At 32.3% G+C, this 144,179-nt stretch overlaps 10 protein-coding genes, 5 long non-coding RNA genes and 1 other non-coding gene across 25 annotated transcripts; 8 read left to right on the plus strand and 8 right to left on the minus strand.

The window, feature by feature from the left end:
* The first annotated feature begins 12,811 nt into the window (after positions 1–12,811).
* Positions 12,812–16,655, plus strand: LOC103502961 (transcription factor RF2b-like). The gene is made up of 4 exons (XM_008467085.3): positions 12,812–13,555; positions 14,955–15,087; positions 15,741–15,825; positions 15,912–16,655. The coding sequence occupies exons 1-4, from the start codon at positions 12,942–12,944 to the stop codon at positions 16,280–16,282; spliced, it is 1,203 nt and encodes a 400-aa protein (XP_008465307.2). The 5' UTR covers positions 12,812–12,941; the 3' UTR covers positions 16,283–16,655.
* A 671-nt stretch (positions 16,656–17,326) lies between these two features.
* Positions 17,327–20,714, minus strand: LOC103502960 (uncharacterized). 2 transcript variants are annotated; one of them, XM_008467084.3, is made up of 5 exons: positions 19,503–20,714; positions 18,889–19,343; positions 18,141–18,322; positions 17,696–17,762; positions 17,327–17,611 (listed from the first exon to the last, which is right to left on the minus strand). In XM_008467084.3, the coding sequence occupies exons 1-5, from the start codon at positions 20,434–20,436 to the stop codon at positions 17,570–17,572; spliced, it is 1,680 nt and encodes a 559-aa protein (XP_008465306.2). In that variant the 5' UTR covers positions 20,437–20,714; the 3' UTR covers positions 17,327–17,569. The 2 variants fall into 2 exon arrangements, with proteins under 2 accessions (XP_008465306.2, XP_008465305.2); XM_008467083.3 differs by having other exon boundaries at positions 19,500–20,714.
* A 12,665-nt stretch (positions 20,715–33,379) lies between these two features.
* Positions 33,380–46,512, plus strand: LOC103502959 (nardilysin-like). 2 transcript variants are annotated; one of them, XM_008467082.3, is made up of 19 exons: positions 33,380–33,871; positions 34,010–34,085; positions 34,492–34,538; positions 35,618–35,730; positions 36,664–36,737; positions 37,136–37,231; positions 37,325–37,444; positions 39,398–39,631; positions 39,879–40,027; positions 41,207–41,363; positions 41,779–41,931; positions 42,134–42,513; positions 42,774–42,923; positions 43,013–43,195; positions 43,857–44,060; positions 44,176–44,285; positions 44,885–45,038; positions 45,804–45,925; positions 46,024–46,512. In XM_008467082.3, exons 1-19 carry the CDS (start codon positions 33,572–33,574, stop codon positions 46,265–46,267), a joined length of 3,066 nt encoding a protein of 1,021 aa, XP_008465304.2. In that variant the 5' UTR covers positions 33,380–33,571; the 3' UTR covers positions 46,268–46,512. The 2 variants fall into 2 exon arrangements, with proteins under 2 accessions (XP_008465304.2, XP_050947565.1); XM_051091608.1 differs by lacking the exons at positions 33,380–33,871; positions 34,010–34,085; positions 34,492–34,538 and having other exon boundaries at positions 35,699–35,717.
* Positions 46,513–50,444: 3,932 nt separating this feature from the next.
* On the minus strand, positions 50,445–59,225 carry LOC107992147 (uncharacterized). Of its 5 annotated transcripts, none has more exons than XR_007824791.1 (8): positions 59,179–59,225; positions 57,994–58,033; positions 55,407–55,483; positions 55,227–55,313; positions 54,775–54,965; positions 54,632–54,692; positions 54,441–54,535; positions 50,445–50,774 (listed from the first exon to the last, which is right to left on the minus strand). It is a non-coding gene; the product is annotated as an uncharacterized LOC107992147 (long non-coding RNA). The 5 variants fall into 5 exon arrangements; XR_007824787.1 differs by having other exon boundaries at positions 54,437–54,535; XR_007824786.1 differs by having other exon boundaries at positions 54,101–54,535.
* A 16-nt stretch (positions 59,226–59,241) lies between these two features.
* Positions 59,242–60,469, minus strand: LOC127151688 (uncharacterized). Its single transcript, XR_007824792.1, has 3 exons — positions 60,164–60,469; positions 59,385–59,507; positions 59,242–59,300 (listed from the first exon to the last, which is right to left on the minus strand). It is a non-coding gene; the product is annotated as an uncharacterized LOC127151688 (long non-coding RNA).
* Positions 60,470–61,569: 1,100 nt separating this feature from the next.
* Positions 61,570–64,071, plus strand: LOC107992148 (uncharacterized). Of its 2 annotated transcripts, none has more exons than XR_007824794.1 (3): positions 61,570–61,886; positions 62,884–63,728; positions 63,880–64,071. It is a non-coding gene; the product is annotated as an uncharacterized LOC107992148 (long non-coding RNA). The 2 variants fall into 2 exon arrangements; XR_001764631.2 differs by having other exon boundaries at positions 62,884–62,935.
* Positions 64,072–79,228: 15,157 nt separating this feature from the next.
* LOC127144085 (small nucleolar RNA snoR114) lies at positions 79,229–79,320 on the plus strand. Its single transcript, XR_007815709.1, has one exon. It is a non-coding gene; the product is annotated as a small nucleolar RNA snoR114 (small nucleolar RNA).
* Positions 79,321–90,424: 11,104 nt separating this feature from the next.
* On the plus strand, positions 90,425–94,697 carry LOC103502958 (probable serine/threonine-protein kinase WNK4). Its single transcript, XM_008467081.3, has 7 exons — positions 90,425–91,220; positions 92,146–92,411; positions 92,493–92,716; positions 92,819–92,976; positions 93,067–93,376; positions 93,465–93,797; positions 93,923–94,697. The coding sequence occupies exons 1-7, from the start codon at positions 91,119–91,121 to the stop codon at positions 94,465–94,467; spliced, it is 1,938 nt and encodes a 645-aa protein (XP_008465303.2). The 5' UTR covers positions 90,425–91,118; the 3' UTR covers positions 94,468–94,697.
* A 1,752-nt stretch (positions 94,698–96,449) lies between these two features.
* On the plus strand, positions 96,450–97,275 carry LOC103502957 (transcription repressor OFP17). Its single transcript, XM_008467080.3, has one exon. It carries the CDS (start codon positions 96,494–96,496, stop codon positions 97,061–97,063), a length of 570 nt encoding a protein of 189 aa, XP_008465302.2. The 5' UTR covers positions 96,450–96,493; the 3' UTR covers positions 97,064–97,275.
* An 8,623-nt stretch (positions 97,276–105,898) lies between these two features.
* LOC103502956 (uncharacterized) lies at positions 105,899–107,999 on the plus strand. The gene is made up of 2 exons (XR_007824784.1): positions 105,899–106,093; positions 107,414–107,999. It is a non-coding gene; the product is annotated as an uncharacterized LOC103502956 (long non-coding RNA).
* A 7,362-nt stretch (positions 108,000–115,361) lies between these two features.
* On the plus strand, positions 115,362–117,357 carry LOC103503208 (CBL-interacting serine/threonine-protein kinase 11). The gene has a single exon (XM_008467351.3). It carries the CDS (start codon positions 115,714–115,716, stop codon positions 116,989–116,991), a length of 1,278 nt encoding a protein of 425 aa, XP_008465573.1. The 5' UTR covers positions 115,362–115,713; the 3' UTR covers positions 116,992–117,357.
* Positions 117,358–119,549: 2,192 nt separating this feature from the next.
* LOC103502955 (CBL-interacting serine/threonine-protein kinase 10-like) lies at positions 119,550–122,077 on the minus strand. 3 transcript variants are annotated; one of them, XM_051091610.1, is made up of 4 exons: positions 121,893–122,042; positions 121,399–121,530; positions 121,209–121,286; positions 119,550–121,087 (listed from the first exon to the last, which is right to left on the minus strand). In XM_051091610.1, exon 4 carries the CDS (start codon positions 120,939–120,941, stop codon positions 119,715–119,717), a length of 1,227 nt encoding a protein of 408 aa, XP_050947567.1. In that variant the 5' UTR covers positions 120,942–121,087; positions 121,209–121,286; positions 121,399–121,530; positions 121,893–122,042; the 3' UTR covers positions 119,550–119,714. The 3 variants fall into 3 exon arrangements, with proteins under 3 accessions (XP_050947567.1, XP_050947566.1, XP_008465300.2); XM_051091609.1 differs by having other exon boundaries at positions 119,550–121,286; XM_008467078.3 differs by having other exon boundaries at positions 119,550–121,530; positions 121,893–122,077.
* Positions 122,078–132,207: 10,130 nt separating this feature from the next.
* Positions 132,208–132,780, minus strand: LOC103502964 (uncharacterized). Its single transcript, XM_008467086.2, has one exon. It carries the CDS (start codon positions 132,778–132,780, stop codon positions 132,208–132,210), a length of 573 nt encoding a protein of 190 aa, XP_008465308.2.
* Positions 132,781–134,959: 2,179 nt separating this feature from the next.
* Positions 134,960–138,131, minus strand: LOC127143956 (uncharacterized protein At2g29880-like). Its single transcript, XM_051079266.1, has 4 exons — positions 137,790–138,131; positions 137,390–137,714; positions 135,945–136,082; positions 134,960–135,102 (listed from the first exon to the last, which is right to left on the minus strand). The coding sequence occupies exons 1-4, from the start codon at positions 138,129–138,131 to the stop codon at positions 134,960–134,962; spliced, it is 948 nt and encodes a 315-aa protein (XP_050935223.1).
* A 1,635-nt stretch (positions 138,132–139,766) lies between these two features.
* Positions 139,767–140,404, minus strand: LOC127151687 (uncharacterized). The gene is made up of 2 exons (XR_007824785.1): positions 140,056–140,404; positions 139,767–139,970 (listed from the first exon to the last, which is right to left on the minus strand). It is a non-coding gene; the product is annotated as an uncharacterized LOC127151687 (long non-coding RNA).
* A 122-nt stretch (positions 140,405–140,526) lies between these two features.
* On the minus strand, positions 140,527–142,437 carry LOC127151686 (uncharacterized). Its single transcript, XM_051091611.1, has 4 exons — positions 142,330–142,437; positions 141,411–141,527; positions 140,759–141,321; positions 140,527–140,683 (listed from the first exon to the last, which is right to left on the minus strand). Exons 2-4 carry the CDS (start codon positions 141,520–141,522, stop codon positions 140,573–140,575), a joined length of 786 nt encoding a protein of 261 aa, XP_050947568.1. The 5' UTR covers positions 141,523–141,527; positions 142,330–142,437; the 3' UTR covers positions 140,527–140,572.
* Between the last annotated feature and the right edge of the window lie 1,742 nt (positions 142,438–144,179).

Consider the following 144,179-nt stretch of genomic DNA (forward strand, 5'->3'; position numbering starts at 1 on the left):
GAAGTTTCTTGTATTATAGAACTTAGTTTTTTGGTTTCAATAAATTGATATTAAAGACATAGATGGGCCTCATTTGGTCCATAATCTCAATTTCTCGTAAAGCCATGGTTTCTTTTGTCATCAACCAACGGCAGCTCTAAACAGTTGTAGGGACCCATTGGAATTTGGGTGTGGGCCGTGTGGGTCTTTGTCCAAATGGATGGTGTTATCTTTTGATTTTTAGTTATCTTCGTGAATACTAATGAACTCTAAATTAATAGCAAAGGATCCCATCTAATTTCAAAAAACATGCTGATGTGACCCAATAAATAGAGAGTATGCAATTTTTTCCATACTCTACAGTACAGGACTTTTCCTATTTAAATCATGTTTTTCGCCTTCGATTTATTTTTATTGGGTTAAATCATACAAAGTATAAGTGGTTTTTTTTCATATGTTTCTATTATATTTAAAAAGTTTCTTTTCTAGCTTTGAGTTTCTGTATTTGTTTCAATTTAATATCGCTGAAGAAGCTTTTTAACGTGAAATTAAAAAGGCTTGCGTGATATTATTCACAACATCACTCATGCAAATTGATGTGGTAATGTGTAAATATTGATTAGGGAAATAATATTATATCTTTTTAGATAAAGTAAATGGTAGCAATTTCAAGATTATCTTTAGAAAACAAAATTCAAAATTCAATGATAAAAATATAAATTTCAAAGTTTAAAGGCATAATTTACTCCCATCTCGAAGTTGAAATAGATATAATTTCGAGTTTTGCCTTTTAGTTCAAAACATATGAAAATTCATTGAAAAAAATAAGCAAGTCTTCGGTACATCTCAAGAAGGATCTATCTTTTTGCATCCCATATGTAAAAAGAGGCCAAAATAATAAGTATGTAGAATTGTTCATGTGACAGATTACGATTTGGACAATTGAAGCGAATAAGGATATATAGATTTTATCTCTCTAATTTCAAAGGGGAAAAAATGTGGCTAAGCTATAATATTTTTGGTACATACATTTCCTTTCGTTGCTCAGAACTGGTTCTCCGGTCAATTCGATCAAGCACTTTATGTTATCTTTCTCAATAATTGAAAATTCAACTTCCTATTAAAATTCAATTAAATTAGAGTAAAAGACAAAATTAGACCTTGAGAGACGAGTAACAATCCACTGATGTTGCCAACTTAAAGACTAATCACTTCTCCAATTAAAACGGTAACATGAAGTAGGCTCAATTTTTGTTGAGATTTGTTGAATTATATTTTGCAAGAGGGCTTCAACTTCTTTTCTACAGTTGTTAAAGAAAAGAATCAAATCAGTTACAAACTAATTTTGTTAGAACAAGAAGTTATCTTCAACAAAATAACAAATAAAAGTTTTGTAGCCTTGAGAAGAAAATTTACAGAATAAATACAAGGAGTTGTAGTATGAAAATAAGTTCAATTTGTCTTGAATCTACTTGTAAGAAAGAATGTTGAATAAAAGGATTTTTACCTTTGAAGAGTGGATGTAGGCTATGAGCTGAATCACTATAAACATCATCTTGTTCACTTTTCTCATCCCTTCATCTTCCATCAAGAAACCTCTTTTGAAACCCTATTTTCTTTCTCCCTTTCTCTCTCAGTGAACCTTCCACAAAAAGAAAAGAAATACAATGAAACAAAAGAAATTTGACAGCTTGCAAAGGAGTTTAAAGGAGAGAGAAAACTAAAGGGTAAAAAGGTAATTTTTCCACTTTTTCACATGTCTCAAGATTACTTTTACAAGGAAAGATAAATTTTCTTTTTCAAGAACTGGTATCAGAGCCATAAGAAGGAAAGAAAGAAAATGACTACTACGAAGTTTGAAATTGAAAAATTTGACGGGAATGGAGACTTTACCTCGTGGACAAGAAGAATTACTACAATCTTGGGTTCACAAAAGACCTTGAAAGCTTTAGAAGACCCTAAAGAACTCCCTGCAACCTTGACCAAATCAGAAAGAGAAACATTGGAAGAGGTAGCTTACGGTACACTTGTTATGAATATTACTGATAATATGCTGAGACAGGTAATTGAAGAAACCACTACTTTTGCTACTTGGGAGAAATTGAAGTCACTGTATGAAAAGAAGATCTACAAATAAGGTGTTCATAAGGGAGAAGTTATTTTCATTTAAAATGAACTAGAAAAAAAATCTTGATGAAAATTTAGATGAGTTCAAGAAACTTACCAATGCTCTTAATCAAACTGGGGGCAAAAAGTGAAGCTGCTATTCTTATTAATTCGATCCATGAAACCTACAAAGAAGTGAAGACAACCCTGAAGTATGGTAGAGAGACAATCACAGTGAATTCAGTGATTACAACACTTAAAAGCAAGGAACTGGAATTAAAGACAGAAAACAAGACTTCAAATGCAGCAGAGTCCCTATTCTCAAAGGGAAAAAATTCTTTTAGAAAAAACAGCAACAAAAATCAAAAATCAAGCAAAGATAAACCAGCACTGAAATGTTTCATATGTCACAAAGAATGACATTTTAAAAGAAATTGTTCTGACAGGGGAAAGAACTTTAGAAGAGATGAAAACAAAAGATATAGACCTTATGGCAGAGAAGACTTCAATCGAAACAGAAATTATCAAAGAGAAGATCGAAGAAGAGGAAGAGAACATGGAAGCGATCACGGGCTTGTTGGTAATGAAGCTTTTAAATACACCGAGGTGTTAGTAGCCACCAATAAAAAGGCCTGGAAATTGAAACTGAGGAGGAAGACTGAGTCTTAGACTTAGGATATACCTATCATATGACTTCTAAGAAAAATTGGTTTGTTGACTATAAATCACAAGAGAGAGACTCAGTTTACATGGGAAATAATCAAGACTATGAGATTATTGGTGTAGGCCCAGTGTTGTTGAAGCTATCTAACAACAAGGAGGTTCTCCTTAAAGGGGTAAGACATGTTCCAAAACTAAAGAGAAACCTTATCTCTTTAGGTATGCTTGATGGCCTAAGGTGCTTCATTTATATTGAAAGAGGCTTCATGAAAGTGGAAAGACAAGGCAGAGTAATTCTTAATTCAAGAAAGGTGGAAGGCTTGTATACTGTGAAAAATGTGATCAAACCCAAGTATGCTCTAATTTCAGAAACTGAGAAAGGAAATGAATTAGAACTATGGCATCAAAGACTTTCACATATCAGTGAAAAAGGGCTTACTGAACTACAAAAACAAGGGTCGATTCAAGCTAGAGGAGTAAAAAGACTTGGCTTCTGTGAACACTGCATCTTTGACAAGTCTAAGAGGCTGAAATTCTTTAAAGGAAAACATCACTCAAAAGCCACCTTAGACTATGTACATGGTGATCTTTGGGAACCAGCTAGAACTCATTCTTGGGGAGGATCAAGGTACTTTTTATCTCTTATAGATGATTTTTCAAGAAAAGTATGGACTTATCCTCTAAAATCTAAAGATCAAGTTTTTGAATGTTTTAAAAATTGGAAAGTTAAAGTAGAAACTCAAACTGAAAGGAAGATTAAATACTTAAGAATTGATATGGTCTAGAATTTATTAGTAATGATTTTAACTTCCTATGTAATGAGTTTGGTATATCAAGGCACAGAACAGTTGCTTACACCCCTCAACAGAATGGAGTTGCTGAGAGGATGAATAGAACATTGAGGGAAAGAGTGAGATGTATGATTTCAAAGGCAAAAATCTTAGAAAATTTTTTGGTTGAAGCTTTAGCTACTGCCACCTATACAGTGAATAGAAGCCCATGTGTTTTTATAGACATGAAGACTCATGAAGAAAGATGGACTGAAGCTACCCCTAAGCTCTCTAATCTAAAACCTTTTGGGTGTACAACATATGTCTACATCAAACAAAGCAAGATTGAACCTAGAGCTCTTAAATGTATGTTTATTGGCTACCCTGATGGTGTCAAAGGCTACAAGCTCTGGGATTTCTCTAAAGAAAGAAGCCTAATAAGCAGAGATGTTGTTTTCAAGGAGAATGAAATCTATATGGAGTCTATCAAAGTAATACCGTCTACTAAACAGAATTTGAATGAACCTTCTACCAGCCACCAAGTAGAGATTCATTCAAATTTGAAAGACTTAAACCCTAGCAGCAGTGATCAACTTCCAACAGAAGCTCTTCCTAGCTTTCATCCTCAAGAAGAAGAGGAAGAAGAAAATGCAGAAGACTTGACAAATTATAGCTTAACAAGAGATAGAGGAAGAAGAACCATTAGACCTCCTTCTAGATTTGCAAGAGCAGATCGCATAGCTAACTCCTCTACAGAGACTATAAAAGATGAGCCTTACAGTTATGAAGATGCTCTATACAGTAGACACAACAATCAGTGGAAAGAAGCCATGAATGCTGAACTTAATTCACTCTACAAGAAGGATACTTTGAAATTAGTAGAAAAGCCACATGGAAAAAGTATCATTCCTTGTAAATGGGTCTTCAAGAAGAAGATGATTGGTGAATTGAATGACAAAGTAAAATTTAAGGCAAGACTAGTAGCTAAAGGCTTCAAGCAAAAGGAGGGTGTAGACTATAATGAGATTTTTCCCCTGTTGAAAGCACACTTCCATAAGAATCCTACTGGCCATTGTAGCATGTGAAAATCTTGAGCTGGAACAACTAGATGTTACTACTGCTTTCCTACATGGAAGCTTAGAGGAAGAAATCTTCATGGAGCAGCCTAAGGGTTTTGAAGTAAAAGGCAAAAAGGAGCTGGTGTGTAAACTAAATAGGTCTTAATATGGCCTAAAACAGTCTCCAAGGTGTTGGTACAAACGTTTTGATGACTATATCAGCCTGATAGGATTTATTAGAAGTCTATATGACCCATGTGTCTACTACAAGAATCTCACTGAAGGTGATTACATCTATCTTTTACTCTATGTTGATGATATGTTACTAGCAGGGAGAGATCTAATCAAGTTAAAAGAAATCAAAGCTCAACTCAGTGTTGAATTTGATATGAAGGACCTAGGAGCAACTAAGAAAATCCTAGGAATTGAAATCTTAAGAGATAGAAATAACAATGAGTTATCTCTAACTCAGAAGACCTACACCAACAAGGTACTTTGTAGATTCAACATGGCTAACTCAAAGGTAGTTTTTACACCTTTAGCACAACACATTAAAATATCAGCAAGAGATTCACCTAAAGATCCAACTGACAGACAAACAATGAGCTATGTACCGTACTCTAATGCTATAGGCAGCCTAATGTATCTAATGGTCTGTACTAGGCCAGATCTAGCTCACAGTTCAAGTCTTGTCAGCTGGTATATAGGAAACCCAGGCAAGATTCATTGGGGGGCAACTAAATGGGTTTTCAGGTACCTAGTTGGAACTGAAAATAGGGGGTTGCTTTATAAACCTCCTAAAGATTCTAAACTACAAGTAAGAGGCTTTGTGGATGCTGATTTTGCTGGAGATCCTGATAAAAGAAGATCACTAACTGGCTTTGCCTTCACTTTGGGAGAAAATCTTATCAGTTGGAAATCAAATTTACAATCAGTAGTTGCCCTGTCAACTAGTGAAGCAGAATTCAAAGTTTTCTTTTACATTTTAGTTTTTGAACTTTTATAAATGGCCTAGGTTATCATGGAACTTTTAGAATTTTACCATAATTTCTTTTATCTGACATCTACTTGTCTATAATGGAATTGAAATCGTGCTTATATTAGTACACTATGCTCTTGTTATTAATGTTTTGAAAATCAAAATAAAAGTAATTTTGAAATTATAATTTTTTAAAAAAGTTTAACAAATAAAATGAAAAGAAAATTTCATAAATATAAATATAACAAATCGTTAAAATATTTATGGCACGTGTAACGAAGCCTATGAAATTAGTCATTTTTAAATATTTTAAGTTTGCCCTTCTCTTTTATCGTCTTTTTTTCTCCTCTTCGTCTACCATTTGTTTTTTTTTTCATTTCCATCATCTTTTTTCTTTCCTTCTTCTTTTTTTTCCAAACTTATTTTTGGTTCAAGATTGTATATTAAATATAGGGGTGCGTTTGGGGGAAGGGTTGAGTTTAGGGAAGGGTTAGTGTTATGATAAAACTAGTGTTATGATAAACCTAGTTTTATCATAACCCTTGTTTGGGGGAAGAGTTTAGAAATGTAGTTTTATGATTAGAGGTGTTTGGGGGAAGGGCTATAAAGATTTTATGATAAGGTGTGTTTGGGAGAAGGGTTAGGTGGATAGTTTTATGAGAATTTTATGATAAGATGTGTTTGGGGGAAGGGTTAGATGAGTAGGTTTATGTGGAATTTATGATCAAATTTATTTGGGGAAAGTGCTATGTGGGTTGGGTTATGAATATTTCTTTTTATGTAGTAATTTTTTTATGTGACATTGTAAATATAAGTAAGAAATTATTATTGCATATTTTTTTACGAAAATGTCGAACCTGTCTTATTGGAAATAATTTTTTATATGTGTAGCGTTATTAAATTAGTAAAGACAGTTGTCCAATTTGAAAATAATTTGTTAACAAATTGTACTAATTTTATCCTAAGTCATTTTTTAGAAATACAAATTATTTATTGCCTATTTGTAATTAGCGATAGCGGCGTACATTTGTTTTTAACATATATAATTACGTGGTCTAACGTATGTGTCTATATTTATAGGAGTTACATTTGTAAAAAAATTTAAACCATTATGTTTGATAATGAATTCAATATTTTCTTCATAATTGAAATTACAATTAAACGAACCGTGAATTTGAAAACTTCTTTTTACACATGTGACAATATGTTACTTTAGCTACTCATGGAATAATTGAAAACTATTATAAAGACATTAACAAAAATTACACTAAAAACTTGTTTGAAACAAATTAAAGAAAAAAATTCGAGTTTAATTTGAAAACTTTAACATTTATTTGACATATTCTTTTCATGGTATTAACTAATTATGAACAACTAACATGTGTAAACTTTATGCAAATTTTTTTGTTACGAAATTGCAATTTTATTTTATTAATTTTGTAACTGCACTTGGACCCCTCATTTACATGTTTTATTTAATGGTTGTAAGAACTGATTTAAATTTGTATTTATTATGGAAAGTAGGATTTTACGTTAATTAATTTTAAAAATACATTACTCCATTACTGTGTTATGTGTACCCTCATTCCCGTTATAATAATTTAATTCCCTATATAGTCGTTAATTGCATGATATAAAGATAGACGAACGTTGCAAAACATATATTCATCTTGCATATGTAAAGACTATGTAAAGAAGATTTTAAAGTAAACAATGCATACACCTTATAAACCAAATAATGTTTAACAAAATGTTCGTAATAAATTTATACAAAACCCAAAAAAAGAAATAAATAAATAAAATAAGTTTGTAACAATAGAAAAGAAATTACAAACGTTATTGTATGTGATGATAATATATGAAACTAAACAAAAGAAACCTTACAAATGACCATTACAATAGTACCTCTTGGAAGAGTATACTCGTGAACGGCAACGTGCTGCATAAGATAAACAACCATTGTTAACATTTGTACATAAGACATGATATAGAAGGAAAAAAATGAAAGAAGATTAAGTATACATACCTTCTATGACGACGAGTAGGACCCGAAATCAACATTGAATGAGTAAATGCATTGATAATCAACATGGAAAGCATAAGAAAATGGATTTTTTTTTAATATTCGTAGCCTCAGAGTTTTGAAACTCATTCAACATAATAAATGGAATTTCGTAGTTGTAGAAACATCAAAAGCGAATGAAAAAAATACAAAAAAGATAAACGAATACACAGAACACACGAAAATAGAAAATAACAAAGAAGTTTATGGACAATGGTAATACATTAAAACCATGAAACGATAGCAAAAAAGTAGGACAGAAGCATATAAGGTAAACATCAATACAATAGAAGTACATACAAAATAGGTCGTAAGTGAGAAAGGAAGACAGAAGTTAATTGCAGAATATAGAAACAGAGAGAAGAATACAATAGAGGAATGAATGAAATAAAAAAGAAGGCAAATTAAAAGGAAAATGAGAAAACAAAAAAAAGAGTAACTTACGAAGGAGAAGATAGAAACAACTAGAAGAAAGCAGTGATAGAAGCATATAAGGTAAACATCAATACAATAGATGCAAAATAAGTATATACAAAAAAGTTCATAAGTGAGAAAGGAGGACAAAAGTTAATTGCAGAAGATAGAAACAAAGAGAAGAATACAATAGAGGAATGAATGAAATAAAAAAAAAGGCAGATTAAAAGGAGAATAAGAAAAAAAAATAAGTAACTTACGAAGGAGAAGATAGAAACAGAGAGAAGAATGCAGTGATAGAGAAGTGAAAGTGATAAATGAAAAGAGGAAACGTGGGGTATATATAGGGGAAGATGGGGAAAGTTGGGATGACTTTATAATAAAGAGAAAACAAAAAATAAAGAGGGAAGTAATACACTGCAAGTCTTCCATCAATAAAATCAATGACTGAAAGACAGAGAATCTATGCTACAACTGACTAAAAGCATAGAAAAGTCCAAGCAGTCAAAGGCTATACACTGGAAGCTATACCAAAAACCTACATTCTCAACAGATGGAAGAGACAACACAATTTTGAACTACTGATTCTATGCAGCCACAAGATTTTAACCCAAAATATCAATGATGCAAGAAAAGTATGTAATGCACTTGAAACATATTTTGTAAATCCCAAAGCAGGCAACATAATTGATAGGAAATTAAGGGTTGGGTGAATATAAGGAAACATAGAAGTCATTGCCAACATAAATGTATGAATAAAACAAAGTAAACCAAGAAGACAGAATGGAAGGCCAAAATAAAGTACACAACAAAATGGACAAATAGTTCTACATACATATATGGAAATAAAAATTTAGACATCAACACAAACAGTGGGAACTCATGGCAATAATATAAGTTATTATAACAGAGAACAGAATGAAAACAGATACATATATTCCAAAACGAAATCAGTTTGTATTCAAAGGAATGGGAACTCATCATCAACTAAAAAAAACTGGATTCAAAAGAGTCCAATACCTCCCTACCAAGTCGATCGGCAATCATTAGCAGATAACAGTGGTGAAGTGTTTGCCTTATCAGTGAAGGAAATTACAAAACGACAAGCGAAACACCTAACCGCAACAATGGAATGTCGAGCGGCAAGGAGAAAATTAGAGGGTCGCCTTCAACAAAACGTATTTGGAGGCAAAACCCTAGATCCGAAAGGAAATCGTTTTTGGAGCCAACGTCGTTGAAGGGTCGACTTCAACAAACACGAGAAAACCTTTGGGGATTGAGAGAGATGTAGATAGAGATTCGACGTCACGAAATAAGGGTTCATTGGCAAAACGCAACGAACAAATGAAGGAACAAAATATACAGAAAATGCGGGTTATGGCGTTACGAAATCGACAGATGTAGAAATAAATGGTCATGGTTTGAACAGGAAATCGGGAAAAAAATGGGCAGATGAGGGTTTATGAAACACATTTAAGAACCAAAAAATGGTAATGGAGGAGATGAAGGAGACAACACAGAACAAAACAAGGAGGAATTGAAGGAGAGAACCGAAAATGGTAATAGAGGAGATAGGGGAGACAACACAGAAGTAAAGGAGTAATTGAAGTGGAGAACCGAAAATGCAAATGGAAATAATGAAGGAGAGAACACAAAACGAAAGAAGGAGAAATCGAAGGGGATGAAGACGGATTGGGCGTAGGGTTAACACGAGTTGAAAACGCAAATGGAGGAGGAAATTCGATGGATTGATGGGGAGGTTTTTAGGGTAAAATCGGGATTAAAGAAACAATTTCTTTAATCTTGGGCCCAAATGGGGGTTAGGGTTGGGCTAACCTAAGCCCAAATACTAACCCCAAACGGCCTCTAAAAGATTTATTTTTTTTTTCAAACTTTTATTTGGTTGTTCAATATCGTGTACAAAGAATCCTAAAAAATCGTTTAGATTTCGGTAGCCAAATCTAAACAATCGTGTACAAAAAAAAAAACAATCGTGTACAAAAGAATCTTTAAAAAAATTATTTAGCCAAATCTAAACGTACCAAATCTTAAAAAAATGGTTTAAATTTGGCTATCAAAATCTAAACGATTGTGTAACCAAATTAAACAATCGATTGTACAGAGAAGGGAAAAAATAAATTGTTTTCGATGTGGCGCATGGTCGATGGGACATTTTTTGTATTTTCCATCGTGTGTTTGTGGACTTTTTTCGTTTTCGGAATTATTCTTATACGATGTAAATATTTTGTCATTTTGTTATATTTTTTAAAAGACCCATAAAATGAATGTTCTAAAAGTCTAGGAATCAAAATATATATTTCAAATGTTGAAGGAAAGAAATAAGATGAAATTCAAATCTAAAAGTGTTGGAATTTTGTCAAAAATATTTTATGAGATTATCTTTTATTAATGAGTTATTTAATTTCAAAAATATAAAAGATCCTCCTTTATTTTAGGAATCTTATATTATTATCTTTTTGAGATTATCTTTGAGGAAATATATATACACACTACGAAACTTGTGGATTCTGGTACAATTGACGAACGAAGAAAACTTTTGGAGCTGTAAGTTGAATCTGTATTGCAACTACTATGAGTGGAAGAAGGTAGTGCGATTATCTATCTATGGTCTCAATGTGTTGATCTGTGATGATTCTTATGATGAGTAATGAGAAAGACGAAACTGTGATCAAAGTGGTCACCTTAAACTCAGAGGGAGTATTAAGACGTCGTCAGGAAAATTCACTCGAACATTCAGGGGGAGCCTAGAGTCTTAAGCTATTAAGCTTGTTAAGATAGTCATATAGTTGATTAGAGAGCATTTGTTGTATTGATGTATATTGACTACGTGTGAATCATAATAATATTACTCATCAAGGCCGTGCATAGCTCCCCAAACGTAGGCAACATTGGCCGAACTAGATTACCAAAGTTTCTTGTGTTATACTCATCTGTTGTCATTCTAGCTATTACAACAGTTATTTACTCTAGAATTAACTAAAAGTTTATCATATTATTTCACACCGTTTTTAAAAAAGAATTGATGGAGGATTTTTGGATAAACTTTTTACCGTTCATAGTAAAAATGCATGCATGTGAGATATCAAAGAGCCTGCAGAAAAGCATAACAAACCTAAATAACTCATAATATCATTGCGGGTTTTGATCTAGTCCATATTTTTGCAACCTTAACAAAAGAAAACCAGCTGGTTGCAAATTAAAACGAATGCAAATACTTTTCTTTTATCATAGTTACATTTCTTATTTTTAAAAAGTTGTGTTACGATTAAATCTTCAATCTCATAGCACTCATATTTCAAAGTGTATCAAATATGTATCTTATACTAATATATCTAGATACACATGAAATGGAAGTGTATGCCTCTTTGTTTAAAAAAAAATTGATGTGCAATCTTTCTTTCTTTTCTTTCTTTTCTTTTTTTTTTTTTTCTTTTTTTGCATATTTGGGACGAATGTTAATGGTAAAACTCATATCTCACTTGCTTTCAGACAAATAATATAAATACTAGCAAATCAAATGAAAAATAAGTATATAAAAAATTTCAAAAATTAAAATAAATATATAAAATTTTTCAAAAATTAAAATAAATATACCCCACAATCATATTTTCTGTATCATAATTATCAATTTTTTCCATAAAATTAACTTCTTAATCATTGAAGGAGTGAATTAAGTATATTTATATTATTAATTTGATATTTTATTCTTTTATAGATTACATTCGGTAGTTTATATTAAATAAATGAATATATATATATATATATATATATATATTAAAAAAAAAGGCATATTCTTGTACGTATATATATCTTTGTTTTTCGAAAAATTAAAAATGGTTGCATATGATCAAATATTTGTACATGTGATCTATAGTCAACACTTAAAACTTCCCCTGTGATAAATTCTTGAAAACAAACACAATATCAAACAAATCAAACGCCTAAATTTGGATAAAACTTAAAATAATACACAATCAAATCATTTAAACTTTAGAAATTACTCATATTAAGATGTTGCCAAATTTGGAGCCATAGACGAAAACTTTTTACAATTTGATTGATTTGTTTTTTCCAAGATGCTTTGGTGTCTTGTCTTTAATTATTTTTTTTAAATGACATTTTTGGTAATTTCATAATTTTGTTTAGTAAAAAATAAATAAATAAAAAGTTAAACTAAAAAAAACCCTGATTTATTTAAAAATACCCGCAATATTAACTTATTTACAAAGGTTTGAAAAAGTATCATTAAAATAATATATATATTTTTTTATATAATTTGGACAAAATTGAGATAGGAAAAGAACGAAAATTTAAATCAGTACATCAATTATATATATATATATATATATATATATATATGTCATCATCACACAATTTTAAGCTTTGGATTATTGTTTGAAATTGTAAAGAAATTAGATTTTAAGGGTAATATTGTAAAATTTGAAAATATAAGGGTATATTCAAAAGAAAGAGAAAAATTGAAGGATATTTGTAACAATTTACCAAAAAAGAAAAATGGTGTGAAGATATGTATTGGAAGACTTATCCACTATTCCTAAAGTCAAAATCCAACGACTTTAGGAGTGTCAAATCATAAAACGATGTCGTTTAAGGAAACTAACAACGGAACTGTTGGTCGACATTTGGTAAAAATAAAAAATGACAGTTCAAGAGCTTTTCCTCCAATATAGAAAAAAGGAAAGAGGAGATTAAATAATTAAAAGAAAAAGATATATATATATATATTCTTTTATTCTTTTATTTTAAATTAATTTTCCATTGAAGAAGAAGCCGAAGCACATGGCAGAGACAATGAGATCTTAGAGAGAAAAAACCCAAACAAGAGAGAGAGAGAGAGAGCCCTAAATTTTGGGGCAAAAAAGGAGAAGAAAATGCAAGATCCACCACCGCCATCAAACCCTATCCCCACTCCCAATTCCAATCAAATTCCTCCACTCAATGTTACACAACCACCGCCCAAGACTCACAAACCGCCACCGCCGCCGGTCTCAAATGCCACGGCGGCGGCTTCTTCTTCATCGATTTTTCCCAATGTCAATGTTGGAAATGCCTCATTCATTCCTAGACTTGGTTCTCATCATCGGAGAGCTCATTCTGAAGTTAGTTTCCGGTTGCCGGAGGATATGATGGATATTTCCGGGTCGGATCCGTTTAATGGTGGTTCGTCCACGGCGAGTTTGGAGGAGATCGGATCGGAAGATGATCTGTTTTCGACCTACATTGATGTGAAGAAGCTTGGAGGTAATGGGGGAGGGAATTTTGTGGATCATAATGGTAATGGTGGATGTGAAGGTGGTGGTGGTGGTGGTGGTGGTGGTAGTAGTGAAGGGGAGAAGACTTCGAAGCCAAGGCATCGGCATAGTGTTTCGGTGGACGGAACGACGTCGTCGTCGAGTATGTTTGGGGAAATTATGGAAGCCAAGAAAGCTATGCCTCCTGATAAGTTGGCTGAGCTTTGGTCCAGTGATCCCAAACGCGCTAAAAGGTATTTCTTCTTTCCAGTTCTTCTTAGCAATTTTTTCGGTTTCGAATTTCGATCCATTTTTGTTCGATTCTTCTTCTATGTCTATTTGGCCTGCTAGATTGTCGCCATTTGTTATGCTTTTGAGTTCTTATTTTCAATAATTTTCAGCATTCCCGTTTTGCTTCACCTAAGCTAGATTCTGAAATGAGATACCAAGCTGATTTTACGCCATAATTCTAGCTGATTCAACTTCAATCCCTGCTCCACATTTTGGTTTTCAAATTTTCATTTTCTTTGTATACCGATTTCTGATTTTTTTAAAAAAAAGGAAAAAACCGGGCTTGGTTAAATTTTGGGATCGAGTTGAGGGGAAGAGGGATCTGATTCAATTTTTAATAGGTTTCATTTGAATGTTTCTTTTAAATTCCCAGATCTAGGCTTAATTTCTTTTCAAATTATTGTTATCATGTGTAATTCATTCGACAATCTCCCCTATGTGGCTGGATTTATTTCTTTAGTCCGGAATTTGGGGGTTTTATGAACCATTCTGCTACATGACATTTACATAAATAATCATTTACGTGATTTGAATAAAGCTCTAGAAAGGAACGATACGAGTAAAAAAAAAGTTGAGTCAAATTAGGCAGCTTTTAAAATGTATCCATGCACCTCCATCCCCGTATCTATTCATGTATTGTTATAAAACATGGTATCTAGTTGGGCTATTAGTTAGATTTTTTGGTTAGTTCACCTATATGCGGGGCAAGTGATTCAAAATTTCATATCAAATACCTCTTAGTTGAAAGTAGCCAGCCATAACCGAAAAAACCATCCAAAACCGCAGTTGGTTGATTGGGATGCAATTTTACTGGCCCGGAAACGGTCCAAATGTCAGTCGGCTTCAATTCAACAGCTGGCACGTCGGTATCCAACCCGAGCCAACTGATATCCTAAATTTCCTTCTTTTCTGATTTCCAAATTCTTCTTGTGTACCACGTTACGTGTTTAGGGTCCGGTGCATGTAGCGTGGCATCAACCTATATTTAATTAACATGCTATATTTTGTCGAATTACCAAAAAAGTAAACAATTTATTATATTTAGTGTTCACTCCGATTTTCAAGATGTGAAGGTCAATACTCAAGAGTACATGCTTTAGGGTAGTTGGACTATGTCCAATTAAGCTATCATTTAGTAAAGATGAAGTACGTATTGCATTAAGTCATCTATTTTGTTCCTTCTCTCTTTTGCCATCAATATTCACACAATTTGGAGAGGCCTATATAGGTGTGAAAGATGATGCTTTCATTATATTGTATGATTTTCTTCATCTCGTTATACATAATGGCTTTACTTTTCACTAAACAAAATTATGAAAATCCAAAACCTTCTCCTAATGTCATTGCTGTTATTATGTTTAGGATACTGGCAAATCGACAGTCAGCTGCACGCTCAAAAGAGAGAAAGGCACGATATATACAAGAGCTGGAACGCAAAGTGCAAACCCTTCAAACAGAAGCAACTACTCTATCAGCTCAATTGACTTTGTTCCAGGTTTGTTTCTATTAATATTAATTTTAACTTGCATTTTCCCCAGAATTTTCACTCTCTGACTTGATGTTTTGATGGAATGCATTCCAATTGTGACAAACGATACATAAAGTCATTGTGATATATGCTTGAAACGTATGTTCTTGGTTGAAAAGGGGGGCTGCTACTTTTTTTCTTTTTTTTTGTAGATTTTGATTTTTGTCAGTCATAGAAATTGGTTAGTATACCGTTTTAGTTCGAAGTACACTTTAGTCGATGTAATTTCAATAAATCTTTAAATTTAATTCATCTATATTAATTTTTATTGAAATTAGTTAAATAAAAAAATAATTTTTAGGTTAGAAAAGCCCTATAAAGGGAACATGTTTTAAAAAATTATAGAAAAAACGGCAAAATGCTAATAGAAAATTTGTTTTTCTTTTGAAAAAGGTAAAAAATAAAACCCTAACTTATTCAAAGTATTGGGAACAAAATCGGGCATCAACACTTAATATAGGGATGAAAATGGTGTTTTAACCATTAAAATGTCATTTCACCATCTTGACCGTCAATTATATTTGATACACTTGTATGTAATAACGAAAGTGGGTCATGATATTATTATCAACTTAGAACAATAGAACAATGATCTGATTAAGATTTATCATCTTATACAGCGAGACACAACGGGACTCAGTACTGAAAATACAGAGCTTAAGCTTCGGTTACAGGCTATGGAGCAACAAGCCCAATTACGTGATGGTGAGAATTATATTTGATTACTTATACGTAATTGTAAAGCTCAAAAGCTTTTAAACATAGTTGATATCTTCGTCTTGTTTATGCAGCTTTGAACGAAGCATTAAAGAAGGAAGTCGAGAGGCTTAAAATCGCTACTGGGGAAATGATGAGCCCGTCCGAGTCGTTTAACTTGGGAATGCATCATATGGCATACGCCCCGTCGTCTTTCATTCAACTTTCACAGCAACAAACAGGATCTACTGGCCTTCAAAATATGCAAATCCCTCAATTTGGCCATTCTCCATCCAATATGTCTACCCACCCGCTGCTTCCATCAGATTCTCATTCTCTCTCTGAGGTTCTACAGACCGACTCTCTCGGTCGATTGCAGGGTCTCGACATCAGTAGTAAAGGATCGTCGCTTGTGAAATCCGAGGGCCCTTCACTCTCTGCTAGTGAAAGCAGTACAACCTTTTGATGCAAAAATGGTTGCTGACACGCTTGACCCAACTGACTTGTTGATGATTCATGTGATTTAGTATATTGTTCATAGATCGACCTTCACTTATTTAGAGAGTTTCTTCTTCCAATTCAAATATCATTCATTTGATTTGTATTTAAGGACTTTTTTTTTTAATATTCTTAAGGGGGATTCTTCAAACGGGTTTCGGTGCATTGTTTTGTTTCGGCATATGGAGCCTTGTTGTTGTGTTCATGGGTGGCTTGAAAGCTTTGTTGGAATGAAATGAGTCGTGTTAAATATCGGGATGCCGATCGTGTAGCCTTCTTTTATTTTTGGCTTGTACTAAATGACATGTTGTGAGTGTGCAGTCATTGGTAGATTTTGTGTATCTCTATCTCTAGCGTCTGAAATTTGTTTCTAGCCAAGCATTCATGTGTCTTTCATGCTTCCGAGTTTGGCTGTGGGTTTTCTACCAATTAATGAACATTTTTATCCTTACGAACTATTTTTTACTTTTCAGGTGAGAAAAACAACTTAAATAACTTTTCAGTACATAAATTCGCTTCACCCGATACTTATTTCTTAGAATATGAAAATAATATAGCCTAAATAATATAAATTGTAATAATCTGTGACAAAAAAAAAAAAAAAAAAAAAAGCAGTGACTATTTACCTAATAATTATACCGATTCAAATAAAATAGCATAATCAGGTAATCAGTTACACCTTGAAAAATTTATGACATGCTTTGGCTAAATTATCTACTTAATCACTCTCTAACCCATCACTTTTTTTTTTCCTATTAGTGAGTGTCCAAGCTAATTGAAATGCACCACCACTAGTCTTACCGTGCAATCCGCCTTAAATCCTATGTAGGTGGTTTATTTTGTCCAAATTTCTTATTTAAGTTATATCCCTATATCAACTCATAATCATTCATCTGACCAATTATGCTACTTCATCCAAAATTCAAGAATTTTGTTGGATTTATATTCGAGCAAAGCAAGCAATTAGGGACAGCAGAATCTTATTAAAGTTGAAATATAAATAGAAGTGGTATTTAACAATGGCAAAACATGGCATTCTACTTCAACATTTTCATTTACATTGATATTGTCAATCTTTCTATTTTCACATTAAAATCAAAATTCAAGGGCCATTTAGTTTTGTTTCAGGGTCGACTACTTGAAATTACAGAAATAGCCCTATAATTCATGGTTAATAACTTAATCTAATCTACAATCTCTCAAAAATAATAAATAATCTACAATGCACGAGTTTGGATCTGGACTAGGAAAGTCATTAGTATCTCGTCATGTTTCTCCACTTATCCTTCAGATCAACCTGAAACAAGCAACCCAACAACCTCTTACAAAACGTCTATGGTCATCACTCAAAATGACAAAAAGACATTGTGAAACAGGTTACCTCTGTTCTTTCATCAAATATATCACGATAGCTACTTAAGATGAGCTTCCAATTTCCTTTACCAAACCTAAGTTACAAACACAAACAAGATCTTTAACTCAAAAAATTTGGAGTTAACAGAACCACTTCCCAATGCTATAAAAATGGAGGCAAGCATTACACTTTTAGGGGTTGTTTGGTTCATCAACTTGGGTTGGGTGTTAAATAGCTCAACTTTAGTAGAAAATATTATTGAAATTTGTACATTTATCGAGAAACTCCATCTTCTTCTCTTTCTCTATTTTGCACCTTTATCAAGAAACTTCATCTTAGAACTTTACACCCCAAACAAAACATCCTAAATCCAACAAATTAACTTCAAACTTCTGTTCAAAACACCCCCTTACGTTTCTAAGGGAAGAATGCGGGGTTAGTGTGTGCACGGGGAAAAATTCAGAGCACATACCTTTGCACCGCAGTTCTTAAGGTGTCTTCTTCGAGCAAGCTCCACTTCTTACACTGCCTTCTCCGAACAACTTTGGTTTCTTCATACTTCTTCAAGGGAGAAATATCCTTTCTCTTGGGACTAGGAAGACGAAGTCTGTTGGCGTTACTTCCTTCAGGTAAATCATCTATTGAATCATTCCACTGCAACAAAAAGAAAGTCTTACCATTGAAAGCAAGTAAATAAAAACATAGAACAAGAATGTTAAGAACATAAAGTAATCCACTCAATTGGAAACGAGGGAACATCAAGAATAATGGTCCATCTTCCAAGTATACATGAAGCACAAAATTGTTATCAACAGTTGTCCTATCATAATCACCAACTTCTAAAGGAGCCATTCCAAGTTCCCTTTTATTGCATAAATACAACAAGATATTAAAATCTAGTGCAACTACAATAAAAATTTGTATATATTTACGAGTATCTTTTGTTCTTCCCTACATTGATAACACTATAATTCTGGAAATGGAAGTGGTTGACTACACCGTACATTAACCAAAAAATGATGCTCCGACATTTCATTCAGACCCAGCAATGTTCCTCCTAGCAAAGATATTCTTGAAAACATAAAACAGCCGATATCACACAATTGATAATAAAGCCTTTAACAGGCGATGTAGAAACTATCTCAAGCAACTCTAAACATCAGGCAGAAAAGGCATGGCTGCCATGCTAACAAAATGGCATCAAACATGGCTAAAATTACCTCATATGTACAAGCTGTACTGTTGCGTTCCATGATGCTAGGCCGTGGAAAAATTATCTTACGACCATTACATAGATTTTTAAGATTTGCACTCACAGACTGAAGAGGCACAGCATACTTGTTAATTGTTGGATTGGAAGAGCCAGCATCAGTTCGGCCCTCTGAAGAATGCTCACAAGTTTTCTTCTTTTCGGCCAGGGCGTTAGCTACAGATTCTGCTACACGCAATGCATCCGGAAGTGGATCATTCACTGCTGCTTGCAACTCTAAAGAGCTTGCTTTAAGCGCTTCTCGGACCCGGTTAACTTCAGGAGTATCTAGGCAAGTATATCTTCCAAATAAGTTGTCATTCTCATTCTCCAAGTCCTCAAGTTGACTAATTTTAGCTCCTCCTCTAACACGTCTATGAAATGCAAGGGACTTGCATCTTGGCACTGCAGAAGTCTTCACATTTTCTGATTGCACAAAAATAAATGATGACATTGAAGATGCTTAAACCTTACATTGCAAACATCTTAGTTTAAATATAAAAAAAACATAATAGAATGGAAAAAAAATGTAAACTAGCATCCATCATCAAAGTATTACAAAGTGGATACGCAAATCAGTACCACCTCGACGTGGACTTGGATAGTGCAAAACTGCAACCTCCTTCTCAACCAATTCTTCCCCTTCCGCTGTTTCGGCAGCCAACTCTTGAACTCTCTCTGTGGTCGTAGCAACAGTGGCTGGCTGTTTAGAACCCTCGCTAGTACTCAAATCCTGATGCCTATTTAGCAAATCATTTCTTGTTTCAGGTTGACTAAGGACTTCTCCACCTCCCTGCCGCTCTGGTCTTGCATAATTCTCCGATTGGGAGGGCAATTCAATCTCATCACTGCCACCTACAACCTCACTCTCAGTAGCCATTTTGTTTTTTACCTTCTCTAACTGAGTAGACTGCATTTCATTCACCACCCTTTTATCCATCAAAGAAGCAGACAAATGAATAAACGACGGACCAATTACCGCCCATGCCTCAGTCAGATAGTCTCTTGTCAGTTTCAGGGCATCATATCTCGTATTCATATGCACCAGCTTCAACCTAACATTTTTATCACAAAGTGACAATTCAAATTCATCCTTCCATGCTTTCAATTCCCTCGAAACCAACTTGCTCTTGCCGGACCTCTCCAAATTCGCAACTCTTCCACTCCAAATCCTCCTCACAGCATCAAAGTACCTTCCATCCTTCTGAATGCCTTCCACTAGCAAGAACTTCACAGTACATTCCACTGCCACAGCACAATAAGCCGCTTTCATTGATTCCATGATTGCAAGCCCTTCAGCCTTATCTAACTGCTCTATATACTCAAAACTTTCAAGTAATTTCTCCGTTACAACAGCTTCGAATATTTCGCTCTCTATGGACTCTAAAAGCACCGTTTTCGTCAAGCGAAAATCCTTATCTGGGAGGGGAACAGCCGCCATAACTTTCTTCTGCAGGTGATGGTCCATTGGAGTCCGGAGTATGAATTCGATAATCCACCGGCAAATGTCGCCGTCCATTGTGAAAATAGAATGGGAGGCAGAACGGGGGGGAACCCTAATTGATAAAAAGTCTAACAGAACAAAGTTGGGGCTTTAAATTCCTACTACATAGAGAACTGCGATTTCAACAAATTGGCGATGTTCTTAGATGATGATAAAGGTAAAAGAGACAAACCTCCGTCTGGTGGTGGAGACGACGGAGAGCAAAATTGGAATTCCAGATGCAATGACCGGAATGCTATGTCGTTGGATGGGAGGGAAAACGAAAACATAACTAAACAAAATAAAATAGAAAAAAAAACGAGGGATTTTCGAATATTGAAAAAATTGACCGACTATTTATTAAATTTGATTTCTCTATGGATAGTAAAAATAGTGAGGTAAATTTTTCTTTTTTCTTTTTTTTTTTTTTTTTGTGTGTGTGGAGGTTAAATAATTTGTTTCTTTTTTAAAAGAAAAAAAAATTCTTACTTTAATGATTAACTTATAAAGAATGTCCCTGAATTTTATAGTTTGGATAAAAAAAATCCTAAATTTTTAAAAGTTTCAAATACACTTTTAAATTTTAAAAATTAGTTTAAAAGTATATCTTTAAGATTAATTTTGAATAAAAATTATTGAAGTTTTATTTTAAAAATATCTCTAAATTATTAAAAAAATTATAAATACCCAACTTTAAAAAGTTCAAAAATACTTTAAAGTTTTTACTGTGAAATTCTTGGTATCCAAAATAAAAATATAAGTTAAAATATAAAAATTCACAAAATTTCACCAAATTTCAAAAGAAATTGTCCTTAAATATAATAAAATCATAATTAGTCAAATAAAGAAATGTATTTGACTATTATCACACACTAAAGCATTAACATACAACTTCGTCAAAACATTTAAGTTCTAAAATTCATTGGTGTTTCCATTATTATTTGTTTTCTTATTTGTCTCCCTTATTCTTCTTCTTCTTCTTCCCTTGTTTCTTGGAAGTCCCCTTGTCGCTCGTCTCTTCTTCTTATCCCTATTTCCCTTCCATCCGATTCTTCTTCTTCTTCTTCTTCTTCTTCTTCAGAATCCATCTCTACATCTCTCTAAACCGTCTTTCTCACTCTCTGAAACTCGAACGCATTTTGTTGAAGGCTTGTCCCAAAGTTTTTGCCTCGAAAATGTTTCGATTTCTCATTTGTGGGTTTCGTTGAACAGTTGGGACTATTCCTTGCCTCCGAAACCTTTCCTTCCATGTTCGATGGGTGTTCTTCGTCAAGATGCAAGTTCATTCTTGGCCCTTGGAAGTCCCCTTGTCGCTCGTCTTGCTAATTTGTTGCTTAGTGTTTCCCTTATCGATTGGTGTTTTCCTTCACTGATTTAGGACCGATGCTACATGCCACACTGTTTTGTGGCAATCGGTGAAGCTCGAGCATGGTAGGGAAGTAACTCTCAGTTTGTTAGTGTTTTTAAAGTCAATGATGAGTTTGTTGGTCCAGGACTGATTTCTAAATTTTTTTCTCATACTTGAATATGTTTGCATTTTTTCTTCTATTAAGTACAAGCTTGGCTATGTTGTTGTTCCTTTCGGTTTCATTAAACTTTTTCTGTTTGTATGTTGTTCGTTCTCTCCATTGTTTCCATTGACAATCGTCTTCATTTCTGTCTAATGCTTGTTTTGTAAAATGTTTTTGCTTCAATCCTTGTTGTTTTGGCTCTATGAGGATTATACCTATTGCACAATTTATCTATGAACTATGAATGCATTATGCCCTCTTTTTGTAATTTTCCTTCACTTTGATTTAGTACTTTCTATCATGTTTGTTGTTTTCTTAACTGATTGCTCTTATGGGGAAAATTGTTGGCCGCCTAAATCTGTTCCTTGCATATCATTTTGTCTCTTCAATATTTTGACAAACTTTCTTTATGTACTTAATAGGGTAGCTTTCAATGGTTAGAGTTTGACTAAATGTGTGACTTTTCTAACATCCCTCATCCTCCTATATATACACCTTTCCTCTTTTTCCATAACACTTGCATTTTCGGACTTCGTTGGCTGTCTTCTTTTGTCTTTTGCTATTTTCTCTTTGGTAGGTCACTTTTTGTTTCCATATTTTTATCATTATCCACCCTTTTCTACCTTCTTTTGTATGTATAATTCATGTTCTCTCTGCACGATCATTCATATATGTTGCAATATTTCACTTCACTTTCAACCACTTAACAAAAACTACTGTTTTAGTCTCTTTTATATGCTTTTACTTCCTTTGTTGGGTTTGTTGGCTGATTTGTATGTCCTCTGTATATTGTTATTCGTTTGTTCAGTATGTTGTTTCTATATTATTACGATCCTCTATCACTTTTTGTATTCTTTTGTATCTATACTCCATGATAATATTAGTGTCACTTACCTATGTTCAAATCTTTTAATTGATTTTTCAACCACTATGAAAATGGTTTGTCCATGTTTGTTCATTGTTTTTTTCCCTTTTAATTGATATTTCCACTACTATGAGATTCTATTCAAATTTTTGAACCGACTTCTTTACTCTAAGGCTCCTAATTATTTTTAAAAAAATACTGTTTACATTTGCATGCTTATTAGTAACGCCTTACGTTTTCAATCTTGATTTCAGGTCCATTTGTCGACGTACAAGGTATGAAATATTTGTTTTTCTTTTGTTTTTTCTTTCATTAACTCCACTCATTTACAATACTTTGTGCGCACGTCCCTTATCGTCATTTCCTAATCTTGTTTTTCTTATGCAGGACATCCGCCGTCATACCATTCTTGTAATAGGTACTATAGATTAGCCGTTTGTAGATAATTATTTCCGTTTGTTGTGGTTTTCTTTCATTTTTCCTTAGGAATGTGTAATTTAATTTCAATTGTAGGGGACAAACTTTTGGTTTTGTAAGTTACCATTTTCTGGTTTTGTATGGACACTAAATTTCACATTTTGTAGAACATTTGTAGTATGCTTTCATTCTATGCACTTAAAAATTTGAAATTCTTGCCAATTTGTTCGATGCATGATAGGTACATTTTTTTTGTAAAAGTATCATCCCAATACTTTGAATTTCACTACTATGACTCACATTAGTCTAACAAAATATGTGACGATAATTTTTTTCTCATTATCCACTACTATCTTTTTAAAACAAGCATAGCCGTCAAACGTGAAGTCGATAAATTGAAACGCAATAAAAATTAGAATTTTACATTCAAATTACTATGTCACTTTTGAAAAGTGAAATGATGCCCCTAAGTTGTTAAAAAATGAAACTAAGAACATTTGAAACATACTATAGTTCCAATATGACCACATGGCCACATCGTTTGCTTTTTAAATTTTTTTCACATTACGAAACATAGTTCTAAAACTAGTGTAACGTTTTCAAATTTTACCGCCAATATGTTTTAAAACAATTTTTATAGTGGAATTTGCATTTGAGCGATGTGAGAGAAATGGTTTTCTTTGTTTGTAGAACTACTTATTTCAATAATGACTCACTAAAAGTACACATTTTACACAAGTTGTAAAAAAATTTCTTCACATCTACATGTTACCAATTGTCATATTAGACTTTTTAAAACATCTATGGTTTCATATTGTTTCTTTGAATTTCACTAATAACACAAGTCGTCCTCGTTTTGAAATTTGATTTTGTTAAAGAGTTATAGGTATCTTCCATAATCCAACTTGACGTTTACTAGGGTATTTTCTTTACATGTATATAAACATTCTAATAACACACGTACTTAATCATTGTTAGGAAAGTTGTTACCTTCAAATGGATCCACAAAACCTTGCTGCAATCCTAACTATGTTCATAGTTTCCCAGAGGCACTCATGAACGACAATAAGTGGTTATCAAATACACCCTACAATACCCGGCATAGAATTAGACAGCTTGCGTACTTTTGCATGATACACTAGTCCAACCTAGTCTGTCATTTGCCAAAGTACTCAAATAGACGGGCAAAAATTTTCTATTCTAACCATTTGCTATGGACAGTTGTTGGTCTTTCGTCGACAGAGATTGTTGATGTTCAGGAAATGGTTGCAATGTTCTTGCACGTCCTTGCCCATGAATTGAAGAACCGAGTTATATAGAGGAAATTTGTTTAGTCTGGTGAAACTATTTCGAGACATTTCAACCTTGTCCTTTTGGTTGTGATACGACTGCACGACGAGTTGATAAAGAAATCGTAGTTAGTAACCAACATTTATATCGATCCACGGTGGAAGTGCTTCAAGGTGCGTATAGTATAAATCATCTGTATGTCACGTAACACAACGTCCCTATAATTAATGCTGGTTTGTTTAACTCTGTAGAATTGGCTTGAGGCATTAGACGAGCTGTATATTAAGGTGAACTTGTCACAATAGATACAGAACGCGTAAGGGCAAAATTGCCACTAATGTCCTCGGAGTATGTGACACTAAAGGAAATTTTGTATTCTTTCTGGCTGGTTGGGAAGGATACGCGTAAGGGAAAAATTGCCACTAATCTCCGGGATGTGCTTGCATGACCAAACAGACTTCAAGTTCCTAAGGGTATTTAAAATTTCTACTCCTCCCACGACATTAAAAAATCATATGTCACCGCGTATAACCCGTTGTCTTATGTAATAGGGTTTTACTATTTGTACGATCCGAGGTATTCAAATGCGGAGGGATTTCTCGCTCCTTACAGAGAGCAGAGATATCACTTGCAAGAGTGGTGTGGCGCTGAAAATACACCAACCAATGCGAAAGAGTACTTCAACATGAAACACTCATCCATACAGAATGTCATTGAACGGGCATTTGGTCTTTTTAAGGGCTGCTGGGCATTCCTTCATGGGAAGTCATACTACCCCATCCAAGTCCAATTCTAACATGTTGCCTACTGCACAATTTAATAAACAAGGAGATGACGAATGTTGATGATGTAGACGGTATCGACGAGGGAGACTTGGCATACGCAACAACCACCATAGGTGACGACATTCACTACATTGAGACCTTGAACGAATGGACTCAGTGGTGTGACGAAATAGTCGCGACGATGTTCAACGAATGGCAGTTGCGTAACAAATAGCTCCCAACATTTGAACTTAGAAGCTACTGTCTTTTTACAATTTTACTACCCCTACTGTGTTATTGAATGTTCAAATGTATGCGTGCATGATTTACATTAATGCAAATATACAGATTCCTATGATATATGCTGAAGTTTTTTCTTTTTCATGTTTCTTTATTGTTACCATTCAACATTACTTACATATTAATGTCTTTGTTGTCATATTCAATGTCAATATGACAAGTTCGTCGCGCGCCCCTAAGCATGTGTGGATAAAGGAGGAGTAGGCCACACTAGTGGAGTGTTTGATGGAGTTGGTATCTGCGGGTGGATGGAAGTTGGACAACAATACGTTTTGGCCAGGTTACCTGACCCAACTTATTCGAATGATGGCTGCAAAGTTGCCTGGATGTATTGTCCAAGCCTCTACAATTATAGACTGTCGAATAAAGACATTGAAGCGGACCTTCCAGGCTATCGCAAAAATGTGTGGGCCATCGTGCAGTGGGTTCGAGTGGAATAATGAGACGAAATGCATCATTGCTAAGAAGGACTTGTTCGACAACTGGGTCAGGGTAAGGAAAAAAATGTAACAATACTTCGAAATCGTACTTTGATTTGATCGTTTAAGATAATGCAAGTTTTTATTGACCATGTTTTATTGTAGACGCATCTTGTAGCAAAGGTCCTCTTGAACAAATTGTTTCCCTATTACGACGAACTGGCATATGTGTTCTGAAGGGATAGGGCAATGGGTCGAGGTGCGGAGACTTTTGCTAACGTTAGGTCTAATTACCCTAATGGGTAAGAGGGATTTCAAATGCTTGATGGAAATGATATGAAGATCCCTACCATGTACAACCAAGGGGTTTGACATGTGCAGGATGATGTACGTGCTTCACGACCTGGTCGCACATTTGACGGTAAAACCAGATCGAGTGGATCAAAGCGAATGAGGGAAGGACAGCAAGTGAGTGAGATTGAGATGATACATGAGGCGCTGGAGTATGCGAATGACCAGTTGTAGGCCATTGTCGAGTAGCCTTCGCATGCTCTTAGAATGAGACCACAATTCGCCAAGAAGTCCTTTGCCAATTGCATGTGATGGGATCTAAGTAGGTTGGATAGGACGCGCTGCTTTTGAAGCCTCTTTCGTAGTTTGGACGACATGCACAGTTTTATTGAGATGATCGATGAGGAGAGGATGGACTATGTACAGTCATCCTACGAGAAGACCCATGACTGTTTTTCTACTTCCACCAGCTTACGTTATGTTTTCTTACTTTGCTCCTTATATGATTTGTACTGTTGTTGGTAATTTTATTTGATGAATGACTGTTTAGTACTTACTCTATTTGTTGGTATTAATGCAATTCCTAGTATCGCCTTTCACATTAACGAGTGTTGGTTGAAATGATTAAAATTTGTACAGTGTGTGTGTAACATTTGCAAAAAAAAAAAATGACATTTGAGTGCTACGTAATTACTAATTTAAGCAGGATGTCTGCGTTAGAGCAAGTAAGGAAAACTGTTAAAAAATTGTTTGACGCTTTCGACAATTTAAAATATGCAATAAGTGGGCTTTACATTTTGAAAATGACTTCTAAAAAAATTTAGAAATTTGTAAAGAAATTATTGGCAAATTGGTGAAAAATAATTACTAATTTAATAAAATTAAAGATGTACGTCGCCATTAGAGAAAGTAAAGCAAATTGTTACACAAATTTTTGGAAGATTTCAAAAAAAAGTATGCAATATTTTTTTTTACGTTTAGAAAATGAATTGGAAAAAAAATATTAAAAAAAAAAATCATAACTCTTATATAACCTTTCTCTCAAACACATCTTATCATAACCCTTATCCACATAACCCTTCCCCAAACACATCTTATCATAAAACTATCATAAACCTATCCACATAACCTTTTCCTCAAATACATCTTATCACAACACTATTATAACACTACTTACATAACCTTTCCCCCAAACACTTCTTACTTATAACACTATCATATAACCCTTCCTACATAACTATTCCCTCAAACACCTCTTATCATAAAACTACCTTTTTAAACCATTTTTCCTAACACATGTTATGATGTGATAAAACTAGGTTTATCATAACACTAGTTTTATCATAACTCTAACCCTTCCATAACCCAACCCTTTCCCCAAACGACCCTTGAAAGTCTAAGGTTATTTTCAAAATTTTAGTGTGTGCTAATAATCAAATAAATTATAACGCCCTAAGTTTAAAAGAGGAACATGAATGAACTGATATCACACCAGAATGAGAGGGATCATGGGGACATCAAAGTATGGTTAAGAAAAACTTAAAAAGAATTAGAAAGTTAATATCTAACCAACAAGGTGCATCTTCATTTTTGGTGGCTTGATCATAGGGACTCCAAAGTTAGCTTAGATTGGAACAATTCCAATAATCCTATGTTGGGTGACCTTTTGGAAATTTTTCTATGATGCATGTAAGTGAAAACAAAGCATGTTGAAAGAACTCGTGTTGGTTTATAGGAACAACTTTCACTCTATAACTCTTTAAGACAAGTAAGGATGATATTGCTAAGTCTAGGGTGTTACATACATTTTTTTTATTTGGATAGTTATTATTTTAGTATGTTTCAAGAATGAATTTTTATTTTAGAAATTTATGAGACTTTGTAGGATATTATGTTCTAACTTAAAAATTTTATTTTGTTTGGTGAAAAAATTGGTGTAAAGTTTGGATCAATATGAGTGTTTTTTATTTTTATTTTTTATATTCAAAGATATTTATGAAACTTTTCAACAGTTTGGGGTATTTTTTAAACATAACTTTTAATGGTTTCCACTCAAAAATAACGATAAAGTATTTTTTAAACCATTTTTAGAAGTTAGAGGACATTTTTAAAAAATTTCAAAGTTTAAGAGTATTTTTTACACAAAGTACAAAGTTCATGAACTTTTGTTATGATTTAACCTATTTTAAATGACCAAACTTTTGAAACTATTGACAAGTATAACAAATATCACAAATTATATGTAATAGACCATGAATAAAAATTCGTAGTTCCTTTCATGAGGAAGGGGAACCCCCATCTGATATCGGGAGAGAAAGGATGAGGTCACGAGACAAATTGGTTAGATAACTTTACTGTTCTGGTAAGCACATACAAAAAGGAAATTTTTAAAGTAATCTAGCTAGGGGCTTATAGGAGATTTGACATTGAGCTTGAACTTCGACATGTGAACTTATTGGGAAATTTTGAGAAATAGCACATTTTTTGTTTTATATTTCAAAAGTAGCACAATTTTAGAAAATTCATAATGTTGTTTTTCTTAGGGTCAATCTTGGTTGAGATCGAGCCCAAGATTTTTCTCGAATTTAAAAAACATCTTCGAAGGAAATTTCTCGATCTCTCTTGGTCTAGTGCGTCATCGAGATAGTATGTTGTTATTAAAAATTTGAAATTAAAGACAAACAAGCCAAACAACCTAACAAGAGGCTTTGGATGTTAGAATAATTTTGCTCACGAACTTTTGTTCTTTGAGAGCATCAACAAGAACAACCTCAAAGAAATGGGGATTGTTCAAGAAATTTCATAATATCCTTTCTTCTATGACTAAAAATTGAACTTTAAACTAATTGACATTATATTTGTATTAGCTTTAATGAAGTTTTTATGGTGTGTCTATCAAACAAGTCTACCAACAACCTTTATGATCCAATTGACCATCGTTCAACACACAAAAAAGCTTTCAAATCTTTTCATCCGATGAAACATAAAGAATCAAGTCTATTATTGTAGAAAGAAGCCATGAGGTTAAACTCAGCTTGCTGAAGAAAAGGTTGAATAATTTTATTCTACATATTGACTAAGAATGACTAACCCCCAAAAAAGTGATGGAGGAGCTTTCATGTTGATCATATTCTTTAATTTATGGCGAAGATATTTTCCTAAAAATGACTAAAAATTTTTTGAGTGCTAGTTTTTAGCATGAGATCATACTATATAATGCTTATGTTTTTTTAGCTTAGGACCATCTCAAGACAACTTTGGTCCAGGATCATTGACATAATTGCTTAAATTTTTCAGGTCGGTGCATCTTGGGCAACCTTAGCCCAAGATCATACTACATAATGCTTATTTTTTTTAGCTCAAAGGCATCTTAGGGCAACTTTGGCCCAATATCATTGATATAATTGCTTAAAATTTTCAGCTCAGTGCATCTTAGGGCAACCTTAGCAGAAGATCATACTATATAATGCTTATGTTTTTTAACTTGAGGTCATCTCTAGGCAACTTTGGACCAGGATCATTGACATAATGGCTTAAATTTTTTAGCTCGGTGGCCCAGGAATAGTTAACCTAAATGCCTCGAGATGTCACTAAGAGAGTGTGTTTTCAACTCGGGGACTCTTGTGGTAAATTTGCCCTAAGAAGAGTTAACCTTGTCAATTTCAAATTTTTAATGAAAAATACACTCTCTCGATGACGCACTTGGTCGAGAGTGATCGAGAAATATCCTTAAAAAAGCTTTTTAAATTTGGGAAGAATCTCAGGATCGATCTCGATCGAGATTGACCAAAAAAAATTACAAGTTTTCTAAAACTGTGCTACTTTTTAAATATAAAACAAAAAAGGTGCTAGTTTTGTCTATTTCCCAAACTTATTCAATTCATTCCTTCATAAAGATATAACCTACCAGAACCAACCCTTTGTTCCTTTCTATTAAAGTTACCTATCAAACCTAGCCGCCTTATGAAAGAGCATATTCTTTTACCAAAGGTGAAAAGGAATCCTAGGCTTTCTTGTTTTCATTCATATTTAAGAAAAACTAAGGTGTTACCGAATCTGGAGTGTTATCAAACAGGGGGGAAAAAAGAAAGAGACTTAGAAGGACTGAGACGAGTGCATTGCCCGCTTCAAGTTTAACATTATGATATATTTTGATCATTTGGTAGACCTGTCAGAGCAAGAAGCATCTGTCTCACTCCTCCTTCTACATACAAAAGGAGGAGTTATATCTTATGTTTATCTCTTGCTTTCTTTCGAGAGCTAAAAGTCAAAAATTTTGGATTTTCCTTAATAAGTGGGTGATTTGGGGTTCAAAAATTTAATCAACCTAACCATTGGACATGCACAGGCTCTAACCACGAAAGGTATAAACAAGTATTGCAACTACATCAAGAATCGAGGGGGAAATCACTACATATGTGCATAGTCTTGTTTAGGTTTCGTTCCATGATCTGTGACACCAGAAGACTAGATTTAGTTCCTGAAATTGGAAGAGACTAGGTTTCCTCCCTTTCTGCTTAGTTTATGAGGAAAAACCTTATAGTGGAGTTTGTCTTTCTTTTTGTCTTAGAGTCATTCTAATATTTTTGCAGTGGATTAAATAACCACGATTTACCGTGTAGTAGGTTAGGTTATTCAATCTTAAGAGTTCGCCTAATTAGATGATGCTCACTATTAATTATGATAAAAGCTAAAGAGCATTTTTCCCTCCTTGAAGTTCTCCATAAAGTGGATTATTGGACTTCATGTCTGATTTTGCTTGAAATGGGGTTTGTCATTAAGGAAGTTGCTTGAAGAAGAGGAGAGAGAAAACGAAGCAGCTCGACTCTACTTTATAGGAAAGGGAGCCTCCATCCACGTTTGGAGGAAGAGAGTTTGACAAACTACCATATATCTGTTAGACATATAAAATAGTTTATCTTGGTCTGTCGAGATCCATCATAGATAAATGATGATATTTTGTTATTTTTATAAATATTTTAGTTTATTTTACTATATTTTAAATAGTCTAAAATGATTATTTATTTATTATTTAAGGAAAATAGTTAAATTACAACCATTGCATTAGAAAGTTGAATATATGACTTTTTGGGGTCGATAATACATTATAGTGTAAATGTGAAAATTTATGTTCTAACCATTAAATTTTAAGGTAAAACAAAGAGAGAAAAAAAAAACATATATGGTTGCTATAATTTTATATCATTTTCATTGAATTCACGAGTTTTAAAATGTTTAATTCTAAGTTTTGAATTTGACTTTGTTTTAATATGTAGATTTCGTAACGTTGTATTTTTGCTTTTGAGATTTAAATTTTGTTTTAATATAATACGAAAGCTTTGTAATTTACACTTTTAACTAAATACTCACTTTTAGTATTTTGTATTAACTTATATTGGTTGATTTAAAAAAAGGTAGCTACTCCATGCTTATAATATTACAACTATTTTAAATTAATTATTATACATATGTACTACAAGCTAATAGTGAGTATTAAATAAAAAACCAAAGTTTTAAGACAAAATTTCGAAAATTGTGAACAAATTTAAGATAAGGCGCCTCAAACATATTAACTAAGGTACACTTGTAACATTTTGAAAAATTAAGTTGAAATAAAAATAAATTTTATAAACAAAAGACTAAAAGTGCAACGTTTTGAAATTTAATGATAAAGAATGAAACTGTACCAAAACCTATAGAATAAAAGTATATTTTTTCTGACAATAATGAAAAAAAAGTTGAAACGGTAAGAACTAAAGTACCAAAGGATATGTGAAAATTTAAAAATCTCCACAACCCTTTTAAAAAATTGTATTTCAATTTCAGAGCAGACATATTGAGTTATATGTTAAGGTTAGAGATTCAAATCTTATGCATCAAACATATTACAACAACCACTACATGTATTGTTCTAACTGTTTATTTTAACTCCTAAAAATTATTAACTCTTGGCATGTGATTCAAGGTTGAAAGATAACACGTCTTGTCTCAACTTAAGAGTTATTGATGATATAATCTACGATGTTGTTTATTAAATTAGTCTTTAGACATTAGTGGTCACACCAATTTATATGTGCATTCTCATTTTGTCCCCTAACCTATCACAACCTTAATGTAATTGGTTTCTTTAATCATATTTAATAGTTAGTTACTAATTCAATTATTCAACGGTGTAACATAGTTAAATTGATGATATAGACTTTGTCTTCATCCTATCCATCGCTCCCATGAATTATTCATCGTCTACCACATCCTTTTTCGTACGCTTTACTTTCTCCCCAACATGCGTGGGATGAATTTGCATACCCTCTCAATCTCTACTTTTCTCCATTTCATTTTCTCTTGGGACATTCTCCATTTCCTCGACTTTGTCTTTAGTTTTTCATCCATGTTTATGGAATCAACTCTACGATATAACTTTCAAATTTAGAGTAATCTTTAAATCCATATAGAAAAATAAATTACACAAATGATGTTATAAATAACGAGAATTTTTTTAAAATATAACAAACTACTGAAATATTTACCGATCGTGTAATAGAGCCTTAAATTTAGTCATTTTTTAAATATTCCAGATTTGCTCTCCCATCATTTTCTTCTATATTATTCATGCGATTTCTTTCATTTTTTTTAAACTTGGGTAACTAAATATATTTCTTTTTATCGTCATTCTTGTTTTTCTCTTTTAGACATGTCTTTCTTCCTATTTCTTTTTTTTTTTTCATTAACTGATTATATCATTTTTTTATTTTCTTTTTTTAAACGGATGGTATAAAAAATCTTGAAAAAAACCGTCTTTATTCTTTATTAGTATATAAAGAATCTTGAAAAAATTAAAATTGTTTATACCAAAATTAAAAAAAAAATAGAAATCTAAACGATCAAATTTTGAATTTCAAATCTAAAAAGTCCTCATGTATTGCGTTACCAAATATATTACGTTTTTGGTTTTCTACCCGGTGAACTTTAGACTTTTTCCATTTTCGAAATTGTCCTATACAATATAAATATTTGCTGTTTTTTTTTTTTTTTTTGAAAAGATTCATAAATGATCGTAATATTTATAATGGCCACCAAGAACTTTATAGTCCCAATTTTAATTAGAAATAAAAATAGAAACATTGAGGACATTCTCACTGTCCGCCACGAGAAAAAGAAGCCGACACGTCGTTCCATTCAATAGAACTGGTTTCTACTTGCAAGCAGCGAAAAAGCCAATGCACAAACCCACTGACCAAGCAGAACCTTTTCTCTTCTCTTTATAGCTTCTTCAATCCTCCATTTCCATAGCTTTGAGCTCGAGCGGATTCATCCATGGCCACAAGTCGCATCACTTTCTCCTCAGACGATTTAGTGGTGAAGTCACCCAATGACAGAAGGCTTTACAGGTTTCTTCAGCTGGATAATGGCTTATCTGCCTTGCTCGTTCACGATCCTGAGATTTATCCCGATGGATGCCCCAACCCTTCTTTAGATGAGGATGAAGAAGACGAAAGCGAGGATAGCGAGGGAGATGAGGAAGATGGCGACGAAGAAGATGAAGAGGAAGGAGGAGAGGAGGAGGAAGGTAATGGTACTGACAATGAAGAAAAGTCTGCTGTTCAGACTAAGAAGGTTAGCGATTTTGTCATATAATGTGTGGGTTATCTTTGGTGAACACGATATCAGTGAGCAAGTTACTTGATCGAATTCTCTGACTGGGATTTTTAATTCCTACATTAACTTCTTTTCTTGGCTGTTTTGAGATTACAGGCTGCAGCTGCTATGTGTGTAGAAATAGGCAGCTTATCTGATCCTTTTGAAGCGCAGGGACTTGCTCATTTTCTAGGTTAGTTCATTTGTCCATGGACACTTCATTGGAACTTTTCCTGGCAGAGACGGAAATTTATCAACTCTTTCAAATTTGAGCTGTATAAATGTTGAGGTTTCCTCAGATACCGCAGGTTGTGGATATTGTTCTGCGGGAGCATTTTTGTTACTTATCTGTAGCAGGCTTCAAGTCATTTGTTTCTTTATGTGAAGTTTTGTAAATTACGCTTGTTGATTTCATAAGTTTTGAATGCATTCACCATTTCAAGTTTTCAAAGCATTTACGATTAGCCACTTTTAATATCCGGTTGTTGCATTGTTTTACTAAAAAATGTTAATACTGCATTGTTTTATAATTCTTGATGTGGGTAATGATACTGAACTACATCATTTGCCTATAAATAACGTGCTTACATGTTCTGCAGAACACATGCTTTTCATGGGAAGTACTGATTATCCAGATGAAAATGAGGTTGTATAAATTGTTACAGTACAGGCATTTTTATTTATTTATTTTTCATTTGAATGAATAACGATAAAGGATAAATAATTGAACATATGAATACCTGAATGTCCAAAAACTCAATAAACGATTGAATGTCCAAACACTCGATTAAACTCAATAAAAGGTTGTACTTCGTTTCTTTTTCCTTTGGTTTCTGTCGTAATTTGTCCAATTGAAAAGGATAAAGGTTGCCTCTTTGCTTTCTTTATTGGAGGGGTACACAAGGAGAGAGGGGATGTTGAATTTGGAATCCAAATCCTTCGAAGGGGTTTTCTTGTAAATCCTTTTTCAGATTGTTACTAGATCCTTCCCCTCTTGGGCTGTCAGTGTTGTATATTGTTTGGAGGATTAAGATCCCTAAGAAGGTTAGGTTCTTTATTTGGCAAGTATTGCTCGGTCATTTGAACACTGGTGGTAGGCTGGTTCGGGGAAGAACTACTCTTGTGGGACCTTTATGTTGCATTTTGTGTAGGAAGGCAGAAGAGGACATGAATCACCTTTTCTGGGACTGCAGTTTACAAGGATGGTGTGAAGTTTTTTCTTGCAGGAGTTCGGTGTTTTCATCGTGGGTCGGAGAGACGTGCTAGCCACAATCGAGGAGTTCCTTCTCCATCCATCTTCTAGAGAGAATTGCCGTTTTATGTGGCTTGCTGGGGTGTGTGCAATTATGTGGAATATTTGGGGGGAGAGGAATGATAGGGTTTTTAGAGAGAAGGAATGGGACCCTTGTGAGGTGTGGTCCTTGGTGAGATTTCAGGTCTCCCTTTGGGCTTTGGTTTTGAAGCTTTTTTGTAAATATTTGCTAGGAAACATCTCTCTTAGTTGGAAATCCTTCCTTTAGTGGGAGGTCTATTGAGGATGTTCTGTTAGCCCTCGTAATCTTTCATCTTTACTCAATGAAATTCGTTGCTGTAAGAAAAAAAATAATTTGCAAGAAAAATTTTATGATTATTGAAGCCACTGTGCATAATTTCAAATTTGCATGTTATAGTTTTGAATGAAAGTTTACTACTTCGATATCTGAGTTTTTTTTTTTGCTTTTCTAGTATGATAGCTATTTATCCAAGCACGGAGGTTCTTCAAATGCATATACAGAAGCAGAGCATACCTGTTACCACTTTGATGTGAAACCAGAGTTTCTTAAAGGTGCTTTGAAAAGGTTAATATTGTTCTTATCGGCTTCTTCATGAAAGAAATAACATGTCTGTATATCCTGGTACTTCATTTTGTTTTCCTCTATCCTCCCTCTAGGATTGGAATATCCTTAACCGTTTAGGCCAAAAATGAAAAGAACGGTTGCAAAATATTATAAAAGTTGTAGAGCTGATTTTCTTTTAGGTAAATACAGACAGTTCCGTGGATTCAAATTCCTCTGTTCTCCACATTTTGGCCGAGTCCCTCTTTAGTCTCCTATGCCACTTGATGCAGGAATGACCACCTAAAAGTCCATTTCCTATTTGTTAGTTTTTTCTATTTCTCCCCAATACATGTGTTTCTCATCTCAAAAAGAGATGAAATATTGGAAAAATCCTATATATAATTGAAGTCCATGAAGCAGCCCCCAGAGTGTATCAAACTGCATGCTCTGCAAAATTGAAAAGTTTATTTAGAAATCCCTTGTCATAATCTTTTTCTTTCTGTAAAAACCATGGTTGGTTTTATAGATGGTTTTTTATTTTTTAACCATAACATCTTTCTTTAATTGAGAAGTGAAGAACAATAAAGCCAATGCATAAAAATATCTCTTTTTTCCTTTGCCCTCTACTATCTTTTACAGGGTTCCTTTTTTTTTTTTTTCCTATTGAGTATATATCTGTTAGTGATAAGAGGAAAAAAATCTCTCATTCATTTTCCGGAATATATCCTGGATAACACAATTTAGTCTAAACTCTAATAGTAGAATCCAGGTTCATTACTATATTTTAATCTATTCCTAGATCTTAATATAGCAAATTTAGAACATTAAGAAAATGGTGGATTGCAAGGAAAATTGTGTCCGTTGCAATTGATTATCCGAGATTTGATATTTAGTCATAGTGCATTCCTTTTTTCTAGCTGGTTGGTTGATTAAATTAATCTGTTTTCTTATCAGGTTTTCACAGTTTTTCATTTCACCTTTAGTGAAAATTGAAGCCATGGAAAGAGAGGTACTTGCTGTTGATTCAGGTGGGTTCCTGCTTGTTGGAAATACAATGGACTGTTTGGAAGCTTTTTTTCAGAATGGTTTTCTACCATGAGAATAAAAATTATGCGGATCCATGTTTGTGTAACTTTTTCCTAAATTTTGTTTTCTTTTGTTTCCATTTAGTTCTTTTTTTAATTATTGTTATTATTATTTTTTTGGTTAGATCATCTTTCAGTGAAACCAAAGTTAATTTCAAGTGGTTAATATTTTTGAACTTTTGCAAGCCACTTGATCAAAATTCTCTTATTCATTTTAAAAGTACAGAGATAAAAAATTGTCTCCAGAACAGTCTTACTATCAAGCACTTTGTTTCTTACACTATATCATGCTCCTAACAAGTTCTTACTGCCTAACTGTATTTTTAACATATGAAAAATAGAATTCAACCAGGTTTTGCAAAATGATGTTTGCCGACTTCAGCAACTTCAGTGTTATACATCTGTACCTGGTCATCCTTTTAACAGATTCTTCTGGGGTTAGCCTGCTTGTTGCCTTATTTCTTTTTCTGGTTGATCAATCTTGTCATGTGAAAATATCATTTTTATTTCTCCTTTTCTTGCAATGGAAGGTAATAAGAAGAGCTTGGTTGATGCAATGGAAAAGGGTATAAATCTGCGAGAACAAATATTGAAACTGTTCAGAGATTATTACCATGGTGGACTAATGAAGCTGACTGTCATTGGTGGAGGTAAAGTCCGCCCTCCACCCCCACCCCCACCCCCACTCATCCGCACACACACACACACACTCAATGTTTTCTTGAGACAACAATGGAATTTCAAATTCATTGTTCAGTGTCCTTGGCTAAATACAAATAGTAACCTTCAGTGTTTTAGTTGTATGATTTTCATGTACACATATAAACCTTACTTTCTAGTTACACACACGCACACATATTATTCTACGACGGGAATTGAACCCGCGCATGGTGGATTCACAATCCATTGCCTTGATCCACTTGGCTACATCCGCCCCCTACCCTATATATAAGTAGAAATTATAAACAAAAGTTATGTAAATTTTATTAATAAAAAAGGAGCAATACCAATCCTCTTGAGAAAACAAGAAATTGGTTATTGCTCCTTTACTTTCAAGAACTCGTATACACTAAGACAGAAGTCTTATCCATTGATAGATGGAATTTCAACAGCAACTAGGTCTAGAGGGAAGTTGTGAGCATTACGTTCATGCATAACTTCCATACCAAGATTAGCACGGCTAATAATATCAGCTAGGTATTAATTACACGATGGAAGTTATTATCAATACTTTCTTTTGGTGAAGTAGAGTTCTCAACTCAACCCTCACTTGTGAAAGTCAACTATTTTACGTGCAGCAAATTCCAATTTTAATACATTTCACTTTCACTTCAATTATTAATTCACAAGTGCACACACATATATTATTCTACAACGTCAATGATGGAAGTTATTATTAAAAGTGGTAACGAAAATAGACACCGAGTTATGTGGAAATCTGAATATCGGGAGAAAAGCCACGATCTGACAAGCTTATTATTTTCTCATTTTAACAAAGAATACAATAGAGAAAATTATTAGACAACAAGCTTGTACTAAAAAAGAAAAGCAAATTAGGTCAAATCTTTCCTTGGGCCAAGCCCACTCTAACCGTTAATATCTGACAGTTTATTTTGGTGAAGTAAAGTTCTCAACTCAACCCTCACTTGTGAAAGACAATTATTTTAAGTCCAGAAAATTCCAACTTTTAACATTTCACTTTTTCTTTAATTATTAATTCAGTTTATTATTGACGGGTTGGGATGCATGGTTGTTATTTCTATGCCTGTTGGCCATCTTGTTGTTTTGTGGAAGGGGACGGGGACGGGGACGGTTGAGTTCAGGTGTTAACACCCACTGCCATTAAAGAAAGTAAAGAAAAAGAAAAAGAAAAAAGTGTTGCAAGCTTTGTTTTTGTTTTATTATTATTATTATTTTTTTGTTTTTTTTTTTAAATGTATTTTCATAAGAAACCACTCTTTCATTAAGATAAATGGTAGGATAGACAAGAGTGTTTAAAAAAGCAGCTCAGAGGTAGAGGCCACTACCCATAAGGAAATATTAAACCTATATCTCAAAACTGATAAACCCTTATGTCATCTTTTTTCTTGAAAGGGAAACAATTCTCTTTTATTAATTATCAATGAGACATCAACCCTTATGTCATCTTTTTGCTGTGCTCCTTATCCTAGATTTGGCCGTGGTTATTTATTGAGAAAATGAAAAGAAAAATAATGTTTAAATGCTAGAGGAGTGAACCATCATGGTTCCCCAGTGGTAGAAAGGGAGACGTAGTTTCATTAGCTAACTATAAGAGGTCATGGGTTCAATTCATGGTGGCCACCTACGAAAGAATTAATTAATTTTCTTGACACCAAAATGTTGTAGGGTCAAGCGGGTTATCTGTAAGAATAGTTGAGGTGCATATAAGCTGGCTTGAACACTCACGAATATCAAAAAAGGAAAAAGAAAAAAGAAAAAAAGACAGTGGAGTGAGAAGTGGGAGTGAAGACCAGTTTTGTAGGAAGTGTAAAGATTATTTGGACAAATAATAAGATTTTCAATCTTATAACACCTTTTACTTGGCTAGTTTTCTAACACAGTGCTGAATTATTGCATTTCAGAGCCGCTGGATATGCTTGAGAGTTGGGTTCTTGAATTGTTTGTTGACCTTAAAAAAGGTGTTCAAGTGAAGCCAATGTTCACAGTAAAAGATCCAATCTGGCAATCTGGGAAGCTTTACAAGCTAGAGGCTGTTGAAGATGTTCACATCCTTGACTTAGCATGGACTTTGCCATGTCTTCAACACAACTATCTGAAGAAACCTGAAGATTATATTGCCCATCTCCTTGGGCATGGTGAGATTGTTGCGACTTCTTCAATATTAAGTCCAAAAATTTCTGTGTTTCTATGTCATTATAAAGATGCTATTTCCATTTGTTCCCAGTTGGGAAAAAATTTTACATTTGCTGGTATTGATGTTTTTGTTTTTTGAAAATAATCACCAACATCATTTCTTGATACTCAAGTTCATTGTTCACACCAAACATCATTTCTAATGTTTTATTTCAATTTAAACCTCATAACATAGCCTTTAATTTCCAGAGGGCAAGGGAAGCTTGCATTTCTTTCTGAAAGCTAAAGGATGGGCAACATCCTTATCTGCTGGTGTTGGGGATGATGGAATGTGTCGGTCTTCTATGGCTTATGTATTTGGAATGTCAATATATCTGACTGACTCGGGTAAAGAAAAGGTACTGATGTTAACTTTTACATCGAGGAGGATAATCTCCATAGCAGATTTGCTTGTGGTAGCATATTAGATGATTTTTTTAATCTTGAAAACGCTCTGAAGTGTTAAGCTTGCTTGTTATGAAAACCCTAGAAATTTGAGAATTAGGAACTCTTTGGTGGAACCCTAATAATAAAGTATAAAATCTCCAAATCAATTTGGCGTTAATTTGAAGGGAAGAATTAGATTTGGATTACCTTTTGATCGAAGGCCAAGAGATAAAGAGAATTGGTTCCTCACTCCTCCAAGTTTGAATACTCCACAAACAAGTTGATTAGACCTACGTGAATGTTCTGGTATGCTACCTGACTCAAGAATTGCAAATTAGTGATGAAGCTCTATCATCTACCAAAGGATTTCATTTGGAAAAACTAATTGTACAGTGTTCTCCTTCAGACCCCAAAACCTATCCAATCCTGCTCAGCCAAAAATATCTACAAGTCCATTAACTCAAAAATAGACAATAAAACTAAAATCCCAAATAAGTCATATATGGGTCCAGAACAAAAACACCAAAATAAGGTGTGCTTGCAAATAAAATACCACTAGTGAATTTTTAAAATGCTCAATTGATTTCATTTTGTAGCATGATTTGAAACAAAATTTAGAGCTTCTGACTGGTTTTTATTGCTTGAGTCATTTTTATTGATTTCGTTGCTATTTATATGTGGGAATTCAGTTTCTTGGCCCTTGAACATGTGATTGGTCCTGGAGGTAACAAGAAAGACATCTTGGTTCATATCATTGCTCTTCTTAGGAAGTTAAAGAAAAAAAGTTGACTGTGGATCTGTTATGGGTCATCTTGTCCTCCTTGCTTTTGTTGCTACTTTTTTCTTCCCTTCCTGGAAATGAAATATGTTTGTTGGACTCATATATAATACGCTCTAAAATCTGTTACTTTTTTTCTTTCCTTTTGTAATTATTCCATCAGTAACATTTTACTCAGTTGGACCCACTTCTTTTTAGTAGTGGTGTTTTGGTGGGCTGGTTTTTTGTATGCCCTTGTATTCTTTCATTTTTTCTCAATGAAAGTTGTTGCTTCAAAAAAAAATGTTTGTTGAATAAAATAATAGAAATTTATGGGTTTTACACAAAATTTTTGCTTGTCGCGGCTTGCTAATCCTTGAACAACATTCTTCAGATCTTTGAGATTATTGGCTATGTCTATCAATACCTTAAGTTGCTTCGACAAATTTCTCCTCAAGAGTGGATCTTTAGAGAACTCCAGGACATTGGAAACATGGAATTTAGGTTTGCCGAAGAGCAACCTCAGGATGACTATGCTGCAGAACTTGCAGGTTATTCTTGTTGTCAACTCTAAATTTGGCATCCTTATATTTTGGATAATCAAATTATATTCTTTATTATAAATTTGAGAATATTATTTTATTCACATGTAACTTGAGACAATTTCATATCAATTACTAGCTTATAGTTAGCTTACCCATCGGGATAAGAAAATGTCAAGCAGGAGAAGAAATTGGGTTGATTAACATTCATGCAAATTTTTTGTTGTTAGCAGCATGTGTAGCATTTCGAATTTTAATAGTTTGTTGTTTGATGGTGATTTAACACCACACCTTTCACTTGGAATTATCTACACGATGGTCAATCACTGAAGGATGGTTGAGTTTTGTGAATGTTATTCCTGACTAATTTTTATTACCTACGAACACCAGTCACTCATTAACTATTCTAAATTCTTTTGTGCAGAGAATTTATCATTTTATCCAGCAGAACATGTTATTTATGGGGAATATGTTCACAAGATATGGGATGAAGATTTGGTCAAGCATATTATTGGTTTCTTTACACCTGAAAACATGAGGGTTGATATAGTATCAAAATCTTTCAGTAAATTGGAAGGTATGTCAGGTTTCTTTTCTTATTTCTACAAGGTAATTTTCGCTTCAGAAGAAACTAAATTGAAAGGAAGAACTATGATGTTGTTCACCCATTGAAGATATATGCCTGTTCCATCTGCACCTTATTATATTTGACACTTACTATTTCTGAGTAAAAATTTAATCATACAAATATTAAACTGATTTCTCTTTCTCTCTTGCAGACTTCAAAATTGAACCCTGGTTTGGATCTCATTATTCTGTGGATGATATTGCTCCCTCTTTGATGGATCTCTGGAGGGACCCTCCGGAAATTGATGCTTCACTTTATCTCCCTGCAAAGAATGAATTCATTCCTCGTGATTTTTCCATCCGTGCTAGTAAAGTTTGCAATGATCTTCTGCTCGAATCTTCTCCAAGATGCATACTTGATGAACCATTGATGAAGTTCTGGTACAAGCTGGACAATTCCTTCAAACTTCCTCGGGCGAATACATATTTTCGTATTAATTTGAGTGGGGGGTACAGTAGTGTGAAAAATTGTCTCTTGACCGAGTTATTTGTTCACCTCCTCAAGGACAAGCTGAATGAGATTATATATCAGGTTAACCACTTATGTCTATACTTGGCGATTTTATATTTCTACATTCCTGGCTATTTTGTAGGAGAGGCTGAGGGATTGTCATCCATTTATGGGCCAAGCCTGAAATGTGGCTGCTTGTTTCTATCAAGACTTTAATTACCATTGTGGTGAATGTCAGAAATCACCACAGTAGTACTCTGATTAAATAGAAAGACTAGAGTTTCGGCATTTATGTATTTATTAAATGTACGAGAGAGCGAGCTTATCTTCGTCCTTTTCAGGCTAGCATTGCCAAACTGGAAACTTCGGTGGCTATTTCTGGCGACAAGCTGGAGCTGAAGGTGTTTGGTTTCAACGATAAGCTTCCTAATCTTTTGTCCAAGCTTTTGGCAACTGCCAAGACATTTATGCCTTCTGAAGATCGTTTTAAGGTGTATGGCATAATTTATTTCTTGGATTTTTGGGGGATACTTACTAGTATTTAGTTTTACAGTGAAAAGCTGACACAGACTTTGTGAAGGTAATTAAAGAAAAGATGGAGAGGAATTTAAGAAACACAAATATGAAGCCTCGAAGCCACTCATCATACTTGAGATTACAAGTTCTGTGTGAAAGATTCTATGATGCAGATGAGAAAAGTGATGTCCTAAATGACCTGTCTTTTGTCGATTTGAAGGCACATATCCCTGAGGTTCTATCCCAGGTAGAAAAAGAAAAAAGAAGAAAAAATATTGACAATGAATATCACTATTTTTTTAAAAATTCATTTTTTGTCCTCAGTTTTATAATTGGCTAGTTGCCATGACATTTAGTGATTTAGTAGTGGAAACTAGAATGAATTTTTGATTCCTAAGAAGCTCAATAGTTCGGGTAATGTTTGGCCAGTGTGTTTGTGTCTGTCACATGTTAGACACCTCGACATGCATTGGAGACCTGCTAGTATAGTAAATGCGTTAGACACTGGTTGTACAAAATCACAGCAGGTCGAACATGTGTTAAACATGCATCAAACAATTTTTAAGTTTATTGTATGCTAAATACACATATATGACAAAAATGAGGAATTTTTAGAATGAAATACTTCAAAATAAGTTTTTAAGTATATTAATGCACGAACACATTGACTTTGAATTTGCATGTTCGATAAAAATGATATGCTTTAAAATGATGTATAGGTTAATAAATTTATCTTTGCCATGTTTGTGTCCTAGATTTTAAAAGAGTTGCTATGTCCCTCTGGCACTGTGTCGTATTCATATCCATGCATTTTAGGTTTATTCATTGTCATTTTATTTCTCTATAATGTTCTATCTGGCTACTCCTATTTTCTGCGACTGACATTTTTGTTTCTCAATCTTGAGTAGCTTTACATTGAGGGACTTTGCCATGGAAATTTCTTAGAAGAAGAAGCAATAAGCCTGTCTAACATATTTAAAGACAACTTCTCCGTACAACCACTTCCTCTTGGAATGAGGCATTATGAGCGTGTAATGTGTCTACCTCCTGGGGCTAATCTTGTTAGAGACGTCAGTGTAAAAAATAAATTGGAGAGAAATTCTGTGCTGGAGGTAATGATGAATGAAACCTATTTCCTTGTCCTATGAAGTCTTACTTTGATTTGCATTGGCGATCAACAGGTCAACATTGCTCTTGATGTGCTTTTACTTTTTGTTTCATGGTCAGCTGTATTTTCAAATTGAGCCGGAGGTTGGTATGGAGGAGTCGATCAGACAAAAGGCTTTGATAGATTTATTTGATGAAATTATCGATGAACCACTTTTCAATCAGCTAAGGTGATTTCTTAAGTGAGAGTCTTTCACATAGAAAGCTATATATGTGTGTGTTGGAAGTTCCAATGAGTCCCTTTGGCTTATTGTGGGATGTGATGTTATTTGTTTTTTTTCTCCTGGAGCTCTCTGCATACTTCTTTCTTGAGATTGGAAATACTTTTTGTCACTCAGTCAGCTTTCAAGGGAACCCGTTCATATATTTTATTTGTTTAACCCAGTGTTTCAGTTTCCTCTTCTTGTCCCCATTGCATCTAGTGCTCCTGGCCCCCTATGAAAAATGTTTCTGTCCTTTCAGGAGAGTTTTTTTCCTCCCGAATTTATGAATGGAGTGAGGGATCATAGATGTGATTTTGTAACTGGGAGAGGTACAACTCTTAGTATTGAGCACCCGCTTATCTGATCAGAACTCTCTCTCCTTTCTTTTTGCAAGAAATTTGATAGGCCGACTAAGGTATACGTCCGTAAGCGTGTGAGAGGAAGGGGAGCTTATGTGTGAGCAGGATGTATAGATTGAGTGAGCCTTAGGGAATATTATTTTATAATAGGAATTTTGATTGAAATGTTCTGACGTAGGATAATTGTTCTACTAATGAATGTTACAGGACAAAGGAGCAACTTGGTTATGTTGTCGAATGCAGTCCACGGGTGACATACCGAATATACGGTTTTTGTTTCTCTGTTCAATCATCTGAGTACAGTCCAATCTTTTTGCAAGAGAGATTTGAGAACTTCATAACTGGCTTGCAAGAATTACTGGTCAGTGCAAGCTCCTTTCTCATGCTGTCACTAATAGTAGATAAAAGTATATCATATGATTATCTGCCTCATCATTTTAATGGAGTTAGTATCATAGCTGCCCCCCTCATTTTCACACAGTTTACTTAGCAGCTTTGTCCAATGATATATATTCAATCAATCTCATTGGTGTGCCTTTTAATCTTGTGAGAAAGAATGAAAGGCTTTTGTGGTGAGCCCGAAATTTGTACCATCTCATAAGGTCATTGAGATGAGAGCAACGATAATCTTTTAAGGGATGGTTTCATGCTTCTTTGGTGACAAAAGTTATTTTCTGAATTATTCTTTAGGTCTTATGAGCGCTCCTCTTTTGTGGGCTTTATTTTGTGAATCCTTTTATTTTTATTTTTAATGAAAGTTCGGTTGCTCATGAAAAGTTAGTGACCTTAATTTTATGTTATGTCATAAAAAGTTGAGGAATTTCTCTGGATTGAAAAGTCATTCCCGATGTGGTTAACTAAGATCCGCCCGGTATCTACTTGGAGATTAGATCATCATTATCATTTCATTATATTGAATTAGAAATTTAGAACGGAGAAATAAACCGCATAATAAAGGAAAAACAAATTAATATAAGTAAGATGCATCTCACGTCTTCGTTTCACAAATCACACCATAACCAATTCCAGTTAATTTCTTAGACCAAGTCTTCTCTATTTGCAATAGTACTTCTAGAATTTTAATTTAATCATAGTTTTTTATATACTTACCTGATTTTTTTGGCAGCTTGATCTTGACGAAGCTTCTTTTGAGAATTATAAAAATGGACTAATTGGTAAGCTGTTGGAGAAGGATCCATCACTCTATCACGAGACCAATCGATTATGGGATCAGATTGTCGATAAGAGGTACTCTTCATTTTCTTTCCAGGACCAACACACACATCAAATTTTTAAATGACAGATACATATTGTTACCGAAATGTAATGTGTTCATATCTGTTCAGGTATGCGTTTGATTTCTCACAGAAGGAAGTGGGGAAATTGAAGAACATCGAAAAGAACGACATTATAGATTGGTACAAAACATACTTGCAAGAATCGTCGCCCAAATGCCGTCGACTTGCAATTCGAGTATGGGGTTGTGAGACAAACATGATCGATGCCGAGACGCCAGTGAAATCGGTAGTAGCCATTAAAGATGTCGAGGCTTTTAAGACATCATCAATGTTTTACCCAAGCCTTTGTTGAAAATGGATTTAGATTTATTAATACACATAGATTCCTTGGAAGAGGGTGGGAAAATGAATTAAAGAGGAAATAATAAGAATTTGGACATATACAATACTATAGCTAGAGAGGGTGATACAGGTGGATCATTGTTTAGTTGAATTTTTTTTTAAATTTTGAGTTCTTTTTTTTTTTTAATAATTAAAAATAATGCTCAAAAGTTTCTTCTAACACAGTTTTATTAATTATTTCTTCGATGTATTACATTTGGATAGGGTCTGCTTGAGCTGCTTTACATTATTTGATTGTTGATGCTCTTGATTGTTCAAGATAAGTCTTCAGCTTGAAAATCAAACAATTCTATTCAATTGAGTTTTGTAAATTATATTATTAAGACATAAGACTAGCAATTTAGTTCCTTTTTAGTGATTGGAGAGATAATTATATCCTTGTATAGGAGGATTGTAAAAAACGGTAAATAATTATATCCTTGTATAGGAGGATTGTAAAAAACGGTAAATTTAACAATAGCAAAATTTCAAATTCTATATTTGATGGATATTGATAGACTACAATTTTGTTATATGTTGTAAATATTTTAGTTTATTTTATTATATTTAAAAAATATCCTTATTAAATATATGAACAATTGCATATATGTAAATTAGATTCAAATTATTAACATGAATAGCAACGTTTTTACAAAATTTGTAAATATGACTACATTGTCAAAATTTATCGACATTGATAATGTTATAAATATTGGTTTATCATCGATAAATTTTGCTATATTTACAAAATTTTAAAAATATTGTTATATACTTAATTGTTATCTCTTAAATTGTTGTTTACTAAAATAACCCTAAAATTATAAATATCCCAAACTTTTAAATTTAATCCTCTCAATTCACTTGTTAGAGCATTATTAATATTGTTATTTGATCGTTTTTGCTAAATAACAAATATAATAAGACTCAGGATCGATTTAAGAATGAATTTTAAGTCTTAGAATTAGCTAAGTGCCTCATAACCCATACATTATCTTAGCCCTTACTTTAAGCTAATACATAAACCAATTAGAAGGAAACTTATCCGTTCTTTCAGCTGACTGATTCTTGACGTCTGAACTCAGTGTGAGTTACAACAACTTTACATCCAAAACACTATTCTTTTTGTTAGAGACAATACTTGTTTCTCAATTTTCACTAATTCTTCCTTTCTCATAAATGTTGCAATCGCCGACTCAAGTGCAACATGGATTCAAAGTCTCTTCTCACTAAGACTTAATCGATTATGAGGTTGAGTTTTGAGAATTACTTACTGCTCTAAATCTCGAAATCTCTTCCTCTTCTTGATTGTCTCTTTCAAGATTTTTTTTTCCACTTTTTTTCAAATTTTGAGTGTCTAACTTTGAAAACTATTCCATCCATTTACATATAGATGTAGGTCTAGACAAAATATACGGCACATTATTCAACTTTCTAGAATTCTTGACCACCACATGCTCATGTGTTTGTCATAGTCACACACTTTGGATATTTAATTTTATCTCGATCTAAGTGGTGACAAGTTATCATATGACGACACTCTTAGTTGCTTACTTGGACGCTTGGTCACACTCGTAAAAGCTATACATGCATAACTGTTGGCCATCTTATTCATCCAAAACCATTTGTCGGCTCCTAAACGTCTCCACCCTTTGCTTTGCTGCCTTTAAGGCTTTTCACATCATCTAACGCCTAACTTCTTTACCCATCACCTTATGTAGTTTTGATGTGTCCGTAGCATTTTATGAGGCACCATACCTCAACTTACTTTGCTATCTGAAGTATCGTTGCATAGAGAGTGAGGGTGATTACAGTTTGTCATGCTGAGTTGTTGTCCAATAACTTGTCTAATTTAATCAAAATGCTTAAATAGTTAATCAAGACACAGCCAAACACTGACAAGTTAAGTCCTAGACGTTGAATCACCTCAACTCGGGATGTTGACATTTATCTCTGTCTAAATCATTTTTTTTTTTTGGTATGTAAGGACAAATTTAGGAGGACAGGTAACATATGAGATGCTTTTTAAATATAACAAAATGAGTTAATTTATTTATTAATATAAAAAAACTTTATTTTCGTTGATGATTGACCATGATACACGTCATTTCACATTTTTTCAAATATAGCGAATTATAGCAAACTTTTCTATTTTATTTTATTTATGACTTTTTTAGAAAAGTATAATTTAATGCAATTCTAGCTCGTTTATGGAAATAACAAAAAGCGGGGGTGGGGGGGGGGGGGGGGGGTGGGGGTCTGCAATATAGTTGGACGCTGCTAGTAACTCTCTCCCTTTCTTCACTCCCTATTTAAGCTTCTTCCTTCCTAGGCGCTTGTAAACACTGCAAATTCCAATGGAGGAAACAATCAAGAAAGAAAGAAATAGCTATCAGATGCATTTGAATAATTCGTATAAAGGGTGGGTTATGTATATAAATTAATAATTGAAAAATTTAGAGGAAAGACAATTTGGCTACAAAATTTTTGAAATATCCTAAATTATCAAACTTTTACATAAATAGGAATTCACTTTTTTTTAGAACTATTTTATCCTTATTATTAATATTAAATATATGTCATTTCTGAATTTAAGAATTATTTATTTCCTTAATTACATTATTGTTATTATAATTGTGTACATTATAATTTCCTTAATTGTATTTTTAATTAATATGCAATAATTAAATAAATCAAAAAACGTTTCCTCGTATAAATACAATTTATTTTTATAATCCAATAATATATGTTTTAATATGAAAATATTATCCAAAAATATATATCTTCATTTAATTTTTCCAATTTTTTCGTTTTCCGTCTTCTGCTCACGTTTACAAAATACATACATTCGTTGGCTCATCTATATAAATTCATCATCAATTTTTTGCTTACCTTTCGCAGTATATTTCTTTCCTATTTAATTTCTTCACCCCGAAAAGTCCTCAACCATCATTCTATTTTTTTCTGTCGGAAATTTATTACATCGCCGGATCTTTCTTCCATCGCCGGAAATCCTCAACCGCCGAAAACTTTATATTATAGATCACTATGTTCAGAGTTTCACTGGTGTTTTCTTATTAGAGAAATCCATCCGCCTTCACATATATTCGGTTAGTTTAGATTAGATTTATAAGTTCCGTTTCAGTAGCTATTTATCTTCTCTGTTTATGTAAATATATACTTCCTTCATATTAACATAGTACATACATTCGTCTGGATGGACAATATTGTCGTATATTTATTTAGATATATACCCCTTATTATTTACCATAATACATACATTTTAGCATATAGTAATAGTTTCATATATTTGTAATATATTTGTTAGGATGGCCAAAATTGCAGTATACTTCGATGAGTTTTTCAATCAATCACACAATAAATGATGGGTTTTTCTAATGTAAAACTTGTTGTTGGTCGAACTAAGATGATTAGAATTCCTTCAAGAATGAATTTTAAGAGACGCGTTAAATGTGGCCGTTGTGGACGTGTTGGTCATAACTGCAAGAGATGCAAGTTTTCTTTATTGAACTAGATTATTCTTCATTTATTATGTTTTATATTTATAATTAAATTTTTTATATTGTAATGTTGTTAAAATTATACATTCAATTATAAACTTTCCTAAATTTTCCTTACTTATATGTTCCTATATACTTCATAATATTGAAAATATACTCTGCATTAGAATGTATACATTCTATATTTCTAATGTAGATAATATTTATGATGTCATATTGAATATGTGCATAACTAATTATTGAATGAAATAACAGGCTAGAGGTAGAGATATTGCTTATCAACAAGGCAAATAATGTATACATAAATAAATTTCAGTTCAGAACGTAACAATATTATATTTAATATTGTAAATTTTAGTTTAATTTCAAATTATAATGTATTCCTGATATACACTATTTTATTTAATATATATCATCCCTATCGAAAAGTGTATTATCAGATTGCTTTCAATTTCAATAACTTGAAAAATGCTGGCACATCCCAAAGTTACTTTCAATAACCTGAATTAAAGCCATGTTCCTTTACATAAATAAACCTCTCAATTAATATCATTCTTTAAACAAACATATGTTAACAAACACAATATACAATTTATAAAAAGTTATAAAATTCGAGAGTTATTCCTGAAATCCAAATAACATAATAATCCTAATTACTACAGTCGAAATTACAAAGCAAACAACATAATTCAAATTACTACATTCTAAATTACAAAGTTGTTCATTCAAATCAAAATAACATAATCAGATTCAAATAACACAATGTTCTAAAGTCCTCGGGAGAGCAATTTAAAACTTGGCACTTCAAATCCTTGAACATTCAACTCTATTTTTTTCCTTATTTGGCTCTATCGAACCAACTTTCGTTGTGAATTGCAATCTCAATATCTTAGAAGGTAAATTTTCTCTCTTTATGCTCTTCCTCGCTGCTTGTTGATAAGCAATATCTCTACCTCTAGCCTGTTATTCCATTCAATAATTAGTTATGTACATATTCAATATGACGTCATACATATTATCTACATTAGAAGATCTTTTCTGTCAATTCTTTCCATTCTGGGTGGCTGTCAACTACTCAATTCAACATCCAGATCTTATTGTCATCTACTTTTTGTGCACAAAATATTGAAGGACCGATCAACAATAGAATGCACTCATACACCCATACTAATAGTGAATAAGCAAATCTAGAAATTTCAACAGCTAGGGAAGTAGGTTTTTTTTATACATCTTTTAATAGAATCAATCAACACATTTGTAATACCCCAAAATTTAAGGTAATTTATTTGTAAATATCTTAAGTTTAATCTTTGAATTTTGGGTGTTATTTAATTATTGTTGAATTTTATTGGAACTTATTAGATATTTTGGAAAAATATTCAATTGTTGTATTTGTGGAAATTTGTTTAAGTGTACATTGATTTTTTTATTAAGTGATTTTGAAGTTAAAATAGTTATATTATAAGGATAATATAATTATTTAAGGGTTTAATTAAGTGATTTGAGGATAAAATAATTATGTTATAAAGATAATGTAATTATTTAGGGTTATTGTATTTTGGGAAAATAAAGTGATGGGATTGGAAATAGAGAGAATATTTGATTTACAAAGGGGGATTTGATGGATTTGAAATGAGGTAAGAGAAGATTTTGGTTGTTTTAATTGGGAAAAAAAGGAAAAGAAAAAGGGTACTTAAAAATAAAATAATAATAATATTATTATTATTTTGGTTTAAATTTGGCATAGGGAGTTATGCAGTCTCCTTCATTGAGAAAAGAAAAGGAAACCCTAACCCTAAAAAACCCTCTTCTGCCGTCGCTCGCTTCCACCACGCACCTTCACGTTTCCTCCGCCACTTTTCGTTCGTCAGTCCCTCCGTCAATCGCTACCCCTACCCGAACCCGCGTGCAAGATCCGCGCCGCGTAGCCACAACTCGAGCCGATCTATCGCCCTCGAGCTTTCCAACCGTAGATCCGAGGCGAGTCTCACCACCGTCTGCAAGCCACCTTCAGCCGATCGCCCGCGTTCGCTCGAGTCGTCTTCGTTGCAGTTCGTAGTCGTCTCACGCTGATCCTCGCTTTTCGTCAGCCGTCGTTGATCAAGAGAACCACATCAGAGTGAGCCGCGTGGAAGTTGTACCCGAGCCGCATGCACGCCCTAGCCGTAAGCTACTCCCTCGAGCCAACCTTGTGCGTGCGAGCCGCGAGCCGCGTGCGTGTCCTTCGCACCGAGCCATCATGTCTTCCAAGCCGAGTCGTCAGTCTTAACTTTTGGTTCTTTTTCCCACCTATTTTGGTAAACCTTGGTAAGTTTGATTGGATTTTGGGAATACCCAACAAATATTAATTTTGGACTCTAATTAAATAATTTCTGGATTTATTTAGTTAGATTTAATTGAAAGCTGAGCTCGGAAATTGTCCTCTAGGTGTAAATCGAATTCGACCTCGACTTTGAGTAAGTAAAATCAACTGGCTTTTTGATCCTTAATCAACTGCGAGTTAAATTATTAAACTTAGTTATTTACCCTTATTGTTTAGGATTTTCTCTTGGGAAGCTTAACCGAGACTGTTAGGGTAATTTTGCGTTAAGCTAATCTCCAGGTAAGAGATTCTACTACTAGACCCTTAAAATGAATTTAAGAGGCTGCATGTGTTTTATGGATATGTGTTAATGTTAGCTAAGATGCATGATTTAATGCTTTTGATAATGACTGTCATGACGCTGGGTGATTGATGACGATGGTTGTTAATATGTTTATTATTGGCAGTATATTGATGATGACGACTGTGATATGTCTTTGATGACAATGTTTGATTAAAATGACATGATCGATACTTATGCCATGCTTATGATAATGTATGTTATGTTACATACTATGGTTAGGTTGTGCTGTTAGCTTTAGCTATTAGAGTCGTACCTACATGGGTGTCATTTGGGATTACCACCTTTTACGATTGTATAGTCCGACGGGATCACCAATCTAGTTTGACATAGACATAGACATGATTATGAGGGACTCGACGGGGTCACTCACAGCCTGATTGTCTTAGTGTTTCCTTCGGGTACACTAAAAACCAGTTGTCCTAGGGGTTCCTTTGGATTCACTGAAGACTAGATATGTTCATACGAGATCATAGATTGCACGTGTTTGTGAACGTGCAAGTTTAGGGGTACCACTTTACAGAACTCTAATAGGAAGTTAACAGGCACCTAGTGGGATTCGTAATGGGTCCCTTACTGAGTATATTTTTATACTCACTCTTTCTTGTTTAATTTTTCAGGCAGAGGTAGAGGTAAGGGCAGAAGGAAGCTGGTGAATGACAAGGAGTGACTTTGGTGAGCCATAGGGATCTTTTTGCTTCCGCTTTATGACATTGATCAGATGCACTTTTTATTTTATTTTATTTTATTTCATTTATTTTTTTCTTCTTAAAACTAGATAGGGCTCGAGTTAGGATTTTATTTAATTTTATCTTTACGTACATTTGTTTATAATTTTTAATGAGTATTTAGGGTTTTATTTTATTTTCTATTTTTAAATTTAAGAAATTTTACTTATCTTTTAAATTAGTAATGACTTCGGCTTAGTATAAGAAGTTGGGTCGAAACAACATTATACCCTATCCTACCCCATGGAAACGCATCAAACTGTTTTTCATCATCTAATAATTTGATGTATTCCAAATTACATCCGGTTGTGAATTGTTTTCCAAGAAGGAAATTCTCTAAAAAGTATATTTTTGCCATCTTAATTTCATCATCCTCCTTCAGTTTTTTCGATTCATTAAATAAAAAGGAGACCCTTAACCTCGGTATAGGATCTTCATTCTTGAAGTACTTGAATGAAATTTGCCATTCACCTTGGAAATATATACGGTTGACAATGGACCACAATTCAAATCGGTTATTGCCTTGAATTCCCTAATGCCAAATTTGGCTATAGTTCCTTTGAAGTTAAACCACAACTCATCGTCAATGTACATTGACGTCTGATTATGTGATATAGGAGTTGGTTTTGGAATTTGGAAAATTTGAGGTATAAAAAACTACAAAAAGTTGTATTTCTAAATACTTCTAATTTCTTACTATTTATTTTTTAATATTTCTAATTACATCTAATCTTGCATAGATGTTCAATTTTTGCACTCTTGACCATTGACTCATTTTCAGGATCAATGGTGCACCCTGCACACATAATATAAAGGACAATATCATTATATGTATACTTAATATATACTATTATATAACAGTACCCAAAGTATATTTTAGCATAGCAATGAATACCTCATAATCTTCCTCTACGTCTGCTGTTTTTTTCCCTTCTTTTATCCTCAGTCGATTTCTTAATCAATATTAGTAACATCATTTGTTAGTGATAACTAAATGCATTTTTATCAACTGCAATATTATATACATATATTTTATATACCTCTGGATTTGATTTTGTTGATCATTTCTTCACATTTGTATTTTTTTGACCTCTTTTTTCTTATCACATTTTTTGATCTTATTCTATTCCCTTGCTTTCACATCTTTCTCTAACTTTTCTCTTCTTAGATACCTAAATTTCATATGAAGAATAAAAACCTTATAGTAATCTAACGATAGTTATTTACATACCTACATTTCATATATATGCTTATTTTCAGTTTGTGTTTCCTTCCCTTTCCCATTGAACACACTTTCAAACCATTTCCTTTACACTATTGGTACATTGTCCTGCAGATAATCGAATATCATTAATGTTAGTTTCTATCTATACATAAAACTAAATATAATAATTTTTTTTGAAATATGTACAAATCATAAATAAACCTCATCATCACTCCGATGTGAAGTTTAGTGATACATCATACGATGTTCCTCCTTCATTATTCTACAAACAAATATAATTACGGGAATCAACATTTTAAATCATATAAAATATATATACATCAGTAAATATAACATATACTTACTTTTTTCGTTTGTTCTTTTTTGGCATTTTGGCATTTGGAGTTTCAAAAACCACATCCGTTTTCATAAACTTTTGATCATGGAACACGATAATCCGTATACCTGTCGGTCTTCTTAAGTCTTCTTCATCATCTTCTGGATAAATTGTTTGTAGTGCTTGGTATTCCATTTGTTCTTCATTTCTTATTTCCTCCTACGATATATACACATTATACAACATGCATTACTAAATATACCTCTGTATTATCGCCGATTAAATATACAACATGCATTACTAAATGTATGTTTTACACAAAGTATCTACACTTTAAGGTCATTTAAAAATATATATAATGACCTTCAAAACCCTAATTTCTTCGAAATTCTAATACAGTAATGGAATATTGTTCAATAAATAAGTGGAGATCCCATATATACCCCCTTATATTTCAGATAATAAAAACAAAATACTCACCAGAACTGTAGAATGCTTCAAAACATAGTTTTGCAATGAAGTTGCCAGAACCTTGAATGTCTGCTGAAGAATGATTTTTCTAAAACCCTAATAAGCGATTGACGGTCAATAACCGCGCATGAAAGACAATTCCATATATACCCCCTTTAGTTTCAGTTAAGAATAGAAAAAAAAACTCACCGGAAGGGAAGAATGCTGCTGAACACTCACCAGAAGGTAAGAATGTTGCGGAAGGGATGAAAGAGCTTTACAAAACCCTAAAGATCGATCGAAGAAAAATTTCAACGCACAAACAATGGATTCCACAATTACCCGTTGCTCTTTCCTTACGTGGTTAAAAAAATCCTCCATTCGTAAATCATTTAATATGGGTATGTAGTAATTTGGGCCAGACTTTTATATAAAATATTGGCCCAATTAAGACCTTAGTGTAATATATAAGCAAGTTAGGCCCATTGTGTAAAATCAATAGCCAAATTAGGTTATTTGAGTTAAAACCCCAATTATTAATTTACATTCATAGCCTACACTTTATACGTATTATTTAAATACATTTAATAATAGAATTCCTCTTTAGTTTAATCTGGTCCATCTCCTGTATTAGCATGGAACCAAGGCGACTTTTGTCACTATCTTTGTAACTAAACCTTCTTTGGTCACCAATTCTAATACATTCAATGACATAGATCAAGTATGGATGGATAGCATGGAAACTACATGTAAAGTGATCTAGATCATGCCTGTTTTCAACTGATCCACATTCTTTAGTTAGATCATTCTTAAAAAACTTGATGCTAAACTGTATTTGCAAAGTGCATGCATGATAAACAAGTTCAGATAATAACTCATAAATCATCAACTTTATTCTATATAGAAAATAAACAAATTAAGGTCAAAGAACATCCTTAATAACAAAATCACATTGAACCATGGAATTAGAAAATTGACTAACACCAATATGAGCAACATACTCAAGGAAAACTTTAGTGGTGTACTTTTAGTCAATGGATCTGTCAGCATCGAGTTTGTTCTTTATGTGTTTTATAAAAAATTTGACCATTCTGAATTTTTTCTTTCACAACTAGAAGCTTTACATCCACATGCTTTGACTTTGAATTGCTTCAGTTATTATTGGAATACATTACTGTTGAGTTATTGTCACAAAATAATTTTGTTGGTCTTTGTGAACTACTATTTGCAGCCTAGTGACAAAATTTCGCAACCATATTTCATGACTAGATGTCTCATAACATGCTATAAACTTCACATCTATGGTAGAAGAAGTCATAAGTGTTTGTTTAACACTTTTCCAAAATATAACTCCTTCAACCAACATGAAGTTATAGCCTGAAGTGGATCACAAACTGTATTGGCATCCAACATGATCAAAATCAAAATACCGAATGGTCTCCAAAATTTCTAATCTCCGATAAGTGACTATATAACCTTTTGTTCTTTATAAATACCTTATAACTCGATTGGCTGCTCTTTATTGATCCATCCTCAGGTTGCTCAAATGTCTACCTATCACTCCAACTATGAACACATTAGGCTTCCAACAGCTGATGCATAGGGAACCTTATGCATCTTCTTAAAATCAAGTGTGGTTTCGAGGAATTAACCTAAATGAAATTTATCAATTTTAGCAACGGGGGTATCTCCTCATACACAATCTTTCATGTCAAATCTACTAAAAAAAAATTTATGTAGTTCTTTTGTGATAACCTCAAAATACCAGAGCAATCTCGCAGTATTTCTATTCCTAATACGAAAGAAACATCACCAAGATCCTTCATCTCAAAATTCCTTTTGAGAAACCTCTTAGGGGCCGTTTGCCCCTAGTTTTAGAATCAAGTGGGCTTGGCATTTAGGGTTTAGATCAAGTGGGTTTGGCCCCTAATTAATGCCAAGCCCACGTTTGGCCCATAGTCTGAAAGCAAGGGATTAAGAAATGGGGTAAATCGGGGGTTCAATGTTTTTACAAAATAAAAAAAAAAAGAAAAAAATCTCTCTCATCTTAATTTCTTTCAGATCTCTCATCGTCTCTCTCCCCATCTCTTCTTTGTGTTCTCATTCAAACCATAGCCTCCTCATCTCCTTTACGCTCTTCATCTCCTCTACGTCTCTTCATCTCCTCATTTAATTTCTCTTCTTTCGTCAAGAATATTTCGGCGGACGTCTCTTTTTCTTTTTCTTATACAAAGAAGCAACGGTAAGAGGAAATCGGATCCTGATGGAGAAAAGACAGATTTATTGGCGGGTCTGTGCTATTCGTAATGCTTTTTTTTTGTGTTTTTTCTTGTTCGTTTCAATTTTTTGTTTGTTCAATCTATTCTGTTATGTTAAGGTTCTTTTTTTTTTGTGTTTTTTCCTGTAAGGTTTTTTCCCTGTGTTTTTTCTATAATGAATGCATTTCTTTGTTGGAAGTTTTTTTTTTGGTGTTTTTTTCTGTAATGCATTAAGGTTCTTTTTTCCTTTTTTTTTTTCTATTATGTATTGCAAGATACAATTTTTTTATTACTTTTCTAAATAAATATATTAAAAATAAGAAAGTGATATACTATATCTGTTTTTTATGTATTAGATAATCTGATTCTCGCTTACTTTCTTATTATTACTGAAAAGCTTATTTCTTGTAGAGAAAAAAACATGTTGGAATTGGAGTACAATTTTTTAATTTCTTTTCTTTCCAACATGAATGTACTAACAAAGAAATTAAAAACGCAAAAGTTCATATACAAATGTAGGAAAGAAAAGAGCACGTTACGTAATGGTGTGTGTCTATGCAAGGCAAGGCTAAGACAAACCTACAAAAAAAAAAAAAAGAGCAAAATAAAACAACCAATGAGATGAGATAAGTGGAACTAATACAATTGAACTTACTTCTTGATAGTTGGAAAACAAAGAAAAGCCCACATTAACAAAGTGAAATATACATACCTCAAACAAAGTATCAAAGAACAATGGAAAAAGATGGAAAATAATAATATAAGAAAAAAAAGATAATAATATATATAAAACAAAGTCTATATAAAATAAATGTAAAATAGTTACCACTCAAAAATATGGGAGAATGTTATGACCTCGACCTCAAAGAAAGTAAATTTTAGATACAAACAAAGGAGGTTGTGCGTTTAGAAATGAAGGAGAAGTGCTCTATTTAAAACAAATGGGTGTGTGAACTAATAAATTTTTCCTTTCAAATCACTCAACCACCATTTATAAATGAAACATTAATAATTACTATGTATTAAATACAAATAAAATAAAATTAAGATTTCAAAAATTTAAATGTCTCAACTACCAAAAGTAAACATTAATTTTTTTTAATACAAATACAACTACCCCATATATAAATAAAAATAAGATTTCTAAATTTAAATCTCTCTCAACTACAATTATCCGCTGTCAAATCAGTTTTGTCAAATTTAAATTTCTCAACAATAAATAAATCAAGGGTAACCAAAATATTTTAAAACTTAAACACTAAAACTACACAAACTTGATTTACAAACTTTGATTTAGAAAAGTAATAAAAATATTAAAGCTTGATGTTTTAAAACAAACAAATAACCAAAATGTTCTACAATTGCAAATGATTTACAAACTTTAATTTAGAAGAGTAAAATTAAAGTTTGATGTTTTAAAATAAATGGTTAATGAGTATCTAAGCTTCACATAACCAAAAATTCAGGATCAATATAATGTTAATGCAATGCACACATGAAGAACCTAAGATCATTATTATTAGATTCATAAGCAAAAATCAAGTGAAAAATGAGTTATTGAGCATTGTTTTTGTGCCTTAACTAAAAAATGTCATAAAACAAAACTGTAATGTATTTTCAAAGGGCAGACACAAAAAGAAACATCACAAAATTAAGCTATTAGTCATGAAAAAAAAAATTCGAAAGAGAACAAACTCTTGAATCTAAGTGCATATATAATTTACAATTGTATTGATCACTCATCTGCTCCAACTATGGTTCCCTTCTTGCTGACATAGATACCATCATTGCTGACATAGATACCATCATTGAACTTCCATATATCCTTATTCTTGACATGACATTTCTGCAAAATAAGGCAAAGAAGAATAAGCCACTAAATGATTTGAGTGTGTAACGAACTTTGTATGTGAGTGTGAAGAAGACAAACCTTGTTAATAAGGGCACAAGACCGCGACACAAGTTCAATATTATTTCTATCCAAAACTAACCCATCCTCCACTTTTTCAGATCAGGTAATGGAAACTCCATCAAGCATATCTACCTTTCTCACCTGATGCAACAATTATGAGCATGGTTCATAACAAATTCACAACAATGCATGGGCCATATTCTATCTAATGCAAACTACTCAATGAAATTTGAACCAAGTACAACATCTAGGCATGCCCCACTAAAAAAAATGAATTAAAAACAATAGTAACTCCAATTCCAACTTGTTTTTTTCTCTACAAGAAATAAACTTTTCAGTAATAATAAGAAAGTAAGCGAGAATCAGATTATCTAATACATATATACAAAACAAATATTGTATATCACTTTCTTATTTTTAATATATTTATTTAGAAAAGTAATAAAAAAAATTGTATCTTGCAATACGAAACAGGAAAAAAAATAAGGAAAAAAGAACCTTAATGCATTACAGAAAAAAACAGCAAAAAATAAACTTCCAACAAAGAAATGCATGCATTATAGAAAAAAATCTGGGAAAAAAAACTTTACAGAAAAAAAAGAACCTTAGTAGAACAGAAAAGATTGAACAAACAAAAAAATAAAACGAACAGGAAAAAATACACAAAAAAAGAACCTCAAAAGAACAAAAAAGATTGAACAAAAAAAAAATGGAACAAAGCAATACATAACAAAAAAAAAAAGAATAAAGAAAGCATGAAAAAATTACAAAAAAAAAGCATTACGAATAGCACAGACCCACTAATAAATCTGTCTTTTCTCCACTGGGATCCGATTTCCTCTTACCGTTGCTTCTTTGTATAAGAAAAAGAAAAGGAGACCTCCGTCGAAAGATTCTTGACGAAAGAAGAGAAATTAAATGAGAAGATGAAGAGACGTGGAGCAGATGAAGAACGTAAAGGAATAGTGCAAAGGAGATGAGGAGCCTAGGGTTTGAATGAGAACATGAAGAAGAGATGAGGAGGCTAGGGTTTGAATGAGAACATGAAGAAGAGATGGGGAGAGAGACGATGAGAGATCTGGAAGAAATTAAGATGAGAGAGATTTTTTTCTTTTTTTCTTTTTTTATTTTGTAAAAACATTGAACCCCAGATTTACCCCATTTCTTAATCCCTTGCTTTCAGAATATGGGCCAAACGTGGGCTTGGCATTAATTAGGGGCCAAACCCACTTGATCTAAACCCTAAATGCCAAGCCCACTTGATTCTAAAACTAGGGGCAAACGGCCCCTAAGAGGTTTCTCAAAAGGAATTTTGAGATGAAGGATCTTGGTGATGTTTCTTTCGTATTAGGAATAGAAATACTGCGAGATTGCTCTGGTATTTTGAGGTTATCACAAAAGAACTACATAAATTTTTTTTAGTAGATTTGACATGAAAGATTGTGTATGAGGAGATACCCCCGTTGCTAAAATTGATAAATCTCATTTTGGTCAATTCCTCGAGACCACACTTGATATAAAGAAGATGCATAGGGTTCCTTATGCATCAGCTTTTGGAAGCCTAATGTGTTCATAGTTGGAGTGATAGATAGATATTTGAGCAACCTGAGGATGGATCAATAGAGAGCAGCGAATCGGGTTATAAGGTATTTACAAAGAACAAAATATTATATATTCACTTATCAGAGATTAGAAATTTTGGAGACCATTTGGTATTCTGATTTCGATCATGTTGGATGCCATAATAGTTTGTGATCCACTTCAGGCTATAACTTCATGTTGGTTAAAGGAGTTATATTTTGGAAAAGCATTAAACAAAGACTTATGACTTCTTCTACCATAGATGTGAAGTTTATAGCATGTTATGAGACATCTAGTCATGAAATATGTGTAAGCCATCGTTCCATTCTCTTTTATTTTATCTATATATTTTATATCTCTTAAATGGTGAAAAACAAGTTGGAATACTTTTATACTCCTTAAGATAAATTCGTGTAAATTAATGGAGTTTTAAAGTATAATTTGTTTTGTATGGGTATTGAAAAGAATGAAGGAGGGTAAAAATGAAGTTTAAATTTAAAGAGATGGACATTTTTGTCCTTCCACCATTATTTTTTTAGTTTAGAAAAAATATATTAATAAAAATAAAATTAACTTCTTCTTCTTCTTCTTCTCCTTCTTCTTCTCCTTCCTTACCCTTCATGACCAACCATCTCTCTTCCTCTCCCAATTCTTCTTTCGCTCACCATTTCTCCTCTAGCCGACGCCTCCATCAGCATCCCTCACGCCGTGTGACTCGACGGACGACGGTTGCACGTCGACGCAACCCAGTAACCGCCTTGCATCTCTCCCTCGCGTGATTGGAGCGCCTTGGCTTGCCGACGCTAGATCCACCACCGTCGGCCGTACATCTAATTGGACGACAGCCACTCCTTGTGTGGTTTAACTCATCGCTCATTTCCGGCTAGACGCAGGTGTTCGAAGCCATAGTTTTCGTTGGTAGTTTGATCTTGGAGTTGGGTAAGTTTTTGTTTTAGTGTATTTTAGTTGGGTTTGTGAAAGATTTTTAATTACCCATTAAGTTTCAACTCGATTTTACCATATCCATTACTCTTTGATGCTAGATTTGATTATTAGAGAATTTTTGCCGCTGTACAACCATTCAAAAACTCAAATTGGGCGTTCTTGGCACAATTTGTGTAAAATTCTAAGCTTTATTAAATGGGTCTTTCGAATCCTTTAATTATTGGTGCCAATATTAAACAAACCATGGTTTATGGATGCTAGGATTCGATAGTTGAATGCTATTGGATCGATTTCTTTGAAATTAGATTACTTTGCTAAGTTCTTGAGTAGCCGTGATGTCGGATGCTTAATTTGAAATTTGAGGGTAGTTAGAATGCTCTCCGTTGAAGTTATGGGTGCTTTGTTAAGTCTTTGGAAAGTTTTGGAATAATTTTATTGGATTTTTCCTAGAATTGAAGGTTAAAGGTTGAAAATAGAAAGAGAAGACAGATTTCAGGTTTCGTGCATGAATTTGCGAAGACGATGTTGTGTTGAGTAGTTAGAAGTGTAGAAATGGAGTTAGGATCTCTATTTGATATGGTTGGAAAGCTTATTCAATGTATTACAACTTTTATGAAGAAATTGTGAGCTAAATATGATTGGAAGTAAGCTTAATTTCATAAACAAGTTAGAGGATAGCAGAAGACTCTGTTTTTGAACACTCCGTTTCAGAAACATTCTGTAGCAATCCATTGGGAATCGTATTTTCCTTCCTTCATGTAAATTATAGGAAACATCAAAATGAAGATTTTAACATAAAGAACACTCATTTTGGTTAAGTATTGAAAGAGTTATGATCATTTGAAGTTCATGTTGCGAATCTGGAAAATTTTGAGAATTTAATAACCTTAGGAACTAAAACAAGTTTGATTTTGGCCTTATAAAGTATGTTGAAGATTGTTGTGTCGTCTCCCTTTTGAAGATAATTAATAGACCCTAATCGTTGTTTCAGGCCAAATTGAAGTGGAAAAAGCGTATAACCCCGGGGGATCGAGTTACTGACCGTGAGTGGTTTATTTTTTAAGCTTTCTTTATACATATATACGTTATCTCTTGACATTGCTTGGAAACTACCATGATCTAAACCATGACCACGTTTTCGTTATTGTTTAAACAATGAGTTTATACATTGATATTTCAAAAATTTTCATAACTCAAAGTTGATAAAAACGAGTTTAAAGTCCTTGTTTCCATTAATACTTAAACGATATGTTTACTCATTATGATTTTGAGAATGTGTATGCCTTGATTTTTATAAAATCATGTTTTAAGTTTTTAGTTTATACTTTGTTTTGAATTATACTAAACCGATGCTTATGGTAAATGTTGGTGATTACCCCAAAGGCTACGTGAATGTGTTTCCGTAGCGCCACCTACGGTTGTCAGGGGATTCCGGGGCTAAAAGAGGCCGTGACCGGAGATCTGAGAACCTGAGCCTAGGTGAGGACATGGATGGAGGATTGTGATATGGCTTCAGGCCTAGCTTACCCCATGGTTGGGTGGCTCTATGTGCACATAGGAGGGATGTGTAGTTACTATGGTAGGTGCTAAGTGTGCGTGAACTCCGTTTGGCCGCGTGTTTCCTTGTGGATATGGAGCACGTGTGAGCTATTCCTGGGCCGTATACTTAGTATGCTATCATGGTTGGTTCGATTGGTTGACGGTTGATATCATGGTGGGTACTATGGATGCGTGAGCTAGTTTTGGCCGTATGATGCTTTATCATGTGCGAGCTATTTTTGGCCGTATCCTTAGATGCCTTGCCATGGTTGTACAGATTTGTTGATGGACTAATGGGTATGAGTTAATGGCGCTTTTCACAAATATTATACTTCTAATGCATATTTATAATTTATCTCTTTAAGCATGTTTTATGAGCTTTATATTTAAGAAACTTGCCACTCACTAAGTATCGACTTACATTTAAATGTTTTTCTTCCCCCCGCAGGTAGTGAACAAAGGCCAAGCGTTGATTGATCTCTCGTCATCAGTCGTAGATCTCCATTATTCTTTTGTATGTTTGTAGTTATTTTTTTTTTGTAATGCATCATGCTGACAGATCGATTGACTAAAAGTACACCACTAAAATTTTCCTTAAGTATGTTGCTCATATTGGCGTTAATCAATTTTCTAATTCTATTGTTTAGTGGGAGTTTGTTATTAATAATGTTCTTTGACTTTAATTTGTTTATTTTCTATATAGAATAAAGTTGATGGTTTTTGTTTTATTATTTGAACTTTTTTATCGTGCATGCAGTTTGCAATGCGGTTTAGCATAAATTTTTTTAAGAATGATCTAACTAAAGAATTTGGATCAGTTGGAAACAGACATGATCTAGATCACTTTGCATGTAGTTTCTATGTTATACATCGATACTTGATCTATGTCATTGAATGTTTTAGAATTGGTGATCAAGGAAGGTTTAGTTACAAGGATAGTGACAAAAGCCGCCTTGGTTCCATGCTAATACAGGAGATGGACCAGATTGAACTAAAGAGGAATTCTATTATTAAAATAACCTGTTTTTGCTCGCTTAAGGTTTACATGAGTTAATTATATTTGGAATACAAATATAGCCCAAGTGGGAGATTGTTAGATGTATTTAAATAATACGTATAAAGTGTAGGCTATGTATGTAAATTAATAGTTGGAGTTTTAACTCAAATAGCCTAATTTGGCTTTTGATTTTACACAATGGGCTTAACTTGCCTATATATTACATTAAAATCTTAATTGAGCTAATATTTTACATAAAAGTCTGACCCAAATTACTACACTACCCATATTAAATGATTTACGAATTAAAAAAAAAGGAAAATGTGGAAGTGATACGTTAATGGCGTGAAAATAGGGGATTTTTTAACTACGTAAGGAAAGAGCAACAGGTAATTGCAGAATCCATTATTTGTGTGGTGAAATTTTTCTTCGATCGATCTTTAGGGTTTTGTAAAGCTCTTTCAACCCTTCCACAGCATTCTTACCTTCCGGTGAGTGTTCAGCAGCATTCTTCCCTCCGGTGAGTTTTTTTTTCTATTTTTATTTGGAACTAAAGGGGGTATATATAGAATTGTCCTTCGTGCGCAGTGATAGACCGTTGATCGCTCATTAGGGTTTTCAAAAAATCATTCTTCAACAGACATTCAAGGTTCGAGCAACTCCGTTGCAAAACTGAAGCATTCTACAGTTTCGGTGAGTATTGTTTTTATTATCTGAAATATAAGGGGATATATATGGGATCTCCACTTATTTATTGAACAATCTTCCATTACTGTGATTAGAATGTTGAAGAAATTCAGATTTTTAAGGTCATTATATACATTTTTAAATGACTTTAAAGTGTAGATACTCTGTGTAAAACATACATTTAGTAATGCATATTGTATATATTTCCTGATTAAATCAGCATTTTGAAGTTTGTATATATTTAAGTGATTATATAGTTTTGAAATAACCAATTGTAAGTGCATATACTCTTTGTCTACCACAAATTGCTGGCTATACATATTTGTTGTTATATCACAAATCTGAACTTTATATTGTATAATAATATGTAGAATAAGGTTGAAAACCAATGGTTCGTAGAAGCGAAAGATGCCTAGGATCGAGGCTGAACAAGATTAAATCAAACAAGAATGATCCTATTGTGATCGACGATAATACAGAGGTATATTTGATATTTACTGAATTGAAATTCTATATTGTACATATAGTTAAAAAGAAATATAATATGTGTATATATCGTAGGGAGGAAATAAGAAATGAAAAACCAATGGAATACCAACCACTACAAACAATTTATCCAGAAGATGATGAAAAAGACTTAAAAGGATCAACAGTTACACGGATTGTTGTGTACCATGATCAGAAGTTTATGAAAACGAATGTGGTTTTTGAAACTTCGGATGCCAAAATGCCAAAAAAGAACAAAGAAAAACAAACGAAAAAAGTAAGTATATGTTATATTTTCTGATGTATATATATTTTATATGATTTAAAATGTTGATTCCCGTAATTATATTTGTTTGTAGAATATGATGGATGACCAACTAAGAAAGCAGTCATTGGAGCTGTCTAAAATGAAGCAAATGCTCCAGATATTGGTCCAGGTAAACTTTGGTTTCAGAAAAAATTTCCTTTTATCGTTGTTTAAATAAACTATCGTGTCATTGAAGTAAGCGACGCCCAACACATTAGAACGATCACTTACCAAATTTAAACAATCGTTTATAGAATTTACACGATCGTTTAGATAGTGTAAACGATGGTTTGCTCTTGTATACACGATCATTGAGCAAGTGAATTTTTTGTTTTTATTCTTTTTAGCAAAATCAGAATCAAAATGAAATGAATGATGACATTCATCACATGCAAGATGATCATCATGTTGATTTTGATGAGGACAATCTGGACCAGAATAGAGACCATTAGAATACAGAAGAGTTGGTCGCCACTGAAGAGCAACACATTATTGTTCAGCTTACCATGTGCATTGTCCGGTGAATGTTTCATTCATCATATACTGCTTTATATACGTTGAACAACAGACATACTTAGGTTGCAAGAGATTTACCAGGTTCATTGTATTGTTTCTTTTTATGATTCCTTGATTTGTCCAATATTTGTGTATGGAACAAAAGACAACATCATATGAACAACAGGTTGAGGATGCAGGCAGTGACATTAGCATAGACGACAGACCTGCTATTAAATATAACGATTATCTCAGATAATATCAATGTTCAATGTCCCAAACAAAAAGACCTGCCAGAAAGGATGTTGTCTCTTCCAAATATCAGACAACCACAAACTTCATGCGATGTACTACCATTAAGTACTCATGAAGATCTTGCGTTGGCTCCATTGGAAGAAATTTTGGCGAGTCAGGAAGTGCCACCATCAATTCAGATGTATTTCCAGAATGTCACCGGTATGTATACACAACAACTGTGTAGTCCTTTGAATTAACAATTTGTTTCTTGTTTCATTATTATGCATTGCATCAAATTGATGAAGCAGTTACTTTGGTTGAGATAGAAGAAGAAATTGAACAAGTAACTGAGGAACAAATCTTAGAATCTCTATTGGTATGTATAAAAACTCTGTAGTCCTTTCCATCAATTGTTTTTGTCTTCTTAATTAACATTATGCATTGTAGGAAACAAAGGAAGACAATAAACCTATCAAGAGAAGGAAACTAAGTAAAAAAGAAGATGAATTGTCGCATGTTCTACAAGTTAATCCACCCACACAAGGTACTGAAGTAACACCTATCCCAGATGTGAACTTACAAAACGTAAATAGGTATGATCTCATGTGGCCAGTGGATCGAAAACTGTGGAAGGCATACTTAGTTTGGAAGAGATCTAAGAAAACAAATAATGAAGAGAGGACAGTAGTGTTCTCATTCCGAACAAAGGAAATTTTCACAACACTTGAACAAAACTAATGGATCTTAGGAGACGTAAGTACTCTTTCCAAAATTCATTTTATATATACAACTACACGATCTAGTGGCAAATTATTTTTTAAGTAAACAATGGTTTATATATAATACACGATCGCTTAATTCACCAAGCGCTCAAAGATTGTTGTACACGATCGTTTAGTTTTGAATAGATTGCTGTAAATGATCACTTATATAATGTACGTGATGGCTTGCTCTTTAATACAATATTGCTTGTATGTGCTATGTGCTATGGTGTCGTCGGTATTCTCTTTGATACAATAAGGAATCCTTTTTTTGTTTGCAAACCATGGATTTGTTATTCTACCACGTGCAGAAGAAGATGCTAGAAAGAAAGCATCTCTACCGCTATGCTTTTACAGTACTAGATTCCTCATTTATGGTTAGTTATTCTTCTTTAATTTTTTTAATACAAAGTAAAATGCATAATTATATTTATGTATAAATTTTTTTTTGTTCGTCAAGACTGGCATTAACAAGGAACCAACAATTATTGAACGGCTTTTTAAGGATCGGGTGCTGACGCCCAAGAAAGAAGAAGTTCAATGGACAAACACAAATGCCCACCTAGCTATATGGTCGGGCCAAGATTTTGACTACTACTTTAATTCGACTCTTGGTTGTATCCCAGATAAAGTAGGGTGGACAGGTATGGACTGCATCATTGGCTGCATCAGCATAAAAGAACACTGGTTGGCTATTGCAGCTAACATGAAGAAATGCACGATCTATGTGTTCGACTCAATGCCAAACTATGTTAAAAAAAGAAATTGTTCATGCAGCTCTTGCCATACCTACCCGATGCATCCCCTCACTTGTAATTTCTATTGGATTACATGACCAAACAGAAAATTTCAAGTACGACCCTTGGCTAGTTGTAAGATCCAAGTGCACATTGCAATATGGGGATTCAATAGATTGTGGGACTTTTTTGTGCGAAGTTTGTTGAATGCCTTGTAACAAATGTGGATAGAAATTGTCTGAATATGAAAAACACGAAACTGTTTAGACAACGGTATGTTTTAGACTTTTGGGCAAATAGATCCTTTTGGTAAATAAAAATCGTGTTTGTTTGGGTTGAATCCCATGTACAATTTTAAGTTTTTGACTGAATGGTTGTATTTGTTTATATAGAATTCAAAACATAAATATAATCAAACGATCGTGTACAAAAATATAGCGAGGTGCGCGATTGTAATTCCATTGAACTCCGTAAAAACAACAATAGGAATAGACACTATAATGTGGCAAAAAGAAAATATAGATGATATCTATCCTAGAATAAGCGAAAATAATAATCAGAATGAAAAAAAAAAAGAATCATAGATGATCGTGCAACAAGATAAAAGTAAATGATCGTTTGATAACTATAAATGATCGTACAAAGAATAAACGATCGTTTGATAACTATAAACAATCGTGTAATAAAAAGTAAACGATCGTATATACTAATTAAACGATCGTTTATTTTTTGGTAGATGATTGTTTAAACACGCCTACAAGACCAAAATATATCGATATCGTGCCGTGGAAATATATAATTCTGAATGAAGTTTTATAATCAACTAAGGAGTTCTAATGTAAGGCATATTTAGAATACTCAATGAAACGAAAATGAATGAAACGATATTGACAGAGCAATATTGACAAAGTTAATAAACCATCTTGATTGTATAAGATGACAAGAAGAGAAATGATGTCATCGAAGATGATGAGTATAAGGGAAAAAATAGCATTAATGGGCTTGTTACACGGGATGTAGAAAGTTTGCGGTTTTGTTATAGGGGAAATAGAGGAAATAGTAAAAATAAGGGCTTTGAACAAGAATTTTTCTTCTATAATGTATTTCATAAATTCCTACCCAAATTTCATAAATGAGTTAACATTTTTCACACAAGAATGGGTCAATTTACTTTACTACCCAAATTTCATTAATCTTGAACAATATTTCCCTTATCAACAAGCATATCTATTAAAATAATCGTAATATTTATTTAATGTTTATGATATTTAGAATGATTTAAATATGGTATAAATTATTATCTTATATGGTAATAATATTTTAAATTATCGTGCAAAATATTTTCAATTTGATAGCTAACCAAAAGTTAATTTCTCACGATCATCAAGTTCGGCGACGCTGTTTTTTTCTTTTTCTTTTTTCTGACTATTATGAAGAAAGTTTGTTCCTTCTTTTTTCCTTTGATTTGCATCTTGTGACATGGTTAGTATTCTTTCGCTTCGTAGCATATCAATTATAATTTTTATCAAGTTTGTTCTTTCTTCAATGTCAATGTATATTTTGGATCATCCCCTATACTCATTAATTTGAATTCAAATTTTACCTCATATCTCTACAATTTAATATTGCACAATATTTTGAAGGAAATTTGAAGAACTCACACCTATTTGAGGAATTCCCTCCCCTTTGAAGGAAACAATGGAGGACGGAAAACGTTATCAGAATGGTTCTATACAGTTTTAATATTCTACTGCTTTATTATATTTTTTAAAAGATCCCTAGACTAAAATTAGTATTATTTTTTAACTGTATTTTGGACTTTAATTCATCATTAAGTATAATACGTAAATATGGGCGTATAATTGAAAACTGGTCTACTCTATTTCATAATTTAATAACATTACATGGAAAAAAAACCAATTTGCAATAAGAATTTTTCCACACATTCGTAATAAAACAATATGAAATAAGACTTTTTTTTTTGTATACGTACAAGGTGAAATTGAAAAAAAAAAAGTAGTAGGAAATTTTCCATAACCCTACGTATATAAAATCTCCATAAACTTATCCACATAACCCTTCTTCCAAACACATCTTATCCTAAAACTCTCATAAATCTACCCACGTAACTTTTCTCCCAAACACATCTTATTCATAACCCTTCCCCTAAATAAGGGTTATGATAAAACTAGTGTTATGATAAACCTAGTTTTATCATAACACTAACCCTTCCATAACTCAACCATTCCCTCAAACGTTCCCTTTGTTTTTTAAAATTGAACGTATAGATATTGCTTTTACCTTTAAGTTTCTTCTTCTTTTATTTACTTTTTACAAATGGTTTTAAAAACAAAACCAAAATTTGAAAATTAAAAAAATGTACTTTTAAAAAACTTGTTTTTGTTTCTAAAATTTAGCTAAAAATTCAACCGTTGATGTATTTGAAAAAGACGTAAAACATTATTGTAAAAAAGGGAGAGGAACTAGCTAGGTTTAGTTCTAAAAAACCAAACACCAAAATTAAAATGATTACTAAACATCGCCTAAATTTTATATTATCTAATTTTGAGAGAGAGATTTCTTTTTGTCTTTGTATTGTAGAAAGTGCAATGAACCTAATTTTAAAAACTTATGATGCAGGTTGGTTATTCAAGCTAGCTAGCTTTTCAAACTCTCGAGTCTCTTTTGAAACACATACTAATATATCAACATAATTGGAGGTAACAAATTAAGTAAAAGTCATATACAACACTAAAGACTAATCTATTGCCAAGGTACTAAAAAAAATTCATTTCAATTAAGTTTTGACTTGTTTATATGAATTGCACACTTGGGATTTGTATTCAATTTCTAAGTAATAATTAATGTTGCATTAGACTTCAACAGCACCAGTGGTCTAGTGGTAGAATAGTACCCTGCCACGGTACAGACCCGGGTTCGATTCCCGGCTGGTGCATATAAGATTGAAACCCTTGCGATGATGAGAAAGTAACGCTCTCCGTGATGGTTGGGTCCTTCACAGACGTCCGATCCCCCTATATAGGACGATAATGAAGCGTTCTTGAGCTCTTTGGTGTTTCATTTTTTCCTTTCTGTTGGCTCCATTTTCTCCTCTTTAAAATTCTATAACTAAACGAACATTTGTATAAGCTCACTAAAACCAATAATTATTACTTTGGAATTTGTTATTATTGGCTATATAAATAATTAAATATTTCTATTACAATATAGACAGTAGAATTCTTACTTAGTGCTAGAGAGCTGGGTTTCAAGACTTGGGTGCTTATACTTGAATCTTACAAGTCTTACTTCATAACTTACCTTTACAGCTTCACTCGGACAAACCCTCTATTTATAGAGTATTTATATGGGCTTGAGCTTGTTTGTCTAATGGGCTTCAACCTGGACTCAATCACCTGATGGGGCTTTCTTCCAATGTCTTCTTTGGTCCAAATTTCTAACTAAGTCATTTTAATTTTGGAAAATCGTGGATGTGCTGGAAAAAAAATAGTAAATTGTTAAATTATTTTGATTTATAATAAAATTAACTGTTAGAATAATTTTTTCATTTTTTTGGCCCAAATTTATCCCTCTACAGATGATAACTGTCCATAGACAAATACAATGTATTTATTGAGGTCAAAAAATCAAACAAAATATCACATATCATGAATATTTATAAACGCATTCACTTATGATAATTCTTAACAAAATCAAAAAAATATTATATTATTCCAACAATGCCTAAAGATATGTCATTAGTTTCATTTTTCTATTTCCATCAAAATAGCAAAATATTGGATTGCAAATAGAAAAATGACAAATCCCAAAAATATTTTGATTTATGGCAAATAGTATACCTTTTACAAACGACAATTCCTCGCATACAAATACAGTATATTTGTACGTGTTCGGGAACGTGCCTGTTCTTGGGTACCACTTTTCAGGACTCTAATGAGAAGTTAACAGACACCAAGCGGGACTAGTAGTAGGTCCCTTACTGAGTATATGTTTATACTCACTCTTTCTATGTTTAATATTTTAGGCGAAGGTAAAGGTAGAGGAAAGCTGGCGAGCGACAGAGAAGGATCCGCGACATGTCATTTGGGGACTCAGTTTTGCTTCCGCGTCTATGTTTCAGTGTTTTAATATTCTGTTTTTAATGAAAATTTAGTATTCCCTCGTTTCAAAAAGTGTCTCTTGTCATTGTTTCTTTTTAGTAATGACATCAGCTTAGTATAAAGGTTGGGTCGTTACATTATCATCCCTAAAATAACAAACTTCATTTGCACCATTTTCATCCCCAAATTTTATTGATTTAACAATAATTTCATAAATAATACATAATACCAATTGTTATTTTGAATTCAAATTTTATACATTATCCCTAAAATGATGCAAATATATCTACAAGATTGTGGGGTTTGTTATATTTTAAACAATTTATTAATAATATTGATAATTATTATAATTTCTTAAATGACCTTAAATATGCCTCAATGACGTTTTTGTAATTAATTGAATCTTCTTCTTTATGTCTTTTAAATTAAATTAGAGAAAATAAAAGAAACATGAAAATAGGAACGGGGGGCAGCCGCAGGTTGAAAAAACACGGTAGAGAGAGTTTTTTCTAGCAAGAAAGGTTGATAGAGAAGAGTGTGATGTGACAATTTCCGACATTCCAACAAGAAGGGAGACGTTGGTCAATGGACAGGAAGATATTAGAGGTTTAGTCGTGGGTTTCGAGGCAGACAGAAGATGACGGTTTTGCGTTGTTTATGGCAGCTCTGGTGTTTATTTCAACAGCTTTGCAGCGTGTTTAACAGCTGATTTAACCATGGTTTTGGATCCGTCAGAGGTTGGTTTAGCCATCAGAAGAAGACGTTGGAGTTTCGACGTCAGCAGCATCGGGCTTTTTTAACAGCGTTTGACAGCATTCGCGTTGGTCGTGGATTTGCGGCGGGTTCTAATGTTTCAATGTCTATTGGAGTCGGGTTTAGTCAACTTTCACGGGTTTAGCCACAAGCAAGACGAAAATCCCAAAGTCTCTGGTCAAAGGAGCCGACAAGAAGAAAATCCAAGTATGAAGACTTTGAAATGTTTGAAGGAGACGAGCTGGAAGGTTCAATAGTTTCTGCAACTGATGGAAGTTTGATTTTGTTGTGTTAATCATGTGTGGGAAGTTTGATTTTAATTATAGGGCGTATTTGTAGTTTCTTGAATAATTGTATTAGAATTCAATTTTTTCGGTTAGGTAGAAGCATTTAAGACATTATTCCAGCAATTAATTTTACGTATTTTCTGAAAACTTCTATTTTTTTTATTTTTCTTGTCAGTCATTTTAATTACTTGAAATTAATTCATTTATAATTTTCACAATGGATTCAATTTTTGTTGTAATGATAATCGGTCGAAATTTCTCTTTCAATAAATATAAAAATATATAATTTTAATATAATTAATATCTTTCAAATTAAAATAATTATAAAAATGAAATTTATTTAGTCAAATTTTTGGTTAATAGAAAAACTTTGGCAAAATAAACTGGCATGGTCAACGACTTAAAAAAACAAGTTGAGTTTTCAACCTTTACATCAAAATTCATAAACACGTGTCATGCCATGCCATGCCATGCACGTAAATTTTTATCTCTAAATGTGGTCAGTGGTTATGATAATTTTTTGGAAAAAAATATGTACTTTTAAGTTAATTAAAAAAAAAATCTTATTCTTGAACAATTTAGATTTGGATTTTATCAAAATCACATTAAATGAAAAAACTCACACAAGCCAAGTAAAAAATTAATATCAATCTATATTATCTATATCTAATCTAAAATTTAAAATGGGCGAGTAATTTCACATTATTAAATATTTCAATAAAAAAGTTTCTTCTTTTTAATTTTTTCCGATGAAGTGAGAAAGTTGAAGTGATGATAGACATTTTTTATGAAAAAAAATGGTTGTTTTTATTTAAGAATAATTCACGTTAAATTTAGATGTTATGTATATTCTCACGTGTTATCTAAAAAAATTGTGGATGAAATTTTAATTTTATTCAGAAATAATAAAAACTAATGTTAAAGAATTTTTTTAAAAAAATGATATCGTTTCATCTAAGAAATCATTTCCTATATTCCATTTTTGTGAAGATAAAATATCATTATGATTTGAAATCTAAGTTTGTGTAACTAAATCTCAATCTATCAAATCCTCTCAATTTTCTTCTTTAAGCTTTGTTTTGGAAGTAGACATTATTTCAAGATAGTTTGTTTGAGGTATAGGAGATATCACGTTCCTCTCTCTTCTTTTGTTTCTGATCATATGCTCTTCTTTTCTTTTCTTTTCTTTTCTTTTTTGTTTAACATGGCATTCTCTTCTTCAATAATGATTTGATGTTATCTTAATTTTTCATGTGCTGTTGTCACCTTTTTTCTTTCCATATGCACACAATTTCACTTATTCTCCCTCACATATTGAAGAGATGGAAAACAAACCTAATTACTTTTGAGGTTGAGACCCATAAAGTGACAAAGAGGAAAGAGATAATTGACTATGTTGTGTTTTGTACTTGTTTTTTCACTTCTTGGTTTTTGTAAACACACACCAATTAGTGAGTTTAATTATATTTCAATATATTTCGTGAGCCTGCTCCCTAATATTTGTTATTTATTTTATGCATGTAAAATATCTTGATTAAGATATTATTTTCTTGAACATTTGATTCTCAAACTTTTTTCCTTGAGATATATCCATGGAATTGCATCCTTGTGCATGTGTGAAAAATTAAGAAAAAGATCGTTATTCTAATGCAGTCAAAGGTCAAGAAACTGGGAGTGATTTTACGAGTGAGTTCTTAGTATGAAGAAAGTTTTTCCGTTAAAAAGTGGAGATTGAGATTCACTCTGCCGAAAATTGAAAGCACCTTCATCAATTGATTGATGAGATAAATGATTAAGGGAGAGAATTTTTATTTAAGTTGCATATGATAGATGTTAATGATTAATTTACTGTTCAGTAAGATAGAATCAAATAAAGTACCAAAGGTTGAAAATAAGCTACTATTTTATGGTACTAATTTGTTGCTTTTACATGTTTTTGTATTTTTTTTAACATTAATCCCACATCTTTATATATATATATATATAGACATTGTCTACACAATTTTTCAACTTTGGGTATGTGTTTAAGACATTTAAGAGTAACTTTTATAATTTATTATCGTATGTACAAGTTTGTTTAGTTCATTTTATACTACCGACAATGGTCACTAGAGATGGTATCCAAAAGTTGGCCGACAAACTTCTCTATTTACTATTCAAACCTATGAAAACAAAAAAGAAAATACTTATATAAATGTATATCAACAGTTAAACAGTTACAACAATATATCAGTTACATTCTGTTTGAATCTGTTTGTATTTTTCAGCTGTGAATTAGTTAAATAAACTAACAAGTTCTTATATAAAAGGAACTTGAAATCTGTAAATACAATAAGTAAAGTAATAAGAAAAGCTCTCCATATACCTTTTCTCTCTATTTGTCATGGTATCAGAGCATTTCTGCAAGAGAGAAAGTTAAAAAACCCCACCCGAATGCCATTACCTTCGTGCGGTCTTATCATGACGACACCAGAGAGTTCAACGACCGAAAATTCCAATTCAGTTCCTAACTCAGTTCCGGTCACACCTTCGAAACTTGACACCCAGATGAACCCCTTCACCCTTCATCACTTAATCATCCCAACCACCAATCATGTATCTACACCACTTGCAAGATCAAGTAACTACTCTTCATGGACTAGATCAATGAAACTTGCATTATTAGGAAAAAATAAGATTGGTTTTATTACTGGAATAATTGAAAAACCGTCAGAAGGAAGCTTACTATCAGCATGGAGATGTAATAATGACGTAATAGCCTCATGGATTAACAACTCAATCTCAAAAGAAATTGCTACCAGCTTAGTTTACAGCGGGAGCATCAAAGAGATTGGGATGAATTAAAAGAGAGGTACCGTCAGTCTAATGAGCCACATATATACCAGTTGAGAAAAGATCTCGTGACTACTACCCAAGGAAATCTTCCAGTGGAAGTATATTAGCAAAAATCACTACTATTTGGCAGAAACGCGTTGAACACAAACTAATGGATGAATGCACTTGTCAAGGATCAAAGAAGATGATAGAATTCTTGAATGCAGAATTTGTAATGACATTCCTTATGGGCTTGAATATGAGTCATATGCACAAATCAGGGCACAAATTCTATTGATTGACCTCTACCAGCAATAAACAAGGTATTCTCACTTATCATTCAAGAAGAAAGGTAGAGATCTATTGGATCTATATCTACAATTGAGAATATAACTCTGATGGCTAACACTGAGAAAAAGTTTACAATTGAGAAATTCAAAAACAAAAATACCCGACCAATGTGCACTAACTGTGGATATAGAGGCCATATTGTTGATAAATGTTATAGACTACATGGTTATCCACCAGGACATAAACTAGCAAATCATAATTTAGTCACTACAAGAAAATGAAGATCTCGTGCGTTGAGTGATATATGAAAAGTGTCGAAAAATCCTTTTTCGACGCATAAACCTGCATCGGGAACAGCGTTGGGAAAAATGACTCGGGAGAGCCTCTCCCGACGCACCAAAATATAGCGTCGGGAGATCCACTTTTTTTTTCTGCACAACCGAGAATGAGATCTAAACAAACGAATGGAAATTTTAGCAATCAACATTATTCATACATAGTTTAAACATAAAGAATAATAAAGAACATAAAGAACAATAAAAACAATAACAAAATCAACAAAAACAACAAAAAAAATTACATCGGAAGGGAGGATTGAAAACATAAAGAACAATAACAAAAAATCAACACAATAAGAACAAAATTTACACAATCAACAACAAATCCACAACAAAATGAACATAGTTTAAACATTATTGATACAAATCCACAAGACAATCACAAATTTAATTATATTTCTTATACCTAAACCAAAATAAAGAAAAAAAAAGGATTCACTTACCGACGGCGAGGGGCGGCGATAAGATCGGATGACGAAGATTGACGGCGAAGATCTGATGGCGGATGGAGTTTCTTCTTCTTTTGGAACTTTGGAATCTCTCTCTCTCTTTCTCTCTCTCATTTTTCGATTTTCTTTCAGATCTGTCAAACCGATCTAAAAATGGGTTTTAAAGGGGAGCTCCCGACGCCGTTATGCATGGCGTTGGGAGAAATTAAAATATTTAAAAAATTTAAACTTTTCCCGACGTCGTTATGTATGGCGTTGGGAGAAGCTAAATATATTGAAAAAAATTATAAACTTCTCCTGACGTCATTATGTACGGTGTCGGGAGAAATCAAATATATTTTAAAAAATTCTAAATTTTTCCCGACGTCGTTATGTACGGCGTCAGGAGAAGTCAAGTATATTTAAAAAAATTATAAACTTTCCCCGACACCGTTATGTACGACGTCGGGAAAAGTTAAATATATTTAAAAATTTTGAACTTTTTCGACTGACAATTCTCGACGCGTGCAGGGAGCGTCAGGATAAGTTATTATTCTCGACGCTATTCACCCAGACGTCAGAAATGTTGTCATCTTTCTCGATGACTCTATCACGGCGTCGGGAAAAGTTCCTTTACCCGACGTGCAAAAAGTGTCATTGGGATAAGACGTATTTCCCGACATCATTTCTTCCAACGCGTTTTTGTGCGTCAGAAAAACCTCGATTTCTTGTAGTTAGTCCATCTACAAAAGCCAAAGAATTGTATGCAAACCAACAATGAAAAGCCATCAGAAGCTACAAAAGGCAATCAATCGGCCTTCTTCGCCAGTCTTAATAATGACACCAATACTCACAGCTTTTGAATATGCTGCAGACACACTTGAATTCTCAAAAAATTGATGAGATCTCTAAGACAGAAACTATTCACATAGCAAGTAAATGTCTTTCTAATTCACTCATCAATTCTTATTGGATCATAGATTCTGGAGCCTCCTCTCACATATGCCATGATAAATCTATGTTTAAACAACTACACAACATTCAGAATATGTAAATTATACTGCCAACTAAAATTTGTTTAAAGGTTGAGTATGTAGGTGACATTCTAATAGCAAAACAACTGATATTAAAGGATATTTTATACATTCCTGAGTTCAAATACAACGTGCTATCAGTGAGTGCTCTACTTAAGGATAGAAGATATTCTATATCCTTTACTAACACCAACTGTATGATTCAGGACAAGTCAGTTTCGAAAACGATTGGGAGGGCTAAGCTAATTAGTGACTTATACTTACTAAAAGTAAATGATGAAAAGAATAAAGACTACTCTATTGAATTTGTTGTCTTTTTGTGTAAAGCTTCTGCAACTACATGCCATAATCGTATGGGACACCCCTCTATTAGTAGAATAAAAGAATTGTCAAAACTAATAGAGATTTCTGGTGTCTTAAATGGTAAACAAGTGTGTCACATTTGTACCTTAGCTAAATAGAATCGTCTTTCATCTCCTGCCTTAAATAATGTTGCTAATAATATTTTTGACCTAGTGCACTGTGATATATGAGGTCCCTTTAAAATCCAAACACATACAGGTTATACCTACTTTGCCACCATTGTTGATGATAAATCAAGGTAACATGGATACATCTATTGAAAAATAAAAGTGACATTCTACAAGTTATTCCCAATTTTTTCAAACTTGTTGAGACTCAATTCTCAAAGAAAATCAAAAGTTTTCGTTATGATAATGCCCCTGAGTTGAGCTTCATAGAATTCTTTGCCAAAACAGGAACTACTCATCAGTTTCCTATGCATACACTCCTCAAAAAAATTCAGTGGTTGAAAGGAAACACCAACACCTCCTTAACGTTGCAAAGAGGAACTTGAAATGTGTAAATACAATAAGTGAAGTTTTTCTCTGTATTTGTCAACGTATTAGTTAAATAAGAAAATGATCATATCCTAAAGCAACAAGCACCAGTGGTCTAGTGGTAGAATAGTACCCTGCCACGGTACAGACCCGGGTTCGATTCCCGGCTGGTGCATGCTTTAGTCAAGCAATGACGAAAGTTAACGCTGGCGGTGATGGTTGGGTCCATCACAATCGTCCGATTAACTAAGACGAAGTGTGAAGCGTTCCTGAGCTTGTCTTTTTATTTTTTTTTTATTATTATTTTAAAAAAATTAATAATTAAGTAATAAAAAAAAGATGGAGACTCATAAAAGATATTTCATAATTTCTTACTATTTCCACGTACCTTCGTATTTTTGTAGTATTTCAAATTGCATCTCCAATAACACACATCTGCCAACCTAATATTACAAATTTATCCTATTATTTTTCTCCCTTCACAAACGACAAAAAGTTTATCCCTTAATGATTTAAGTGCATCTCAGGAAAGATAATTTGAAATTCACGTTATCAATTGGTATTATACAATTTAAATTTCATCACTTTCTTAAACTCTTCAAGTATATATATAAATACCTACTCTTCTAATATTTTACTAATTAAATCACGACCTTCTAAATCTTTACCCATTTAATCAAAACTTTATCTTAAAAATTTGCAAAAATAAAATGTTAGGGAAAAAAAGAAAAAACTAGAACTGAAGTTGTGAAATTAGCTAGGATGATCCGAGGCTGCTGGCGGCTATGGTGATAGACAAAGAAACGGACACAAAAGTCATAACCGGAAGCTCTTATTTCAACCCATTATGTTTATTTTCAATTCTACTTTCCTCAAATTTCTTTTCCTTCTTCTTTTTCTAAACAAAAAAGAATTCAAATTCCTCACACTTTAAAATAATTTGCTAATAAAATGTCAATTCTATATTATCTATCACATTATCCACTTCTTTTTCCCTCTTAAATTCAACTCATTTTAGCCTATTTCTCATTTTCTTTCTACTCCATATTTATATCTCAGCTACTATAAAATTTCATGCCAAAAATTTAGTCATGGTCTACTTAAACCTACAGGATGCATCAAAATGCTTTAAGATGTGATACCAATTACATTATTCATGTGATCTTATATGTTTTTCCACACTTTGATATGCTTAACTCAATATTTACATTTGTATGTTATCTCACAAGAGTCTTGTATTTATAGAGTTATTCGTTGTTTAATAGGAGATCCATAACTATCATATATACTATATAGGTGTGATCTTTGCATATGACACACAACATGGACCTTAAATGATTAGGTCCAAGTTCTATACGTGCATATAATAGTTTTCTTGGATTTTCAGCCTCAAGAGGTCAACTAAGTACGTCTTTCCCCTTCATGAGTGTGTTCTGGTGCTGGCATTGACGAAGTCCACATGGCATACTGTTCATGTTGATAAAGCTCTAGTGCGACAAATCTTGTTAAGTTTGAAAATATATCCCTCTTTTGTTAAATGAAAATTTAACTATTATGCTTAAAATATATACTTTTGAAGAGCTAAAATTTTAGAAAGATATATATTTAGAAACAAGATATATGATTTGAATTTTTTTAGAAACAATTGGATATTATATTTAAAGTGGGGGATATCAACAACAAAACAATGCAAATGGCACTTATGATACCCCATTATACATTAACTAAAATCTTCGATGGAGAGAGATTTCAAATTTTATTGATGTCTTATCATACGTAAATTCATTAGGGGATATTATTTATAGCGAATCACTTCTAAATAATGGATAAATACAAAAATATTCATCTTAGACAAAATAAATATGAAAAGATAACATTTTTTTCTGTTGAAATATATATTTGATGAATGTCATGATAACAATTATTATTATGCATTGTGAGTCTAACTGAGAAATATTATATTTAGAATGAAATTATGATAAAAATATGTATTGTGCATGGTATGTGTGTCTATGTGCCCCTATATCATATCAGATCATATCATATAAAAATGGTAGTTGCTTTCAAAGCTCTATTTAAGAACATTGTAACTCAATTATTAAGAGAAAAGCAGAGGTTTTGATTGGAACTAAGAGAATCTTTATAAATATTCCACACATTTCATGTCATAAAAAAAGTTTAATTATGGATCTCTGCTTTAGTCTTCTATTTCTTGAGTGGGATATTACCAATTAATTTCCTTTTATTTTTAGAAAAAAAAAAAGCTCTACTAATTAATATAAACAGTTGAATTGATTATTTTTATTCTTTTTATATAATTTATGAACTTTTCAATTGTGTTACATATTGAAATAAATTAGCTAATTCCACGTGATTTATGTGATATAAAATTGAAGTAACTTAAAATGATATAATGATTCCTTTTTTTTTTTTTTTTCTCCATCACTTGCTGCACCATTTTATGTCCCAATTTCTGTTTAGTTTATTCAAACTATAAAGAAGCTTTACCCTAATGGTATATTTTGAAACGTTTATATAAATGTTCAAAGGTAATATGATATTTATTTTGAAAGTGTAAGAGTATTTTGAAACAAATGTCAAAGATGAAGGGTATTGTTTTTATATAATTTAGCCTTAAAAAAATATAGACTAATGGTAAAAAAAAAAAAAAAAAAAAGCTTATTGGATACAAAATTGAATATTTATAGATTTATTGCATAAAAAGTAAAAATCCTTTGGAAATTTATTAGGCATTTTTAAAGGTTAGGGACCAAATAAATACAAATAAAAGAAATTAAGGACTAAACTTAGAATCTAATCAAATCAATTAGTTAGTTTAGTGTCAATTTCAACTAGAATTGGACTAGGTACCTCCCTAACATAAATTGTTATAGAGAAATAAAAAAAAAAAAAGTCATTAGTAAGGAAAGTTTCAATTACCTTCAACTTAATATTTATTCTTTTCAGAAAGAAGGAATGGTTTTTTTTTTTTTTTTTTATTTTTGATTTAGAAGATAGAAATGAGATATGAAAAAAGTTAAATTTTAAGGTGGGAATGAAATAGAGAACGGAAAAAATGGTGATATATATTAATTGGATAGTTGACCAATTTGTTTGTTCATCAATATTTGTAAAATTCAGTGGCTGCCAGTCCCCAGTGGTAACCTTCAATGGGGAATCTAATGATGATTATTATCCACCAACCCAATACCAATTCTCTTCTATACTTCTCTTCTCTTCCACATTATTATTCTTTTTATAATTTCATGAAATAAAAAATCATTCATTTATATAAAAGTGTTCATTTTAAATTTGAATTCTCTTCTTCTTAACTCGTCTTTTAATTTGTCAAAAGAAAGAAAAAATAAACCCATCTCCTTTTCTCTCATTATATATGTCGTTATAACTTCTATACCCACATTTTATTTTTCTATATTATTTATGTATTTCTTAGTCAATATAATTTAATAATATAACTTCCAATCAATTATTTAACACACATAAAAATACTCGAATTAAACATGTCTTTTCTCTCATTATTATTATTATTTTATGTCTTAAAGTAGATTTGTAAATATTGTAGGGTGCTTCATCCATTGACTTGACTTGATAAATTTAACTCAAATTTAATAATATTGTTTATTATTAGAATTTATATGTTTATTGAAGAAATTATATTCTGAACTTGCTCTCTTAGCAAAAAAAAGTTTTATATATATATATATATATATTCAATTTGTTAATTTCATACTTTATAACTCAATTCAATGTCTTAACTATCATGTTACAGAGTTTTATAGCATTGGACTTTAATAAATTGAATTGAGTATTTGAATGTATCGACTTTAAGTCAATTTGAATATAAATCTATCAATGAAAAAAAGGTAATATATAATTTTCTTAAAAATTGAAGCTTTTGGTAATTATTTATTTTTCTTAAAAATTAAAGCTTTAGGTAATTTTTTTTTAAGCTTTACAAATTTAAAGCTTATAAACACGTGTTGTGTATCTAAAAATTCTAGTTTTATTATATATTTGAATGTTTTTAAAATTCAAACCAAAGTTTTAAAAGCTAAAAAGAAAACAAGAGCTTAGTTCAACTTGATAACTTGATACTTGTATGTACTTGAGAATAAGATGTCCTTGGTTTAAATTTTCACTCCAAAATTATGTTAAAGTTAAAGTGTAAGTTTAAAAAGAAAAAAAAAAATTGTTTGGAAAACATATTTTTATATTAGGATTTTGGATGAGAAGTGAGTATTTTAATAAAAAAAACTAAAACCAAGAGAGATGAATGAAGTTTAATGTTTTAAAAAGAAATTAAAAGTGAAATATTTTTTAAATAGACACAGATGAACGTATTATTAAAAAGAAACAATTATAGCATTTTCTCTCTCTTCAATTATTGAATATATATATATATATATATATATATATATATATATTTGGGTTAAATTATTTCTCCCATTCTTGAATGCTATTTGGCACAACAAACCATATTTCTCTCTCTATCTCTCTCTCTTTTTAACATTAGTAAAGAAGAGGAATGAGACACACACATGTAAACACAAACAAGGATAACTTCCTTGTTCATTTCTAATTCGCTTATCATGGAGGAGCTTTTCAATTGAGTTTCAGCATTTAAGTTTACTCAAAAACATGACCATCTTACTCATTAAAACTCTAAATTTTTAAATCTTATTTTTTCATTTCACAACTACTCACCCAATTGTAGAATTCGTCTTTTATAGTTAACAAAACCATAATAGAAAATATCAAATTATTATGCTTTTTTCCTTTTTAAATTTAGGGGCTAATAATTTTCATGGAATGAATATTTTACCATTGGAATGTGTTTTCAAATTTTATAGTAAAAATAGTGATAAACCACAAATAAAAAAATTTATGGAAAAAATTAACAATAATTTAATATTAGAGACTAAATTTAAGATTTATTGAAAGTATATGAAATATCAAAGTTGGACAATTTACAATCGAATAAGAACTAAAATTAAACAAACTTCAAATTATATGGCCAACATAATATTTTAAGGCTTTGTTTTTAAACATAACAAAATGAACCAAAATATTTACACATATAGCAAAATATATTATTGATAGATTATTATCATCATCCATAAATGCTAAAAATTATACAAACGCAGCGGAAACATGATCAAAAAAATTACTCTATATGCAACTAAACACTTTAGTAATTAACATGCTTAAGACAACCCTAATTACAATGATTAAGGTTAAAAGAAATTATTTACCTTTGAAGCTCCCTGATGCTTCAAATCTTCTCACAACCACACACCCGGAACCACCACTAGAGATCACTCACTATACTCCGGACTAAGAACTGGGTTATGGTACCCATTGATTGAAGGAATTTAGAGAGAGATATGGAATGAAGTTTTGATAAGAATTAGCCAAACAAAAAAAAAACATTCTTCAATAAGAAAGGAAAGAACTATTTATAACTTAATTACATGCAAAGTAGTTGGATAATTTCTCAACACTTTGTATTCTACTAACATTTAGTGGAATTACTCACCATTCCATTTAGTGGGATTTTTGGATATTTCCGTTAATTTTAGTCAAGGGCAAAATGGTCAATTGACCATTTTAGTCAAAGTCAAACTTTGACCTTTTCAAGTCAAAAGTCAACATTTTGACTTTTTACCATTTTGTCCATTTTGACTAATTTCGACCTCCCGAGCATAAATCCACATTCATTTTCTTGAAATTCAAATCACATTTGAATATAAAGTTCTATAACAACGATTATATCATACATATTTGTCGGTTTCTCTCTCTTTACCTAATTCGAACAATTCGAATTATTCCAACATGTTATTCTAAGTTAATTCCGTATAAGCTAGCAGGGGAACCTAATAGACCTATAGATCATGGGCTCCAACGATCTGAGATTAACTGGCTAAACCCTTTTAGACCAAGCTAATCAACATTCGTTAACTAACGAGTCATTCCACTAAAGTCTCATAGTTGCACTCCCCTCACTATAGATATATTTATGTCCATCTGATATAACCATGATCAGTAAGTTAATCCTTCATAGGTTGTTCGTTACCTCGGCTGGGTCAAATTACCATTTTTACTCTTGAGACTACATCTTGTTCCTTAAGTCCCACTAATCCACTATTGAACATTTGGTTTAAGGTCCAACTTATAAACCGAATCCCTCTCAAGCTAATGAGAGGTTAGGGCCCCTATGTTCAAAACTTGGATTCAGTTCTTAAAGGAACAATGTATCTACTAACCCTAAAACGGGTAGGAGTGAATTCCATCTTGCACCCTATGTTCCCAACTATTCACCCGATCTTATCCCTAAAATTAGAGGCTTATTGGGCCAACGCTAATGAGTTGTCTTCACCCATGCAGATCTAATAATATTCTCGTATGAACAGGAGCTCACAGTTAGCTCAGGATTAAGATTATGTTACCTAGGTCATTAAAAATGAGATAGTCAATTTTAAACAGTAAACGGTGTTATTACGTAAAAGCGACTATTTCATGGTTCTATCTTATGTAAACCTCTTACAAAGAATACTCCCTTTTTCATGTCTCTACATGAACGATTCAGGATTACATCGTTTGTATTATCTATAAAGTGGACCGCATCGATAGTATTTTTGAATAAAGCATCCAACCTTTAATCATATACTATAGACTATTTAGATTATTTACTCAAACTTAATTAATGTTTATGTCTCTACATAAAGTTCAAATTTACTCAAAAATAGTCTTGGGATCTATGTTTATTGGATTTAAGAATATAGTATTCAATTTCTCAATAACGACTTTATTGGAAAAAAATATGATTACAAACTACGCGTTTTAGGACATTAATTCCAACAATAAATATACTAATAGACATTTTTAGACTATAAAATTTTGTTATATTTGTAGATATTTTATAATTTAACAAATTTCCATATTTCAACCAAGTTTTTGTGGTGTTTTGTTTTTCTTTCGATAGAAATTCAATTTTAAAAATGAATTATTTGAGGTCACCAATCTAAGGTTGTCATGTTTATTTGGAAGAATTTCAATGTGAAATATTTTTCTAAAACTTCAAAATGTCCATAATATTATTAGAACCTTCTTTGAATAATTTTTCTTTTTTGAAAAAACATGTGTTTCTTATATTTCCTTTTACGACAGTTTCATATTAGTGGAAGTGTCTTTTTAACTTGGTTGTAAAATTGGAAGTTTTATATATATTCTAATTTAAATTGCATAAAGAAAATGAAAAAACTGAAGTGTAATTGATTTCTTATGCTTTGTTTTTTCTTTTAATTTTTGAAATCCCGAAAAGAAAAATTTTAATTAAGTTAATTCGAAATTTAATTTCCACTTAAATTGGAGGAAAATAAAGTTGTTATTTACGTAATAATTCATAGATATATTAAACTTGCCTAACTATTAAACCAATTGTTTACAGAAACAAACGTGTTAAATTAATCTAACATTTTGGAGACTATTATTTTATTTATTCGAAGATATGAATCAATAAATTCAACTTTGCATTTAAAATATTGAAATCAATCCTTTAATGAATTAAAATAAAATGATAGAGTTCATTAGGATGTAGAAGAAGAATTGCACAACTAAAATTTAATATGCTGATGGACACTTCTAACAAGATTTTAAAAGACAATATATTTAGAAATACTTATATAAATAATCGAAGATTTTTTATTTCAGAACGGCTTAAAATGTTTGTTGTTTATATTATATTTACCTTTGTTATTGTTTATTACGTTTTGTTGAGTGATAATTTTATATAAAAATGTACCAAAATTCATGCATAAAAATATCAATAAAATTTTAATATTACGAAATGTCAAAATAAAGTTTTAAACAACTTAGGACAGTCAATTAATTTCATAGTCTAATAACATTCAAAATTAGACATAGCACAAAAAAAGAAAATAATATTAATAGAAGATGTATTGCTTAAATCACCCACATTTTCTAAAATAATGTAAGAGAGTAAAGGGCATATTTATAGTTTTTCAATTAAAACTCAAATTTATTAAATATTAACTAATTAATTAATGATTTATAGCTCCAAAAATAACAATAAAAAAAAAAATTGAAACCAACAAGCCAACCAACCAATATTTTATTATGATAATATAATAACTATTAATATAGGTCACTTCATACCATGTTGACAAATGAACTTCATACCATGAATCGAGTCATTAAATTAAAATTTAGCTAAGAAAGTCGGATATTAGCTTCTAACGAATGTATAAATTTGAACGTTGTACTAAAATGACTTTTTTTTTTTAATTTATATTTGAGTTCATCAAACTATAAAAGAGTATTTTCAAATATAACAAAATAAACTAAAATATTCATAACATATAATAAATTGTCTATCAATATCACTGATAGAATCATATCACTGTCTATTATTTATAAAATCTGAAATTTTTTGTTATACTTTATAAATATTTTATCAAATTTACTATTTTTGATAATTACCAATTACCTACAAACTATATTTATACGATCATGAAAAAGGAGAATGCAAATATCTTTCATATTTATTATTATATTTTTAGTTCATAGGTAGTTATATCGTTCCATCAACATAGGTAGTCTAACTATCTTTCAAAAGTGATGGTTTTTTTTTTTTTCTCTTCATAAGAAAGAAGATAAACTTATATATGTATATATAATTTATGAGAAAAATCAACATTTTATTTTTTAAAAAAGACAAATATTCAAACACATAAATGTCTAATCTTTCTTTTAAGGGAAAAAAAATACCATCTTATCTAAAAGTGTGATTGAGTGGGGACAGTTGGCAATTAAGATGTGGAGACACAAATACAAAGGAATGAAAAATAGAAACAAAAAAGTAGATTTGATGGAAGAACCATCCTAGGTGGTTCATATTGCACATATCCACTCATCACTATTTGCTTAAAAGGTGGCTGATCTGGCATCTCACTAAAAGTCAACACATCCATTACCTGTACACTCTTACATTTACCTTTTAACTCCTACCAATTTTAATCATTTTTCTTTTTTTCTTTTAACTTTATACCATATTCCCTCATTTTTAATCACAATTTTTTTTTTTTTTTTAACTTTATACCATTCACTCAATTTTTTACAAGTGTTTGTGTGATAAGTTTCAGTTTCAAAATTCGCCTTTTACAAACAAACTTTTTTATAGCATTTTATTGGTGCATATAGTCGTAAAGGATTTCACGAATGCAGATAATTAAGATAATTAACGGTTATGTTACATGAACAAATGAATTAACGGTTATGTTACATGAACAAATGGTGAGAATTAATCTAAAACTTTTGAATCGATTTAATTTTTGATAGAAAAATTTCAATCAAAATCAAGTGTTGCTTTTAAAGATTGTGAAATTAATGAAGTCTTAATAATATTTTACATAAAATATAAGCTATATGAATAATATTTTTAGAAAAATATAAGCTAAATTTTAAAGTATAAAGATTAAATTGTTTACTAAATTAATTACAAATAAAAGGGATTGGTGTACATGCTTAATCATTTTTATAAAAAAAAAAAACGGAATGACCGCTTAAATTATTATAATCTTATAAGTTTAGTTAGCAAAGTCAATATTTGGTTTATGATTTAAAAATTTCAATTTGAGCCACATTTTTAATTTTATACTATTTTCGATTTAGTTTTTTCTTTTTAACAATTATTGATTCCCTCCAAACTTTTATCAATATGGTTTCATATTTTTTTTATAAATATAATCATTTTGTAAGTTGAAATTTAAGCACCTTTTCTAAAATATTACACGAAATATTTATAGAACAATTAGGCCTACGATGAAAAATATCAACCATCAATTATGCTTAAAAGTAAATGATTGACCCAAATCTAAACGATTTTTTTTAGATTTTTTATACATATGTTTTAGATTCTACTTTTTTTTAATAGTTTAGATTTGGTTACCCAAATTTAAGTGACGTAAAAAAAAGAGAAAAAGACGAAAGAGCTTTAAAAAATGCTAATTTCATAGGCATTGTAGGAACGTCAATACTTTAGTGGTGGTTTGTTATATTTATGAAAATTAACCAAATTTAAAATTAAAATGACATTTTATTTTGAAAATATTTCTAAATAGTAAATATATATAGAAAAAGAAAACATCTAAAGTGTAACCTAAGCAAAAATTTAAAAGAAAATTAAAATGAGATAAAGCTTTAGCTTCTATCATTTGAGTTTTGGATTATTTTAGTTTCTAAATTTATACAAATTTTTAAGTTTGTTATTTGTTTATTTTGAGAAAAAAAATTTCAGTTGGTTTATGTGTATGGTTTAATCAAGCCCTTGGTTTATATGGTAACAAAGTGCTATTTCCTATTTGTATAATTATATATATTAGTTTATTGTGTGATGATTTAATTAAAATAAGTTAATAAATAATTTTGGCCTCCAAATTTTCATAAAATTAAAAATTTACTCGTTTGTAATAATTTAATTCTTGTACTATTAATTTTTATTAATTTAATTTATAAATTTTGATATATAACAAATTAGTTATTGTAATTTCAAATCGTAACAATTTAGTCCTAAGGTAAATAGAATTTATGAAATTTTAGTGTGAACTTTTAGTAATATATGAGGTAGAGATTGTATTTGAAAACCAAATTAAAATCAATGTAGTATACTATGATTCCATATAAGAGTGTATAATCAAAACTATGAGTATGAAATAAATGGTTGCAATTTGGTCAAATATTTTTATAATATGATAATTGAAATAACAAATTTATTGGTGGACTCGTATGATATTGTAGTTGTGCTTACTTAGATACTTTTGGTGAAATCATATAAAAATATCGACTTGAACAATGTGATGACAGTGTTGAAGAACTACTAGAAAGGGATGAATTAAGGAAATATAATAGTTATAGATGGTGCATGGTAAGGAAAGGATTGAATCCATAGTTAGTGAGTTATAAGTGTGAGATTATGCTTAAGTGAGAAGATAGATAGTTATCTTTTTGTATTAGATCTGTGACACGCTTATAGAAGTGATTGCCATATTTTGAATGTGTTTCTTACGTCAAAACTAATTCACTAATCATCTAGAACCATTTGATTAACCGTCAATGCAACTGCGTGACACTTAAAAGTAGATTTGGACATTCAACAATCTGGGTGAGATTCGTCCTTTTGTTCTAAGTTGATTCGTCCCTAAGAGAAAAATTGTTTTAGAAATATTAATATTTTTTTTTATAAGGTCCCACCATTGCGTCTTGTTCACTGGCGGTGTCATTCCGTTTCATCTCCGTCTTCATCTCTAATATCTCTGTCTCTATATTACGATGACTCTCAAATAAAAACAAACAAAATAAAATAAACTCCGAATTTTGAATAATTCCCCACAATTTGTTGTTTGATCTCATTTTTGTTTTCCTGTTTCCGTTTCAAAATTCTCCATCTCTGTTTTTCGTCTGCTCTGCTCTTTCATCATCTTCTTTTTCTTCCTCTTCTTTTTCGTCTCTTTCTCATTTTCTCAGCCGCAGATGCTTTCAGCCAAACATGGTCACAATTCTTCAAGTTCCCTAGTGTTTTTCTTTAAATACAGAAACACCCAACAAACAATTCCTAATTAATTCATCTGGGTTCTCTTTAATTTCTCATTTTGACCTTTCTTTTCCATCTTAATTTCATTTTTCTCACTTGCCAAACACAACCCACAAAACCAAAATACTGTTGTTAGGTTCTTATACATATTACAGAACTGGAACCTTTCGAGCTAAATGGTTTTGAAGATTGGAAACTTCGAACGCTCCAGTACGGCGGTTGGGATGGGATGTATTATGCTTAGAATTGATTATTCAAGGCTTTTTTGGGTTTTATTCCGCCACTTTTCCTACGAGAATCACGACGGAAAGCCGGGCATTTAGTTCATCCTTCCGCCGCCTTCGCCGCCACCGGTGCCCTCGATTTGATTATCGCCTTTTTTCTTTCTTTTTTTCGTTTTCCTTTTTTTCCCTCTTTCTATTAGACCCTTTGTTTGTTCGTCCATTATGTTAAAGAATACTCGAGCTGGGAATCCCAGCAGCAAACTCCATGATTGCAAATCAGAATTTGGGTACGTCGAGACCGATCCGACATGTCGTTACGGCCGTGTAAGTAATTTTGCTCAATCTTCTTTGGTTTTCAGTTCTCCAATCCATTTTTTCCCTCTAATTGACTTGTGTTTAATTAATGCTTGTATTACGTAGTAGTTGTTTGTTTAATTGTTTAATCGCAGTTTTGATTGAAAGGAGCAAAGTCTTTGCGAGAATCTGAATATCTATAATACATATGGGGTTGTTTATTATATATGCAACTTGCTTGTGCTGCCCTTTTTGGTTTTCGTTTCTGCATGGAACTTGGATTGAGGTTTTGTAAAGAAATTGGCTTTGTTTAATCATTTTTTGATGATGATTAGTTTATAGTTTCTGATGTTGGGAATATTTTAAGGTCTTTGATGATTGCTTAAGCTCTTTTGAATCTAAGTGCTTTCTTTTTATGTAATTTTTTAAATTGTTAGAGAAAGCTTTAGTGGTTTCCTGCTTTAAGTGAGAACAACTTGTTGCTTTTGTTGGAAGTGATGAACTGAAGTACTTCAAAAATAGCTCCTCCCTTGTTCTGGTTTTGTAAGGGGAAAAAGTCGGTTATGGAACTCGCTTGTTTGACAATCATTTGGTTTTTGAAAAGTGTGTTTGTTTTCTCACAATTTCTTTTCAATAATTTTCATCTCTCCTAAAGTACTAATTGAAGTCCTAGCCAAATCCCAAAAACATATTTTTTTAAAAGCTACTTTTGACTTTGAAAACCATCATGGAAAGGTAGATAACAAAACAAAGAAATCCACTAGAAGTAGTATTTATAAGCTTAATTTTAGAAACGGGTATTGGATTTTTCTAATTATATTTTAAAGGAATTAATCTTGATGTGCCAAACATGATCTATGTAAGATGTAACAAGTTGAATGAACTTTGGAAGCAAGAATGGCACAACTGTTGGTTTAGTTTTTTTTGCTGATAATTGCATGGACATATATTACAGTTCGAAGAAGTTTTGGGAAAAGGGGCCATGAAGACAGTGTACAAAGCCATTGATGAGTTTCTTGGAATAGAGGTGGCATGGAGTCAGGTGAAACTCAATGAGGTCCTCCGATCGCCCGAGGATTTGGAACGGCTGTATTCAGAGGTTCATCTACTTAGCACACTTAAGCATGAATCGATCATGCGATTCTACACCTCATGGATTGATGTTGATCACAAAACCTTCAACTTCATTACTGAACTGTTTACTTCTGGAACGCTCAGAGAGTAAGTTTTGATCCACACCCTTTACTACAATGAAAGTTCAGTTTAATCTGATGGTCAACAACGTCCTTGTTTCTCGGGCAGATACGGAAAGAAATATAGGCGAGTTGATATCAGAGCCATTAAGAGCTGGGCGAGGCAGATTCTACAGGGACTCATTTATTTGCACGAACATGACCCTCCAATAATACACAGAGATCTGAAGTGTGATAATATCTTTGTGAATGGCCATCTTGGGCAAGTTAAGATTGGTGACTTGGGGCTTGCAGCTATACTTCATGGTTCCAGATCTGCTCACAGTGTTATAGGTTTGGGTCCATCATTATTCCATTACCAAAGTCTGATTGATTCTAATGTTTTCTGACTGAAAATTAATCTAGAGCTTTTGTATTCTTTTGGTTTTTTTCCAGGCACACCAGAGTTTATGGCGCCGGAATTGTACGAGGAGAATTACAATGAGCTAGTTGATGTCTACTCGTTTGGCATGTGTGTCCTAGAGATGCTTACTTCGGAGTACCCTTATAGCGAGTGTTCTAATCCTGCACAAATTTACAAGAAAGTCACGTCGGTAAGGGAACAAGGATCAAGAGTCGAAAGTTGATGTATGTCTTGGAAGGGAACAAGTATCTAATGCCTACACTACACTTTCTTTTTGCAGGGGAAGCTACCAGCAGCATTATACAAGATTCAAGATGTGGATGCACAGAGATTTATTAAGAAATGCTTGGTGCCGGTTTCGATGAGGGCGTCTGCGAAGGAACTCTTGGCTGATCCTTTTCTCAAAGTTGATGGAAATAGACCTTCATCGGTGGGGAGGACTCAAAACCAGAAGCCATTTCTAAATGCCAAAGAGATGGAGAATTTTCACTCGGGTGAAGGTTTAAGCAGGACAAACATGACGATCACAGGGAAGCTGAATCCCGAAGACGATACCCTCTTTCTTAGAGTTCAGACTGCCGATAAAGATGGTTAACTTCTCGCATTTTCTCACTCAACTGTATTGACATTTTACAGTTGAAACCTGATGCATTTACTTCATAATTGACCTGTCTGTAGGCTCTCTTAGGAACATATACTTCCCTTTCGACATAGTTAACGACACAGCATTAGATGTGGCAATGGAGATGGTGAAAGAATTGGAGATCTCTGATTGGGAGCCGTTTGAAATTGCAGACATGATTGAAGGTGAGATATCAGCTCTGGTTCCAAACTGGAATAGAAGTGAGTTAACCAACCATAGCCTCAGCTTCAGATATGCAGAAGAAGATGATAATGTATCTCATCATACTTTCCGCTCGGTCTCGTCGTCGTCCCAAGCAACAACTTTGGGTCTTATCTCCTCCCCAAGAACAAACCAAAACATTTCAAATGGTTTTAGTTGGTTTCCAGGTACGACCCGAGTTTCCTTTTTTACTGGTTCTGATGCCATTTAAAATGTATATCTATCTTTTATACTATGGACAATACGCTCAAGCCATATTTGATTGACACGAAGCCACAACCACTATTTTCAGATGATACGCTTGATGATAGCAGTTCACAATGCTCATCAGTGTCGGGAAAATACTCCAACTTGAATTATATCAGCAGCGAGGAGTACGAGACCAGCATGAGTTCAGTCCAGATAGATCAACATAACAACATCAATAAGATTCACAATTCCTCAAGATTTTGTCCTATTGAGAACCGCAAAAACAAGGATTTTTTGGCTCAACTTCTATACAAGCAGAGCCAATGTGCGATAGCAGGGTCGTCTCAAGGAGTTGCCTCTTGTCGCAAAGACAAGAGAGGAACAGATGGTCGTAAATTAACAAGGAACAGATCACTAGTAGATGTACATAGCCAATTGCTGCATCGTTCTTTAGTGGAGGAAGTGAATAGAAGACGGTTATTCAAGACAGTTGGAGCAGTCGAAAGCATAGGCTTTCAAGCACCTTGTGAGGTTTCTTCCAGCAAAAAGGTCTCGAGTAGGCAACCGATTGGGAACCGAAGTAGTGATGTAGCAAGAACGAGGAGAAACGACGATATTATATGGCAAGATGTTGGAAGGAGAACATGAAAAATGAAATGTTATCCTTCAAGGAGAATTGTAGAAATGTGGGAGCTAAAGAGCTGATTGTAAATAGTTGAAGCTTTGGGGTCAGAATCTGATAGAGAAGAGGATTGAAGGTATAGATATGGCTGAGTTATTTGGATGAAAATGAAATGAAAAATGACAATGTTTTTGCCTTGTATGTATTAGTGTGTGCTTGGTTTTCAAGATGAAGGTGCCTACCCTCCTTTCAGAAACAGTGTTATATTTGTTTGCAAATCCCTATCTATCACTTAATTCAGAGAATTTTCCATAAAGTTTTAGGCTTTAGTATAATTATCACATTGTGAACGATGGGTCTGAGTCTCCTATGTCATTCCTGTATCCATAGAATGGTAATACGTGTTTTATTTATTCAAAACTTTGAAGGTTCATAGAAATAATTAAAACATTAGTTCATGTAAATTAACCCATCCAGGTAAACTCAATATATAAGTTATAATTTTATTAGTGGCCTCAACATACTCAAGACTCAGCACCATAAATATCAAAAGAAATAACTAGATGTTCAAATATTTAAAACTTTCAAATTTATATTCCAAAATGTTTTCTTACAATATTGTTTCTATTTATATCTATCTCTTGGTTAATCCTTTTATTTTATTTCTAAAACAATTTCTTCTTAAAAAAAAAAGTTATTGCAATATACACATATATTTGTTGTATATATATTATTTCATGGTTAGGTGATTCTTTATTTTTTTAATTTTGTATTGTCGAATTAATTATTATTCTTAAATATCGAGTTAAATATTTATGGGGGTTGGAATAAAGAGAGATTAGGTAAATTAGACAAAAAAAAAAAAAAAAGAATATATTTATAATCCATAAATGTTAGGTAGCAACACAGCCAAATTGGCTTTTGCCACATATAATCCAAACCTAAAAACAGGGCATGCTCTCTAATTTAAGGTCAGTAGTTAACAATAATTACAATAATAAATATATCTCAATGGGAAGAGTTAACAACAACAATAATAATATTAAACACAAACTTCTTAAAAATAAAAATTATTATTATTATTATTATTATTATTATTATTATTAAACACAACCAATCATTTTCCATCATTAATTAAGAAACAAATGCAACCCAGCCAAGTAAGAAAAACAAATTTCCATACTTTCAAAGATAAAAAAATAGTAATTAAGGAATTAATTTTTTAAAAAAGAAATTCTCAATTAGGTAATTTGTTTGAACTCTTTTTCTTTTTCTTCTTCTTCTTCTTTTTTTTTTTTTAATTAAGTGGTATTTTTGAAGGGATACCATGTGTTGAAGTTATATTAATAAAATAGTGATTCAATGAGATAAACTTTTGTATGAACAAAAATAAAAAAAGAAGAGTAAGACAACAACGAGACATGGCCCATGGGATAAATTAAATTAGACCAATTATATATATATATATATATATATATATATATATCTTGGTAAGTATAGCCAAAACTTGGTGTTTTTAAAATATTTAAGACAAACAATTTAGTTTTTACTTTCTTTATTGAAAAATACCTATTTTGGAATTGATAATTTTTTAGTTATAAATTTGGTAAAATCTAATTCATATAACTTAAAGTTTATAATCAAAATTTAGTTTTGCAGTTTGATAAAATTATATTATCTATTCATTACAAAATTATGGATTTACATAAATTCTAATTTTCTTCAAACTATACCAATGTTTCGATTTAATCATGATTTTTACTAACGTTTATGCTTTGAATAGAAAAAAAACTAATGTTTATGAAATTATGATAAATTTTTTAAAAAATAGTCCAAAGAAGGGAGAGAGACAAATAGAAGTTGAAGGCATTTTTGATGGGATGCCACTTTCGTTTTGACTTGCAACAACGTGAACCCCACAAAGGTTTCTTCTAATTTATCCTTAACAAATCTCCCTCCCCTTCATATGTATCTCTCTCTCCTTTTGTTACAAAAATGACCTAACAATCCAAGTTTCTTCAACAACACTCTTCAACTAAAATCATTCTAAACATGAAAGTGGAAGTTGGCTTAGTTTCCTTCAAATCCAAGCTTTCAAAACCATGTTCAAAGCTCCTCCATCTCTTCAAATTCCCAATGAAGAAGCCCTTCTCCATCAAATCACTTTGGACTCGACACCCTCGGCGCAACTCTAGAGCCATATCCAAGCCTCGAAGAAGGGCTTGGTCTTGGCTCCGGTGGCTACGAAGAGTAGGGAAGATGGAAAGAGTAAGAGATCATTTGAGATCAAGTGAAAGCGTACGCTCAGATAATGAGTGTAGAGAAAAGTTGTTGTTTCCATCTCCGATGATTAGGGGACGGAAGGTCGCAGCGGGGACGTCGTGGGAGGAGAAGGAGGAGGTGGAAGATGCTTGCAAGAGCTTTGAGAATTATCTTGTGGAAATGATAATTGAAGAAGGGAAAGTGAGGGATTTGATGGATGTGGAAGAGCTTTTGTATTGTTGGAGGAATTTGAAGTGCCCTGTTTTTGTTGATTTGGTGTCTAGATTTTATGGAGAGCTTTGTAAGGACTTGTTTTCTTCACACATTCAAGCTTTTACTCCAAACTTTCAACCCAAGTGAATCAATCAAATAATTTCTAGTTTTTTTGTTTTGTAATATCTTTGAGGTTTCAGTTGGTTGTGTTCTATTTCTTTTTTTCTTTTAGTACATTTTATTAGATTCGTTAAACTCTCCATACTTTTGTCTCCTCCAAATTTAGAAACATGTGGATGAATCTAATAACACTTTGTTATTGATTAGTGGGAGAAAAAAAATCTAATAATATTTTGTTTTTTCACACATCCTAATATCATAAATTCTCTCTTCCCATGATTGATATATATATATATATATATTTTACTCTCGTTACAAAAGGATCTTAGATTAAATATTTGAATATAACTCTTAATTAACAAATTTATTGAGATAAGAATTAGTATAAATGTGAAAATGAGTACATTTGACGGTAATTGATATATAATTTATATACTTCTTAAAATGAAGATTCAAATCTTATATCTACCCGTTGTCATACGTCAAAATTTTGTTGTACTCATCACAAAAAAAAAAAAAAAAGTAAATATAAATCAAGTTCTTTTTTCTACATAAATTAATTTGGTGTGAAATCTTTTTGAAATAAACAAACCAATTGTTGAAACATAGTTAAAAATAGATAAATGCTTTTATAACTCTCAATTCTATCTATATACTCAAATAGTTTTTGCATACAAAAAGGGAAAAAAGTAAACTCATTACTCAACTTCAAAAAATTGTATTAAAAATTGGAACTTTTTTTAAGACATTCACCCTGACAACGATACTACTCTCCATCGAATCGATGATATACAATTAGTAACATTTTTCTTTCTGCCCCACCAAAGATCTGTTGACACTCTATTTTTGGTTCATTATATTTCTACATGTATTTCAAATTATTACCTTTCAAGTTTTTGAGTTTTGTTTTAATTTCATCTATATATTTTATATTTTTTAATTTTATATTTTTAATTTAAATGATTTTCTAAAAGAATATAAAAAGTAATGTTTATTAATAATAAAAAGAATTATTATGGTGTGGAATTTTAAAATTAAATTTAATAATCGAAAAAATAGCAAAAACTTAATTAACTATACATTTTTAATTTTTTTAATTATTTGAAAAATATTTATACAATTGAGACAAAAAAATAAAATTAAAAAAACATGTCAACAATCTAATAAAAAAACAAGAAACTTTCATAAAGGTAAGAAAACACAAAATTATTTACGGGCTCGTGTAAGAAAGCTCATAAAATTAGCTATTTTTTAAATATTACAGATTTACCCTTTCATATATCTTCTTTTCCTCGCTGCAATTCTTTCATCGTCTTCCTCGCTGTGATTCATCATCTTTCTTCTTTTCCTCTTCTTTATTTCTGCTTCGAATTTTTTATCGTCTTTCTTCTTTTCTGATTATTTTTTTTACGTCGTTTAATCTTTCCATTATCTTTCTTCTTTTCCTCTTCTTTTCCTCTTCTTTTCTTCTTTTCGCTGCGATTTCTTTTTATCGTCTTTCTTCTTTTCTGATTCTTTTTTTACATCGTTTAAATTGGGGTAACCAAATCTAAACGACCATGAACAAAAAATAGTGAAATCTAAAAGATCGTGTATAAAGAATCTTGCAAAAAAATCATTCAGATTGAAGTAACCAAATGTAAACAATCGTGTAAAAAAATAAATAAATCATCGGTAGGCAAATCGAAACGATCGTGTACTAAAAGAATTAAAATAACCGTTTAGCCAAAACTAAACGATTGTGTAAACAAATCTAAATGATCATGTAAACAAATCTAAACGATCGTGTTGAAAAGAATAAATGGTCGTGTAGTAAAAGAATTAAAAAAATCGTTTAGTCAAATCTAAACGATCGTGTAACCAAATTTAAGCGTAATCAAATTAAACGATCGTGTAACAAAATTAAAAATAAATTGTAGTCATATCTAAACGATCGTACACCAAACAATAGTCAAATCTAAACGGTTGTGTAGCAAATATATATATTACGCGCGTTGTTAACTACGTGGTTGTATAAATACTTTGTCGCTTCGTTATATTTTTTAAAAGGTCCCTAAAAAAATTCTAACATTTTAAAACTTCATAAGTGGATAAAATAAAAATAAAAACTTGGAGACTTTGGTTTACAAGGTGTGTGGTGATGTAGGTATTATCTTCATTTTTCTATCTCCTCCCTCCTTTCAAAACTTTGTTGTCTTTCTTTGTTATGTTGTGTCATTGTCATCTTTAATTGGAATCCTCAACCTGAAGAGTTAGAGTTGGTGTTTCAAGAGTTTTTTGATTGTAGAGGGTCTTGAGTGGGTCTCTTTTATTAAAGAAAGAGACCAGATTGCCCAACACATTCTCCATTGAGTCTGAGTCATAAAACCAAGATTCAAAATAAAGATAAGGCACCTACAGTCATTCATTGTATTAGAAAGGGAAGATCAAGATTTTGAGTCAGTGGCCCTTGAACTCTTCATTTCTATTGATGTATAGGCTCTAATAATCTTTCCTTAGTGTCTAAGAAGGTCTATAATTATTAAAATATAAAATTTTTTGAGGTCTTTTAAAAAATATAAAAAAACAGTAAAATATTTACACTGTATAGAACAATTCCAAAAACGAAAAAAGCCCAGAGGCCCACCGTGTAAAATACCAAAAATTCTCCGTCAATAACGCGCGTGTAATATATTTCCGATCGTTTAGATATGGCTACAATTTATACACGATCGTTTAGATATGGTTCAATATATATGTCATCGTTTAGATATGGCGATCGTTTAGATATGGTTATAATTCATACGCGATCGTTTAGATATGCCTACAACGTGATCATTTAGATATGACTACAATTTATACGCGATCGTTTAGATATGACTACAATTTATACGCGATTGTTTAGATATGCTATAATTTATCTTTTTAATTCCATCGTTTAATTTTGTTACACGATCGTTTAGATTTAAGGACCCAAATCTAAATGATTTTTTTTTAATTTTTAATTCTTTTGTACACGATCGTTTAGATCGTTTACTTTTTTACACGATCGTTTACATTTGGTTACTCCAATCCAAATGATTTTTTTTCAAGATTTTTTATACACGATCTTTTATTTTTTTTACACAATCGTTTATTTTTCTAAATGATCGTTTACATTTGGCTACTCCAATCTAAATGATTTTTTTTCAAGATTCTTTATACACAATCTTTTATTTTTTTATACGATCGTTTACATTTGGCTACTCCAATCTAAATGATTTTTTTTTCAAGATTCTTTGTCTTATACACAATCGTTTAGATTTGGTTACCCAAATGTAAACACATAAAAAAAATAAAAGAAGAAAAACGATGAAAAGATTATGGAAAGATTAAACGACGTAAAAAAGAATCAGAAAAGAAGAACATGTAAATATTAAACGATGTAAAAAAGAATCAAAAAAGAAGAAAGACGGTTGAAAGAAAGCACAAAATCAGAAAAGAAGAAATACGATGGAAATAAATCGAGTGAAAAAATAAAGAAGAAATATGATGGAAAGATTTAACGACGTAAAAAAATAATTGAAAAATAAGAAAGATGATGGAAAGAGATCGCAGAAAAAAAGAAGGAAAAGAAGAAAGACGATGAAAGAAATCGAAGAGGAAGAGGATGAAAGAAATCGCAGAGAAATCGTGAGGAAGAGAAGGCAAACCTAGAATATTTTTTCTAAATTTGCGACTTTCTTACACGACCGTAAATAGTTTGGTGTTTTGTTACATTTATATAAGTTTCCAAATTTTTTTGATATATTTTGCTAATATTTGAAAATTGTTGTAAAATAAAGAATAATGAAACAAACAAAGAGAAGAATAGAGAAGAGAGGGAGAAAAGAATACAATTGAACTCAATTGTGGTGTGTCTTACAAAGGCACCACATTCCTCTATTTATAGGACATATTATGATATATGTTACATTATGGAATTTGATGGGATGAATGTTACAATTTGGAATTGAATGTAAGAGTTATATGAAAATTGTAACCTATGTAGGTTATGGATATTTACATTTATAATATATCATTATATTTACAATACTCCCCCTTAGATATCCATATTATATAAAAATAAATGTCTCGTTAAAACCTTACTAGAAAAAAACCCGATGGAAAAAAATCCTAGTGAAGGAAAAAAAGTACATCATTTTTATACATTAATAACTGCCTCATTAAAAACCTTGCTAGGAAAACCCAATGAGAAAAATCATAGTCAAGGGAAAGAGAGTGTAGTATTCTTATTCCTTGAGGGCAATATTTCTACTCCCCTTATGGATACATCACTTGAGTTCTCTAAGTCGTCGCATTCCAATGTTGTGTACTAGCTTTTCAAATGTTAATGTGGGTAATGCTTTTGTGAATAAGTCCGCCAAGTTGTTTTTCGAAGAAATTTGTTGAACACTGATGTCACCATTTTCTTCAAAGTCATGTGTATAGAAGAGTTTTGGTGAGATATGTTTTGTTCTATCTCCTTTTATATACCCTCCTTTGATTTGTGTTATACATTCGGTATTATCTTCAAATAATATTGTTGGTAAATTTTTACTGAAAGACAAACCACATGTTTCTCGAATATGATGAGTCATTGACCTCAACCATACACATTCTCTACTAGCTTCATGAATTGCAAGAATTTATGCATGATTCGATGAAGTGACCGTCATGGTTTGCTTTACAGATCGCCAAGATATAGCAGTTCCTCCACATGTAAATAGATAATCTGTTTGAGATCTTGCTTTGTGTGGATCAGATAAATATCCAGCATCCGCATAACCAACTAGATTAAAGTTTGATTTATTTGAATAAAACAAACTCATATCAATTGTCCCTCGAAGATAACGAAGTACATGCTTAACTCCATTACAATGTCTTTTTGTTGGAGAAGAACTATATCTTGCCAACAAATTTACTGAAAATGCTATATCTGATCTTGTGTTATTAGCAAAATACATTAGTGCACCTATTGCACTAAGGTACAGTACTTCAGAACCAAGTAATTCTTCATTATCTTCTCGAGGTCGAAAGGTATCTTTTTTACATCTAGTGATCGAACCACCATTGGAATGTTCAATGGGTGTGCTTTGTCTTTGTAGAATCTTTTTAAAATCTTTTCTGTATATGTCGATTGATGAATAAAAATTTCATCAACTAAATGCTCGATTTGTAAGCCAAGGCAAAATTTTGTTTTACCAAGATCTTTCATTTCAAATTCCTTCTTGAGATATTCTATTGCCTTTGAAAGCTCTTCAGGAGTTCCAATTATATTTAAATGATCAACATATACAGCTATAATCGCAAATTCTGACTGTGATTTCTTAATAAAAACATATGGACAAATTGGATTATTTTGATAACCTTCTTTCAATAAATATTCACTTAAGGGATGTACCATATTCGTCATGATTGTTTCAATCCATATAATGATCTTTGTAATTTGATTGAACATAATTCTCTAGAGTTTGAATTATATGATTCAGGTATCTTAAATCCTTCAAGGATTTTTATATAGATTTCATTTTCCAAAGATCTATACAAATATGCTGTAACTACATCCATAAGATGCATATCAAGATTTTCACATACAGTCAGACTAATTAAATATCTTAATGTAATAGCATCCACCACAGAAGAATATGTTTCCTCATAATCAATGTCTGGTCTTTAAGAAAATCCTTGTGCAACAAGTCGTGCTTTATATCTTGTGACCTCATTATTTTCATTTCGTTTACGCACAAATATCCATTTAAATCCCACAGGTTTTACACCTTTAGGTGTATGGACTACAGATCCAAAAACTTCACATTTCGTGAGTGAGTTTAATTCTGTTTGGATGACTTCTTTCCACTTGGGCCAATTCTTTCTATTACGACATTCGTCAACAGATTTAGATTCATAATCGTCATTTTCATGAATGATATTATGTGCAACATTATATGCAAAAATGTTGTCCACAACTACATTAATTCTATTCCACCTTTTTCCTGTCATGGTATAATTTATCGAGATTTCATTGTTATCTTCATATACTTGAGTCTCTTCAACATTTTACCACTAATCATGTCCATGACTTTTTCTTGAATGTTTCTATTGTCAATTAAGTCATTTCGACTATTGGTCACTTTTCTTTTTCGAGGATTTTTATCCTTTGAACCCATCGGTCTACCACGCTTTTGGCGCAACGCTGATTCATTAATTGTATCAACTTGCTGAGTTAGGATTTCAATTCTAGATGGAGCTTTTGCAGCTGGAATATATGACTTGGTCACTTTCTTAGTATCTGTAAATGCATCTAGCATTTGGTTTGCTACAATTTGTAAATGAATTATCTTTGGAACTTCTAGTTCACATTGCTTTGTACGAGGATCTAAATGAGACAATAACGATACATTCCAGACAATTTCATTTTCCAACTTCTTAATTCCTCCTTCTAATGTTGGAAAATTTGTCTCATTAAAATGACAATCAGCGAATCATGTAGTAAATACATCCCCCGTCAAGGGTTCAAGATATCTAATAATTGATGGGGATTCAAATCCGACATATATTCCTAACATTCTTTGAGGTCCCATTTTAGTACGTTGTGGTGGGAAAATTGGAATATATACTGCACAACCAAAAATTCGCAAATGAGAAATATTTGGTTATGGCGTTGGGGAATACTTATGATAAGATGTTGGTCTTATACGTATAAGTGGCGTTGCATGCAGAATAGCATGACCCTATATAGATAATGGAAGTTTTGCTCTTATAAGTAATGGTCTGGCAATTAATTGTAAACGCTTGATAAATGATTTTGCCAAACCATTTTGTGTATAAACATGAGCTACATGATGTTCAATATTTATCCCAGTTGACATGCAATAATGTTTGGGATGTAAATTCACCAACATTATCAAGGCGAATATTTTTTATTGTATAATCAGGAAACTATGCTCTTAATTTGATTATTTGAACAAGTAATCTTGCAAATGCAAGGTTTTGACTTGATAATAAACACACATGTGATCATCTACTTGATGCGTCAATTAAAATCATAAAGTATCTAAATGGTTCACTTGGTGGATTGATTGATCCATATATGTCACCATGAATCCATTCTAAAAATGTAAATGACTCAACTCCCACTTTGGCTGGTGATGACCTAATAATTAATTTTCTTTGAGAGCAAGCAATGCATGATGATTCATTGGATTGAAGAATCTTCTAGTTCTTTAGTAAATGTTCATGAGAATTTTTAATAATTTTTCTCATCATTATTGACCCAGGATGACCCAATCGATTATGCCAAACAGTAAACATATTTAAATTCATGAACTTCGGGTTCATGGTGGCATATGTTTCAGTTACTCGTATATGAGTATAATATAATAAAAAAAAACAGACGATGTTTCCAATATATGCTTCTCATGTGAAACAATAAATGTAACATAAAGATATTATACATTATTTTTATTGTTAGTTTCAACATGATAACCATTTTGATGTATATATTTGAAACTCAATAAGTTTCTTGGTAAAAAGAAAAAACTGACCTTGAAATGTAAATAATGTAAATAAACTGGTAAATGTTAAATAGAGAAAATATAATGCAAATATTAGTTTTGGACATTATCATAGAAGGAAGTATTTGCTATTCCTTCATTAATATCATTTTTCTCTTCAAGAGACTCAAAGAAGTCCACCACATTCAAATGGGTCATGTTGGAAGGGTCAAATACATCATCTTAATAGATATATATATATATATATATATATATATATATATATATATATACCATCAAGCACCCATGATAAATAATTATCACTATTGATATCAAAAACTAGAAATTCTAATTTGGTAAGACTTGACATAGTAAAACTATAACAAAGAACAAATGAACTAACTTATATTAGAAATTTAATAAACATGTCAAACATGCATTCTAAGAAAACTTAGATAAATATCATACAATGCACATTATACAAAAATCAATGGAACCCATATATAATAATTCAAAACATGCATGTTAATGTACAATAATTAAAATAAAAAATTACATATACATATTATGGAAAATTAACAACAATACACACCAAAAATGTTAATTTTACAACATACTTTAGTAAATTGATAAAAGCATTTAGATCATAAAAACAATTACAAAACTTATACTAATAGAAAATAAACAACTAAATTATAAACACAAATTATAAAGAAGCCATAAACTATACTTAGATCTTAAAATAATTGATATAAGAACCAAACATAAACAATCACATAAATCATAAATAAATTAAAGATGAACTAAATCATAATCTTATCATGAACTAAAAATATTTTTTAACAAACAATAACCACGTAAACGTAATATGTAAAATTATAACATGCAATAGGTATAAAATATTACATTTTCAAACATTTAAACTATGCATGATGTATACATGGATTGTTTCATGCAATATTCACAAATACATAAAAACAAACTAATATTATAACCAACCTTTTGCAAATAATAAAATTGTAGAGTGTCGTGTCGTGTTGATAACGTGTTATGAAATAGAGAATAATAAAACAAACAAAGAGAATAATAGAGAAGAGAGGGAGAAGAGAATATAATTGAACTCAATTGTGGTGTGTCTTACAAAGCACCACACTCCTCTATTTATAGGACATATTATGATATAGGTTACATTATGGAATTCAATAGGATGAATGCTATAATATGAAATGGAACCTATGTAACCTAAGTAAGTCATGAATATTTACGATTATAATATATTATTATATTTTTTTAAAAAATAACCGAATTTGAAGTTTAATTAGTTCTTTTATGTACGGTGTTTCCGTAATTATTTCAGGCATCGTATAAATAAAAGGAGGATTGGGGGTTCCAAACAGTACCAAACCATCCAAACCCCAAAACCCTTCGAGGATGGAAAGGGAGCGAACGGCGACAACGTATGTTAGGGTTCCGGCCTCGGAAAAGAGAAAGAGAATTGCCATGCAAATGCTCTTGAAGCGGCGATTTCACATGTGGATTGCCTAAACCTGAGGGAAACCTGATGGTATATTACAACAGTAATTATATAGTTTTCAATCTGAATCTTATACAATTGCTGCTCGCATTTTCGCTCTTCCCTCTCTCTTCTCCGTGCCATCACTTCTCCGTTGCTTTCCTCATTCGCTCCCTCCGAAGTCTCGTGATGACGCTTTTCTGAAGGCTTCCCCCCGCCCTCTCCTTAACTTTTCCTGCTTATGAATTTTGGATGCTTTATTGATTATCGAAATCCGTCTCTCCTTTTCCGTCTTTGGTTCTTCAGAAGAGTTTGAATCTTAACTTAGAAAACTAGTATGATATATATATATATATATATATTTTGAAGAAATATCTTGAAATCGATCATTTCAAACTTGAGATTTCGATGTTCACGGGTCTGCTGTTTGATGGAGTTTGTTTTTCTGACCAGTGGCGTTCTCAAGGAAATGGTTTAATTGTTTTTGGGATGGGAACATGATTTTTTCACCATTGTGTGGTCTACGTTTTCCTTTAAATTATATCTATAGTTGAGAATTATAACAATCACTATTGTTGCGTTGAAGAGGAACTAGTTGTTGCGCAGAAGTATTAGAAATTATGTTGACATATAGGTTTGACTATTTGGTCTTGAAACTTGATTCAAATTGTAAGAGTAACCTACATTTGAGACCCGGTGCAAGGCCCCAACTTTTGAAGTTACAACTAGAAAAGAAGGTTATTCTACAAAGACGAATGAATTATTGCAGTCTATTTTCTGGAACTATTCATTGCCTTTTGAGTTGTACACCTCTTCATTTAGGAAAAATAGTAAAATTCTAATTTATTTAACATAATATGAGGCTGCATTTTCTATTTGCATCACATAGTTGAGGTAGAATTGCATTTATCAGAGTTAGCTGTTCTTTAGTTACAACGTGATTGAATTATTCTTTTTTATCTTCGTTATGGAATTCCATGCCCTGTAACCAATGCTCATTTTCTCGTATGAGTTATGACCTAATCTTGGAAACATATTTATTTCCTTGTAATAGGCGATGGATAGTTAATTCAGCAACTAATTTTGAACATTTTTGTATCATGAGATGTTTTTTTGTTGCTCACTACAACTGGTCTTCGCTAAAAGGATGAGAAAGGCATAAGGTTGTGTTTTTCGTGAAAGTTGACATCTAAGTAAATGCTAGATCTGGATTGTTTGTTCAAACAAAGGAAGATCATATTTATAACGTAGCTTTTTTATTATATCAAGGGTAAATCTTCATTTTTTATTTCTACTGAAAGATATTTGTGTGTGCTTGTTTACATATTATGTTGCTTCCCCTTCTATCATATCTGTGAATATTTTGTGCAGTGAACCCCGCAAGTAACTTGATTGTAAGTAGGCAAAAGGTGTATCTTTGATAGCTAATGGATCCAATTTCTGGATAGATTAATGGTTTTTCCGTAGAAATTGGGGCAAAAAAACCAAGTCAAAAGTTCTTCAAGGTTTTGTTATCTTAACTTTACCCTTTATCCTTTGTGAACTCGACATTAGCAACTGTCTTTGTTGACGATAGCGAACACTCAGACACAGGACTTCACGACATTAGCAATATTTTGTGCACATTTCCAGGTGCCAAACGAGGGGAGTGCTTGAAGATATATAAGGTACTTGAAGGGGAGGGACATAGTTGTTTGCAACGTTTGTGAAGAACATGATAAACATATTACTGTTCTTTGTCTAGGATATTGGGAATTTTCACGTAGATTTTGAGGGCTGTCAATTTTACTTATTTGGTTTAACCGTGTTGTGTTTTACTTAGTCTTCATATGAAAGCTATATTATTTTATCTCTCCTAATTACCCCCAAGCTAGCTTATGTATAAAGAAATTGCTTGGTTCCCAGATTGTGATTTATATTATCTTTTAACCAATGAAACATCTTTCTGTTAGTATAAGGGCATAGCCTAAGAAGCAGACTCATGTTAATTTACAGAAAGAAAGAAAAGGCATGGAGATGTGATATTTATTTAACACTTTTTACAAAAATAAAAATAGTGTATAGTTTGTTATCTCGAGGGTGAGAAGTGTAGAAAGTGCGTTAAAACTCTAGAATTTTGAAAATTCTGGGCTGAGTAGTTAATTTGCATTAAAATGGCCCTTAAATAGGTCGTGGATGATTAGTTTTGTTTAATTATTTTTCTTGAAGAAATAGTATATGATGAATTGTTGGAAACTAACACTTTGTCAGTATAGAAGTCGGTATTTTACAGGACATAGTTTGGTATTTAATAGGATATAGTTGAACGAGTTGAGACATAATTGTTTGACGAAGAGGTGAGTTTAGATGTCGAAAGGTTGAAGGCGTGTGAGTTGTGTGTTGTGATAAAGTTTGAAAGTAGGGACGAGCGCAGGCGGTGCGGTGACGCGGAGATGTTAGCCCCTATTCTAGGTTGCTTTGGACAAGTGAGGCCCAAGTTACTACAACTCTACCGACGCCTTTGGGCCCCTTAGAAGTAGCACAATCATTACTCCATGAAAATGGATATATTGAATATTAGAATTGATCACCAATGAAAGCCTCGTGGGACATTTTTCTTGCACACCTTGAACTGAGGATAGACTCAATCCTATCTACATTCTCAATCTGTTGTTGATTAAAGATTGAACTTGATTGCCTCTATTTGCTTTGGTTAAAGTTATTTCTAGAATCTTTACACGTCCATTTGCATAAATGGCATATATATATATATATATATGTATATAATTCAATGATAAAATAATTGCTTATATAACTAAAAATAGTAAAAGACTATAAGACTCATGTGCAACCACTATTTTGGACACTACTTTATGAATTTCTTAAATTAAAAGCTATAAGTGATGAAAAATGATTGTTTTGTACATTTTTTTTCTAATTTTCTAATGTTGAAAGTTATCATTGATATCTTGATTAACTTTCTATTTGTCACGTACAAGTGCTTCTTCCTGTTTTTCCTAAATTGAAAGTTATTGTTGATAGCAGTTATTGTTATTGATGATAGTAATTGATAAATGCTAAGAGTTGTTTTCAATTTGAGAAATGTGCTCAAAATGTGCTAGTGATAGCTTCTATAGCTGTTATTGAAGAGCATTTGTGACATTTTAAAAAAAAAAAAAGGTTAACTGAGCGTCATTTGCTATTTTTACTAGCAGATATTTTATCCTTGTTCTATCATTATCATTGTAGTTTATTTTCTACGTTGTGATATATGCTGTAATTTTCCGTGAATCTTTTATACAAAAGGCCCATGCTTTCCCTTCCCATGGACTTTACTATTTTGTATTTTAAGTGGTGGTTTTTGAAAGAACCTTTTTTTCATTCGAATCTTAGCCTTCGAATAAGTAAATTTACTCCACAAGTTAGCTTTTTTTTTTCCCTCATCTTTTCTTTCTTTCTTTCATTTGATTCTCCCATCTTTATTGAATATTGAGCTATTTGCTTCTTCATTCCGTCTGTGTATTCTGTATCGGAATTTCGTTTAAATTTTCATTTGTTTTCTATTGTCATAATATTCAGGGAGATTTGCTTGGATGACTTATTTCTTTTCCCCCTAATGATTTGATACGACTTTACAAATAAGTGAAAACTAAGTTTCTGCTTATGTTTAGAGTATCTATTTGCCGTGTTTTAAATAGCATCATGTTAAGGATGCCCTTTGTAGTTCATAAGTTGATCCATCATGATTTCTAAATTAAGTGGAGTTTTTGAAGGCACCGATGTAATCTAAAATCTGCCACGTGATCTAAAGATATGCAAAAAGAATCAAAATGTACCTCAAAGAGTAAGAAGAGGTGGGTGGTTATTATTGTCTTAAATAATTCTTACCCCATAAAAGGTATAGAAATGGTATGTTGGGGTTGGAAAAATCTGATACGGAAAAATAGTGAAGGTAAATGATTGCAGAAGGGGTTTGGAGGAGAATGAGTTATCTGTGGCATAAAGTAATGAAAGAATAATAAGAAAGAGTGGGAGCTTTAATTTGTAAAAGGGGGCCTCCTCATATACATGCATATGGTCGATCTGTATCGTAACCACAAAAGAATTCAGCCAAACAGATATATAAGTGCGTCTTGCCTCCCCCAATGGGAACATGCATTTACATTACATGCATGGATTATAGTGTTAAAGCATATAATTAGGAAAATCGAAGGAAAGTAGTAATAGTAGTGATCAGCATCAAGGTTGGGATGTAGGTGTGGCAGACAGGTTTTTTATAAAACCTCAACCACCACCACCACGGCCACCATGCTAAGTCTCTCCTCTTCTCTCCTCCGTGGGACAATACTCCACTCACGCGCTTTGCATGCCCCTACACGTAACCTTTGTGCTATCCACTTTCACCTTTGTGCTTTAACTTTATTTATTTTTATGTGTTTTAAATATCAATATTTTATATTCCTAAGTATCAATACTTTTAGGGCCATTGAGTACCTTAGAGATAATAATTGACTGTTGTTAGAAAAATGTTGAATGAGATGGATTAATTTTATGGAAGCTGAGGATTTGGGTTTTGAGATAATAATAATAATAATAATAATAATAAATAATAATAATAATAATAATTAAGCGTGAACCGTAATATTAGGGTAAAAAAAAAAAAAGAAGAAGAAGGTTAGGTAGGTGTAGGTGGGGAGGTGTTGGACAAATTTTAGAGGTACCCTCCCGTGATTCCACGCTTAGCTTTTTCATCTCTTTAATTTTTATATTTCAATTCCTATGTTTTGTTTTGGTCTTTGAATTTAATCTCTTTACGTAATCTGGATTTGGCAGAGTGATATTGAGACACGTCGATATGAAACTTCTCTTATGCACTTCTTTCTTTTTGGTTTATTAATTGGTGTTTAAAGTAGTATCACTTATACCTTTATTTTATTTGACTAATTGGTTTTAAATTTAATTAATTCTTTTAATTCGGAAACAACAAAGATATTTCAAATTTTTTGTTTCTTTCTTTCTCAATTGAAAAGTAAATAAATAGTTACTAATTTATAACGGTTAGAATAATATATTTTACTTTATATTCTAGGAATTATGTAAAATTGGAGGATTATTTTAATTTGGAAATATTTTAAGTAAAATAAATGGTTTTAAACTTTCTTATTTTGTAGATTTTTAAATTGTTTTCTTATAACAATTTTCGGTATGAATTAAAATCTTAAAATCATGAGATTCTAAGCATACTAGTAAATTTCACATCAACTTATAAATATTGTTAACACATGTGTTTAATGATATAGATTTTTCTATCAACCTCAAGGTTTGAAGTTTCATCTTTTCGTTAAAAGACTAAAAAGAACTCATCTTAAATAATTTAGATGGTTTTGGATTAAATTTTATGAATTTTGAAAAGAAAAATAGTCATAGTTGGTTTATGCATTATCAGAGTCGGACAATTTTCTCTCTCTTTCTTTCTCTCTCCTTTTTTCTTTTTTGCGAAACTTTATTTTATTTAAATTTATGAGTTTATAAAAATGTTTGGATATTTCATTTCGGTGAAAATTAGTAGACAAATTATCGGAAATTGAATCGATAAATAGCAACACTTGTTGTCAAGTTTAAGGTTTAATTAAAATAGATTTTTGTATTTGCAGATATGTCTGTATAATTCATAAATTTTTTGGAGTGAATTAAAATTGTGGGCTAAACTTGTAAAAGTGAATTGAAATAGATAAAATTGAAGATTAAAATAAATTATTATGTTGTTAGAAGGATGTGGAAGGAATTATAAGAAATTAAAGACTAATTGAGAGACATACTTTACTTAATAAACAAAGATTAATTAATATTGTTTAGGAGAAAAATTCAATTAAATCAACCTACCCCCCATTTAAAAAAGAAAAAAAGAAATATTGTGGATGAAATGGTCGGCTTTAATTTGTTTCACATTTTTTAGCTGTTTAATTAAATTAATAATAAAGTCATGTAAGTGGATGGTTACCTTATAATATTATTTTCAATATTCCCAATTAAATGAAGTTTAAATTATTATTTTAGGAAATTTGCATTAACCTTTTATCTTATCCCTTCAACTATACTGTCTTCTTTCTTTTGAATGATCTTTTTAACGTGAGATTCTCAACATCTCAATTTATTTTCTTTTTACCTTTCCTTTTACATAGATGTGTTCCCTTCTCTTATTCTTTTGGCTTATTCACACCTTTGTTCTTTGATAAACTAAAAAATTAAGTTGTTCATTTCTCCTTACAATACTATGAGATTTTAACTTATTTTGGAATTTGGAATGGAAAAGTGTGTTCTAGTTCCAATTGGTATGCAAATTATTTTAGAATTAGATTCTCACACCTTTTTTTTAATTAGAAGATTGAGAATTCGACTTTGATTTCAATTTATCCTCACTAGCCCTCAACAAAGGAGGGAGAAGAACGAAAGGAGAGATTGGAAAGAGAAACCACAATTAATATTTTCAAAAGAAAATTAATTTAATAAAAGAGGTTAACTACACTCGTTAAAGAAGTCGGGGGATAATTGAGCAAATTGAAAGTTTAGAGGTATAATTGTAACACCTCATAGTTTCAATGGTGGTATGGTTTTTCATCTATTCCTATTATTTTTGTTTTCAACGAGACAATGTTTAAGGCGTGAGAGTAAACTAAAATATTTAACAAGATAGTACTTTAAAAAAAAGTAGAGGGGAACATGTAATGGATCCTACAACCAATGGAAAAGACTTTCACATCCAACTTTTTGAGCTTATAAATAATTCAATCAAAGAAAATTGACGTTAAATCGTGGAATTAAAGTGCAATATGTTTGAGATTTCTCACCGACACAAAAACAAGTTTGAACAGTATCAAACCTAGACCAGGAGGAGGGAAGCTATGTTGAGATGAAGACAACCAAAGATACGTTGAGATGGGTTAAATAATAACAAATTATCTTTTATCTAAAAAGTCGTGAATTTAAAACTAATTAAGTGGTCTAATCTTAAAAAGACACAAAGAAATTAAAAAGTTGGGGCTAAAATAGTAATTTTGAGGTAGAAAGTTAGATAAGAGTGTTATTTAATAATAGTGTTTGATTAGGGAAGTAAATTAAGGATAAAAGAGGATGATTAGATAAGATAAGAGAAGAGAAGAGAAGAGGAGAGAGTGGAGAAGTTAAAAGAGTTAGATTCATAAAATGATTGATTATAAAGTAAAACACAATTTTTATTTTTTTTGATTATTGTCTTTTACAACGGAATGTTGAAGCCTCTAAGAACCTTCTAACCATTACTTCTTAATTTTAAAATTCAATTGTTATACTTTTAATTTATATAATACTTTTTTCATCCATTTGAATTTTTTAATCAATTTAGTTTATTTCATTTTTCTCAACCAAATAATATATATTTTTTAATAACCTAAATATTAATTTAAATTTAAATTTGAATATCTTATTGAAATGATATTCAAATTTGTTGCTTTTTTTTTTTTTTTGTCTTTTTCAAATTCTGTTAAGACTGAAAAATCAACAAGGCCCTATGTTTCCTAAAGTATAGTATAAATCAAAATGAACTAATTTTTTTAGCAATTAAAAAAAAGAAACATAAACGTAGTTAGCTTACATATTCGTTATGTATTTAATATCATCTATTAAGCTTGTTCTCAACGAATCAAGATGGTACAACACATCATCATATGGATTAATGACTACTAATGACTAAATGAAATATATATGCAAGTAATTAGTATTTTGGTATTAATGAAAGTTTAAATTGATAAAAATTATACTTACCTAGGATTATAAGGAGCAACAACCAATTGATCTTGTTTGGAAGTCATTAATCTACTACAAAGGTTTTGAGCTCTAATCTCTCGAGTAGTATTGTATAGGATACTCTCACTCGCATGTCACCTACATGAACAAGCTGGATTATTGCGTTCGTATCAAATACAAAGTGAGTCGTATCCACAATGTTATTAGGATAATGTACACATATCCTTTAACCCTATACTGACCTTTTAAGCTGATCTTTAACATTGATTCCTATATATCTCTACATACTATTCAAGACTCATCAAATAGTTTAAGATGTTAGTTTATTGAATTTGGGTTATTAAGAAAAATCTAATAATATAATCAATAACACCTATTGAAATTATAATGATACTACTTTATTAATAACAACCAATTGATTATATTTACTATCTACGAGTTTTAGGACATAAAACTCAACAACTACATGACCCTCAAACACTTTAGTCGTAATATATGGTCTTCCTAAATGGATCAACAAGATTTTCCATTGAAGCTATCTGAATGACAATCACACTATTTCCCTAGTGTACAATCTCCTTGATGAGATGGTATTTTCACTCAATATGTTTGTCAGGTATATGACTTCTAGGTACTTTAGAATTTGAAAGTGCACGCTCCACTGTTATCACAATATAGCGTGATAGACAGATGCATAATCGGAACAACTTTCAAATTTGTTAAGAGCTTTCAAAGCTTTGTTTATTAAAAAATAATTATGAACCATTGAATAGTTTCAAAAATGTCCTTGAGCTTAAAAAAAGGTTGGTAAGAAAATGTTATCACAATTAGTTTATGAATTGAAACTATTAATATCCCGTTGCAAAAATAACTCTAAATTATTGATGTCTCACAACAATTAGTATAATGATAAATTTATTTAAAATTTAGTTGCAGTTAAGAAATAATCAATTAGAAAACAAGCAATAATACATCAAAATGATAAAAGAGTCAAATGAAAAGATGAATGTATTTGGATAGTTAAAAACATTTAACTTATTTTCGATATTTTTAAAAATATCAAAACTATTTTCATTTTATTTTTGATAATACATACTCTCCTTTTCTCTTATACTTTTCCAATTTTTGGCAGAGAGAAAGGAGAAAAAGATAAAACAAAAGGAAGGAAAAGTTTCAATTTCAACTTTAAAAAGAAAACGACATGATTTGTCGTCGTTTCATATCCAGCTTCAATTAACTTCAACGGTCAAAAGCTTTGAAGTAAGAGAGCGTGGACGGCGCCCACGTGGCATATCTTAACAAAACGTGTCCTCTGTACCCAATCACAATCAAACACGTACCATTCAATTAAAGAACGAACTTTCATTTTTTTGTTTTTGTTTTGGGTAAATTCCATCCCCAAGGTAGCTTCTGCCTCCGCGTCGGAAATGATGGATTCTCTCTCTCTCTCTCTCTCTCTCAAATATATAATATTAATTAAGTTATAAATTAATTATATTAATTAAGTTATAAATTAATTATGAGTCCCAAAACAATAAAAGGCTGTTTGGTTCAGGTTATGAAATGACACCAAAATACTATTCATAACAAAGAAAATAGTATTTTCCATCAAAATTCAAAAAAAAAAAAAAAAAAAAAAAAAAGAATGCCAACAATAAAACCCTCAAAATAAATAATATAATCATTTAATAACAAACCAAAAATCCAATTTCAAAAATAGTGGAATAACATTGCTCCATTTTTTGCATTCTTCCAAAATCTTCTCTATAATTACTTCTCTCTCTCTCTCTCTCTCCCCCCCCCCCCCCCATCTCTTCATAATCATTTGTCAAAAAGCCTGAAATTTTTCTGCCTTTCTTCTTTCTCTTTTCCTCTTATTTCCCCCTCGATCTCTGGCCCTCCGCCGCCCCATGCCGCCAGAGATCGAACCATCTTCCCCCGACAACAATGCCCTCTTCGGCAAATACGAGCTCGGCAAGCTCCTCGGCTGCGGCGCCTTTGCCAAGGTCTACCATGCTCGCGACCTCCGCTCCGGCCATAGCGTCGCCGTCAAGGTTATCAACAAGAAGAAGATCTACGGCACAACCTTAATGTTCAACATTAAGCGAGAGATTGCCATTATGCGCCGCCTCCGTCATCCTAACATCGTTAAACTCCATGAGGTTCTCGCTACCAAATCTAAGATCTACTTCGTTATGGAGTTCGTCAAAGGCGGCGAGCTTTTCGCTAAGATCGCCAAGGGAAGATTCAGTGAAGATCTCAGCCGCAAATTCTTCCACCAGTTGATCTCCGCCGTTGGATTCTGTCATACGCGTGGGATTTACCACCGCGATCTGAAGCCGGAGAATCTTCTCGTTGATGAGAATGGGAATCTCAAGGTCTCTGACTTTGGTCTCAGTGCGGTAACCGAACAGATCCGTGCCGATGGCCTTTTGCACACTCTTTGTGGAACTCCGGCCTATGTTGCGCCGGAGATTTTGTCGAAAAAGGGATACGACGGTGCGAAGGTTGATGTGTGGTCGTGTGGTGTGATTCTTTTCGTGTTGAACGCCGGTTACCTTCCGTTCAACGATCCGAATCTCATGGCCATGTATAAGAAGATTTACAAGGGGGAATATCGGTGCCCTAAATGGATGTCGTCGGACCTCAAGAGGTTTCTATCGCGACTTCTGGATACGAATCCTGATTCGAGGATAACCATCGAAGAAATTCTTAATGATCCGTGGTTCAGAAAAGGAGGAAATCCAGAGATCAATTTCTACGATGATTACGAGATGAAATCGGAAGAGAAAGACGAATCTCCATCGATGAATTTGAATGCATTCGACATTATATCTTTCTCATCTGGATTAAACCTGTCTGGTTTGTTCGATAATTCACAAAACGTTGTGGATGACAGTGATCGATTCATATCGGCAGAGTCCCCGGAGAAGATCGTGGAAAAAATAGAGAAATTCGGTAAGGCTGAGGATTTGAAGGTGAAGAAACAGAAAGAATTTGGGGTTGAATTGGATGCGAAGAATCATGAATTGGTAATCGGAATAGAACTTTTCCGGTTAACGGACGAATTGGTGGTGGTGGAGATGAGAAGAAGATGTGGAGATTCAGAATCGTATAAGCAAATGTTGAAGAAGAAGCTGAAAATTCATCTAACCGGCAATGACGCGTCGACGTCGACTTCCCAATAAGAATCTGGCGACCGGAACCGGTGAGAGATTGTGGATTTCTTCAAAATTCAACAAGAAAATTAGGGCATCATACCCATTTCTTCAATGTCCAATTGAATTTAAGAAAATCAATAATTCTAATAAAATAAAGAAATGTAAAAAAAAAGGGGGGGAAGAAGAAGAAGAAGAAGAAGAAGAAGAAGAAGAAGAAGAAGAAGAAGAAGAAGAAGGAATCAAGAAGGTTAATGAATGAAGTAGTTAAGAAGTATAATACATTTTGTTAATGTTGTATGTAATTTTTCATTTGCCTTTTCAATTTCCTATTTCAAAAAAACCAATAAACGCGTTTGCTAATGGAATTTCAAAATTCCATAGTAATGTTAACAATTAGGTGGTTTCTACTTTAGCCCCCTTTTTCTTTTTCTTTTTCTTTTTCTTTTTCTTTTTCTTTTTCTTTTTCTTTTTCTTTTTCTTTTTCTTTTTTATTATGTATTTTATGCTGTTGTATATAGGCCTTTTTTTGGGTGTAATGTATATAAAAAGAGCCCACCAAGTGTTAATAGTAATCAAAGTTGAATATATTTTCATGTTCTTCTTTTCATTTTCATGCTAAATATCTTTGAATTTAAGTGGAGGGTTCATGTGGTCACATTTTGATACTCGAAAAGTTTATGTTTTGATCTTTTTTTAGAATCTTTTTTTGTTGAGATGTGTAGGGACGAAGACTATTTTAATATTTTCTTTACTTGAATTGCCTCTTCTCGCTTTATTATCTCATCCTTTCCGGTTTGGAAATGGGATGCTTCAAGGACACAACAAATGAATATGAAAACACATTGCTTGAATGTGTGGCAGATAAATGTTACGTCCACACTACTGCTAACATTCCATGTCAACCTTGATGGGACATACTTCAAATATATATATATATATATATATATATATATACACTTTTGTTAATGGAAAATTTGTATGGTGAGAAATAGGAGCAAGTGGGAAGAGGAAGAAGAAAGAAAATGGATTATGAGGCTGGAAATGTGCAATTAGGAAATTAGTCAATGATTAAGGGGTCCCATTGCTAAGCTGTAATGTAATGAATAATCCTTTTCTACTCTAATGTGCTTAAAGATTCCTATACCATTATTGCTAATAATAACTCAGACAATCTTCATTTTGAATCATTTTGAGGAAAATTTCTCAAACCATAAGAGGAAGTTTGTTTCATCAATATTCACATTTACCCATCAACCAAAAACATATATTAAATCTATGATCCATTAAAAATAAATTAATATTTCATTCATACCACATTACTGTGAGCATATTACTACTAACATGAACTTGTACTATCAACATTAAGTTCTCAAGTTTGACCTCCCACCCACATATTGTCACAGAGAAAAAAACAACTTACAGATATACTTCTACTTTTTTCATAACCATGGCAATTTAACAAATCTATCACTAAAAAATACATTCCATGTCAATTGTGTTATGCTCATTGAGCATTCTACAGCTGACATGAACTTGTACTATCAAATTTAAGGTTTGAGTTCGGTCCTTCACCCCATATATTGTCAAAAAAAAAAAAAAAAAAAACTACCATAACCATTGGAAATTAAAGTGTCAAAATATGAATACATGAGCATATAACAAAACCAACAAAACCAACATGAACTTTTGTGATCAATTTTGAAGTTTAAAGTTCGTTCCATAACTCAAATATCGTCAAAAAAGAAATACATAATACATTAGTACTAGAAACTTTTCCGAATAACCATTAGCAATTTGACAAGTGTCAATATCTGAATGAAAAGAACACATATTAAGCCAACACGAGCATAATACAATTTACATGAACTTGTACTATCAACTTTGAGATTTAAAGTTTGATTCTCCACTCCAACTAACGTTAAAAAAAAGAAAAAGAACATACTCCGATAGTATTAGAAAATTTTCCCAATACCCACTAGCAATTTAACACCTCACTTCAAAAGGTAAGCTGAAAAGCAAATGTGGTCAATGAGGGCACTCAGTTGCTAAAAGCAAGCGAAGGCTTTCCATCTCAGTTCAGAACCACCAAAACATAGCAGTGCTGTAAAGTTATTTGTGAATGACTTGGAAGAATGACATTTGGGGATTTGATTTACCAAAGAAGTCTCATTCACACATGATCACTTGCAAACGTGTCCCCTCCTTTTTTTGGCAAACCAACCAACCAACCAACCTTCACTTTAGTTCAAGCCATACCCTTGTGCCAAATTTCCAATCTGTCATGAAAACAACTGCAGTTCAAATCATTTGGACAACAAAGTTTATCTCATCAGACAAATATCTTATGATGTATAAAGTTCACAGGTTTCACTTACATGAGAGCAGCTTTTGTTACTCCTGCTTCTGAGCTTGTATCACTCTTTGAGGCATTTTTGATTAATCAGGCAGGATTTGTCTGCTTGATGACAGGATATAGATTCTATATGTATTAGATTGTAAGGACAGTTAAAGTTAGACGAATCAAACAATATAATTTGGGTACTGATCGGCAACAAGATGTTAATAGAGTAAAGAGATAGAAGAAGTTGGATCATGAAATTTTGTCATGATAGAGTTTATTAGATGTAGTTTAACTTTAGTAGATGAAAAAATGTACAAAGAAGTATGTCAATAGTACAAGTTGGGAGAGTTTGTCGTTTCAGATCCTTGCAAACCCAGGTTTTGTGAGTTGTTTTTCTTTAAGCTGGCGGCTATTGCGGTTGTAATGCACCATCTTGCTCTGGATAAGGATCTCGAACTTGATCCTGTGGCTGGAGAGGCTGAGGCTGAGGATTTTGTTGCTGCTGTTCTTGCTCTCCTCGCCAGACCCATACTATATCTTTTAGAGCTGGCCTAATGTCTTCTTTCAATATCTTCTGATATTCCAATGTGTCTCCATTTGATTTTTTCATTTCCACTAAATAAAAAGATGGAGTAACCTCAAAGATCTCTGTATCAATGGATAATACCCCCTTTTTCCCCTCTGTTAGTGCCTCAAACTTTAATAGGCCTGCTTCCTTCTTTTGTACCCGAAACCGAAGAAGTTTAGCCATTTCTTCTAGTTTTGAGAGAATAACAGAGGCTGGTTTTCTACAAGTAAACAATGTTTCTTTCTTCTTTGAATTGTCTTCAAATAAACTGCATAAATTGAACCCAGCAGAAAGGGAGATGATATCGAAAGCAATCAAAGTTGGAGGTCTATCTGGCTCTCGATTTCCATCTGCTGCCACACTTCCCTCAGATGGTCCAGAACCAGCAGTGGCATCTTCAGGCGCTACAGCATTGCTTTCTGTCCCACTTCTTGCATTCTTAGACCTCAATCCCTTTTTGAACCAAGAACTTTGTCTTATCAATGCTATTGAAGTCCTAGTATTGGGGTCTGGATCAAGCATCCTGCTTAGCAGCCGCCGCACTTCACGAGGAAACCAACTAGGGCATTTATACTCTGCTTTTCCGATCTTCCTATACATTTCCATCAAATTTGAATTGTGGAATGGGAGATAACCTGCCAATAGGACAAACAAAACTACTCCACAAGACCAGATATCAGCTTTGGCACCATCATAACCCTTCCTATTGATGACTTCAGGGGCAACATAAGCTGGTGTACCACAAGTCGTGTGTAGCAAACCGTCTTGACGCTTGGATTCGGCTAAAGCACTTAAACCAAAATCAGACACCTTAAGATTCTCATTTTCATCAAGCAGTAGGTTCTCTGGCTTTATATCGCGGTGATACACTCCCCTACTGTGACAAAAATCAACAGCATTAATTAACTGATAAAAGTATTTCCAAGCAACGTCCTCCTTCAGCCTCCCTTTAGCAACCTTATCAAAGAGCTCACCACCTTTGGCATATTCCAAAACAAAGTAGATCTTAGTCTTGGTAGCCATAACCTCATATAGATGAAGAATATTGGGATGTCTAACAAGTCTCATAATAGATATTTCACGCTTAATCTGATTGATTAGTGAAGCCTTCGTAATCTTTTCCTTATCAATCACCTTAATGGCCACACTCTGATTACTTCCTGTATTCCTCGCATAATATACCTTTGCAAACGTTCCTTGGCCAAGCAATCTCCCTAATTCATATCGTTGAACCATCACACTCGCCTTATTTTCCATCCCAAACAATCAAATCCTAAAATAAAAAAAAGGCACAAAATACAATATCCTAATATCAACTAGACGAACAATGCAGACCTTATTTAACAAATGGATGCTCAACCGCCCTCAGATAAATCAAGCACCGAACGAGCTCGCGTGAGCACTCCAAAATAACTTGCACGTAAATCAAGCGTTTTAAAGCAGAGATCAGGTGGGGTTTCCGGATTTATGACACTGGTTTCCTCCAATGAAAAAGAAGACAATTCAAGTGCTGAAGAACGCTTACAGATGTTGGAGGAAAAGTTGTAAAGGATAGGTATCATCTTTCAGCATTCCCTGGAAAAACCAGAGATTGGAAGCACAACTGATTTCTGTTTAATGGAGATCAACAACCATAGCCCAAGCCTCAACCCCCTAGCTGCAAAGGATTCAAATCAATGGACTCCCAATTCAGAGAAAATCACAAGTATTCATATACACAAAACTAAGCTAAAAAAAAAACGCGTATACAATTAAAATCACATCCAAGCCCCCCCCCCCCCCCCCCCCCCCCCCCCAAAAAAAAAAAAAAAAAAAAAGGAAAAAAGAAATAAAATTCTCAATCTGAAAAGCTATTAGAATCATTCAAATATTAAAATCAACAGTAAAGTGAAGGGAAATTAAAACCAAAGAAGATGAAACAGAGAGAAAAATAATAATAAGGAAAATTGGAAAGGAGTTTGATAGAATACTAATGACTGAAAACCCTTAGGAAGAAAAAAGAAGAGAAAATAGAAATACCGTTTTGGTAAAGCGAGGAGTCGTGTAGGAGAATGAGAAACAGAAAAATCTGGGAATGGAATAATGGAGGATTAATGGAGAGGATTAAGAGATTGAAAGGTTTGGGTTTAATTTTTTTTAAAAAAAAATAGGAGAGGAAAAATGAATATATTTTAGAGTGTAATAAAAATATAAAATGGGGAATTAAAGAAGAGAAAGAGAAGAGAAAGAGAAGGAAGAGCTCCACTTGACCAACCCGCCTTTGAGGCTCGGCTCGGCTCCGGCTCATATACGGACACCTCCACGTGCATCCCATGTGAGCCTCCCCTAAGATCGCAAATACCTTTTTTTCTTTATCATTTCCATCTTTTATTTCCCAATACCTTCACACTCCATCAAACCCTATTTTTTCCTTTTTTTTTTTTTTTTTTTTTCTTTTTTACTACAATTTTCGATTCATCCAATTTTAACCCAACATCTCTTCCCTAAGCTTACTTTAATTATCACAATTTAATAGATTAAAATTAATCAAGTTATGTCACAAGATTTGAGACTAATTGTTAAGTATATAAAGATTCGAGGTAATACTATATATACTCAAAAGATAATTAAAAGGATTTAGTTGGATTTTTCTGGAAAATAAAAGAGATAAGTAGAAAATGGATTTACTTTGTTTAGGATTTTGAAGACATATGTAATTGACTCATCTCTCTTTTATGTACAATAGTTCTCTCTTTTGCTTCAATAAGACAGTTTTAATTTTCTTTTCTTTAATTCTTGTGATCTACTCAACATACAACACATACTCATTCCCATTTCTAAATAATTTCATATTAGCTAACAAAATTCTTCCCTCTTTCTTTCATGAAACAAGATATTAATTCTCAATAAATGTCAATTCTTATTTTGATGGTGGGTTAAAGGACTTGAAAAAAATGAGTTACAAAATGATAATGATATTTTTTTTAGAATCATATAAACTATTTTTTTTCGAGGTTTAATTTAATACAATCAAAAGGTTCATTTTTAAGTACTTTTTTTTTTTTTTTTACATGACCTTAGACTAACATTTTGGTAGCATTTTGTATTTTGTAAGAGCAAAACAAAGAAGCAGGAACTCCAAATAAACACAAAACTGTCCCACAAAGAAATATCCATTATATATATATATATATATATATATATATATATATATATATATATATATATAAGTAGATTATAGAACCAATCAAAGCACAATCTTTTGTTAGTGTAAGTATACCAAACTCAAACTAAACTAAACTTTGCATGTTATTAATAATTCTTTAAATTAATTTCTACGTTGTGTTCTTGGTAAATGTTTAACCTATTTTAACATTTTATCACAAATATACTGAACAAGTTTAAGGGTCTCATTAAACATATACACTAAATTAGCTTAATTCTTTTACGAAAAATACACTACTAAAGAAATTGACTTTCTTGATGGGTTTAAACTGTCAAGAATGATTATTCTTTACGGTTTTAAAAGCGTCGTTGAATTCAGTGTCAAGAAAGGCAATTTTCTTGACAGTTGTAAAAAACGTCGAGAATTGTTAACGTTGACAGTTTATAACCATCAAGTATTCAATTATTTATGACAATTTAGAACCGTCAAGATTATAAGTTTTAATGACAGTTTAGAACCGTCAAGAATGTGACTATGAATGACAAAAACCGTCAACAATACGAATATTCATGACATTTTAAAACCGTCAAGAGTGCATTTTTCATGACATTTAACAACCGTCAAGAAAGTGATTGTTTAAGATATTTTGTACCCGTCAAGGGTATTCTTTTTCATAACATTTGGGAACCGTCAAGAGTATGCTTTTTAATGACATTTTGGAATCGTCAAGAATTTCGTTGTTTATGACATTTGCGAACCGTCAAGAAATTTATTGTTCATGACATTTCAGAACCGTCAAGCAATTTTTCATTTTTTTAATTGTAATTTATTTATATTATTGTTCCTATATTATGCTCCAATTGGTCCAAGAATTCAACTACATATAAACGACAAATATACATCAAATATAGTGTGAAAACTCAAAAACATAAATATGCACTAGAACAATTCCAAAACTTTAACATATATTAACGTTTTACCATATATGTATCAACATTTCAAAAACTTTACATATTTGTTCGATATTGTCATATACAAAACATTACTTCTATCAACCCAACTCAATGACCTTGAATGAAACTTGGCTTCAAATAAACTTAACTTCTACATCCTCTACTACCTCCAATTCATGAGCTAAAATAAGTACCACCAATAGCAGAGCCAATCTACAAGAAGTAGATAACATCACAACAACAAATATAGGATTAATGATCAGCTATGTTGATGATAACAATGTAAAGGGAAGGTGGAAATAGGTTTAGATCAGATTGTCAATACCAAATATTTACAAACTCCTTGTAACTAATTGTTTCAAATTCACCTGTACTCTGAGCCATCAGCAAGAGAGGCACCATAGCTTCCAATGGATGCTGCAACCAAAGTCCTATTGTAATTATGCCCTGGGATACAAGATAAACATATAAAATAAAGGGAACTATACAAAATAAACATACAGAAAATAGTTACAAAAGAGAGACGTGGTGAGTTGTGTAAAAGGAAGAGTACAACGCATTTCTACTAGTGGCAAGCAATGTTGAATTGATTTTTCAAAAAAAAACTATCAAGAAAAAAAACTATCAAGAATAAAAACTATCAATAAGAAAGTAGACACATAAACATGATCAAATAATAAACACAAAAACTTCGGTATCCAAGTGAGCATAAAAAACTGCTTTCAATTAACTTTATGCACCCACCCTTTTTATTTATGCTATCAACTCCCAAGGACTTGAGCTACATAAAAATAAATCATATTTAAAAGAGAATTTAACATTATTCACACTTCTTTTTTAACAAAACTTAAAGTACCTATGCTCCAATAACAGTCATCTGGCTTGATAGTATGACAAAGCTCTCGCTACGACCATGTGATAATAATTTAGAACTTTTGAAAAAAAATAGAAACACATCCATCTTAACAATTTGGAACCCATTCAGGCAGTCAAAATTGATCAATTCAAGTAATATTATGGATGTACTTATGATTAGTTTGCACCAACTCGTTAAAAATTGTATAATCTGTTTTTTTTAATAACACAGAAGAGGAATATTTTGCTCTGTCTCACCACTTCCATGAACTTTGCATCTTATAATCAAGTGTACCAGATTAGATTGAGAATTAAGAAACCAGGAATAAATGAAAAAAAAATCATACAAATATCTAAAAATATCTCTATGAAGTTATTATAGAGTAATAAGCAAAACTTATGCTATAAAAAGAGCTTAACAAAGCCCGAGATAAGTACAAGATAAGATAAATGCCTGTATATTCCATCTGGCTGCATTGAGAAAAAAAGAAGCAGCAAGGCATGTACGGAATTGAAGAATGTCATCTCCACAGAGTGTAGAGGAAGACACATCTCTTCAACTTACCTCCTGATTTAATTGCAATAAAAAGAAGCTTCAAAACATTCTAAATTCTCACTGAATATGATATTTGATATTTAAAAGACAAATATGATTTAACCAATATTGGAGGGTGAACAAAAAAACCAAGAAATTGCATTGCTAACCTGTAAACTTCACGTGCATATCTCATAGATCCCTTCCACAAAGCAGGGCAAACATAGAAAAAAAGGATAAGAAATTACAGAAACTATGAATAAATTGAAGTTGTGAATGATACAAAGATTCATATTGATGGTTTTAGTTGGTTTTGTTTGGTTGTGTTCCTGTGCGTGTGGGTCTATATAAACAAGTGGTGAGTGTGTGTGCGCCAAGTAACAAATTATGATAGGTACTGACCCAAAATGCAGTTTAGTATTTTTCCTAAACAAACTCCTTTGTACACAATCTCTTAAGTAAAGTGGATGATGAAACAAACAATAATATATAGTCACCACTAAACCTAAACACACAAAGAACAAAATATATTCCAACAACAAAAAAACAAATACAAAATTATCCATTTACCATCCTAGACAAATGTGACCATGGCTATAGATATGAGGAAGCAGAGGAGCTGGATGCAAAAATATAACCTGCAACAAAAATCAAACACAATACAATAGAAATGATTTCATGCCTCAAGATTGGATGGATTATGTTTAAACCTATGGGGCTTTCATTGGGTAATGCTCAGGAAGTACATACCTAAGTTTTATATCACAATGTCATTCTCACAGTCTTAATGTGTACTACATATAATTGAAATCAAGAAATCAGGTGAACAGAAAAAGAAAAAAAACAAAAAAAGTTTTGCAATTGAGTTCAAGAAGCTCATTCCACTCACCTTATGTCAACCTTCATTTATGAGGAATTTTTCTGCATTAAAGAAACTCAAATGCATCTCAAACTTGGTTAAGAACAAATTAATTTCCATCAACTACTAAAGCTACAATTCAAGTTATTATTGTAAAGAGCTTTCATTTTTTATTCATGGAAACTAACCAACAATTTATTAGTGTCAATTTTGGGATGATGTGTTGTAAATCAAAGAATTCGTCCATTGAAGATAATTAAATTTCTTTTGAAAGAAAATACATGGAGGTTATATCTGTTGTTCCTTGTTTTTGCTAAGCAATTTTGAAAGGCAGGAAAAAATCACAAAGGGTGGTGTAGTTGATTGAACACATTAACTATTTGACAAAACAAAAAAAACATGTTTCCTAGAGAAAGATGAAAGAAAGTGATATGTAGTTTTGTAATTGAGAAAAATGTAGGGTTTTAACAACCAAGCAAAGAAACAAACACATACGAGAAAACCACCCAACTTCATAATCACATAAATGTGTGGGAATTCAACTTTAACTTTCTTTCAGGCATTTCATCAAATAGTTTAAGAGCATAGAGAAAACATCAACATTAACAACAACCTACTATGTTTTGGTTATCACAAAGAATAAGACATTCTTCCTCAGGACAAAAGATGAATTTAAATGGAGAAATTGATATCACAATCCATCAGAATACAAAACAACAAAGCAGAGAAGAAGAAAAGAAATAAACACACCCTTGAACACACGAAAAGTTAAATCATGCCATGGTTAATTGTAATTTCATGAAGCTAGACTTGTTAAATTTTTCTTTATTGTGTATCCAATGTTAGACTTCAATATGCATGTATAAATCTCTTTATATGTACATACAATTGCTTTTGCTTCCTGCAATATCTTTGACATCAATGAAAGCAATGCACAAAGCTTCCATCAACTAAACTTTTTACCTTCTAACATGTTCTAGACTTATTAATAAAAAGGGGGAAGACACTCTTTGGCATTTATGTTTCTCATGCCTACTTAGTAAGACAGAAACAGGAAGAACAAATAGATTGAGGGATTGATTATGCTATTAGATCCCATAAACCAAATAACAAAAATAAACCCTCAAAAGAGAGAGAGCTAGGGAAAGAGAGAAAAAAACAAGAGAGGGTCAAAGTAAGATTACTGGTGAGATCCTCCGTCGCCGACCACCACCACTTTCTCTAGCAACTAATACTGTAAAACCCACAACCTCTTTTGGCTAAAATACCCAGAAATCTCTCAAACATAATCTGAGACAGAGAAGAAAATCATGGGACATAGATCAATCTCTGTCTCTACCATCTGGACTGCTCAATGTCACTCTTTGTAGTGTTTATTTTTAGTGTCCAAAGATTTATGAAGGAAGCAATTGTTATTCCTTTAGATTTGAAGATTGGAACTGAAGGAATGGAATTCCTAAAACGGAAGCGTGTGAACGCCGTGCAAGTGAAATTCAATTTATGAAACCAATAAATTCAAAGAAAAAAATAAACATGCTTCTCATGGAGGAAAATGTGAAAATAAACTAACCTTTGTAGAACCAATTCTTCTTCTTCCAAGCTTTCAACACACCACAAAATCTTCCTTGTTATTCTCCAAGTAAAGAATCACAGAGAGTTGTGGGCTTTTGTAATTTCGGTGGGGGAAGAAGTTTTTTGGGAGAATTTTGTTTCTTTGGGATACAGAGAGATCGTAAGATTGTTCTGTTCTAAAAAAAAAACTTTTCCTTTTCTTTTCTTTTAAAACAAATCTCAACAATGGAGGGGGAAGTTATCAAAATAACTTCCCCTTCTTTCCCACGTAGAATAACTCCCAAGGGAGTTATTCATTCTATTTAAATATATATATTAATTAATTAAATTAAATAGAATCAATATAAATTTAATTAAAAATATATTATATCTCATATAATATAAACTTTATATTATATCATATATAATATAACCAATGGTTTAGATCTCTCATATAATCTATAGTTCTAATATGAATCGAATTCAATTATAACCTATAGTTTATTTATGAATCTTATTCATATCATTATTATTATTTGAATCATATTCAAATATTAACTTCTCTCATAAAAAACTTTACATTATAATGTATCAAATACATTACATTAATTGTATCATATACAATTTATTCCCTTTAATCAATTTGAACAATTCAAATTAAACCAAAATAAATTTGATTCTCATTTATCCTTATTGAGCTAACAAGGGGACCTTATGGACCTACAGATTGAAGCTTCAATGAAATGAGATTAATTAATTAAACTCTTTAATTAAATTTAATCTCTATTCATTAACTATTAGTCATTCCACTAAAGACTAATAGTTGCACTCTTCTTAATGTGTATATATATATATATATATATATATATATATATATATATATATATATATATATATATATATATATATATATATATATATATATATATATATATATATATATATATATATATATATATATATATATATATATATATATATATTTGTGTCCATTAGATATAACCAATCAACAGTGCAATGACCCTTCACAAATTGCTCGTAAGTACAGCTAGGCTAAAAATTACCGTTTTGTCCATGTAGTTACATCTAACTCCTTAAGTACCATTGATTCCTCTAATGAACAATAATTATAGTCCTACTATAACTGAACTCCTCTCAGGCCAAGAGAGGATGTGGCGCCACATTGTTCAAGCCTTGAAATCAACCCTTAAGAGAGCAATTTCTCTTCTTACTCTATCTATAAAGGAGTGAATTCCTTCTTGTGTAGCTGTGTTCCCAACTCCCCAATCAAACGAATCCCCAAAATGGTAGACATATTAAGTCGGCTACATAGGCCACTCTCACCCATATAAATCAAAGGATCGCCTTCATAGGCAGGAGTTCACAACTCACTCAGGATTTAGGTCAAGTCACCTATAGTCATCCTGGTGAAATGTAGTCTCAACTAGTAACGGTGTAATAAAAGAGACTATTCATTTCATGGTCCGGTCTTATACAAACTCTTTGTATAGAATACCCCCGCTCTAATGTCTCGACATGAATGATTATGATCAAATCATTTGTAGCACTTTAGAACAATTGTAACAACTACAAAGCAGGCCGTATTCGTAGTGTCACCAGGATAAGGTATCCAGCCTTATCTATTTACTACAGACCATTTAGGTTATCACTTAAACATGATCCACTTGTATGTCTCCACATACATGTTTAGGTTACAGAAGATAACCTTGGATGTTAGTTTATTGGTTTTGTGAGTTAATGCAACTAAATGTCAAATAAAATAAAACACTTTATTTTATTAGATCAATAAAAAGTTTATATAATATATACAATTACAAACTACAAGACCACGAGATTTAGGGCATCAACCCCAACAGGAACAACCCAGATCAGTTTCTAATACACCAACCAACAAGAGAGGAATTTTTTTGACCTTGGGCGTGAACAAAATCGAAGAGAGGTTTGAGACAAATCAAAGAATGAATGTGGAGAGAGATCGAATTGAAGAGATGATTGAATTGAGGATGGGGCGTGAATGAACGAAAACGAAATGGAAGAGAGACATTTGAGGCGTGAATGAAGGAAAAATGAAAAGGCGCATTTGGGGAAAGCGTAACGCGGACAAACCCTAAAAACAAAATTAGTTTAGTAATTCTTGACGTTTTTGAAACGTCAAGGAAAATTCTCTTACTTGACGTTTTAAAAATGTCAAGAAATTTTAAAATTTCTTAGTCTTCGCCTTTTCATTAAAATTCTTGACGTTTTAAAACGTCAAGAATTTAATCGATATTTCTTGACGTTTTTAAAACGTCAAGTATAATTACATATTATTTGATGTTTGAAAAACGTCAAGAATGTCAATTTTATAATAAATCTTGACGTTTTAAAAATGTCAAGAATTTAGAAGATAATCCTTGACAGTTTAGAACAGTCAAGAAAAACGTTCATATTGCTTGACGGTTTAAAACCGTCAAGAATTCTGAAAATTGCCTCCCCTCCGCCTTTTCATCAAAATTCTTGACGGTTTCCCTATTAAACCACCTCTTTCTTGACGTTTTTACAAAAAACCGTCAAGAAAAGAAAAATCTAACCGTCAAGAAAAGAAAAATCCAACCGTCAAGAAAGGGTCTTTTTCTAGTAGTGATATCATCGAAAGAAAACTAACTACACAAACACACTCCTCAACTAAAAACAAAAAACAGAATCTTCCAAAGAGGGGGAAGAAGCATATAGGTGCCCAAGAAAGAGTGACAAAATGAGGAAAAAGACACTGTTGCAACCCAGCACATGATTGAGTTGTTAGAGAAGTGAACATTTCCCAGAGTAGCAAAAATATGAAGACCAATACATAAGACACAATATTAATCTCCGACCCCCATGGACGACAGCTGAAAAATGAACTGATCTGATGCTTCTTGGTGAAGAGTTGGGTGTCGGTTGGATTGTTCGTGTCTCCTTCACAGCTTCGGTTGTTCTTCCCTCTTACAACTGATTTCGTCTCTAAATACTACATATAATAATTAGTTAGCTCTATAAAGTTTTCCATTCTATCCGTCCTTCGTTACATCAATCCAATAGAAATCGATTTAAGAAACAAATATATAATTAATTAGATGCATTCCATGCCATTGTCAAAATCATAGTTTAATTTTCTTTTACCACACTAGGGATAGAGAAATTTAAAACATAAATCTTTTGGTAGATAACTGATCACAAAACTTTTCTTACTTTCTTTTTCGAGAAACTTTTAAAACATCTTTTTTTTAATGTTTGTAATTAAAGTTGAGAATATACTACAAATTTAGTCCCAAATTGTAAAGAATATATACGTGTTTAAAATTATATATTTAGTCTCGAAATTTTTAAAAATGTTTTACATTTTATAAATTATTATATTATTTTTCTTAATATCTTGAATTAGTAAAAAAAAAAAAAAAGTATATAACTTCTTTCTCAGATTAGTTTTCAAACTTATATATTTCTGATTAAAATGTAATATAATGATTGAAATAAATGAAAAAAAATGTATTAAGTTAGAGGTTGTTTTAATTGAGTTGAGAAAAAATGTATTTAAGAGAGTATATTTAGATAGGTTTATTGGTAGATGTGTAACACTAAAACAAATAATATAAAAGTAGGGATCAGAGTACACTACATAAACTCGTTTAGTTGTAAAAAAAGAGAAGTTGGGAACTAAAAAACATATATTATTAATTAACCAAATCCTTTGTATTCTTAAAAACTCAATAATAATTATTCTACAATTTTTAAGATTTCCCCATCCAAAAAAAGGAAAAAAGAAGAAGAGAAAAACTGGCTGTCCAAAGAATACGTCAAATGAACAAGTCACGCTGCATGCATTGCCGCCACAAGTATCGCTAAACCGTTTGGACTGTACACATTTCCAATATTACCCTTGCTTTTCTATTTACGGAACATTTGGTTACCATAAAAAACTAAGTGTTAGAATTCATAATAGTTTTAAAAAAGTTAGAAATTTTAGTATTTTAAATAAGATAATCATTAAAATTTTTATTTTTATTTTTAAATTAAAGGCTAAATGATATGAAATATTATTGATTCAAGATCTCAATTAAAAAAAAAAAAAAAAAAAAAAGAAAAACAATGGAAAAGCACACAGTAGGGGATGGTAGGAATTAGGTTTGAGATAAGAAAAGAAGCAAAATTTGTTTATTCATTGGAGGTTATTTGATTCAACATTCAAGTATGTTGATCATGTTTTGGTTTTGCAGAATAAATTAACTTTGGTTTGGTTATTTATGGATTTAATTAATAAGATAACATTATTGAGCATTGTTCCAATCATTTGTTAAAGAGTTAATAAATTTCTACATGATCAGGATCAAAAACAAATGCTTTCATAAGTTTAGGAGATGCAAAGTTTTTTGATCAAATTTTTAAGCTAACTGAAATTCTCAAACCCTAGTCCGGAATTGGCAAAGTTGATCTCCAAAACTTCCGTTCTTAACATCAATTATCAGATCGCAAGACGTCGACGCTACAACATGAATCTTTACAACTCCCATCACCTTCACTTTTCCAGCTAACCGAGCCAAAGTACTGATCGAAAGTTGACCCGAAACCACATCCGAAAACACCTCCGACCTCCCCAGCATCCGCTCCCCCATTATCGTCAGCGTTAGGTTCATTTTCTCTGTTCCTTTCCCCGGTAACCGTCCACCTGGAATCGGCGCTTCTCCCACTTTTTCACCTCTGTATATCACAACGGCCGTGCTTTTAGAGTATTCAAAGGCCACTTTATTCGGATTCTCCACGGTTAGATCCACATTGATCGATAAATTAAGATCTACGCCGTCGGTTAGAGCAACGTTTAGATCGAGCAGAGAAACTGAATCGACGACGATGATAGGCCGTTGGGGCTTGAAAACAGTGAAGGCTAAAACGAGAACCAAAACGACGAGAAGAATTAGAGAAAGCACAAGGGTTATGCAAAAATTTCGTAGTAATTTAGAAGCAGGAGCGGCCATTCAGAATTTTGAGAGTTTTAATTAATAGATACAGAATGTCATGTCATTAATTTCGTAGGGCTGAATTAATGTTGAGAAACGTTTCGGAAAAGTTTGAGATGGGAGCAGGGTGGAAGAAGGGAAGGGGAGAAGTTTACCGGAGAAATTATTTAAGTTTAGGGCAACGATGCTGTTAGAATGGCGGTGGGGGAGCGGCGGCGTTGGCGGCAATGAAGTGAAATTTTGAGGGTATGAATTAGTTTGGAGATATTAAAATGATGAGAAGTTAATTAATTATTTATAAGATTGAATTTAGTTTAGGTTTGGTGGACAATTTTATACGTTTTGGTAATTTTTCTTAATTTTAGAGAACCTATATTAACTCCCCTACTAAGAATTGTTACCAAACTTTTAATTTCATGTGTGAGTTTACCTTTTATTTGTTTATTTTTATTTTAGTTTTAGTTTTAGTATGAAATGATCATTGTTATAATATGATATGATTTGATTCCATTGATTGAGATATAAAGTTTTTAAACCACAAAACTTGTGGTGGTTAATAGTACACTTGTACGTGTGTATATTGGTTTTGAAGAGTTGTTTATTTATTTATTTAGTTTTTTACGTTTTTTTTTTTTAATTTGAATTTTCATTTGCTCCTTTCATTTCTAAGTGATACATCTTATTTTCGACTTTTGGGTTTTGTTTTTATTTATTTCATATGTTTTGAATAAATATTACCCACTTATTTTGAAAACAATTATTTATTTACCACTTTGAATATCAAAGTAAAGATGTGTTTTGTTTGGAATAAGATACAAGTCATTTTAAAAAATAGAAATGGAATGTTTGACAATTGTTCTAAATAGTTTTTGGCGTATATTTGAAACAAAATTTTAAACTCAAAGTTTTATCGTAAGAATTTAAATAAATATTTTGATAAATATTTTTCTTTTCTTAAACCAATTTAAACAAAACCTACGTGATGGATAAAAGTTTAAAATATTGAAACATAAATATCATAGAAAAACAAAACTTAAAACTCAAGAAATAAAAATGTAATATTTTGAGATTTAATAACTAAGTAAAATTTAAACTCAAAACTTAAGTCGAACTATTTAAAAAAAATGGATCAAATTGAAACTAAATTCAAAACATAACGATAAACAAATTTTTCCCTTAATTTTGTCAAAAAAAATTACTTTAAAAATGATTAATAAAACTCTTTAATTTTACCTAACATCTTTACTTTTGTTTATAAGGAGGGAGGTTGAATTACAACAAAGTAAGGGTGGATGAAAATAAGGAGACATCATTGTTACAACAATGTAATAACCAATCCATCTACTCAATACCATGAAAATTTACAAACAAAAACCTCCTTTGAGCCAAGCCAAGACGTAGACAGAATGTTTTCACTCCTTATGAACAAAACGAAATGAAATATCTTAGGTTAAAGGTAATCTTCTAATTCTAAAGTGAATAACTAACGGAATAGCAAGATGATCAGCAGAAATAAATAACACAAGAAGCTTTGGTAACCCAGTTCGGAGAATACCACCTACATTTAGGGGAGCTTCGTAGCTCAGATAAGAAATATTATTAAGATTCAAAGTTGTCAATATAAATCAATACAATAAAGAACATTCTTCTTATGTATATGACTATCTTTAAGTACTAATATAACATAAAGGATTTAGGCTCTCTTGAATTTGTGGATGAATATTCTTGAAGAAAAACTCTAGCCCCGCTGAATTTATTGACTGCAGTTCAACTATTTCAGTCTTCTTTCATATTTTTTATCAACTCGTACACAGTAAGATTACAAGTAGATCTTCAGTAATTTGTCATCATAAAGAAAGTAATTGATGTACCTTCGAAACCTTTCTCCCGAAAGAATGCTTTCAAATTGAATGTTCAATACTACCCACCATGAACCAAGCATAGAGCTTCAATATATAACCACTTTATCAAATCTTCGAGATCTTCTTTAAAAGATATAGATAAAAGATTCCTATTTATGAGGAAGATCTTTTATCTTTAAAACAAATATCTTTTTAACCTTTTTTTTAAATAATTCTAAAATAATAAAAAAAATCTCATTAATTCTTTTTGACAAAAATCTCAACAAACTCCCCTTTTTGTCAAATAGAGAATTTTTTTGTTTATGTTCAACCAGATGCCCCATAATAAAATATCATCAATAAGAAGCCAAAGAATAGATATAAAACCATCTTGAGATGCAGAAACTTCCAACAGCAGATAACGACAAGAACTCAACAAGAGACATTAAACTGACAATAGTCAAAACTGAAGCCATTGCAGAAGTCAAAGCATACATCACTAGAAGCATAATACATAGGGCACATCACAAAGACAAAATATAATGCTCTTTTGACCCAAAACAGAATAAGCACATCTTTCGCAAACTCCTTAATCCATTGGAAACAAAACTCCACAGTCTACCACCACAAACTCAAACTATCTTCCCCTTTGGACAAAAAAGAATTCATTCCTGTGATTGATATGCTGAACTAGAGGAAGGAAGAAGTATCTTCAAGTAACGAATAAGAGAATTCATCTCTACCCTTTAATCAGTTAACATATTGATAGAGGCATTAAGCGCCCGTGATTCAACCAATAAAGTGTTGATAATCTGCGAGGCTACACCAGGAGAAATACGAATCCCCTTCTGAATCGAAATATTGATAGCGCTTCTAGTGTTCACCATTCTTCAATAATCGAATGAAGAATGAAAAAAATGTCTCTAGTTCTTGCACTAAAGATGAAGAGACTGAATGAAAAAATCCCGCGCTTCTTCTTAATTTTAAACACCAATGGAGCTTATGGGCCTACGTATTAAATGTGGGATTTAGATTGCGAATAATATAAGGTCATCCTCCAGATTTAATTAATTGTTTTTACAAATACCCAATCCTGCTCTTAAATGCTTAAAATAATTTGCATCGGGGGGTTTTGTAAAAATGTCTGCTAACTGAAGAGACGACTTGACATGTTCCAGAGAAACAATTTGTTCTTCCTTAAATAAATTACAAATAGAACCTTTGTTTTAGATCCAATGATAACAATTATCAATTTGTCAAACCCTTTTCATAACCTCAAATTTTTTTTATTAGTCACCATGCTTTCTTATTTGCAAAAGTTTACTTTATAACCTTAGTTACACAGTTGGCTAATGCTAATTAAGTTTGCTGTAAGCCCTTCAACATATCTCACATCATCAAGTCTTGGAAGATTTTTATTACCAATGTTGTCTTTGGCCAAATTTCTTCCTTTTGCTTCATCACCAAACGTTACATGTCCTGATGAACATTCTTTTAACTCAGAAAAATATGAACGATTTCCAGTCATATGTCTTGAACAACCGCTATCAAAATACCAATCTTCCATTGATTTTTGAATCCTAATGAAGGCAACATTACATTTGCAGATGATTGCTTAACTCTCCACACCATCTTAGTGCCTCTTGACTTGTGAATAACATACTTAGTTTTATGAGGAATATGATTGGACCTTGATCTGTATGACACCTTCTGTTGATAAAACATATCTCTTTCTAGTTTATAACATAAGGGTCTAATATGAGATAATTAAAATATCCTCTAGCTAATTCTAAAGTGAATAACTGATGGAATAACTAGATGATCAGCAGAAATAAATAACACAGGAAGCTTTGGTAACCCAGTTCGATGAATACCACCTACGTCTGCAAGAGCTTCGTAGCTCAGATAAGAAATATTATTAAGATTCAAAGTTGTAAATAGAAATCGATACAATAAGGAACATTCTTCTTATGTATATGACTATCTTTAAGTATAATATAACTTAAGGGGCTGTTTAGTGCGCATGATCGAAATCAAATGCCTAGGAATTAAATGCCTGTGGGCTTATCTGATGGGGTTTTTGATGCGTGAGAATTAGAAATGCCTGTGTTTGGAGTGCAAGATTTGGAAATTTGGGTTTCTGATGCATGTGTTTGGATGTTGGTTTTACATTCCTGGTTTTAACTTGCTTAGTTTTGTTTTTTTTTTTTTTGCAAATTGTACATCCTAAATTTTATCATCTATCAATTATTAAATTGAAATATATATTTTTTTCAAATTATATACCTCTAATTCAATTTCTTTACCCTACTGATTTTTTATGACAATATTATAAAAACGAGAAATTTTAACATTCAATAACAATAATTTTGATCTAAGTTGCATTAACATGGTTGCTCTAATTAGGAATATTACAATCCATCCACAAAATATAACAAGTCATTTAATTTGATGGGGTTTACATAAGTTATAGTTAAGCAAAGGGTCTAGTTTGTTTCAAAAGTAAGCATAACCAAGGGGTCAAACAAAAGTGAAAGTCAAGTAAAGTTACTTTAGTTATGGTTATGGTTGCCTTCCTAAGATACGCATGCATTTTCTGTACTTTCATTCTGCTGGGTAGTTAAGGAATGTGTGCAACATCGTAGGATCAGGTAATAAAGACTCGGCTACAATTAAACAATCTTCCACGTCGATTCCAAGAATAATTTGTAATTCAGCATATAATTTTTTGTGTAGGGATGATTCTATTTCCATTTTTCTCTTTAACATGAAAGTTTCTCGCATACTTGCACGAAATGTGTCCATGAGGTCCCTTGAATATGACCGTCTTTTCTTACTTGGCCTAGATGATCCCGCATCGTGTGCCATACTTGTTGGAGTGGATGACATGTCCTCCCCTGAAGGTGGCTCGAGTCCATGTGGATTTGGAATATCAAAGTCTTCAAGATTAATGATCATGTCATCTTCCTCAGTATCTCTTGTAGTCTGTGAGCCCATTTCAACGGGTGTCTTACATCTACCACCAGTAGCTCTATCTCTACCAAACATAATTTCCAAGTCATAGAAGTAAGGAAATGGTTTATTTAGTAGGTATCGAGCATTGGGGTGTCCCTACATGGAGTTAATATATGTAAGTATATTATATTTTACTTTTATAGAAAGTATGAATTATATTCATCTTCTTACCTTAACCCAGTCATCGGACACAGATTTCTCTGCCTCAATGCACTTTCGGTCCTCATTCCAGCTAAACCCACTACATGCTGGCCCCATCATCTCTGCTATGGTAGTGTACTGCTTCTTTAAAATTTTTACTCCCGACTCTAGATTTGGAGTCACTTGTATGTTGCTTTCAAGAATTTTTTCTTTCATTAGTTTTTGTACTTGTACTAAATATCCCGGTTTGAATGTTCCATTATCAGCCCTCCAGCAACCTTTCTCCACTAGTTGTAGTAAGCACTCAACTAAAGCCTCATCCTCAATGGTTGTCCACCAATGCTTAGTGACTTTTGAATTTATTGATGCCATCCAAATTAGCACATGGATTTTATAAAAGTCAATGGATACAAAATTTATAGATTGACGCATAGATAACTTAGTTCTCATAATTTAGAGGAAACCCCCATGTATTTATGACTCCAATTACATATAAAAAATAGTTTAAGTACAGATCATGTGATAAAACTACAAAATTATATAGGAAACTAAACTACATATATTAGTCATACATTATTCCAATCCTCAAACATTTGGTTTGCAAGATTATCCCTCCATTCAGTCCAGACATTAGTCGTTTCCACGAAGTTGAAATTCTCAATGTTCATCTTGCTTGCATCACCTTCACCAAGATGTGGCTCCTCAAATGTTGCCTCTGGACCCATTTTTCTATGTAACAAGTTATGTAAGAGGCAACATGCCATTATTATTTTACATTGTATGTCAATGGGGTAATAGGATCTCCCTTGTAGAATGACCCACCGACCCTTCAATGATCAAAATTCTCTTTCATTAACGTTGATAACAGAGGAATGCCTCATGTTAAATAGCTCTTTCAGGCATTTTGGTGGGTTTCTTCCATGCCATTCAGTTAGATGGTAACGTTGACCTCAGTATGGAGCAAGGAATCCTTCAGCATTTAGATAACCAGCATCACACAAGTAGTAGTAACTTGCCTATGTTGCACCCATAATGAATTATTAGGGTACACACTATATTAAATGAGCATATGGTCTAACACCACTGTGTGGGAAGAAGAGAATGCATCATCTTACCCTTTGGGACTTTTAAACTAGTAGGTCGTTACACTGTATCTCTAAGTACACTCGAATTGGATGTAGACCTTTCCCATCCAGGCATGACAAATATGAACTCACCATTTTTCGAACACACACCAAGTACATTGATGGTAATGTCACCCTTTCTAGACCTATACCTTGGGCGATCATTCATACTTACATTCAGTTTGATGTGTGTATCATCTAATGCACTTAGACAATTCCTGTCAAGGAGCAAAAGATATTTTATTCGTCAATTGATAGAAGCACATTTCCACTGTAAAGTAGTGGTGGATCGATTATATACCTGAAACCATCGCCACTTCTCGTGCGAACATGAATGGGTCACTAAATCAGGTTGCTTAAGAAGGATTTCATGGAGTCTAAGAACTTCATTAAGAACAACGTTGAAGTGTCTTGATACTGTTTCACCAGACCTTGCAAAATGTCGTCGAGCTACCCTATTCTTGACATCATGTGCTACAATATGCAAGAAACACTACAAGAGACGGGGGTACTCCCGACGCACAAATACGTCGGCGAAAATGCAAAGTACGTCGGGAAAGAATATCCCGACGTACAAAACGGCGTCGGGAAGAACGTCGGGAGAAATGCGTCGCAAGAGGCTTTCCCGACGCCGTACCAAATCCGCATCGGGAAAGCCTTTCCCGACGCCGGGAGATGCGTCGGCATGACGGCGTCGGGAAAACCTTATTCCCGACGCCGTCTATGCCGACGCATCTCCCGGCGTCGGAAAAACCTGTTTTTCGACGTTTTTTTTCCCGACGTAATGAACGTCGGGAAATATTTTTTATATATATTTTTAAATATTTTATTTTTACTTTTTTCCTTATAATATTTTGCTCAAACATTCACAATGATGTTCGGATTGCTCAAAAAAATTTCGCGACGTTTTGGATTAAATTAAAATAAATTAATAAATATACAAACACAAATTAAAAAAATAGAATTAAAATTAATAATACGAATAAGTTGACTACAACAAAATATAGTTCTCAATATAGAAAAAACATAAACATAATGAAAAATCTCCCAACGAGGTGCGTATGCGCGTCATTCTACACCTTCGGTCCTAAAAATGGTATAAAAATAACTAAGTTTAATACATAATCATATATTGCAAAAACTTAAGAATAATAGAGACATATACGACGTACCGCAGAGCTAGGGATCATGTGGTGGTCCCTGTTGTGCACGAGTTAGGTCTTCAATCATCTTTTTCATAGCTTCCACTTGTGAAGCTAATGCTTGGTGATTTCTATCTTGTACTTCAATCCGTTCCAAAGCTTCATGAAGTTTAGCTTGTAATTCAATCTCTTTCTGTGTGGACTGCGAACAAGATGTCGACGAACTGCTTGCACTTGCCATTCTACGGGCCTTCGGCTTGGGTCCCCAACCAAGGCCTTTTGAGTAGCCTGGTTGTCTACCCAACACCTGATCGCATATCTCATCCTCAGAGAGTGGCTGAATACCCTCTGGGGTAGGCTGGGATTGGAGTTCCAGCATTTGATTCTGCAACAAATTTAAAAATTATGTTAGGTAACACGCAAAAATATATAATAAAAGTGGATAATTAATAAGGGTATAACTTACATGCGCATCCTCGGCGGCTTGCGACACGAATGTCCCAGCTCGAACGTGTGTTTCCCGAAACAATTCCACACGATCGACCCGCTACCCTCTTCTTTCAGCGAGCTCATACTGTCGTTGTAGAAACGACTTGGACCCGCTACTATGATTGTAAGGCTGCTTCTGTCTAGCAGCCTTGTTTGTCCGTGATTGCTCCTGCATTAAAACAATTATATTGTTTATTTCTTATACATATAAAAACTTGTTATCATAATTAATCATGACAAATACCTGGAATGCACGGCTGATATAATGGTCGCAGAGGAAGTGCCAATCCTCATCACGTCCAACCAATGCGTTTGGTGGGTTGGCACGAGCCTCCTCCGGGTCGCTGTACTTTTTGAAATGTCTATGACAGTTGGCCCGGAACTCTTTAAAGGTCGTGAGCATCTGATGCTCAACAAACCTGTTCTTTGCTTGATCATTGAAATCAAGCACAAACAATCGCTGCACATTACAAACATAACACATTATATTGGTTAAAGTTAGATATGTTTCAAATGAAATCATATATAAATGTGTAGTGCATTTAATTACCTGGAGGTCGCCCTTGACAACCTCAATGTATTCTCTCCCAACGTCCGTCCACTTAAGACAGCGGACGGGAAATGTCTTTCGCACGCACACGCCTATCGCCTGGCTGAAACGAACGGCGTGTGGAGAAATAGGCTTCTCCGCTCCAGGGGCGATCGTCATCGGAATGCGCCCATTTATTGCAAAGTGGCGCTCTAACTCCAAGAGTCGAGACTGCGCACGTCTCCTAGGAGTCGGAGTCGTTTGTTGAGAAGAAGACCCTGCTCAATAAATAGACAATAACATATAAAGTTAGAAAAAAGAACATGAAATATTTGTAAGTTAAAATGAGGAAAATTCTTAGACTCACCCGTATTGTCGCCCACAGATGATGACCCTCCCGCGATGTTATTATCTAAATCGTCCTCAAACTGGAGGAACATATCGTCCGTCTCCATAAAATTTGATCTTCGATATGACATAATGGCTATGGACATAGAAAACAAACATTTTCAATTTAACTTAAACCTCCCTCTCCCCAGATAAGTAGTAATTCCATTTCATAATAATTATTGTTGTAGTTGTTGTTGAAAATGAAATAGATAGCATTTTGGACAAATTATATCTTGGCTTCTAGTTTATTATTGAATTGAATAATGGAAGGATATCAAAAAGAAGTTTATATTATACATAAAGAAACAAAATGATAGAATGAGCATGAAAACACTTTGTTGGCATGACAAAGATATATAATCTTAAATTCAAATTAATTTGTTTTAGTGTCAAATTCAAAATTCAAATTAAATCTTTATCTCAAATTCAATCTTAAATTCAAATTAAATCACAATCTCAAATTCAATAAACACCCCCCCCCCCCCAATTCAATATAACCTCAAAAATCTCTACACATTCAAATTTTTTATCAATCTCAAATTCAATTTCAACTTCAATCTCAACGTCAATCTTAAATCCTAAAACCACTTCAAATTCAAATTCAACACTAAAACCTAAAACTAATTCAAAATCTATATCCTAAAACTATTTCAAAATCTAAATTCTAAAACTAATCCTAAAACTAATTAACTAAAGCAAAACAAAAACAAAAACAAAAAAGAACTTTAAACAATTTCAATAAACTCTATCTAGCAAACAATTTGAATATACGTTAATTTAATACATACATTTTTTTAACTTTGAAACAAAAAAACAAACAAACCCTAAACTAATTTTTATAAAAAAAAACCCTAAAACATAAACTTAAACTAAATAAATTTACATATTTCACTTACCTAAAGTGGCAGACGGCGATGAGGAACAACGGCGAGGGCGGTCGGCGACGGACGGCGGCGGAACAAAAGGAAATTTCAACGGCGGCGACTTTTTCTTCTTCTCCTTTCTTTTTCTCCTCCTCTCGGTTTCGGTTCTGTAATTCACAGAACTGAAACGAATTTAAAGGGGATTTCCCGACGCAGTGACGTGGCGTCGGGAAATCCCTCAAAATGCGTCGGGAAAAGGGGAATTCCCGACGCTCATTAAACCCCTTTTCCCGACGTTTCACGCGGCGTCGGGAAAATGGCTTTCCCCGACGCCGCTCCCGACGCACTGTTCACGGCGTCGGGAAAAAACCCCTTTTCCCGACGTATTCTTGCCGACGCCTTCGTGGTGCGTCGGGAAAGATGGTTTATGAGGGCGTCGGGAAAGCCCTTATCTCCCGACGCGTTGTTGAGGGCGTCGGGAAAGTCCTTATTCCCGACGTTCTCTATGCCGACGTGCTTTTCGGCGTCGGGAATGCTTCATTTTCTTGTAGTGAAAATCGCAACCATCTCTTCAACATCCACATATTGAGTGGCTTCCAATCCCCCTCTTGTTCTTAACATAGTACACAATATAGTAAAACATCTTCAATCCATATGTGTACTCTCTCAACAAGCTATATCTCTTTCATGAATTAGACGAAAAATGTAAGTTGCCTAATTTGGTGTCTTAGGTGTGGTGATTGGTTTTCTATTCTTCTGTCTCCAAGTCTCATTATCATATTGAACATTAGCATAAGTTGTTGTTGTGTTGTGCAAATGACAGTAAGTATTGCAATCAACTCGTTTGGTTCTATGTCCATGTTATTTTAGTACTTTAATTAACGATAAGTTCTTGACAAAACAAACACAATCGAGTTCCTAGTACACGAGGCTCTTGAAGTCCTAATAATGTTTGTTTCCTAACATTGTGTTCTCTAACACAACAACAACCTACTTTAATGGTTCAAGTTCTTTTGTTATTTTTTTTTGTTAATTATGTAACTCTTTCCTTAGTCATGAAGTTTGAAAATTTTCTTGATTTAGTTTTGATTTTAGAAAAGACAATAGTGTTTTTTAAGGAAAAAAACTTGTGAGACTTACTTGATTTTAATTTAGCATTGTTCTTTTTTAAATACAAGATTATCTTCTTTTACAATTTTTTTCTTCAAAACAAAAGTTCTAAAAAATTGCTTTTGTTTTTGTTTTTTTTTTAATTATGCAACTTTTTGCTCTATGTAATTTAATTATGAAGTTTGAAATTTTTTCTTGATTTAGTTTTAATTTTAGAAAATATAATGATGTCTTAATTAATATTAATTTAACATTATTTTTTAAAAAGTGCAACATTATCTTTGCAATTTTTTTTTCTTAAAAACAAAAGTTTAAAAAAACTGTTTTTGTTTTTTTTAATTATGTAACTCACTATCTATATAATTTAGCTATAAAGTTTGAGTTTGAAAATTTTCTAGATTTAGTTTTGATTTTAAAAAAAGACATTGATGTCTTTTTTTTTAAAAAAATTGTGAGACTTACTTAATTTTAATTTAGAATTGCTTTTAAAAAAAATACTAGATTATCTTCTTTTACAATTATTTTCTTAAAAACAAAAGTTTTAAGAAATTGTTTTCGTTTTTTCAATTTATGTAACTCAATTTAGTTATAAAGTAAAACACTTTTTTTTTTTTATATTTAGTTTTGATTTTAGAAAAAACAATGGTATTTTTAAAAAAAAAGAGAAAAAAAACTTGTGAAACTTAATTACTTCATTAAATTTAGCATTACTTTTAAAAAAAGTAGATTATCTTTTTTTACAATTTACCTCTTAAAAACAAAAGTTTTAAGAT

The sequence above is a fragment of the Cucumis melo genome, chromosome 11, assembly GCF_025177605.1.
Source record: "Cucumis melo cultivar AY chromosome 11, USDA_Cmelo_AY_1.0, whole genome shotgun sequence".
Taxonomy (NCBI): domain Eukaryota; kingdom Viridiplantae; phylum Streptophyta; class Magnoliopsida; order Cucurbitales; family Cucurbitaceae; genus Cucumis; species Cucumis melo.

Excerpts from the sequence above, each read along its gene's own strand:
- LOC103502961 (XM_008467085.3), top strand. The coding sequence starts at position 12,942 with ATGCAAGATCCACCACCGCCATCAAACCCTATCCCCACTCCCAATTCC. Across the intron at positions 15,088-15,740 it reads CTCAATTGACTTTGTTCCAG|CGAGACACAACGGGACTCAG; the intron begins GTTTGTTTCTAT and ends CATCTTATACAG. Across the intron at positions 15,826-15,911 it reads ACAAGCCCAATTACGTGATG|CTTTGAACGAAGCATTAAAG; the intron begins GTGAGAATTATA and ends TTGTTTATGCAG.
- LOC103502960 (XM_008467083.3), bottom strand. The coding sequence starts at position 20,436 with ATGGACGGCGACATTTGCCGGTGGATTATCGAATTCATACTCCGGACT. Across the intron at positions 17,763-18,140 it reads TTAAGAACTGCGGTGCAAAG|GTTTGGTAAAGGAAATTGGA; the intron begins GTATGTGCTCTG and ends TTTGTAACTTAG. Across the intron at positions 17,612-17,695 it reads TATTTGATGAAAGAACAGAG|GTTGATCTGAAGGATAAGTG; the intron begins GTAACCTGTTTC and ends TGCTTGTTTCAG.
- LOC103502959 (XM_008467082.3), top strand. The coding sequence starts at position 33,572 with ATGGCCACAAGTCGCATCACTTTCTCCTCAGACGATTTAGTGGTGAAG. Across the intron at positions 34,539-35,617 it reads ATTATCCAGATGAAAATGAG|TATGATAGCTATTTATCCAA; the intron begins GTTGTATAAATT and ends TTGCTTTTCTAG. Across the intron at positions 37,232-37,324 it reads TTTTAACAGATTCTTCTGGG|GTAATAAGAAGAGCTTGGTT; the intron begins GTTAGCCTGCTT and ends TTGCAATGGAAG.
- LOC103502958 (XM_008467081.3), top strand. The coding sequence starts at position 91,119 with ATGTTAAAGAATACTCGAGCTGGGAATCCCAGCAGCAAACTCCATGAT. Across the intron at positions 92,412-92,492 it reads ACTTCTGGAACGCTCAGAGA|ATACGGAAAGAAATATAGGC; the intron begins GTAAGTTTTGAT and ends TTTCTCGGGCAG. Across the intron at positions 93,798-93,922 it reads TGGTTTTAGTTGGTTTCCAG|ATGATACGCTTGATGATAGC; the intron begins GTACGACCCGAG and ends CACTATTTTCAG.
- LOC103502957 (XM_008467080.3), top strand. The coding sequence starts at position 96,494 with ATGAAAGTGGAAGTTGGCTTAGTTTCCTTCAAATCCAAGCTTTCAAAA.
- LOC103503208 (XM_008467351.3), top strand. The coding sequence starts at position 115,714 with ATGCCGCCAGAGATCGAACCATCTTCCCCCGACAACAATGCCCTCTTC.
- LOC103502955 (XM_008467078.3), bottom strand. The coding sequence starts at position 121,130 with ATGGAAAATAAGGCGAGTGTGATGGTTCAACGATATGAATTAGGGAGA.
- LOC103502964 (XM_008467086.2), bottom strand. The coding sequence starts at position 132,780 with ATGGCCGCTCCTGCTTCTAAATTACTACGAAATTTTTGCATAACCCTT.
- LOC127143956 (XM_051079266.1), bottom strand. The coding sequence starts at position 138,131 with ATGGCATCAATAAATTCAAAAGTCACTAAGCATTGGTGGACAACCATT. Across the intron at positions 137,715-137,789 it reads TGTCCGATGACTGGGTTAAG|GGACACCCCAATGCTCGATA; the intron begins GTAAGAAGATGA and ends AACTCCATGTAG. Across the intron at positions 135,103-135,944 it reads AATTAGCATTAGCCAACTGT|TGATGTATGCTTTGACTTCT; the intron begins GTAACTAAGGTT and ends TTATGCTTCTAG.
- LOC127151686 (XM_051091611.1), bottom strand. The coding sequence starts at position 141,522 with ATGTCATATCGAAGATCAAATTTTATGGAGACGGACGATATGTTCCTC. Across the intron at positions 141,322-141,410 it reads ATCTGTGGGCGACAATACGG|GGTCTTCTTCTCAACAAACG; the intron begins GTGAGTCTAAGA and ends TTTATTGAGCAG. Across the intron at positions 140,684-140,758 it reads ATATCAGCCGTGCATTCCAG|GAGCAATCACGGACAAACAA; the intron begins GTATTTGTCATG and ends GTTTTAATGCAG.